Below are 105,605 nucleotides of genomic sequence, written 5' to 3' on the forward strand. Positions count from 1 at the left end.
AACTTTAAAACACGTATGGGGTTTCATTGCATAATCTTAATGAATTCTCAGAAGACAACTCAGTATATCTAGTGGTGAGATCACTAATAGAAAAAATATAAATCTGGGATCCCTGGGTGGTGCAGCGGTTTGGCGCCTGCCTTTGGCCCAGGGCGCGATCCTGGAGACCCGGGATCGAATCCCACATCGGGCTCCCGGTGCATGGAGCCTGCTTCTCCCTCTGCCTGTGTCTCTGCCTCTCTCTGTGACTATCATAAATAAATTTAAAAAAAATTTTAAAAAAAAAGAAAAAATATAAATCTTTTCTAATAGTTAAAATATAAAACGAGAGAATAACCATGACAATTTCACCAACATTGCAATGGATCAAAAAATACCAAACTGTATACAAAAAACTACAAAAATTCTCAAATTCACAAATGAGTAACTATGACAGTTTATGATGTGCAAAATACCAACCGTGAAATTAGCATCTTTCAAATATATAAAAATAGAGGATAAATCATGGAATAAAGGCTTCATTATTTTAACCTACCTCCAAGCCATAAACATGTAAGAATGTGTTGGCAGGAAAAGACTGAATAAAAACCAGCTCTTACCGGGAGGATCATAGAAGAGACCACCCAAGGGAAATAGTCCTGAAGTCACGTAGCACAGCCTCAACCATTGGACCCAGGAACCGAACCCGTCACAATACACAAGAGCAGGACACTGCAGGGGGTTCCAGAGCCAGTCACAGTGATTGAATTGAACCATTGCTCCTAGAAGAAACACAGGGTTAGGACAGTGTGGTCAACACCTCAATATATAATCTTGTTTCATTTGCGTTTCCGCTTAGAGACCCCCGTGTAATACACATGATGGATTAACGCTGAACTCTGCCAACAGCATTATACCTGGACTCTGAAGGAAGCTTACCTACCTTGCCTATTTTCTCTGTGTGTACCTCACACCCTTCCCGAGCTTCACATTTCAGCATTAGGGCTACTTTAAGGCAGCGGAATCACCCACCAAAAGCACAGAACTGTGAACATGCGGCACTAATCCATCGGGAAAAGAACACTTGTTTGCAGCATGAGTGGAAATAAGAAGGCAGAGCCCTGGAGGGGAAGGTGTGTGCAGGGCGGTGCTCGGGCCCGTCCACGGGGACTCCAAGTATGAAATCCGAGAATAAAACCTCTGAATACGGAGGAGTGGAAGCAAGCCTCTCCCAGGTGTTTATCTCCTGTTTGGGGAGGCCGTGACTCGCTGAGATGGGTCCTTCCTCCCGCCCGGCAGGGGCCCCTCCCTCACCTGTGTGCAGTGACAGACAGCCAGCCCTTGCGGTGGGCGATGAAGTGCGGTACGTGCACCGCCCCACAGGTCACCGGCTTGTCCCCCTTGCCCACTCGGACTCCGGCCGCCCGGTTCTAGGAGCCAGAGGGGCCGTGTCTCTGCGGGTCCTGAGAGCAAGCACTTATGACTCTGCGGTTCCTGGTGTCTCGGGCCTCAGTGCATCTATGTTGAAGGAACAATGACAAAAGCGAGTGCACGACTGGCCCCAGAATCTCACAGATTGGCATAACTTCTTGGAGTGTGGCCTGCACTTGATGACACACTTGCACCCGCAGCAAAGGCAACGTGACCCGAAGCCACTTCTAGAGTTTGGTTGTAACAGCTCGGGGCCCAGCAGCTCTCAGACTGGCCCACGTCTTTCCTGGGTCCCCACACTGGGCCACAAGGCCCTATGTTGAGCCATGACACAGTCCCTGCTCAGGCCCTGGCCTCCGGGGACAACAGCCCACAGGTTTGGGAACTTGGCCTGCGGTGTGGACTGAATCCCACCCCCAGCCCTCCGAGAGCCCAGTTTCCTAGAAGCAGGTCCATCCTCGGTTTTGACAGCAGCCTCCGCCCCCTGGAAGGCTCTGGCCGGAGCCCTGCTGCGTCCTGCGGGATCCCTGGCCCCTGACACTGGGAAAGCCACTGGGCGGGGAAATGTGGTCTCAGAGTGAGAGGACAGGGCCCTGCCCCTCCTCCCCTCTGTGCTGCTCCCCTCCTCTGGCCCCCGGGCCCCCCTTCGAACCGCCACTCTGGCAACACCAAGTTCTGCCTCGAGTGACTGAACCGTTGTGGCCTCTGCCCGGCTGCATGCCCTGACATGTGCAGGGCTCAGGACGTCCCCACGTCCCTGCAGCACAGCCTTATCACAGCCTCACCTGCGGAGCTCAGGACCCAGGGAAGCACCAGGCTCTCTTTCTAGGGAGCAATGGCCCTTCTCATTCATGACCTTGCTCCATATTTTGTCCATCTTCCCGCTGGAGCATGAGCTCGAGAGGGAGCATCTGGTCGGCTTATCAGCTCTGGCACTATCTGTGCTCAGGGCTCAGTGGCTGAAGGAGCAGGTGGGAGGATCCATCCCGCCTCAGGCCTCACAATGGTTAGGGCCTTATTGACTTTGGACATTTTTAAATTCTTGTGTTTTCTTTGCTTTTCAAGTAAACTCTGTGCCCGACATGGGGCTCAAACTCACAACCCTGAAGTCAACAACCACACGTCCTATGGACTGAGCCAGCCAGGCATCCATCAGTCATTTTCAAGCTACTAGAGTGATAACTATTTCAGTTACTTGGAGATGTCCGCCTTTGGTAAGTCTATTCCATTATGCTGAATTATCAAGTGACTCCTCCAATGTCAGTATCGCATCAACACAGATTGCCCCACCTGACAGCACTGAGTGGCTGTTCAGATTGGAGACTGAACGTGTTCACGGGGTCGTTCAGGAGCCAGGGTGGCTTCTCCATGGGCCTTTTCTCCCTCCCTGGGAGGTCATGCACCTCTGCAGGCAGCAGCACAAGGGGAAGACGACAAATACAGGCACGAGGGAGGGGGTCTCCAGCCAGGTCTAGCAGGCCTGCATGTCCACCTTTATGCTCACTCTGTGTGTTATTTACTAGTAGTAGTAGTATTAATTCTTAGGATTTTATTTATTTATTTAAGGGAGAGAGAGAGAGAGTGCACGCGCATGATCAGTGAAGACAGGCAGAGGGAGAGGGAGGGATGCAATCCCAGGAACTCTGAATCATATTCCACAAAACTGAGAAAACACATGAGAGATCTCCATAAAACATACAAAAGGCAATTCCTCAGGCTGAAGGAAAATTTTCTACTTGAACTACAGACCGTCTGAAGGAAATAAGAGCAAGATATGTGTGCACGCATGTGTATGTGTGTGTATATATGTGTATGTATAAATATATATGTAAATAATGCTGTCTATTTGAGTATGAATATGTTAACACTTTCTTTTTTTTATTTTTAAGATTTTTTATTTTACTTATTCATAGAGACACAGAGAGAGAGAGAGGCAGAGACACAGGCAGAGGGAGAAGCAGGCTCCATGCAGGGAGCCTGATGTGGGATTCGATCCCGGGTCTCCAGGATCACGCCCTGGGCTGCAGGTGGCGCTAAACCACTGCGTCACCAGGGCTGCCCTTGAGTATGGATATGTAAATGAATGACTGCTTATGAATATATATGGACATAAAGAAGGGGAATGAACATTGATTTTTTTTTTAAAAAAAAGCACTATTGTGGTTGCAGGCATGTAGAATTGAAACATATGAGGGTGATCATCAAAAGGCAGCGTGATGAATCAATCTAGTGAGTCTTAAGACTGAGTGTTTACAAGTAGGAAACCTGATGTCAGCCACAGAACTGTAAGTAGACAGGAGGCACTGACTCTCCAGCTTGACCACCAACTGAACTGAAATAATGATGTGTATCCGCACGCACCGGCATAGGAACGGATATAAATGTATACGCATATGCAGAACTAGAAAGTCAGCAGAGGAGAAGTAACCTCACTGAAGATAATTAATTAAAAAAAGACATAAAGTTTAATCTCGAAGGGAGAAAACGGAATAAATAAGATTGAAATGGAATAATGAAAATAATTCATCAAACCAAAAAAGCAGAAAGAGGGAAAAAGAAGCAGGGGCAGATTGGTGACAAAAAACAGCAAGCCTCGAATGTAAGTATGATCATGCCTCACGGATTCCATGGAACATAAGTCGAGCAACAAGCAGCACCTTCCAGCAAACGCCGGCGGCCCATCAAAACAATAGCCCAGTCTCTGCTGTTGACAGGGAGCCCGTGCAGACTCCAGACACAAAGTCCACAATAAAAGATGGGACAATGGGCAGCTCACAGACACAAACCAAAGGAAGCAGTGAGCTCTCCTCGTAGAAGCCAAGCTGACTCAAAGTGAAGACTTCCTGCCCGAAGCAAGTGGGACATCTCACACCAGAGAGGGTTGGGGCGGCGGGATGACATGCACAGCCTATGTCATAAGCACATAGCAATATGCCCACAAAGTAAAGGAAGAAATGGACAAATTTCAAACCAGCCCTGGAGGCTTCACACGCCGCTCTCACGCTAACGGCCAGAACACTCAGGAAAACCCATTGCCAAGGGGAGACCGAGCACCTGCACCCTCTGGCTCTACTACTACACACAGTAACTTAGAATATATGTCCTTCGGCATTTCAGACGGAATGATCGACAACACAGACTGTATGCTGCTGATGAACCAAGTCTCAACAGATTGTAAAAGACTGACTTCCCGCTGACTGTGATCCTGAAAACTGGATTTCCGTGGGGAATCCACAACATGGAGACAACTGGGAAATCCCTTCCTGCTGAGACAGGAAACAACACACGTGTTCGTGAGCCATGTGTCGAGGGACACATCACAGGAAAACTCGGGAAATAGTCCAGACTGAATGTAATGAAAACAAATTTTGCTTGGGGTGTAGATGAAAGGCACAAACAGGCTTGCACGTGTCTATATTAGAGAAGAAGAAATGCTGATAATCAGGTGAAGAAGCTTCTCGTTTAAGAAGCCAAAAAAGAGGGCAGCCCAGGTGGCAGTGGTTTAGCGCTGCCTTCGGCCCAGGACATGATCCCGGATATGCAGAACTAGAAAGTCAGCAGAGGAGAAGTAACACCATTGAAGATAATTAATTGAAAAAAGAAATAAAGCTGAATCTTGAAGGGAGAAAACAGAATAATTAAGATTGAAAGGGAACAATGAAAATAATTCATCAAACCAAAAAAGCAGAAAGAGGGATAAAGAAGCAGGAGCAGACTGGTGACACAAAACAGCAAGCCTCGAATGTAAGTATGATCGTGCCTCACAGATTCCATGAAACATAAGTCAAGTAACAAGCAGCACCTTCCATGATCCTGGAGACCTGGGATCGAGCGTCGGACTCCCTTCATGGAGCCTGCTTCTCCCTCTCTCTCTCTCTGCCTGTGCCTCTGCCTCTCTCTCTGTGTCTCTCATAAATAAATAAAATCCTAAAAAAAAAAAGGAAGCCAAAGAAGAATAGCAAATAGAACAGAAGAGAGAAGCAACTACATTACAAATATAAAAGCAGAGCTTCATTAAAAGAAAGCAGGTGCATGCTGGGGAAAATCATAAAGCTAAATGCTAGTGGTTTGAAAAACTAACATAAATGTGATTAAAAAAAAAAAAACTAGGGCGCAAAAACGTAAGCACTGGAGGCATGATGATGGAGATCAATAAGTGCTGGGACAGGCCGCTCTGCTCAGAGGGTCAGCATCACCAGCCAAGTGCACAGTGTGCAGCAGCTAGCCCCGTGTGCCTGGTGTTGCTCCTTAGGGATTCCCCTGGCCTTTCCTCACAGCCAGCGAGGGAGCCACATTCCCAGATTTCCCTGCCACAGCCACTCCAGCTTTAAACCTGCTGTGTCAGGGACCTGTCTGTCCACCGTGGATGCTTCCAAAAACCAGGTATGTGTGCCCACTTTGCCAGAACAGTGACGAGCTACCTGCCTTATGTAGCTTACTTCCCGACTGAAATTCCATCAGACAGACTTGCCTGGTGGAGCCAGGACTCCAGCTGCAGTTCTGTATTCTTTAGAGTTCTCCTTTATCCTTGTGTTAGGGAAGCACCTTTTCCCAGGTAATAATTCAACTCTTAAATTGGCCTTGTTTTTGCAGGGGTGGTTCAATATTTGCAAATGAAACAGGTAAATGGCTACCAGACATGTGAAAAAAAATGCTCAAGGTCCCTCATCATCAGGGAAATGCAACTCAAAAACACAATGGCAAACCACCATCAGATGGCTGAAATGAACAACTCCGGAAACCACAGATGCTGGTGAGGATGCAGAGAAAGGGGAACCCTCATGCACTGTTGATTCATGGGAATGCAAGCTCCTGCAGCCACTCTGGAAACAGTAGGGAGGTTCCTCAAGAAGTTAGAACTAGAGCTACCCTACGACCCAGCAATGGCACAACTAAGTATTTACTCAAAGGACACAAAGCTACAGATTCAAAGTGGTCCTTGTACCCCAATGTTTACAGCAGCAATGTCCACAAGAGCCAAACTATGGAATGAACCCAGATATCTGTTGACTGATGAATAGATGAAAAAGAGGTGGTATTTCTATACAGTGGAATACTACAGAGCTGGCAAAGAGAATGAAATCTTGTCCCTTGCCACAATGTGGGTGGAACTAGACGGTGGCAGACTAAGCAAAATAAGTCAGAGATATAGAAAAATATCATATGATTTCACTCACATGTGGAATTTAAGAAACAAAAGCAATGTATATAAGGGAAGTGAAGGAAAGGAAAAATCAAATAGAATGAAAATAGCAAGGGAGGCAAAGCATCAGAGACTCAACTATAGGAAACAAACTGACGGTTGCTGGAGGAGAGGGAGGTGGGGGATGAGGTGTTTGGGTGATGGGCGTTACAGAGGGCACTTGATGTAACCAGCACTGGTTATTATTGCCATTGAGAATCACTATATGCTACCCCCAAATTAGTCATAAACATTGAATTTTTAAAAAGTAAAAAAAAAAAGTTCCTTTCTCTGATGTTTGATAGGTCCAAATTTTCACAGGTATTTCTTTTAGTCGTCTGGAATAACTCCTGTGTTTTAATACTTAACCCAAAATTTCAGGAATTTATATAGTTAGAATTGAAATCAGTGGGGAAATATGCATATATTTTTGAAAATGATGCAAACCATCGTTTTGGCAGGGAGAGAGATTCCTATCTCGCTCTAGTTATGAAAGTGGATCCCAAAAGAATATACTTAAAGTAGGAAAATATTTAGTTAATTAATTAATTTGAGGCGGGGGGGAGAGAATGAGTCATGGGGAGAAGCAGGGGGAGAAAGTGGGGGAGAAAGAGACAGACAGACTCCCCGGTGAGCAGAGAGCTGGATGTGGGACTCCATCCCAGGACCCTGGGATCATGATCTGAGCTGAAAGCTGACACTTCACCAAGGGAGCCACCTAGTCGCCCCAAGAAAATATTTTTATCAAGAAAATCTTGATTGAGTCTACAAATCTAGCCCTCTGGATAAATAGAAGGCAGAGATAGATAAATATCTATCCATGGAGAGTCGGCTAGTGTTAAAGTGAAATAAATATGATAAAATATCCTTCATCACATCAATACCATACCTATATACTATTGCTCCATCTTAGATTGTCATCAGTAGCACACAATTACCTAACTTTTTTACTCTTCATAAAAGTTTCACAAAGTTTTTGGCTATATTTGATTTTCTTTACTGGGACTCAGGTATAACTCAAAGGAAGATTTTTATCTGAATAAAAAGGGCCCATTGTTGAAGTAAATAAGAGTATAATCTAGAGATTTATAAACACCGATCATTGCCAATATAAATACTAATTTATATTACATGTGGGCATCACAGAAGACAATAAAAAGAGAAGTGTAACGGAGATACGGAGAAAATACAAAAGCAAATAATGAGGGATTCAGGTCTCTTTTTCCCAACATAAAATCAGGTGCTCCATCTACTATATGTAAGTAGCTGTAAAATCTCTTTATAAACCAAACATCCACAGGGCTCCCTCTGGCCCTCGTGCATCACCGGATATGGTACTCCCTGAAGCACTTGGCGTGGACACCCTTCTGGCATTTTTCACAGCGCGTGTTGGTCTGTGAGTGGCAGAGGGCACACCGGGTCCTCTTGTCCTGGTGGACGATCCAGTGCCCAATCATGTCAAAGCGGCTCTCAGTTTCTAGCCGCCTGCTTCGCCTCCCTTGGGAGGACACATTAGCATTGCTCTCTAGGTACACACAGGCCACATATCTCCGGAAGGCCAGGAGGTCCACCTGGGCATCATGGCTGCAGATCCTGTGCAGCTGCCAGGCATTATTCAGGGCGGCATCGATGACATAGCCAATGAAGCTTGAATACCACTTCATGCCCCGGATCTTCACCTTGTACTTGGCAATGTTCTGGTCCATCCGACTGACACCGCCCCCCTTCTCCTGGTACAGCTTCACCAAAGAGGGCTGATGGACCTGGGTCCGTGTTTTGGCTGCTCCTGAAGGATGGCTGGTCAGCCCTACTGGCTCTATGCCCACAGCATTGGAGCAGAAGTTGACTACACTGCCATCATGCCAGCGGCACACGATAATCTCCTCGCTCTCATCGACTTTATAATCAAATGAACCTCTCTTCATTTTCTTAAGTTCTTTGGGATCTTTGAGGGGACATCGCTCAGTCCTATACTCATGAACAGTTCCTGTGGCCTTGACCCCCTTTTTCTTCAAAATGGACAGGAGTTTGACACTTGTAAAAACCTTGTCGAAAAATATGTGGTAAGGCCGACAGCCACGCTCCTGAAGCGCATCCACAAACTTCACCACCATACTGCCTCCTAGGTCCAGACCCCTGTCTGATTTGGTGAACAGCGTGCCCTGTGAGGGCTCAAACCACACCAGGTAGCCCCTACTGGTTGTCCCACACCAGATCTTGTAGCCCAGCTGCATGGGCCTCCCTGCAGGCAGATGCTTGGATCCCCGGTGCCCAAAGTACTCACACATGGACTCTCCAAAGCTGTAGAACTCTTCCAAGGGTGCGTGCTTCTGGAAATTGCAATTCATCCGGATGATGAGAGGCCTGACTTTGGCAAACCTATCACTTTCATCCAGCTCATTGTTATCTGCAAAATGCAGGTAGGAGAAGATCACTTCGAACCTGTCCCTTCTGATTGCATCAGCCACAAGATGATGATGGGAATCAGGAGAGGTTTCCCAAAACATCCTTCTCCTTGGATAGGATATATACCCACTTAAAATCAAAATGCCCAGAACACACTTTAATTCCTGGGCTGTGAGCCCCAGGTTGACATTTTTCTGCCAAGCATAACGATTGGTTTCATTAACAATGAAATTAATTGTTCCTTCATCAAAAAACAACTCAAAGAGGCCGACAGGACTCAGTTCCTGGCTCTTGAGATCCTCTATGTGAGGATCGGATGCAGTCCAGCTGCAGAAGTCAGCTTGGATATCTCTCTTGGTCCAAATACGCCGAGGCTCCACCACTGCCCTCTGTCTCTTCAGGGCCGGCTGCAACAGCTGCTCCTCCTCCTCCTCCTCCTCCTCCTCCTCCTCCTCCTCCTCCGCGCCAGAGTCCTCAGACGAGTCCTCAGGCACCACGGAGGCATGCAGGACGCTGCCCGGCAGGTGGAAGCCTCGTCGGCCACCTTCGTCCCCTGAGTCCTCGTCAGTGAAGTCCCCTGAGGCACTGTCAGGTGGCGCAATGAAGATCTCCTGCCTGCTGTGGCTGCGCTCCTCCTCCTCCTCCAGTGCATTCAGAACCTCGAGCAGCTTCGCAGACTTTGCCTTTGAACTGGCACCTCTCCCAACAGTGAAGCTGCTGCAATGACAGGAACCAAGGGGGAGAGAGGCCACAAGGAGACAGTGTTTCAGCAGGAAACTCTGTTAAAGCATTGCCTGGAGAAGAGGGCTCCCACCACAGAGCACCTGGGCCCCAACAGCACGTCAGACCCAGCACCATCAGGCTCCAGGCCGCGTGACTGAGTTTCAGGCCAGCACATGTTACACTTTCAAGTGCAGGAGTATTTTAGTGGAAGGACCTCCAGGGACACATTCCATTCTTCTCTCTTTCTTAAAGTGTTTTGAAGAGAAGATCGCCTCTAGTGATAAGTCCAGGTGGCACTGTCATCCCCAGGGAGGAACCACCACCAGGGAGCCTGAGCTGCTGAAGTAACACCAGTGATGTCCTCTGACTCAGTGGCCTCAGCAGCCCTACTTTCATCCCTGTCTTACCTGGGTCTTCCCTTTCCCTTACGAATTGAGCAATTATAAGTTTCGTCTTTCCCAAATTTCCAAACTCTCCCTATTTGAAGACTTACTACCCCAAATTCAGGACCTGAACAGATTCAGACAGGTTTTCAGGTGGTTCCCTCAATATTAGACATCTTACTACGTAGCAGCCGCAATTCAGAAGCCAGATAGACTCACAAAACATGGAAACCCCTGCCTTCCTAACTCTTCCTGCGCATGTGGGAACTAACTGGATGTCAAGAGATACTTGTGTTTAATGAGCACCGACTGTGATGAGGTGCTTCTCAGGGCCTGGCGGTGGACGTGCTCCACCCCTGATCTGCCCTGGAGGAGAAGGATGACAGTTCAACAGACAAGGAGCTCTGTGGGACGGCACCAGGTTCAGAGAATACAGCAAAACACTAGGACTGGGGCTGCTATTTCTGATAGATGATGGGTGAAGGCTCACCACACAGGTGACCTGAGAAAGAGAGTGGGCCTTACAGAGAGCTGGAGATGGGGTGTCCCTGGCACAGGAAGAGAGCTGCAGGTACAAGTCCCTGAACCCAAAAGGACAGGCTATCTGCAAGCAAGGAGGCTTCAGATATAGTAACAGGGGAGCAAGGAGCCCAGGACACCCAGACCAGGGCCCCAGGGGTCTAGAGGCCCCATCAGGACATTCAGGTGTGTTCAGCTGTCACAGGAAGCCCTCTGTAGTGGGACAGAGGAGGGCCACCAGGGTGTGAGAAAGGACAGGGTGGGGAAGGTGGGCACTACTGATGTCCTACACCACTTAAAAGAATTTCAAACCCAAGGGAGGAAACAGACTTTACACAGAGGCAAGGTCTCTGAACACCTGCCCTTGGACTCTTAAGTTCAGACTCACTTCGTGATGCTGACTTCATCAGCCTTTGTGCTAGAACCAAGGCCCGGGAGGTCGACCTCAGGGAACTAAGGTACTTCTTATGCTCTGTGTGGGCCAGGAAGGGAACCTAGTTTTCAAGGATACAAAAGCCCTTCCCATGGACCTCAGACCAAGCGCTTCTCTGGGATCAGTAGCCATCTTCACAAGTGTCCCTGCCTTGGTTTGCAGCAGCAGATCCAGGCCAGGACAGCCAGGGCTTCCACCATTCTCACTACCTCACTCTAAACACCTTCTGCGCATGGCTGTTCAGACTGCTGGACAAGGGGAGGAGGAATTAAGAGGAAGGAGTAGGAGGGCGACCCTAGGCTTGCCTCATCCCATGACCACAGCTAGAGAAATACCAAATCATTCTGAACACCCAAGAAACTGATCTGAGGATGGAGAGCAAAGCGCAGAACTTGGAGAAAAGGGGCTATAGCCTGGAAGGTAGGTCTGGGGGAGACAGGATCTGGGGGAGGTGAAGGGGGGAGGGGGCCCTGGTCAGGGAGAGAGGAGAGTGCGTGTGGGAGAGGACATGCGTGGGGCACAAGAGAAACATTTCCCCAAAGCCATTGAGGGGAGAAAGCGATAGGGGCTGATTATAGAGAGTTCTTGGAAGCAGGGGAGCTCAGAGTCTGGAATCTCAGAACTCCACGCCATCCCCATGGGTGGAGCCTGGCCAGCTCTGAAGTGCTCCTGGGGTGGGGGGGGCGGGGGGGCAGAGGTCCAGCAGCAGACAGCGTGTCTGAGGATCCCCTGGGGCCCACTGGAGTGCATCTGGGAGAGGTGGCACTGCCACTCAGGGACAAAACAGGCAGCAGACAGCATTGAACTACCCCACGCATTACCATAGGAGCAGAGGCAGCTGCTGAGGGCAGCTAACCTGGATACTGGCTTTTTCGCTGTGCTTCACCATAAACTCCAAGCCCCGGTGTGTTCATGTGATGGCCCTTTAGGGACATAGTCGCACCGGCCACAATGGGCAGACCCTCCCAGAGGATTAGTGTGGCTCCATGCCACACTGGGTCCCTAAAATTTGGAGTTTTGAAACCCAGCCAACATGCATGAGATAAAACAGGAGCACTGAGCCACTGGGGGTCAGACAGCTCAGACACAGACAGGGGGAAGGCAGGAATCTGAGGGAAGCCTGGGGCCAATGAGGGAACATGGTTCCCTCTTCTATGATGGCTTCCTGAATAGCTGTGGGTGTGAACACTGAGTGCATGATGCCATTTTTATCCGCTCCTAGTCAACACTGAGGACTTCAGGCAGCAGTACAGAGAACAAAGTGGGAGCTTGAGAAACTTACACCGATCCCCATCCCCTTATGCTCTGCAGGTGCTTTCTTCAAAGAGCAAGTGTACCTGAGAGCCAGAAAGGCAGCTGGGCCTCTCCCTCCCCAGACAACCAGCACCCACTCCCCACACCCAAGACTACAGACCATGGAGTGATACAACACCAGCTGTAGTGGATACTGGGTCTAGCCTTTCTACCAAGATGACCACCGCACACCTAGGTAAAATTCACCACACACTGGACAAGGGCACACTGCAGGCAGGCGGAAACACTGCACAGGTGACCTAAGGGAAAGAGCTGCCAAAACACAGCAACAGAGTACACAGCATACTCCAGACACTTCCTGAAGCCCAGGCCCTGCCTGGTCAGCATACAACCTCTTCTTAATACAGTCATCACCCCTATGACAAGGTAACATAAAGGTTTTCCTAACACCTAGAAGACAGAGACTTAGGCAAAATGCCAAGAGGGAAGACTTCATCCCAAAAGAAAGAACAAAAAAGGTCATAGCCAGGGATCTATTCCAACAGATATAAGTAATATGCCTGACCCAGAATTTAAAACAACATCTAAGGGCAGCCCTGGTGGCGCAGCAGTTTAGCACCACCTGCAGCCCGGGATGTGATCCTGGAGACCTGGGATTGAGTCCCACGTCGGGCTCCCTGCATGAAGCCTGCTCCTCCCTCTGCCTGTGTCTCTGCTTCTCTCTCTCAATCTCTCTCTCTGTGTGTCTCTCATGAATAAATAAATAAAATCTTAAAAAAAATGAATGAATAAAAATAAAAATAAAACAACATCTAAGGATACTCTCTGGGCTTAAGAAAAGCATAAGAGACACCAGAGAGTCCCTTACCACAGAGATAAAAGATCTAAACACTCGTCAGTCTGAAATAAAAAATCCTGTAATCGAGATGCAAAATCCACCAGATACAATGAGCGCAAGGATAGAAGAAGCAGAAGAATGAATACGTGATTTAAAAAAATTAAATTATGAGAAGTAATGAAGCTGAAAAGTCAAAGGAAAGAAAAAGATCACGAATATTGACTTAAAGAACTGGGTGACCTCATAAAGCATAATAACAGGCAGAGCATATTGACTTAAAGAACTGGGTGACCTCATAAAGCATAATAACAGGCAGAGCATAGGAGTTCCAGGGAAATGGGCCAGACAGCTTACTCTAGGAAGTTATACTGAAGGCCTCCCTAATCTGCTGAAGGAAGGTGACATCCAAATCCAGGGGGCACAGAGAACTCTGGCCAGAATCAACAAAAGCAGGCCAACACCAAGACATATTAGAGTAGAATTTGCAAAATATAGAGATGAGGAAAACATCCTGAGAGCAGCAATGGAAAAGAAATCCCTAAATTAAATTACTGGGTCACAAATCAGGTCTTAACCAATACCAAAAGATTGGGATTGTCCCCTGCATAATTATAGTGGAAGAGAAATAAGGTTAGCAGCAGATCTCTCCACAGAAACCTAACAGATCAGAAGGGAGAAGCATGATATACTCAACGTGCTGAATGGGAATAATATGCAGCCAAAAATACTTTTCCAGCAAGGCTGTCATTCAGAATAGAAGGGGAGAAAAAGAGTTTCCCAGACAGACAAAAACAATAGGAGTTCATGACCACTACATTACCCCTGCAAGAAATATTAAAGGGAACTTTTCAAGAGGTAAAGAAAGATCAAAAGCCACAAAGACTACAGAGGAGAGAAAATCTACAGGAACAGCAACCTCACAAGTAACACAATGGCACTAAATTCATATCTATCAACACTCACTCTGAAGGGAAACAGACTAACTGCTCCCACCAACAGACATAGGATATCAGAATGGATAAAAAACAAGGCCCATCTCTATGCTGCCTACAAGAAACTCACTTTAGACTTAAAGACACTTGTTGATTCAAAGTGAGCGGATGGAGAACCATGTACCATGCAAATGGACATCAAGAGAAAGTCAGCAGCCACACTTACATCAGACAAACTAGACTTTAAACTAAAGACTGTAAGAAGACATGAAGAAGGGCACTATAATATAATAAAAGGATCTATCCAACAAGAACATCTAACAGTTGTACATATTTATGCCCCCCAAACTGGAGCACCCAAACCTAAAAATCAATTAAATACAAACTTAAAGTCACTGAAATAATATTAGGAGACTTTAACACCCCACTTAGAGCAACAGGCAGATCATCTACCTGAAAATCAACATGGAAAAAATGGTTTAAATAACAAACCGGACTGGATGATCTTAACAGATATATTCCAAACATTTTGTCTGAAAGCACCAGAATACACATTCTTCTTGAACGCACATGGAACATTCTCCAGAATAGATCGCACACTGGGTTGCCTATCGGGCCACAACAAATACAAAAAGACTGAGATCATATCATGCATAATGGCTCACCACAATGCTATGAAACCTAAAGTCAATCACAAGGAAAAATTTGGAAAAACCACAAATGCATGGAGGTTAAAGAAGACCATACTAAAGAATAAATGGGTTAATCAGAAAATTAAAAAGGAAATAAAAAATACATGGAAGCAAATGAAAATGAAAACAAGACAGTCTCAAACTTTTGCTGACCTTGGAGGAAAAGCTCTATCTGTCTATAAGTGGTTCTAAGAGGAAAGTATACTGCAATACAGGCCTACCTCAAGATGCAAGAATAGGTGCAAATACACAACCTAGCCTTACCCTAAGGGAGCTAGGAAAGGTACAGTAAGTAATGCCTAAAGGCAAAAGGAGAGAAATAATCATGATTGAGCAGAAATAAATGATAAACAAAAAAAGCAGTAGACCAGATCAGTGAAACTAGGAGCTGGAGGAAAGGGATAAATTCCTAGAAACATATAAACTACCAAGAGTGAATCAGGAAGAAACAAAAAATGTGAACAGACCCATTACCAGCAAATAATTATATCAGTAATTAAAAATTTCCCAACGAAAAATCAGAGAGGGTGACAAAGCAGAGAGACTCCTAACTCTGGGAAACAAACAAGGGGTAGTAGAAGGGGAGGCGGGCGGGGGAATGGGGTGACAGGGTGACTGGGTGATGGGCACGGAGGAGGGCATTTGACAGGTTGAGCACTGGGTGTTATACTGTATGTTGACAAATCGAGCTCCAATAAAAAAAATACAAAAAAATACAAAAAAAAAAAAATCTCCCAACAAATAAAAGTCAGGGTCACATGGTTTCTCGGGAACTTTTACCAAACATTTAAGGAAAAGCTACTACATATTCTTTTCAAATTGCTCCAAAAAGTAGAAATGGAAAAAACCCTCCAAATTCATTTTTTATGAAGCCAGCATTACCTTGACTCCAAAACCAGACAAAGACCCCAACGAGGCCAAAATCCCTCATGAACGTGCATGCAAAAATTCCAAACAAGATACTAGGAAATCAAATCCACTACTAGACTAAAAGAATCATTCAGCACAATCAAGTGAGATCTATTCTGGGCTACAAGGGGGATTCGACATCCACAAGTCAATCAATATCATATACTACATTAATGAAAGAAAGGTAAGAACCACATGATCCTCTCCATAGATGCAGAGAAAACATCTGAAAAGCACAACATCCATTCTTGATAAGAACCCTCCACAAAGTCTGGATAGAGGGAACATAGCTCAACATCATAAAGGCTATGGATGAAAGACCCACAGCTAATATCGTCCTCAATGGGGGCAAATAGAGCTTTTCCTCCAAGGTCAGCAACAAAACCGGGATGTCCACTCTCACCGTTGTTATTTAAAATAATACCAGAAGTCCATTCGAACCAGCAAATAAGTCAAACTTACACTATTTGCAGACAACATGATACTCTATTTAGAAAACCCAACAGAATCCAGCAAAAAATTGCTAGAACTGATAACGCAAATTGAGGAAAGTTGCAGGATACAAAATCAATGTAGAAATCTCTCATATTTCTATACACCAATTATGAAGCAGCAGAAAAAGAAATCAAGGAATTGATCTCATTTAAATGCACCAAAACAATTGGATACCTAGGAATAAACCTAGCCAAAGAGGTAAAGGATCTGTCCTCTGAAAACTACAGAACATTTGTGAAAGAAACTGAGGAAGACACAAAGAAATGGAAAAACATTCTATGTTCATGGATTGGGAGAATATTGTGAAAACGTCTATCCTACCCAGAGGGATCTAGACATTCGTGGAATCCCTATCAAAATACCACAAGTATTTTTCACAGAGCTGGAACACACAACACTAAAATTTATATGGAACCACACAGACCCTAAAAAGCCAGAGGAATGTTGAAAAAGAAAACCAAAGCTGGGGCATCACAATGCTGACTTCAAGCTGCATTACAAAGCTGTGGTCATCAAGACAGTGTGGTACTGGCACAAAAACAGACACATAGATCAGTGGAACAGAATAGAGAACCCAGAAATGGACCCTCAATTCTATGGTCAACTAATCTTTAGCAAAGCAGGAAAGAATAGCCACTGGAAAAAACACAGTCTATTCAATAAGTGGTGTTGTGAAAATTGGACAGCCACATGCAGAAAATTGAAACTGGACCGTTCTCTTACACCACACAATAAGACAAACTCAAAAGGGTTGAAAGATCTAAATGTGAGACAAGAATCCATCAAAATCCTAGAGGAGAACACAGGCAACACCCTTTTTAAACTTGGCCACAGTAACTTCTTGCAAGATACATCCACGAAGGCAAAAGAAAAAAAAGCAATAATGAACTACTGGGACTTAATCAAGATGAAAAGCCTCTGCACAGCAAAGGAAACAATCAACAAAACTAAAAGGCAACCTATGGAATGGGAGAAGATGTTTGCAAATGACCTATCAGATAAAGAGCTCTTATCCAAAATCTACAAAGAACTTATCAAACTCAACACCCAAAAACCAAATATTCCATTTAAGAAATGGGCCGGTGATAGAATAGACATTCTTCCCAAGAAGACCTACAAATGGCCAACAGGCACATGGGAAGATGCTCAACATCACTCATCATCAGGGAAATACAAACCAAAATCATGATGACATCCCTTCTCACACCTGTCAGAATGTCTAAAATTAACAACACAGAAAACAACAGATGTTGGCAAGGTTACAGAGAAAGGGGAACCCTCTTACACTCTTGGGGGAATGCAAACTGGTGCAGCCACTCTGGAAAACAGTATGGAGGTTCCTCAAGAAGTTAAAAATAAAACTACCCTATGTGTGACCTAGCAATAGCACTATTAAGTATTTACCCAGAGGATACAAGAATATTCTCTGAAGGGGCACATGCACCCTAATATTTACAGCAGCATTAACAACATTAGACAAACTATGAAAAGAGCCCAAATGTCCATGGACTGATGAACAGGCAAAGAAGATGTCATACGTAGACAGATAGATAGACAGACAGACAATGGAATATTACTCAGTTATCAAAAGATGATATTCTCTTTTGCAATGCTATGGAAGGAACTAGAGTGTATTATGTATGTTAAGCAAAGTCAATCAGTAAGAGAAAGTACCAGATGATTTCACTCATATGTGGAATTTAAAAAAAAAACAAACAGACGAATATAGGGGAAGGAAGGGAAAGAGTGGGAGGTATACCATAAGAGATTCTTTAGTATTGAGAACAAACAGGCTTGCTGGAGGGAAGGTGGGCAGGGGATTGGCATGGTGATTGGCACTGAGGAGGGCACTTGTGATGTGCACTGGGTGTTATAGGTAAGTGAAGAATTCTAGTCTTGAACCAATATTACAGTACATGTTAACTAACTGGAATTTAAGTAAAAACTTGAAAAAAATAAAGAAAGAAGACTCATGGAATGGTAAAGCTCGCAAGGACCATGGTAGTCCAGTAGCAAGCACCTTGTGCGTTAAAAGATGAGGAAAGGGAGCCTGGAGGGCACAGTTATGTGACCAACTGTTGGTTTCAGCTTGGATCCTGATCTCAGAGTCATGAGGTCGAGTCCCAAATGGGGCTTCGTGCTCAATCTGGAGCGTGTTCTCCCTCTCTCTCTAACCCTCCCACTTGTGCTCTTTCTCTCTCTCTCTCTCTCTCTCAATAAAAAAATAAATCTTACAAAAAAAAAAAAAAAAGATGAGAAAAATAAATCACATTTTTCAGACACAGTGTAGACCCTGGAGCTACAAAGCCTCACCCATACCATATACACTACCCTGCCTGCCTCATCTTTCCTCAATCTCCCTTTTCTGCTCTCTCTTCCACCTTTCTCTTTCCTAGACACCATATGCTTAGTAAGGCCAGCAGGACCAAGAGCTAAAAATGTCCTGGGCATGGCCTTTCATAAAGGCTTTCATCAAAGGCACTTACCTTGAAGTTGAAGCCATGATGAGCCAGGAACAGAGACTTGTCTATATGTGCAGAGTCAAAGAATCTGTAAGACAGAAGAGATCGATTTTTAAAAATTGTATGCTAATTAGCAAGGCAATAGAACCTTCTCCACCATTTAAGTGAAAAAACATGTTTAGCTTAATGTTCACCAGCGGTAAGCAGAGGATGGATTGAGTACACACAGCAGAGGGGGTCTAGTCAACTGGCCCATCAGAGGGAAAAATAAGGAGCTCTCCACCTCACACCAAAACATATTATAGGGCAAAGGTTTTCACCGTCAAAATTACTGGCATGTGGGCCGGATGAGTCTCTGTTGGGAGCTGTCCTGTGAATTACGGGATTTTAACAGCTTTCCAGAACTCTACCCACTAGATGCCAGTAAAACACCAGCACTACTTTTCCACTACTTGTGAAATCAAACATGTTTCCAGACATTGCCATTACGTCCCATGGGGAACAAAACTACACCTGGTTGACAACTCTTATTCTATATCAAGACTACCAATAGATCCTACTGTAAAAAGGAAATACTGTCTACTAGTGCTACCCAATATGGTATGTGGTTATTACATATCTGATATGTATGGCTAGTGTGATTGAGAAACTGAATTTTTAATTTTATATAATTTTACTTAAATTTAATGTAAATTGTCACATGTGCCTGGCCAGTGACCACTGTATTCGTGAAGTCCCAGATGTATAAAGAACTACTTTTTTTTTTTTAATTTTCATTTATTTATGATAGTCACACAGAGAGAGAGAGAGAGAGGCAGAGACACAGGCAGAGGGAGAAGCAGGCTCCATGCACCGGGAGCCCGACGTGGGACTTGATCCCGGGTCTCCAGGATCGCGTCCTGGGCCAAAGGCAGGCGCTAAACCACTGCGCCACCCAGGAATCCCCTAAAGGACTACTTATGGAACAACATTCTCTTAACAACCAACAGGTCAAAGAAGAAAAAATTCTTTCATAGAATAACTTAAGGGGGAAATTAAAAAGTATCTTGAGGGATCCCTGGGTGGCGCAGCGGTTTGGCGCCTGCCCTTGGCCCAGGGCGCGATCCTGGAGACCGGGGATCGAATCCCACGTCAGGCTCCCGGTGCATGGAGCCTGCTTCTCCCTCTGCCTGTGTCTCTGTCTCTCATTCTCTCTCTCTGTGACTATCATAAATAAATAAAAATTAAAAAAAAAAAATTTTAAAAAAAAAAATAAAAAAAAAAATAAAAAGTATCTTGAGGCCATCTGGGTGGCTCTTGGTTAAGCATTCGACTCCTGATTTGGCTCAGATCATGATCTCAGGATCTTGAGATCGAGCCCTGTGTGGGGATCTGCAGTGAGTGTGAAGCCTGCTTAAGATTCTCCCTCTCCTTTCCCCCTGCCCCAACCCACTTCTGGGTTTTCTTTCTTACATAAATACTTAGTATCTTGAAACAAATGAAACAAGGAAACACAATATACCAAAACATTTAGGATGCAGCAAAAGATTTCTAGGAGAGCTTAATGCTATAAACACATACAGAAAAAAAAAAAATATATATATATATATAAATATCTCAAGGAACTCTAGAAAGAATAGATGAATGGATAAAGAAGAAGTGGTACATATGCGATGGAGTATTATTCAGCCATACAAAAGAATGAAATCTCGTCATTTGGAATGACGTACATGGAGCTAAGAGTAATGCTAAGTGAAATAAGTGAGTCAGAGAAGCACAAATGCCATATGATTTCATTCCTAAGTGTAATTTAAGAAACAAAAAAATGTGCAAAGGGGGGCAAATGTGCAAAACTGATCTTGGTTCAGTTGGTGAAGCATCTGCCTTTGGCTCAGGTCATGATCCCAGGATCCTGGGATCGAGTTCCACATTGGACTCCCTGCTCAGCGGAAGTATGCTTCTCCCTCTTCCCTCCCTGCTGCTTGTGCTCACTCTCTCTCTCACAGAAATAAATAAAAATTTTAAAATGAGCTAAGGAAGAGAGGAAGAGAGAGAAACCAGGAAATTACTCTTAACTATAGAGAACAAATTGATGGTTACCAGAGGGGAGTGGGGAATGGGTAAAATAGGTCATGGGATTAAGGACTGCACTTGTGATAGGCACCAGGTGACATATGGAAGTGCTGAATCACTATATTGTATACCTGAAACTAACATAACATTCTATATTAACTAAATTGGAATTTAAAATTAAATTAAAATTTAAAATTATTTATTTATTTATTTATTATTTATTTATTTATTTATTTATTTATTTATTTATTTATGATAGTCACACAGAGAGAGAGAGGCAGAGACACAGGCAGAGGGAGAAGCAGGCTCCATGCACCGGGAGCCCGACATGGGATTCGATCCCGGGTCTCCAGGATCGTGCCCTGGGCCAAAGCAGGTGCTAAACCGCTGCGCCACCCAGGGATCCCAAAAAAAATTTTTTTTAAAAGAATAACTGGTTCAGTGGTTGAACATCTGCCTTTGGCTCAGGTCGAGATCCCGGGGTCCTGACACTGAGTATCACAATGGGCTCCCTACAGGGAGCCTGCTTCTCCCTCTGCCTATGTCTCTCTTTCTCTCTGTGTGTCTCTCTCATGAATAAATAAATAAAATCTTAAAAAAAAAAAAGAATAACCTAAGCCCAAAGTTATCAGAAGAAAGGAAATAAAAGATTAGAGCCAAAATAATTAAAATAGAGAACATAAAAATAATAGGAGAGATGAACAAACTAAGAACTAGCTTTTTGAAAAGATGAACAAAATTGATAAACTCCTAGCTACAGTATCCTAGAAATAAAGAGAACCCAAATCAACAAAAATACATCTCACAGAGGAAAGACTAAAACTAATACCACAGAAACAAAAGATCATAGAGGCTACTACAAATTGATTATTGATTATATGCCAACAAACTGCACAACTTAGGAACGGCTGAAATTCTCAGAAACACACAATCTATCAAGACTGAGCCAGGAGAAACAGATCATTGAAACAGTCCAATTAAGTAGGAGAAAGACTGAAACAGTCCAATTAAGTAGGAGAAAGACGAATCTCCCAACCAAAAAACAAACGAACAAACCAAAAATAAACAAAAACCCAAATGTACACACTGGTGAATTTTACCCACACATAAAGAACAATTAATGCCAGCTCTTCTCAAACTCTTCCAAACACACACACACACACACACACACAGAAACCAACCCAAACTCATAAGAGGAGCATTACCACAATACGAGCATTTGAGAAGGACATTATAAGAAAAGAATGGAATATGAGGACAATTCAAAAGACAAATATAGAGGATGTGATGTCAGCAGATGGTAGACTTCAAAGCTCTAGGCCCTTATTACCCATGGAAATACAAGTTAAAAACAAAGATGAACCCGAATATCTTTGTGAGAACTCTAGAGCCCACTTGAAATGGTGTACAACCCAGGCCAACAGAAAAGTAAGATGGGATTCCCTTTAAAAGCGTAGGAGATTTCATGGCATTTTGTGCACAGATGGATCTCTCCCCACTCAGATCAGTAAGGCACAGCCAGGGTAAATACAGTGACTCGACCCTGGAGTGGAAATCAGAGTAGACTATCAGTCCAACACCCTGGCTTATCTGGGGGCTCCCTGGGTGATATAGATTTTATGCCTCATCAGACATGGAGCATTGATGGGAATGGGAGCAGTTTGGAGGTTACTGAAAATATAAGCAAGTGCCACAGCACACCAGAGCTGCAGAAATTCTGTAGTTTTACATGCCAATGCCAGGGAGAGAAAAATTATACATTTCTAAGAAGAAATTAGGGACACACTATTTGTGGAACTTGAGACCATTAAAATTAAAAGTACACACTCAGGTCCAGAGAATGCATCACCAGGAGATGTTGGTGAAGTTCCAAACTTCTAGATTCTAGGGTTGACTGGAAGTATTCCCCTGAACAAAGCCAGTCCATAAAGACTGAGAAGAGGCTGTTTTTTCCCAAATGGCCATATCTCAACAGCAGATCACGAGCATACAAAGAAACTGGGAAACATGGCTCAGTCACAGAAACAAAATAAGATTCCAGATATGAATCCTAAAGAAAGACAGACTGTTGAGTTTCTTGGTGAAGAATTGAAAGCCATTTGTTAAATATATTCAAAGAGCTAAAAGACAACAAGAGAAACAATGAGACAAAATCAGGAAATGGATGACAAAATGAGAATATTGACGTAAAGATAGAAATCATAGAAAAGATCCAAAAAGACACTCTGGAGCAGAAAAATACAGTAACTAAGCCAGCATTACCCTGATATTGGAGCCAAACAGATACTACAAGAAAGCTAACGATCAATACCCTTGATGAATATTGATCCTCAAGAAAATATTATAAACAAAGTAAATTCAATAGCACATTGAAAGGATTATATACCCCAACAAAGGGAGATTTCTTGAATGCAAGGATAGTTCAACATGAGAAAACAATTAATCAGTGAACAGAATGAGAGACAAAAAGCGTATGTTCACTGATGGATTATTTTAACTCTACATCTGAAAATAATGATGTACTTAGTATATGTTGTATAGTATACTATACAACATATAGTATACTTTGTATAGTATACTAAGTATACTTAGTATAATTTAATTAAATTTAAATTGAAAAAAACATTTAAAAAACCAAATATTTATAGCAAATAATGAAAAAAAAATCCACTTCACAAGATTTAATACTCTTTCATGAAAAGAACTCTTACTAAACTAGGAGTAAAAGTAAACCAACTAAACATAATAAAGACCAAATATTTTTAAAAATCCCAACTGATGTACAAAATAGCAAAAGACTCAAACTTTTCCTCTAAAAACAGGATCAAGATAAAGTTGTTTACTCTGGCCTTTCTATCAAATATAGTACTAGAAATCTTAGCCAGAGCAATTAGGCAAGAAAAAGAAACAAAAGACATCCAAGTTGGAAAGGAAGAAGAATTATATTTGCAGAAAACATGATCTAATATGTAGAAATTGTAAGGATTAAAAAAAAAATTAGAAGTAGTAAACAAATTGAAAAAGGTTGCAGAAATGAAAACCAGCACACCAAAAATCAGTTGCATCTCTATATGTTAACAATGAACAATTTGAAGTGGACATTAAGAACACAACATTTACCACAACACTGAAAAAAGTAAGATATTCAGGAATAAGACTAATGAAAGAAGTGAAAGAATCACATGCTGAAAATGAGAAAACATATATCAGAGTAATATTTTAAAAAAACACACAAAAATAGATATCTTCATTCATAAGTTGATAGACCTAATATTGCTAAAATGTCAATGCTGCCCAAAGTACTTCAAAGGTTCAAGGCAATCTCTATCAAAATCCCGATACCATTTTTTCCCCCAGAAATCGAAAAATCCGTCCTAAAATTATTTGGAATCAAGGGAAGCCAAATAGCCCAGATAACTTTGGAAAAAAGGAACAAAGTTGGAAAATTCACATGTCCTCATTTCAATATATTGCCCGGCTAAAGAAGTCAAAATAGCATGGCCCTGGTATAAAGGGCCTGATATACAGACCAGTGAAGTGTAACAGAACCAGAAATAAACCCTCATGTATATGGTCAGGTAATCTTCAAAAAGGACGTAAAAACTACTCAATAGGGAAAAGATAGTCTCTTTAACAAATGGTGTTGAAAAAAACTGAATATCAGGGATCCCTGGTGGCTCAGCGTTTGGCCCAGGGCGGCAGTCCTGGAGTCCCGGGATCAAGTCCCACGTCGGGCTCCCGGCATGGAGCTTGCTTCTCCCTCCTCCTGTGCCTCTGCCTCTCTCTCTCTCTCTCTCTCTCTCTCTCTGTGTCTATCATGAATAAATGAATAAATAAATCTTAAAAAAAAGAAAAAATGGAGTATCTACATGCAAAACAATAAAGTGGGCTCTTGTCTGACATCATCTACAAAGGCTTAACTCAAAATGTATCAAAGAAATAAACGTAAAAGTTAAAATTATAAAACACTTGAAAGAAAACATAGGGAAAAGGTTCACAATACAACATCTGCCAATGATTTCTCTCTTTTTTTAAAATAGGCTCCGTACCCAGTGTGGAGCCTAATATGGTGCCTGAACTCACAACCCTGAGATCAAGACCTGAGCTGAGATTGAGGCATATGCTTACTGACTGAGCCACCCAGGATCCACGGACCTGGCAGTGATTTCCTGACTACGATACCAAAGCACCAGCAAAAAAGTACACATAGACGAATGGGGTATATAAAACTTCAAAATGCATCAAAGGACACAATCCAGAGAGTGAAGAGACAACGAATAGAATGGGAAAAATATTTGCAAATCATGTATTTGACAATAAGTTAATATACAAATAACTCCTATGAATTTCGTAGCAAGGCAACAAGTAACCTAATGAAAAAAAGGACGGAGAACTTGTATAGACATTTCTCAAAAGAAGATGTATAAATGGCCAATAAACGTATGAAATGATGCTCAACATCACTAACCATTAAAAAATGCAAATCACGGGATCCCTGGGTGGCGCAGCGGTTTGGCGCCTGCCTTTGGCTCAGGGCGCGATCCTGGAGACCCGGGATCGAATCCCACGTCGGGCTCCCGGTGCATGGAGCCTGCTTCTCTCTCTGCCTGTGTCTCTGCCTCTCTCTCTCTCTCTCTCTGTGACTATCGTAAATAAATAAATAAAATTTTTAAAAAAATGCAAATCACAACCACGATGAGGCTCACCTCATACCCATTAGGATGACCAGTATATATATAAAAAAAAAATGTTGGCAAGGATATGGAGAAATTAGAACACTTGTGCATTGCTGATAGGAAAATGTAAAACGGTGCAACCACTATGTAAACAGAATGAGAGTTCCTCAAAAAAATTAAAAATAGTATTACCATATAATCCAGCAATCCTACTTCTGGGCATGTAGTCCAAAGAATTGAGGCAGGGTCTCCAAGAGACCTCCATCTTCATAGAAGCATTCTTTATCATAGCCAAGGGGTGGGAGCAACTCAAAGGTCCATCAAAGATAAATGGGTAAAGAAAATGTGGTATATACTTACAATGGAATACTATTCAGCCTTACAAAGGAAGGAAATCTTGTCACATGTTGCAGCATGGATGAAACTTAAGACATTCAGCTAAATGAAAGAAAACAGTCATGAAAAGACAAATACTGTACGGATCTATTTAGATGAGCTATGGACAGTACTTAAATTCATAAAAACAGAAAGTAGAATGGTGGTTACCAGTAGAGGGAGGAGGGGCAAATGGGAAGATGATGTTTAATGGGCAAAGGTTTCAATGTTGGAAGATAAAAATGTCCTGAAGATTGGCGCACAGCAATATGAGCATGCTTAACACTACTGAAGAGTGGTTAACGTAGTAAATTTTATTTTTTGCTAACTTTTAGAATTAAAAATAAACAGAAGCATTATCAGAGAAAAAGATTACTGCCCAGGGAAAGGATGTATCACTCACTAGGTTATAATCATTTTAAACTTCATGCATTTAGTAACCACTTCACAATACAAATGAACTGTCGAAACTGAAAAATCCATCACAATAACGGCAGATCTCAACACATCTCTTTCAGTGGTTAATGATCTACAGACAAAATTACTGAGACTTGAACAGCAGAAGTGACCTGTGATCCATCCTGAACAAGCAGGCGTGATTTCAGTGAGACGGCACAACGGAAACCGCCCCGCTTCTGTCTCCCTATACAATGATAAGCCAGCCAACTACAGAAAAAGTGCTCTGGCAGGAGCTTTGGGATCCAGGTAGGAGGCTTCAAAACCTGGGTGAACCCCAAGACTAAGGAGTGCTTCTCTGCAAAGACATATGAGCACGCTGGTGGCAAGCTCCATGAAGGTTTGGCCAAGCAGGAACCCAAGGGGGAGGGTAGAGGAAGAGGCTGGACCAGCCATTTCAGGGCCCTGAGGGCGCCATTAAGAAGATGAACCTTATCGTACAGCACAGGGAAATTTTATTTATTTATTTTTGCATCTTCTTTAAATATTGAGTTTTTGTTTTAACCCTAGTTAGTTAACACACAGTGTTATATTAGTAGGCATATAATCTAGTGATTCAATACTTCCATATATCTCCTGGTGGTCATCACAAGTGCTCTCCTTAATTCCTGCCACCTATTTCACCGACTTTCTCTCTCTCTCTCTTTTTTTAAAGATGTTTATTTATTTATGAGAGACAGAGAGAGAGAGAAGCAGAGACACAGGCAGAGGGAGAAGCAGGCTCCAGGCAGAGAGCCCGACACAGGACTCCATCCCGGGACTCCAGAATCAGGCCCTGGGCCAAAAGCAGGCACTAAACTGCTGAGCCACCCAGTGTTCCCTGACCATCAGTTTGTAATGGTCTGTATCTTAATTTGTCTTTCTCTCTCTTTCTCTCTTTATAGTAAAGACAAATTTTAAAACAATACAATCAGAGTATGACACAATCACTTGTACATGTTAATTAGCTTAGTCTGGGACCCCCCAGGTGACTCAGCGGTTGAGCGTCTGCCTTCAGCCCAGGGCCTGATCCTGGGATCCGGGATCAAGTCCCCCATCAGGCTTCCTGCATGGAGCCTGCTTCTCCCTCTGCCTATGTCTCTGCCTCTCTCACTCTCTGTCACTCCCATGAATAAATAAATAAAAATCTTTAACTAAAAACAAACAAACAAAATAAAATAATTAGCTTAGTCTGACTCTGGTGTGGACAACTGAGTGAGGGCATAGAGCAAGCACAGGGGGACAAAAGGCAGGATGGTGGTTCCCAGGGAGAAAAGTGGGCCAGCCCCAGGAGGATTCAAAAAGGAAACCAAGTCTGGATTGACTGGGGGTCAGGGGTAGAGCTGGTCAGGGAGGTCTACCCGAGGATGGGCTGAGTGGCGAGGGTACGGTGGTTGCATTCACAGATCTGGGGGCACAAGAGGAGACCAGATGTGAGTTCAGGCTGAGATATGCTTATACTGAGACAGAAATGCTTTGAGATAACCCTTCAAGGTATCATGCAGGCCACAGGTTCTGTAAGTCAGGAACAGAGAAATGACCTGGGCTGCAACCACAGATGAGGGAGTTCTCTGAGGACATAGGGTAGGCTCAAACCCACAAGAATCCTTGGAGCCACAAGAGATCACCCAGGGGAAATGCTCCCACTGAAAGAGAAGATGGCCAAGGCCGGCATCTTCAGAGATACCAGGACAGAAGCAGGTAGGCCTGAGAAGCAGGAGGAGAATCCGCACAGGCTGAAAGGCCAGGACTAGATGGGTCAAGGCAGATGGTGACAAGTGCCAAAGCTGCCCACAGGCCCTGCTGGACGTTCTCTATGGGGCCGGCACGGAGGAAGAAAAGACCCTCTCATCTGAGACCTGCTGCTTCCAAGGCCACTCTGAAGGGTCCTGGGGGTTAAGAGGCCCTCCATTGTTTAAGTAAATGCAACTAAATCCTGACTTGGATCCTCTGCCACGGAAAGGAAATGGGGGAGACCAGCAGGCCAGTCTGAATAAACCCTGTAGATGTTAGGGCTTTCGTTTTCCTGTTCTGTTCCATTAGATGTCCATTACACCTGGGGAGTCTAAGTGCACAGAACGTGACAATCAATACTTTGTACCAGTTTCTGAACTTTTTTCATCCTTACATTATTTCAAAAATATTTTTTTAAATATGACATTTGATAACTGTAAATGCCTCAAAGTTGAGCCATTTGCACAATGGCTCTGGGGCGGGGGATAAGAGCCCTGGTGAGACCCGGAACCCCACCCCCCCACCTCCCACATCACAACATCAAGGTGATAGAAGGCAGAGAAAAACGTCCACAATCACAGAAGCAGGCAGAGGCGCCAGAGGTGCACCGCACCCTGCCCGCCCCACACCCCCCCCTCCATGAGCCCGCGTGGACGCGACGTGCCCCGCAGCAGGCCTCACCGCAGCCCCGCCGCCTCCGGGTGCAGGTCCGACCACTCCTCCCCTCGCATCCCAGCACCCTGGCTGCCCCGAGGGTCTCTGCCCGCCTCCCCGCCTCCCTGTGGCGGCGCCTCCCGCGGCCCCAGAAGCCCCCCGTCCCCGTCCCCGTCCCCGTCCCCGTCCCTCCCGCGCAGCCTCCGCGCCACAGCGAGGACCAACGCCTCGAGCACCGTTGAGAAAACGCAACGCCAGGCCCGGCCTCTCGCACAGCCAAACCGGCCTGTCCCCGCTCGGGGGCCCACACGTACCTGCGCGCCGGGCCGAGGTCTGCGGAGCCGGCTGCGAGGAGCCCGAGCGCCCGGAAGCCCCGGCCTGAAGCGTCGCGGCCACGCAACGTCCGGCACCAATGGGCTCCCCGCGCCTGGGCTCCTTCTGCGGCCCCGCCCCGCCCCGGCCCGCCCCGGCCCCAGCGACCACCGAGAGGCCCGGCCTCCGCGGAGCCTAGAGGGACCCGCGAGGGCCTCCGCCCGCCGTGCGCACGCCGGGCGCCGCGGCACTGCACCCCGGCTCAGCCCCGAGGAGCGGAGCGCGGACGCCCGTGGCTCCTGCTCCCCGGGGCGCGAAGCCTCTCCCCGCCCCACGGCGGGGGCTCGGGCAAGAGGCGGCCTTCGCCTTCCCAGCACAGGGACAGTCGTCGCGGGCCCCCGGGCACCTGGGAAAGAGGCGAGAACCGCGGCGCGGGCAGCTGCGCCCTCAGCTGCGGGCCCAGCACCCGGGCAGGCCCCGCGGCCCCCGCCCGCCCCGAGCTCGCCCTCGGGCAAAGCCGGCTGGGAACCCGCAGGGCCTGGCCGCCGGGCCGGGATCGCGGTCGTGGGCGCCGGAGACCTCCAGATAAAATACACGCGGACCTGTTCTCCTCGATGTTCAGGCAAACCACGGGGCCAGCTTCACATTCATACGTGCCTGGGAGCTCCGTGTTTTGTCTGGAGACGCACCCCCGTGCACCCACGGCGCTAAATAAAACATTCAGCTGCGCTTCAAGATCTCACTGACCTTTGTGCACTGGCAGCATCGGACGTAGCCAAGGAGTTTATCCGAGGCGCGAGTATCGCGAAAGATCTAACCGACTTTATTAAACGATTCACAAATCAGGTCACATCCCATCTAGCAAATAGAAGAAGCTGCGAGGAATGGTACTACCTGGAAGGTGCTGACAGCCGGACGCTGGGGCAAGCAACTCGTTAGCAAACGGAAAGGATTGTTCCGGGAAAGACCACTTTGCCTTGGGGGAGAGGCAAGCGGTCTTATCTGCTCGGGACTCCCTCCCTGCCCAAGGGGAAGACTGGCACTAACAACAACAGCAACAAAAAGCCTGACTACTGGTAAAGACTACTTTTCTGGAGAAATTCGAAACTGCAATTATTTGTTTAATATTTTTGCTTACAATTTCTTTTTTTTACACATTTTATTTTTTTAAGTAAACTCCACACCCAGTGTGGGGCTGGAACCCACAACCATAAGATCAAGAGTTACACACTTTACTCAGCTAGCCAGGTGCCCCTAAATTGGAATTAGATTAATATTAATCCACAATTTAGGAACTCAATGGAATTGATATCATTCTCGGGGTCTATGGTTTTCTTTTTAACACTGGGGCAGCAAAATCCCCCCTCCACCCCAACCCACCCTGACTGTCATACCTTGAGAATCACTGCTTTATAAGATACATGGGACAGCAGACTTCACTGAAGAAGATGACTTGGCCTCTAAACACAAATACTCCTGGGAACAAACTGTCAAGCATTCAAGAGAGCCAAGTAGCAAAGGTTTTGTATTTTGCTTCTCTACCCTGGCAATTCTCCACAAGGTGTTTGTTTATTTTTGTCACTGTTCATTGTTTTGAGATTTTATGTAGATGAATTTATTTATTTACCTTTTAAAGATTTTATTTGACACAGACAGAGACAGAGAGAGCACCAGGTGGGGGAGTGGGAGAGGGAGAAGCAGGCTTCCCCACTGAGCAGGGATCCTGTTGCAGGGCTCCATCCAGGACCCAGGGATCATAGAGCCCAGGGATCATGACCTGAGCCCGAAGACAGGTGCTTCACCACCTGAGCCCCCCAGGTGCCTCAATGTTTTTGTCACCGTTGTTAAAAAGAAAATCACAGCCTGAAAATGATGTCACTTAGGTTAAGGCCTCAAGTCAGTAAAGCAGCACTTAATGCTTCACCTAACTGCATCAGCCCCACAGAAATGTAGCCTTCAACTAGTCAACATGGAGATTTCCTGGTCAGCACTAGGAAGCTGACTAATAGACCCCTTCATCCCTCTTAGAAGGGAAACCTAGCCTAAAACAATGGGTTCTTGGCTAATCGTTTCCTTTCTTCCACTGCTTCTTCATGTTTAAAAACACTTCCTTTTCTGTAGCCCTTTGATGCTTCCCTCTACTTGCTAGATGGGATCCTGCCTGACTCGTGAATCAGTTAATAAAGCCAATAGGATTTTTAAAATTTACATTGTTGACTTTTTGTTATTTAACAGGCTTGGGACAGTGTTGGGGTTTGAAGCAGAACTTCTGGCAGCATTCAATAAGAAAACTGGGCATGCTCTCATGATCCCTTCGAAATCACCGTCTTTCTCACATTTCCAAGGCTATAGGTAAGTTCTTCTGAGTGCCACTATTTTTGTGCTTGAGCTCCCAATCGAATTGGCATTATTTATAGGGCACATCGACTTGAGCGGGCAGACAGATATTCCATGAGCCATTGAGCTTGTATAGTCACCTGGAGCCCAGCTGCGCTGGCAGAGGGTTAGCCCAGGGCCAAGCCTCTAGCTTTTCAGCCCACAATTCCCTGGATGGAAAACCGCAGCAGGTTCCACAGGAATTGGTGATGCCATGCACTCAAGGCCTTCTTGTGGCCAGGAGAGACTAACATCTCAGTGAGACTCTCAGTACATTAATATCCCCATGTTTGTCCTGTTTTAGGTGGATAACGGCTACTGCTAGTGAGGATCTCAGAAGCCAAACGGCTGCAAAAATTGGTGGGTGTGGGCCAAGCACTTAAAGGCTATTAGAACACTTGCCACCTCAGGAAGACTCCCATGATAGGGTAGGTTGGTCATGAAATGGGTTAGATGGACACTAGGCCACCCACCAGCATCAAGAAAACTGCTATGCAGCAGGGTACACTGTAAAACACGCATAATCCTCAAGCCTGTGGCCCAACCTTTTCAGGTACTAGTTCAGCTCCGAGAAACCCAAAGACTTAGCTAATGGGATCCTTAAATTCTAGAGTCAAGCATGCTACCCTCTAGCACATCTGCTTGTTTTATGTTCAAGAACTATAGTCCTGAAAGATGTAGATATCTAGCAAAAACAGAAAAATCTTACTAAGCTTAAGTCCTTAGGAATTTGGGATAACTATCAGGTAAGTTCCCCCAAATAAGGCAGGACATAAGTGAGTTGCAAAATGAACAAACCTTTTAGAATCTCTAAAAGGAAGAAAGAAAGTTTTATTTGAGCCTCAATTAGGACAGCTGACCAAGAAACAGGATCTTCACAAAGGGAGTGCTCTGGAAAATGAACAGTTCTTATAGGGTTAAATACATTTCATATATTGCAAAAAAATCAAGAGACTAAATATTAACAAATAGGCAGGATAACGAGTTGTAACATCAAGGAATGCAGGGATTAGAATCATTGTCTTAAGGACCAGATAGTTCCCCTATTCATTTACCAAGGAGATATATAATGCATGCTTGGATGACTGGAGGTCAACCCCACCCCAGATATGTAACCTTTAACCAGTCACCATGGGGATTTCCTGGTCAGCATTAGGATAATTAATGATAGACACCCTCTAATCTTCTTAGGAGGGCAACCTTGCCTAGAACAATGGATTCTTTGGTAGTTTCCTTTTTTTTTTTACTCCTCTGTCTTTAAAAACTTTTTCTGCAGCCTTTTGGAGCGTATAGAACAGGTTTATATGGCAGTACATGTGCTGGAGACTGTGACTCTTCATGAATGAGCTCAAATTGAGGATGGAAGAATCTGAGAATGAGAGACTAATACTTTTCCAGAATAAATCAGCACACCAACCAACAGAAACATCAGGGCCCTAGTGCGGTCTCTTCCAGATTATAGAGATATGGAGTAGGGAGAGTCTAGGATAAAGGGAGAAATAGGTATGAATCAAAAACAGAAAGAGACATGATAGTCTTGGAAAGATGGACTGTGGTGAAGAGAAGGAAGAGGGCAATGGTAGAGTGATGGGTTCCAGGTTCCCCCAGGTAAACCCATCTAGTGGATCCGGTGTACGCTCTTTGAGCTGTTTCCTTAGACGGCCTTGAGGAGTTTTCTTTTTAATATAAAGAAATTTTTGCATTGCTTGTGGTACTGAAGGTCTTAAAAATCCCTTAGCGGGTGCATGGTGCCACCTCAAAACATACATTTACCCAGAACCTCAGAATTTAATCTTTGAAATAAGAGTCTTTTCAGATGTTATGAAAGTAAAGATTGAGGTGAGTTACATCCTTGATTACCATGACCCCTAAACTGACCCCAGTGTTGGATGTCTTAGTTTCCTTGGCTTCCTGCTGCGTTATGCCAATCTTTACCTCTGTCTTCACGTGGCCTTCTCACTGTGTCTTTGTGTATCTTCTCATTTTCTCTTACAAAGGCATCCACAATGATCTTGCTTCGAGTTTTAAGTTTCTTGGCCAAAAATAAATAAATAAGAATAAATGATTCCATTAGGTCTAGCTTAGGGCATAGAATAGTGGGGTTCTAGGTATCTGGTATTTTAAATCAGCTTATTTTTACTTTATCTATTTATTATTATTGACTTTTATAGCTTATTTTTACTTTGCTTTTACTTTAACTGGAGCTTTTTACAACTTTGGTTAAAATTTAACTTTAGGCCACTGCAGTTGTGTGGCACTGGTCCCCTAAGAGGGCTCCCTCTGTGCTGAGTGTCAGGGGCTTGGGGAGCCAGGTGGGTTGGGGACTCCCATTCGTGGGGGTGCCGGCACCAGCAGGTGGCTGTGGGAGCACCAGGGAGGCCTCCTGGGCCCCTTCTCCTTGCTGCTGCTGCTGCTGCTGCTGATGCATAATCCCTTCAATGCCTGCCTCTTCACCGGCAGCCTCTACCTCTTGCTGTGCCTCTTCAGCTTTGAGCCTGGGTCCTCCCGCAGGGCCCTGCAGGTGCTCAAGCCAGGGGGCTACGTTTCCACCATCGCCCCACAAAGCCCCCCCCCCCCCCGAGAACACGCTGGCAGGCTTTTGGCAGGCAGCTAAGAATGGAGCAACGGGTGTGCAGTTGGACCTTGAGTTTACTTCTGATGGGATTCCCAACCTAATGCATGATAATACAGTCGATAGGACTACTGATGGCACCAGTCGATTGTGTGATTTGACATTTGAACAAATTAGGAAGCTTAATCCTACAGCAACCTACAATCACAGGTTAAGGAATGATTTCCCTGATGAAAAGATCCCTACCCTGAGACAAGCCTTGCAGAGTGGAGTGCCTAAATTACAACCTCACAATCTTTGGTGTCAAGGGCCATGGGCAAACATGGCTACTGATGCTCTAAAGAAAATATATCTGGAGTTTCCTCAACTATACAATAATAGTATCGTCTGTTCTTTCTTGCCAGAAGTTATCTATAAGATGAGACAAACAGATCAGAATGCAGTAACAGCGTTAACTCAAAGACCTTGGAGCCTTAGCCATACAGGAGATGGGAAGCCACGCTATGATACTTTCTGGAAACAGTCCATGTTTGTGGTAATGGACATTTTGCTCGACTGGAGCATGCATAATATCTTGTGGTACCTGTGTGGAATTTCAGTTTTCCTCCTACAGAAGGATTTTATATCCCCGGACTATTTGAAGAAGTGGTCAGCCAAAGGCATTCAGGTTGTTGGTTGGACTGTTAATATCTTTGATGAAAAAAGTTACTATGAATCCCATCTTGGTTCCAGCTATATAACTGACAGCATGTTGGAAGACTGTGCATCTCAGTTCTAGAATTTTCCCCCAGGGAGGAAATGTGGGTACAGATATGGCCTGTTGGCCTTATGCAGGGATATCCAAATACCCTTTGTGCTAGCCCAAGCCCTGGGGGATCAGGTGGTTCACACAAGCAATAGTCGGTATTTGCATTTTTACCTGAACCAGAGCAAAACCTGGTTTTGCTTTTCTTGCTCCATGGAATGCCTGAGTTCAACACTGTTGCTCTTGAAAATCTGGGTCTGCAAAAAGGCACAACAGCTCCTGCCCCAACCTAGCTGGGGCATACACGAAGACCCAGTGAGGATAGCATAGATTGAGTTGTACAATTTGGGGATGCAGATGCAAATGCATGGGAAATGCATGATCATTCAAACTTGACATTTTAAAACTCGACACATTTATGTAATATACTTATTTAAAATATTTGTATTCAGCTACATAATCAATGTACTATAGACATCAAACTTGTGACCATACCAATAAAATCATTAAAAAGAGCAAAAAAAAAATTTTTTTTTTACTTTAAAGATATAGATGCAGTGAAACGGCAGGACACTTGCACCCCAATGTTTATAGCAGCAATGTTCACAATAGCCAAACTGTGGAAGGAGCTTCAGTATCCATCGACAGATGAATGGATAAAGAAGCTGTGGTCTCTGTATACAATGGAATATTCCTCAGCCATTAGAAGCGACAAATACCCATCGGTTGCTTCGATGTGGAGGGACCTGGAGGGTATTATGCTGGGTGAATTAAGTCAGTCAGAGAAGGACAAACATTATATGGTCTCATTCATTTGGGGAATATAAAAAATAGTGAAAGGGAATAAAGGGGAAAGGAGAGAAAATGAGTGGGAAATATCAGTGAGGGAGACAGAACATGAGAGACACCTAACTCTGGGAAACAAACCAGGGGTAATGGAAGGGGAGGTGGGCGGGGGGATGGGGTGACTGGATGACAGGCACTGAGGAGGGCATTTGATGGGATGAGCACTGGGTGTTATGCTATATGTTGGCAAATCGAACTCAAAAAAGTACATACAAAACAAAGTACATACATTAGACATCAAATCTTTTGTGCATCAAGGAGCATTATCATGAGAGCAAAAAGACAACATACAGAAGGGGGAAATATTTCCAAATCATATATCTCAGAACCTCTATATCCAGAATAGATTTAAAAATAAAACCCTCTTATAATGCAACAAGAAAACAAAACAACACAGTTTAAAAATGGATGGAGGAATGGAAGTTTTGAATCACTATATTGTACACCTGAAGCTAATATTACACTGTATGTTAAAAAAAACATAATTTAAATAAAAACTTTTGAAAAAATGGGCAAAGAACTTGAGCAGACATTTCTCCAAAGAAGAGGTACAAATGGTCAATAAGCATATGAAAAGATGCTCGACATTACTAATCATTAGAGAAATGGAAATCAAAACACAATGAGTTTCCACTTCATGCCTTTGAGGGTGGCTGTAATAAACAAATAAACCATAAGAAATGGAGACTAATAAGTATCGATGAGGACCTGGAGAAACTGGAAAACATATATCTGTTGGCAATGTGAAATGGTTAAGCTGCTATGGAAAATAGCTTGGCAATCTCAAAATGTTAAACATAAAATTGCTCTATGGCCCAGCAATTCCACTCCTAGGTATATAATACCCCAAAGAACTGAAAACAGGGGCTCAAACAAATACTTGTACACAACTATTCATAGCACCACTATTTACAATAGCCTGAACGTAAATACAATTCAAAAGTAAAATAATGATTGAATTGATGAACATATAGTTATGTGTGTGTGAAAATATATTAGTCATGAAAAAGAATGAAATACTGATACATGTTACCACTGATACATGTGAATGAACGTTGAAAACATTATGTCAAGTGAGAGAAACCAAATACAAAAAAAAAGGCAAAATATTGTATGATTCCATTTGTATGCAATATGGAGAATAGGTAAATCCATAAAACTAGAATGCATATTGGTGGTTACCAAAGCAAAGGGCATGGAGGTAGGGCCAGGAGCTGGAAATAAGGAGAAACTGCTTAATAGCTGTGGGGTTTTACTTTGGAGTGGGGAAAATGTTTTGGAATTAGATAGTGGTGGTGGTTGAAGGATATTGTAATTGTACTAGATGCCGCTGAATTGTTCACTTTAAAATGGATGATTTTAGGGGCATTTGGGTGGCTCAGTGGTTGAGCATCTGCCTTTGGCTTGGGTCGTGGCATTGGGGTCTTGGGATCAAGTCCCACATCGGGCTCCCTGCAAGGAGCCTGCTTCTCCTTCTGCCTATGGCTCTGCCTCTCTCTGTGTGTCTCTCATGAATAAATAAATAAAATCCTTTTAAAAATAAAATAAATGATTTTATGTAATGCGAACTTCACCTTAACAGAATTTGTAAAAACAAGCAAAATATGTGGTATGTTCATCATAAGTCTGCAAAATAAAATAAAGCAGAAAAGGATGATAGGAAGATGGGAGAGGGCTCTACTTCAAATTAAAGGGGACTAATATAACACTGTGTGTTAACAACTAGAATGAAAATTAAAAATGAAAAGGAATAAAAACAAATATTTATTTATTAGATGAAATTCAAATTTAATTGGAGCTCTGCAATTCATAGTATGTAGCACCCTTATCTTTAGTAAAGACATGAAGGAGATGAGATTTGCAGATGCTGTGTTGACAGTTAGACAAAGGGGGCACAGCAGATTCAGGGAGAGAAGGAAAGGCTGGGAGACTACTGAGTTTTCCAGACAGGAGATGAGAGTGAGTGGGAACAGAATGGGAGCAGTGAAGTTGCTACAAAATGGTGGCTTATATTTGAAGGTAGAGTGGATGGAATTTGCTAATGTGAGTGCAAAAGAGGAGTCTGGGCTGACTCCCCCAGGTTTTGTGTTGAATTGCTAGAAGTGAGGAAGTATCATTATTAAGACCAGAAATATGGCAGTGGGAGGAGCAGTGAAGGTCTGGGGTGGACAGAGATAAGAGGTTCACCTGTTCTATGTCAGGTGCCTGTTACACACCTGCCATTCAAAGGGGAGATCCTGGATGGAGAGAGAAATTGGCTAGAGAGTATAAATGATATTTAAAGCTACAAGTCTGGGTGAAAACATTAGTCATGAGGGTGAGTGAATTGGGATGCTGGGTGGAAGCAGGGTCCCTTCCAGGGCCACCCATCCTCCTGACCAGGGAAGCTGAGCTGGGTAAGCTTGGATCGCTAAGCCAGTCTCAATGCTTGCCCATGCACACAGGCAAGATCTCCACTGCAAGTGGAAAAGAAAGGACACTGGCCTCCCAGACCTGGTCAGGAGGCCCAGCCGATTTAGACAAATCCCAAGGAAGGAGCATAGGTTTCTGTTTCAGTTATGTGGAGATAAAACAGAGATTTTAGGTTGAATTCTTCTTGAAATGTATTTATCTGCTCACAGATGGTGACCATCACTAAGTCACTCTCAAATCAGTCACTTTATTCTTTTTTTTTTTAATTTTTTTCAATTTTTATTTATTTATGATAGTCAGAGAGAGAGAGAGAGAGAGAGAGAGAGAGAGAGGCAGAGACATAGGCAGAGGGAGAAGCAGGCTCCATGCACCGGGAGCCCGATGTGGGATTCGATTCCGGGTTTCCAGGATCGCGCCCTGGGCCAAAGGCAGGCGCCAAACCGCTGTGCCACCCAGGGATCCCAGTCACTTTATTCTTTCATCAAATCATTCACTGTAAATAAAATGGGGCCCCTGAACTTGAACCTCCGCAGTGGGAGTGGAAGCCAGGATGTCTCAGACTGCAGTTCCCTATTCCCTAAATGAACCCATTTCCCTCTACTTTAACTACCTCTCTTCCAAAGCAATATCAGAAAAGCAGTTCTCCAATTCAATAAGGGTTCCAGTAGTGAGGTTCTGAAAGAAAAAAACCTTGACTTTGTTTCTCCTGGTCCACCAAGGCACATGGGAACCTTTCCTCACTCGTGACCATGCTCCTGCCTCCCCCTCAGCTGCTTTCTCAGAGGCAGAGTCACTCAGTCACAGTGTTCTCAAAGGCAGTGCTGCCACAAGCTCACTTTGTTGAGCAGAAGACCCCTCACTGCCCACACCCTCACCACCCCTGTGTGTGTCCAGACTTCTTGGGGATCCTTAACATCACCCTCAGGTTCGTAGAAGGACTCAAAGAACTGAGAAAAGCTGTTATATTCATGGTTGTGGTTTATTCAGTGAAAGAATATGGATTAAAGTTGGCAAAGATAAAACATACAGGGTCCAGGAAATACCAGGTGCAGGCTTGTAGTTATCTGCTTCTGGTAGAGACATGCAGACAGCCTTTAGTTCTCCCAGCAATGATGTATGACAGCAGATACAGAGTACTGTCAACCAGAGAAGCCTACTTGAGCCTTGGTGATTTTACTGGGAGTTAGTCACATATGACTGACTGCCTGGGGGGCTGAATTTAGTCTCCATCCTCTCCCAAAAGTCAAGTTGATACTATATGGCTCAAGGCCCCCAATAGAAGTCAAGTTCTTGGCATAGACTTCCTTGGACTACCCAAGCCCCATTAAACGAAGACATTTTATCAAGCAGGATATTCCAAGAGCTTATAGATTACTTCTCAGGAGCCACAGAGGCCTTCTTTGGAATGTACAAGGTTTAGACACTTCTGGGTCAACTCTTTACTGCAAAGAGTTTTCATTTTATTGCTCTTTGCAGAAAAGTACAAATTAGCTATATAGACTTTGGTTACCAGTGGCTGGACTCTCCTTTAAAACATTTTTTAAAAGCATTTTAAACCATTATCTTATGACTCTCCTTTGGTTTTCTGTTTTGTTTTGTTTTGTTGTTTTGTTTTTGTTTTTTCCATTTAACATATCCAAAAAGATTTATTATTTTACATTAACATTGTGGCAGTTAAAGAAAATAATCAAGTTATCTCATGGACTGGAAGGGGGCTTTTTTTTTTTTTTTTTTTTTTTTTGGAAGGTGACTTATTAATTCCCTCTCATTTCCAAACCTCATCAAGCAGTCACTACATTTATGAGGTAAGTCAACTGAATGCTTGAAATCTAGATGAATTTTAAGATCTTCAATTTGTCCTGTTGAATATTCACAGTATTGACATAAATAAATCCCTTCAGATAAATGTGAATTTAAATGTTTGCAATATTCTAGCATACTTGAAAAGCCTTTCCCACAGTCATCACAAACATAGGAAAAATTTTTATTTTTTTTTTAATTTTTATTTATTTATGATAGTCACAGAGAGAGAGAGAGAGAGAGAGAGAGGCAGAGACATAGGCAGAGGGAGAAGCAGGCTCCATGCACCGGGAGCCCGATGTGGGATTCAATCCCAGGTCTCCAGGATCGCGCCCTGGGCCAAAGGCAGGCGCCAAACCGCTGCGCCACCCAGGGATCCCAGGAAAAATTTTAGTATGTTCAATAGCAACATACCTGTTAACATTTGTATGAAGTCTACTCCGAAAACCACATACTTGATATACAAAGAAGTTTTTACATTTGTCAAAGGTAATTTTGCTTAGCAGGCTGTACTGTCCATGTGCTCTATTGTTATACTTATCACTTAACTCAATTAATTTACATGCCTGTTCATTTACCACATGGCTATGCAAGTCTTCTGGATCATTCATTTCATGTTCACAAAACTGACACAAGTACTGTTCATCACAGCTGAGCTCCTGGAAATGTAGGTAGAGTTCACTGCTTGATGAGAACTGTACATCACACTGCTCACACCAGTAGAGGTGGTCACTAAAATGGGTGTCTGCAATGTGCTGGCTGAGGTTCTCAAAAATTACTGTTTTATAATCACAGTATTTACAAATGTAGGGATCCTCTTCATGCAGTTTGGCATGTTTGATCAAAAGCATGTTGGTAGAGAAACTCTCCTCGCATACTCGACACACATTTGAATCAGTACGCTTATGCTTCAGGATCATATGCTGCTTTAAATCAGAAAAAATATTTGCTGTTGAACTCACAAAGTTCACACTTAAAGAGGCCACTGCTATTAGCTCTCAGTAAAGGCCATTTTTGTTGGGCAGTCACATTCAAAGCCTGGCTCTTATCTAGAATTTTGCAAAGTTTAGCTGGTGGCTCTTCATCAGTTTGGTCTTGGAGACTCTCCAAGGAATTGTTTTCGGTCTCTAGATCATAATCTTTAGAAATTGCATGCACTTCTGCAGCAATTGGAACATCTTCAGCAGTGTGAACTTCTATAGGACTCTCCTCTTGAGCTTGTTGGTTGGCTGACTCAGGTAAGTCACATTCTTCATCACAAATTTCAATATCAGCAGATTTTTCTGTAGAAAAGGCAGTGTGGTCTAGAATTCTAAGTACAGGGTTGGGAACCAGGTAGTTCTGATTTCTACTTCTGGCCTTGATCCCATCTGTAAATTTTGGCAAGTCATTTGATGTTTCTGTATCAGAATCATCATCTTTGTTGTCAAAATATTTTAAGTCTGGTTGTCTCATAGAACAAACACTATAACAATGATCAGAAAAAATTCCATTGAATCAATCTGCAAACCTGCTTATTCCAGAGGAATCTGAGTAATGAGAAGGGTGTAATGTCTTCCTTTTTCTTTTTTTAGGATATTCATTCCTATCTTTTTAATATGGTATAATTCTTAATACTGGAGGGAGAAGAAATGAATTACAAGGAAGTTTTCACAGATGGTAAAAAATGCCTCTTTGCAATGAGATGAACTGGTTCAAACTACTCACGTCCCTAGGTTGTATGGGACCGCAGGGCCACCCGGCCAGCCCAGGCGCAGCTCCCAGGCAGCGCCGTGGCCCTCGCACTCCCAGGCTCCTCTTGCCCTGCCCGCCAGGCCCTATGACTCTTCTTTGAAGTACATATTTCTTGTTGAATAAAAGAGATAAATCATTGAATCAAGCATCTTCAAAATTTTCATGGGAAAGGTCAAAAAGTGTAACCCATATTCCACACTCATAATTAAAGATTTTATCAAAAATTCCTGCAGCACAACCAGTGCACTCTGTCTTCACCTCTGGGTTCCACTGCTATCTAGCCCTGTGTTTTAACACACAGAAGAAATGATCATGTTGGCATCTCTCAAGCAAATGGGCTACAAGCAGGGTTTTCCCACCTTTATAGAATCATTAATGAAATTGGCAAAGTGCATCATTTTAAAAAATGAAATAGAGACAAAATTTCAGAGCATCACACCTGGTAGAGATAAATCTACACAAATTTTATTTCAGTTATGACTGTATGAGTATGTGTAATTGTGTTTATGTATGTGAGAGTGTGTGGTTCGCATGTGGTGGGGGGGCATTGTGTATGTGTATGGTGTGTATAGAGTGTGCATGTGTGTGTGGTGCATGTGATATGTGGGAAGGGGTATGTGTGGAGTGGGTGTGTGCATGTGATATGCATAATGCATCTAATGTGTGCTGGGTGTGTGGTGTGTGTGATATATGCTGTATGCATGAGTGACCTGGGTCCATGGAAACAGCATGATGTGTGGTGAAGGGTCACCCCTGAGAACTTGGAGGCCTGAACTTGAACCTTGGCAAGCCTCTTAGGAGTTTCTTGATCATGTTGGATGTCATTTTTTTTAAATCTAAGAATTATAAACATAATGATAGTACCTATCCCATGATGTCATAAAATTAAATGGAAAATATCAAATATAAAACATTTAGTCCTGTACCTCACTCAGTAAGTGTCATTTGTTTTGTTATTTTCATCATTCCTGTTATTGTTATTACTATGGGACATGGTCAAATGTGTTTGGGAAACAGTCACATAGAGGACAGGATTAATGAAGCCAAGGCCCATGCCTTCCATCAAGCCAGCCATATTTTTTAGCCCTTGAAGAAGGGATGGTGGTTTTGCACAGGCCAGGCCTGTACTCCTCTTAGAGTACAAGTTCCCCTACTGGCAGTGAGTGGACTGACTTCCCAAAGCAATAGCTGACTGCTCACCTAGTCTGAGACAGTCTGCTTGCTGTGGCACTTGTGTTTCCCTCCACCATCTCCCAACTAAAAACCTTTCTTTGCTATTTAAGGTTACATTATCACTAACGAGACAGGTTGACATCAGGTATCCCCTGCTATGGAAACAATAGCCCTCCTGTGGCATTCTTGCCAAAAATCCATGACATCTATCAAATAATGAGAAAACAGCCAACAAACAAAAGTAAGCTGAGAGTCACTCAGCAAGATAAGTGAGCAGTAATCTTACCATGTGTCAAAGTTAGAAAAGACAGAGGAAAAAAAAAAAAAAAAAAAAAAAGAAAAGACAGAGGAGTGCTCAAAGATGGAAAGATACTAAGAGCAGATGTCAATCACATGAAATACAAGATCCTGGTTAGACACTAGTGAAAAGGCTTGTGAAATGTGAATAAGGCCAACAGTTAGATTAACCTCCTGGTTTTGATAACAGTGTTATGCTTACATAAAATGTTAGCATTAGGAGAAAATATTTTTAAAATAAATATAAATGTATATACAACATACACATGTACATAATGCACGTAAACATATAGAAATATGATCTATCTCCAGTGTATTGGCTACAAGAAGCAACCGCATTTTGCCCTCCTGAGGTTTTTTTATTAGCCTGCTCTTTGAAAAATTTTGATTCTTCTACTATAATTCCCTGTTGATTCCTTTCATTATCACAGAAAAGTAAGCATCATTTTTTTTTAAAGTTTCCTATTGCCTACTCCAGGGAAAGATCTCAAGTGGCATAGATTAATGAGGATTTATTATGATGATCATTTGTTTTCTTCCAACAACACTCCTTTTCCCCAAAAGGCCAGACTTGGGCCACACAGCCACACACACCGCCCTCCCCCTTGAGGAAGCAAGAAAGCAAGTGGCAAGAGTCTAGTATGGGCTTGCAAAAAGCTGAAACTTTTTAACTATAAATATACTTTCCCAAAATGTAAATCAAACCTTCCAAACATTATCTCCCATCGCAACCACCTAGGAAGACATTTTTCCTCTTCAGTTGTGCCATTTGTTCAATACCTAAGTCTGTATAATCTAAATAAAAGATCAAGCTTTTATTTTTTTTTTTTTTTTTTTTTTTTTTTTTTTTAATTTTTATTTATTCATGATAGGCACACAGTGAGAGAGAGAGAGGCAGAGACACAGGCAGAGGGAGAAGCAGGCTCCATGCACCGGGAGCCTGACATGGGATTCGATCCCGGATCTCCAGGATCGCGCCCTGGGCCAAAGGCAGGCGCCAAACCGCTGCGCCACCCAGGGATCCCAGATCAAGCTTTTAGACGGAGCAAAAATTATTCCTAATGGAATCCTGACAGTAATGAATCCCTTGGTACCAAATCACTCTCATTGCTTAGCACAAGGAGTAATTGGTACTTAGGTGAGAGCTCATTTAGGGGATCACATTGGGATTAATATGAACAACTATGTTTCTTTGTGTAATGGAAGTACATTCAAGTATCAGACTGGTAATAATTCAATAATTCATATATGCACATTATTGACAATGCTATCCTCTATCTCTTTGCTAATAAAACACAGAGTATACCACAGTGCTCATCCCATCAAGTGCCCTCCTCAGTGCCTGTCACCCAATACCTCATCCCTCCACCCGCCTCCCCTTTCACTACACTTTGTTCGTTTCTCAGTTAGGAGTCTCTTATGTTTTCACCCTGTCTAATTTTCCCACTCATTTTCCCTCCTTTCCCTTATATCCCTTTCACTATTTCTCATATTCCACGTTTGAGTGAAACCATATGATTGTCCTTCTCCAATTGACTAACTTCACTCAGCATAATACCCTCCAGTTCCATTCACGTCGAAGCAAATGGTGGGTATTCATCCTTTCTAACGGCTGAGTAATATTCCATGTATATAGACCACATCTTCTTTATCCATTCATCAGTCTAAAGACACCGAGGCTCCTTTCACCGTGTGGCTGTTGTGGACATTGCTGCTATAGACATTGCGCTGCAGGTGTCCTGCCGTTTCACTGCATCTGTATCTCATTGTAGCTGTGATTTGTATTTCCCTGATGGAAAGTGATGTGGAGCATTTTTTTTATGTGCTTGTTGGCCATGTGTATGTCTTTTTTGGACAAATATCTATTCATGTCATCTGACATTTCATGACTGGATTACTTGTTCTTTGGGTGTGGAGGCTGATAAATTCTTTATAGATCTTGGATACTAGACCTTAATCTGATGTTATTTACAGACATCTTCTCCCATTCCCTAGGTTGTCTTTTATTTTTGTTAACCGTTTCTTTTGCTGTGCAGAACCTTTTCATCTTGATTAAGTCTCAATAGTTCATTTTTGCTGTGTTTCCCTTGGCTTCATAGATGTATCTTGCAAGAAGTTACTGTGGCCAAGTTAAAAAAGGTTGCTGCCTGTGTTCTCTTCTAAGATTTTGATGGATTCTTGTCTCACATTTAGATGCTGGCCTCAGAATGAGCTTGGAAGTATTCCCTCCCTTTCTATCCTTTGAAACAGCTTTAGTAGAATAGATATTATTTCCTCTTTAAATGTTTGATAGAATTCCCCTGGAAAGCCATCTGGCCCTGGACTTTTGTGTCTTGAGAGATTTTTGATGATTGCTTCAATTTCCTCACTGGTTATTGGCCTGTCAGGTTTTCCATTTCTTCCTGTTCCAGTTTTGGCAGTTTGTGGGATTCCAGAAATGCATCCACATCTTCTAGATTGCCTAATTTGTTGGCATATATTTGCTTATAATATGTTTTTAAAATCATTTGTATTTCCTGAGTGTTGCTTGTGATCTCTTTTGTTCGTGATTTTATTAATTTCAGTCTTTTTTCTTTTTAATAAGGATGGCTAGGGATTTTTCTACCTTATTGACTCTTTCAAAGAATGAGCTCCTGATTTTGTTGATCTGTTCTACAGTTCTTCTCATCTCTATTTCATTGAGCTCCATTCTGATCTTTATTATCTCTCTTCTTCTGCTTGGTTTAGGCTTTATTTGCTCTTCTTTCTTCAGTTCCTTTAGGTGCAAGGTCAGCTTGTGTATTTGAGTTTTTTCCAATTTTTTGAGGGAGGATTGTATTGTGATGTATTTCCCTGTTAGGACTGTCTTCGCTGTATCCCAAAAATTTTGAACAGTTGTATTTTCATTTTTATTAGTTTCCATGAATCTTTTAAATTCTTCTCTAATTTCCTGGTTGACCCTTTCATCTTTTAGCAGGATGCTCTTTAATCTCCACGTGTTTGAGTTTCTTCCAAATTTCTTCTTGTGATTGAGTTCTAGTTCCAAAGCATCATGATCTGAAAATATGCAGGTGAAAATCCCAGTCTTTTGGTATCAGTTGAGACCTGATTTGTGACTCAGTACGTGATCTTTTCTGGAGAAAGTTCCATGTGCACTTGAGAAAAACGTGTATTCACCATTAGGATGTAATGTTCTGTATCTATCTGTGAAATCTATTTGGTCCAGTGTATCATTCAAGGCCCTTGTTTCTTTGTTGATGTTCTACTTATAAGATTTGTCTTTTGCTGAGAGTGCTGTGGTGAAGTCTCCTACTATTAAGGTATTATTATCTAGGTGTCTCTTTACTTTGGTTATTAATTGATTGATATACTTGGAAGCTCCCATTAGGGGTGTAACTATTCATGATTGTTAGGTCCGCTTGTTGGATAGACCCTTTAAGTATGATGCAGTGTCCCTCTTCATCTCTTACTAAAGTCTTTGGGATAAACTTTAATTTATCTGCTATGAGGATTGCTACCCCTGCTTTCGTTTGAGGACCATTTGAATGGTAAATGGTTCTCCAACCTTTCATTTTGAGGCTGTAGGTGTCCTTAGGTCTAAAATAAGTCTCTTGTAGATAGCGTATAGATGGTTCTTTCTTTTTTATCCAGTCTGGTACCCTGCATTTTTTGATGTGATCATTAAGCCCATTCATATTGAAAGTAACTATTGAAAGATATGAATGTAGTGTCATAGTATTACCTACACAGTCCCTATTTTGTGGATTGATTCTTTGGGCTCCCTGTTTCTCTTACAGGGTCCCCCTTAATATTTCTTGCAGAGTTGGTCAGGTGGTCACATATTTTTTCAGTTTTTGTCTATCCTGGAAACTCTATCTCTCCTTCTATTCTGAATGAGAGCCTTGCTGGACAAAGTATTCTTGGCTGCATGTTCTTCTCATTTAGTGCCCTTCATATATCCTGCTGGCAGTTTCTGGCCTGCCAGGTCTCTGTGGAGAGGTCTGCTGCTAATCTGATATTTCTCCCCAGATAAGTTAAGAATCTCTTGTTTCAAGCTGCTTTATGAATTTTCTCTTTATCTTTGACATTCGCAAGTTTCACTATTAAATGTGAGGTGTTAGGAAGCCTGGGTGGCTTAGTGTCTGAGCGTCTGCCTTTGGTTCAGTGTGTGATTCCAGTGTCCCAGGATCAAGTCCCGTATCAGGCTCCCTGCATGGAACCTGCTTCTTCTTCTGCCTATGTCTCTGCTTCTCTCTCTCTCTCTCTCTCTCTCTCTCTCTCTGTCTCTCATGAATAAATAAATAAAATCATTTATTTATAAATAAATAAATAAATAAATAAATAAATAAATAAATAAATAAATAAGATGTGTCAAATGGTTTTTGTTGATTTTTTAGGGCGTCCTCTCTGTCTCTTCTATCTGAATGCCTCTTTCCTTCCCTGGATTAGGGAAGTTCTCCGCTATGATTTGTTCAAATATACTTTGTGGTCCTCTCTCTCTCTCAGCCTCTTCTGGAATCCCAATAAGATGAATATTCTTCCTTCTCAAGCTATCAGTTATTTCCCCAAGCCTTTCCTTATGGGTTTTAATTATTTTTCTCTTTTTCTTCAGCTTCCTTCCTTTCCATCCACTTGTCTTCTATGTCATCACTCTTTCCCACCTCATTAACCCGAGTAGTTAGAGCAGTTTGGACTGCATCTCAGTTAAAGTATTTTTAATTTTGGCCTGATTAGATCTCAATTCTGCAGTAAGAGGGTCTCTAGAGTCCTTTATGCTTTTTTCCAGAGCCACCAGTAACTTTATAATTGTACTTCTGAATTGAATTTCTGACATCGTATTGAAATCTACATTCAGCATTTCTGTGGCAGAGAGTATTGCTTCCGTTTCTTTCTTTTGTAGTGAATTCTTCCATCTAGTCATTTTGTCCAGTGCAGAGTAGCTATATGAGCGAGCAGAGTCACAAATATCAACCACAACCTAAGTAAAATACACTCTAGATGATTCAGAAGATGTCAGATACCAGAAAATAAAAGAAAAAGCAGAAGAGAACAAAATAAAACAAAAGGACTACTACAGTGAAAAACAGATTTTAAAACAAATAGTAAGTATAAAGAAAAACAAATACCAAAAAGAAGAAGAAGAAGAAGAAGAAGAAGAAGAAGAAGAAGAAGAAGAAGAAGAAGAAGAAAATAATAAAGGGAGTGGTGGTGAGAAAGTGGTGGTAGAAAGACAATATATTCTCCCCAAGGGGACCTAGAGGATGATCCTCTTGATTATGAATGTCTTTTGTTCTGTATGTTAGAAGATGCTCAATTCCAAATTGATACAAAACAGTAAAATTTATACAAAGCCTCCACATTGACCAGAAAAACATAAATGAGATAAAAGAAGGGGGCCAAATAGGAAGGAAGAGAGAATATAGTCTCACAGAATGAACCAACACGGTGTTCTACTTGGTTCTGGGTGTATTTTGATCTATGTACTAGATGGTACTAACTTTCACCATTATAAAACAAAACAAGACAGAAGAAACAAAAAACCAAAAAGCAAAAACCCATAACTCATATGTCTAACGAAATTAAATTGAGTATGTTGAAGGGAATCCAAAAATGAAGAATATATCTAAGACATGTCATTGTAGAAATATGAAAGTCAAAAAAGAAAAAGCTTAAAAATGAAGAGTTGGTAAAATATTGTAGTTAAGACAGGAAAAGAGAAAAAATATTGGAAATCTTGCCATTTGCAATGATGTGGATGGAGCTAGAGAGTATAATCAGTCAAAAAAAGATAATATCATCTGATTTTACTCTTATGTGGAATTTAGGAAACAAAACAAACAAGCAAAGGGGAAAAAAGAGAGACAGACAATCAAGAAACAGACTCTTAGTTATGGAGAACAAACTGATGGATACCAGAGGGGAGGTTGGTGGGGAGTTAGGTTAAACAGGTGGGGATTAAGGAGTGCAATTTGTGTGATGAGCACAGGGTGATGTATGGAATAGTTAAATCATTATATTGTACACCTGAAACTAATATATACTAATATTGAGTACTCAGTTTCAGATGTAGTGTGCAATGATTTATCAGTTGCATGCAATACCCAGTGCCCATCACATCATGAGACCTCCTTATGCCCATCACCCAATTAACCCATCATCCCACCCACCTTCCCTTCAATTACCCTCAGTTTGTTTCCTAGAGTTAAGAGTCTCTCTTGATGCCTTCCCTTTCGTTTTTCCTACCCTTACTCTATATTCCTTGGTACTGTTTCTTATATTCCACATATGAGTGAAACCATATGATAATTGACTTTCTCTCACTGACTATTTCATTCAGCATAATGCCCTCCAGTTCCATCCACATTGATGTAATGGTATTTGTCCTTTCTGATGAAGTAATATTCTATTGTATATATGCCCCATATCTTCTTTATCCATTCATCTGTCAATGGACATCTGGGCTCTTTCTACATTGGGATGCAAGTGTCCTACTGTTTCACTGCATCTGTACCCTTGGTAGTAAATACCAAGTAGTGTAATTGCTGGGTGGCAGGGTAGCTCTATTTTTAACTTCTTGAGGAAGCAACATACTATTTTTGAGAGTGTCTGTACCAGTTTGCATTCCCATATGTCATTTGCAAACATCTTCTCCCATTCCCTAGGTTGTCTTTTAGTTTTGTTGACTGTTTCCTTTGCTGTGTACAAGCTTTTCATCTTGATTAAGTCCCAATAGTTCATTTTTGCCTTTGGTTCCTTTGCTTTTGGAGACGTGTCTAGAAAGAAGTTGCTGCAGCTGAGGTCACAAAGGTTGCTGCCTGTGTTTTCCTCTAGGATTTTGATGGCTTCCTATCCCATGTTTAAGTCTTTCATTCATTTTGAGTTTATTTTTATGTATGGTGTAAGAAAATGGTCCAGTTTCATTCTTCTGCATGTGGCTGTCCAATTTGCCCAGCACCATTTCTTGAAGAGACTGTCCTTTTTCCATCGGATATTCTTTTCTGTTTTGTCAAAGAGTAGTTGACCATAGAATTGAAGGTCCATTTCTGGTTGTTCTATTCTACTCCACTCATCTATGTGTATGTTTTTGTGCCAGTATCATACTGTCTTGATGAGTACAGTTTTGTAATATAATTGATATCTGGAAACATAATATCTCCAGTTCTTTCTTTCTTTCTTTCTTTCTTTCTTTCTTTCTTTCTTTCTTTCTTCTTTCTTTCTTTCTTTCTTTTCTTTCTTTCTTCTTTCTTTCTTTCTTTCTTTCTTTCTTTCTTTCTTTCTTTCTTTCTTTCTTTCCTTTCTTCTTTCTTTCAGAGAGAGAGAGAGAAAGGGGAGTGGGGAGGGAAAGGGAGAGAGAGAGAATCTTAAGTAGGCTCCACGTGCAGCATGGAGCCTGACTTGGGGCTCAATCTCAGGATCCTGAGATCATGACCTGAACTGAAATCAAGAATCAGACACTTAACCAATGGAGCCACCCAGAGACCCTTGCAATCTTTTTCAAGATTGCTTTGGTATTCAGAGATTTGTGGTTCTATACAAATTTTAGGATTGTTTGTTTTAGTTCTGTGAAAAATGATGGTGGTATTTTGATAGGAATTGCATGAAATATGTAGATTGCTTTCAGCAGTATAACTATCTTAAGTTCTTTTTAACTTTTTTATTTCTGTGGTAAAAGCCTCTCTGAAGTCTACCGTTCTTTTCTGAAGCCCAGTTAGTGTCTTCATGATTGCTGTTTTAAATTCTCCATTAGGCATATTACTTACATCTCTTTTGCTTAGATCTCTGTCCATGACCTGAACTTGTTCTTACGTTTGGGACGAATCCTCCGTTTTAGCATTTCATTCACTCTCTCTCTCTCTCTCTCTCTTTCTTTCTTGGCTGAATATATTCCATGTCTTCTTTATCCATCCATCAATCAATAGACATCTTGGGTGCCTGGGTGGCTCAGTTAGTTAAGAGTCTGCCTCAGGCTCAGGCCATGATCGCAGTGTCCTAGGATTGAGTCCCTCTGTAGGGACCCTGCTTGTCCCTCTGCCAAACTTGTGCTCTCTTTCTCTCTCTCAAATGAATAAATAAAATCTTTTTTAAGAAGTCAATGGACGTGTGTGTTGCTTCTCGGCTATTGTAAATAATGCTGCTATAAACATAAGGTTACATGTATCCCTTTGAATTAGTGTTTTTTTTGTATCCTTTGGGTAAATAACCAGTAGTGCAATTGGTAGTACTATTTTTAACTAATTGAAGATCCTCTATGCTGTTTTACAGAGTGGCTGCACCAGTTTGCATCCCACAAACAGTGCAAGAAGGTTCCTGTTGCTCCATATCCTCTCAATATCTACTGTTTCTTGTGTTGTTGATTTTAGCCATTCCAGAAGCTGTGAGCTGATGTCTCCCTTTTTAAATGTTTTATTTATATTTTAATTATTTAACATATAGGGAGTGAGGAAGTAGGGGGCAGGGAGGTGGGGAGGACCCTCACAAGCCCTGAGTGCCACCCAGGAAAGCACATGGTAACAAAATGGCCCTCCACTCTCTGAGGCTTGGAGGTAAGTAGCACTGACCAAATGAGAAATCCGTGAAGCTGCAGGAGGGCCAGCCACGGAACACACAGCAACTAGAATTGCCAGAGTTTGGGAGCTTCTGTTGATATAGTCTCGTGAGTCAACATGTTAGTGCTCCAGCTCTCCACATCTGCAGGTCCTCCGTTCTTCGCTCCCTTCTTCCTGCAGAACCACAGGAATCCCAGGAGTTCTGTGACTGGCAACCACTCACCCTGAAGAGTTAGTTTCCAAAAGCTTCAACACAAGCAGCATTGTGCTTTTTGTCTGCCCAATTGTGGAAATATTAGTCTGATGCTCGTTACAGGGATCTCTAGCAGGGAGAAGAAAATATACAAGACATTTAGGGACCCCACACATGCTTGACTGGTGGAAGTGTGGTGTGTCCTGAGCACTCTGGCTGACTCTGGACCATGGGCCCCAGGGTGCCACCTCCTCTCCTATGTGGGGAGTCCAACAACATGCAGTGACCAGGAGCCAGGCTCTGCTGTTTCCACCATTTCTAGGTATGTGGTGTGATCTCTTAGGTTACTTAGTGTTTTTGAGTCTTGCTCTCATAACTGTAAAACGGAGGCAATGGTGCTCTACAGTTAAATGAATTATGCATGTAAAGTACAGAACCTGGCTCGGAAGAAGTGCCCAACCACTGTTGACTGTTGTACCCCAGGGACACTGTGGCCTGGACACCAGGGTCAGAGAGTGTTTCCTGCACAGCTGGGAGCTGGGATTCTGCCTCTCTCCCCTCCTTTGCCACCCAGCACTGCCCCACTCTGGTAGCTAAGCCTGTTGCGGCAGGTTTTGGCCCACAAGGCTCCCAGCACACAGAAGGGGCAATGGGCTTACCCTCAAAGAGAACCGGGGGGGAGGGGGGAGAGGTGTTATGATCTGAAGTGATCCATTCTCTCCCAAATTCATATTTCAGCCCTAGTTTCCAAAGGCATGGTGTTTGGAGATGGGGGGCTTCTTGCAGGCAGTTGGATTCAAATGAGGTGGGAGGTAATTAATTATTTAATTAAAAAGGTGGGAGGTGGGGGTGGGTGAACTGGATAAAGAGGGTTAAGAGGTACAAACTTCCAGTTATAAAATAAATGTCTCTTGCCATTTGCATCGACATGAATGGAGGTAGAGCGTGTTATGCTAAGCAAAATAAATCAGGCAGAGAAAGAGAAATACTGTGTGATCTCACCCATATGTGGAATTTAAGAAGGAAAACAGATGAGCATATGAGAAGGGGCAAAAAGGAGAGAGGGAAATAAATCATAAGACACAACTCTAAAGAACGAACTGAGGGTTGATGGAGGGAGGTGGTGGGGGATGGGCTAGATGGGGGATGGATATTAAGGTGGGCACTTGTTATGAGCATGGGATATTGTGGATGAATCACAAAATTCTACTCCAGAAACGAGTATTGCACCATATATTAACTAATTAAAATTTAAATAATCAATAAATAAAAAGTGATAGGGGTTTAATATAGAGCATGGTAACTATCGTTAATAATTTAATTATTGTTAAATAATATTTAATATACAGCATGGTAACTACTGTTAATATTTGAAAGTTATTAATGAGTAGATTTTAAAAGTTCTCACCACAAGAAATAATTGTAACTCTGTGAGGTGATGGATGTGAATTAAATTTCATTGTGGTGATCATTTTGGATTATTTACATATATCAAATCATTTTATTTTGCTCACCTGAAACTAACACAACATTATATGTCAATTACATCTCAATTTAAAAAGAACATTCTGAGTGTGTCTGTGGGAGTGTTTCTGGATGAGACAAATGAAATAATTAAATTAATAAAATAAAATAAAATAAAATAAAAGGTACATCATGACCCTTCAAATTGATTGTAAAACTGAATGGTACTGTTGCAATGTTTTACAAGCCTCATCTAAATCATTTTGTCCAAGAGACAATAAACAAGTCACATAGTTTTCACCTTTTTATCTTTGTGTATCAATTTTAAGTATAACATACCTGCAAACTATATGATGAGAGAGAGCAGCCGTGGTAAGAGACTCTCCTCCTTGGCCTACAGTTCACTGTGGACCAGGGGATGATCTCTGGAGCTCAAAATTCAGTGGGCACTTCCCACACCTGTGTACACCTGTGTATGTCACATTACCCATATACAGACTTAGAGATTAAAGGAAGACATGAGCCAGGAGGTGTTGGCACATATAATGACCTCCACATTGCCCCACAGATGCACACACACACCCTCACATGGACAAATGGCTGCGTATACCTGCCATTTCTCTGTTCTACACAAAATATATGACAGTTACCTCCACTGATTTCAATTTTCCCCTGCTCACCCTGGAGAGCACACTCACCACACCACTCTACTCACCAGCCACATTCAGCCAAACCAAGCTGCTGGTCAAGAACTGGAGGTGCTCGAGTGCCTGGGCTTGAAAGGGGGCAGGAGGAGCTTGTGTGTCGAATCCCTTGTGTTCTGGGAATTCCAGGCAGGTACTAGAAGCCTGGCCAGGGGTGGAAGGCCAAGCTGAGCAATTTCGGTGCAGCGTCCTTCTGGAGGAGAGTCTCTGTACTCTGCCAGAATTCAGGTGTATTTCAGAGTAACTCAGTGAAGAGGTTTGAATGGGTGGTCGAGCGGTTGAGTTGTTATTCAGTACAGCTATTTTCTATTTGCACATAGGAACTTCTTTTTTTTTTTTAATTTTATTTATTCATGATAGGCACACAGTGAGAGAGAGAGAGAGGCAGAGACATAGGCAGAGGGAGAAGCAGGCTCCATGCACCGGGAGCCCGACGTGGGATTCGATCCCGGGTCTCCAGAATCGCGCCCTGGGCCAAAGGCAGGCGCTAAACCGCTGCGCCACCCAGGGATCCCTGCACATAGGAACTTCTTGAAGGTAAAGACTTTTTCTTATTCTTTTCAGTGACTTAATAAACACTATTATATGTCTACTCTTTAACTGATCTGCATGTCCAAGTTTGGAAAGTACTTGGCATTCATTTGGTCATGTGTTCCCTCCCTCCCTCTTACCACCTCTTTCCCTCCCCCGCCCTTTCCTTCCTCTTGGTCTCTTTTCTTCCTTCTTCTCCCTTTTCTTCAACTGCACCTTGGTCCAAGAGGCATTTAAGGTAACACAGAACCTGGCACTTGGTTGATGATTTGCTCAATCAATCTTTCACTGTGAATGGAGGAAGGAGGGAGGGAATAGGGAAGGCCCAACAAAGATGACAGGGCCTCCTTCGAACTCCCTCAGGGTAGGTTTCCAGCCCACCATTTAGACAGACAAATACTTTTCCTGTCTTCCCTATTTTAACCAGTCCTTTAAGTGCTCCAGAGGAGGGCATCTGAAGTCAGAGTCAGGTAAGATGGAGAAATGGGAAGCTGTCTTCCTAATGGCCCTAAAGAGCATGAGTCAGAGTCCCTGTCTTCCTTCCAAGTTCTCTATTCCCAGCACCTGTCTGGGTAGGGAGACCCCAGATCTCTAGGCACACCAATGTTACCTCCAGGGAAAAGCCCCACAGGCCCCCAAGGCCCCAGCTCTCTGGACTGCCCCTTCTGAGACTTCACTGTAATTTTGTCATTTCTAGAATGATAAATAAAAGGAATCATACAGTACATGACCTTTTGAGATTGAGAGTGATCCTTTGCATAATTATCTGAGCTCTACCAAAGTTCGTTGCCTTTATCGATAATTCATATGTTTTTACTGCTATGTAGAATTCTCTGGTATTCTATGGTGCTATTCTATGAATCCTATTCTCCAGTTTGTTTAACCATTCACCTACCAACGGGCATTTCAATTGTTCCCTGGCTCTGGCTGTTACAAATAAATATGCCATGAATATTTGTATATAGGTTTTTTTATGAACATAAGTTTTCATTTCTCTATTTATCTATCCTGAGGCCTTTATCTCAGGAATATAATTGCTGGGTTGTAATGTAAGTGCATATTTAGTATTGTAAAAAATTGCCAGACTCTTTCCAGAGTGGCTGTACCATTTTACATCCTGACCAGCAATGAATAAGTGATACAGTTTTTCTTCATCTTCACTAGCATTTGGTGTTATCACTACTTTTTATTCTAGTCATTCTGCATCTCATTGTGGTGGTGATGGTGGCATCTCATTGTGATTTTCATTCCTACTTCAATAAAATAAACATGAATGTCTTTTCATGTCTTTGGCTTATTTTTTAAATTGGATTGTTTATTGTTTTACCACTGAGTTTTAAGAGTTCTCTATGTATCCGGTGTCAGATACGTGGTTTATAGATTTCTTTTTCTGTCTATACCTTGTCTTGTCATCCTCCTAAGATCTGCAGAATAAATGTTTAATTCTTGCAAGTTTTGATTTAATGATGTTTTCTTTTATGGATTATACTTTTATTGTTATCTAAGAACTCTTCACTAAGCCTGAAGTCCTAAGAATTTTCTCCTACATTTTTTTCCTAAAATGTTATAGTTTTGAATGTAATTTTTAAATCTGTGATTCATTTTGAGCTGATTTTTGTGTAAAATATGAGTAATTTTTCAAGTAAAGTGTATTCATCTACTAATAAATTATATATACCCATGGTAGGAAAATTAGCATATGCATAAAATTACAGAGTTACAGAAAATTAAGGATTTTCATAATCCTAGCACTTACAGAAAATCATTTAAGAAATCATAAAAGTTACATTTAGATGTTTGTCCTTTCAACTTTCTTTTTCTTTTGTTCTTACATGTATTTGGATCCCTTCCAATTCCTTTTGAAGATGGAGAGAAGTTTTGAAAATTAAACTTAGAGGTTAAATAGAATTTTATTCTCTTTCTTTTTCATCCTTTGGTCAGTTTTGCTGGTTAGAAAACTAAGTTTTAGAGAGGATAAGCAACTTGCCTTCAGCTGGAAAGACACAGTCGGAACTTACTCATCTCAGCCTGACCACTTACCTAGCCATCCATCATTCACTGCACCTTGCTCCATACTGGACTAAATTACAACAAACAACAAGGACAACAGCAACTGCTAGAGCACAGCAAAACAGAAGCAAAGTTCTTTGTGCCAGATTTGCGACTGTCTGGGAAAGCAGGATCTAACCCATAGTGAGGTAGTGTGTACCCTAGCTCAGTCTTGGCCTGGAGGTCTAGAAAAGGTGCCCAAGGAGAAATGAATACTTTGAAAAACAACAAATTAGGTATAGAGGCTCAGATTATACAAATGTTAAGAAAATAGAATTTAAATGTGGTCTAACTGTTCTTATTATCACAATATATTGTTTTATACAGGCATTACAATAGGAAAATGAACAGTGAAAATTCCTAGAAAAAAAAGCTTTTTAAAAAGAAGCTATAAAAGATACTTGGGGAACAATTGGGAGAAATCTGAATGTGAACTGGCATCTGATGTGTTAACTTGAATAGCGCAATGAGCTCTGCAATTGTCACACGGGTGGCAGGCTGGGGATGCAAGAGAGAGAGAAATGTGGCAAAATATTAACCAGGGTTGTATCTAGGTAGAGAGAATATCTGTGTCTTTTGTGTCATTTTTAAAAATTTTTAAAAATTTATTCATAAGAGACAGAGGCAGAGACATAGGCTGAGGAAGAAGCAAGCTCCCTGCAAGGAGCCCAATGTGGGGCTCAATCTCAGGACCCCAGGATCACAACCTGAGCCTAAGGCAGACATGCAACCGCTGAGCCACCCAAACGTCCCTTGTGCCATTAGTTGAATTATTTAACATATCTTCAAAATAATAAGGTAGATGTTGGGATGAGGGAGATTTACCAGACTTCCCTAGATCCACAATTGCCTGCGTCACTGTGAGCAGCTAAGATCCAGGTGACCCGTCCAGGTTCGGGGCAGCCAGGGGGTGGCGCCTTGCCTCGGTTAGCGCTGCCTCCAGCCGGCGCATAAGACCTTGCCAGACGCACCGTTCACTTATCATAACGCCTTTCTGCCAAAACAGAAAAGCTACTGGGTGTATTTCGAAGGTGGAAAGAAAACATCCATTCCCTGACCGGGAATCGAACCCGGGCCGCGGCGGTGAGAGCGCCGAATCCTAACCACTAGACCACCAGGGAAGGCACGCTCACGCCGCTCCCGAGGTGCTAGACCAAACATGTAGCGATGACGCGGTCGGAGGGGAAGTGCGCTTGGAGGACTTTGGGTGCCTCCCCAGGCCCTCGCCTCCGCACGCCCGCAGAAAGGGCTGCGGGAGGACTTCGGCGACCTCAGGGTCTCTCGGGGGCAAAAAGAATCGCCAGCAGTCCCTGGGATGGTGTGGGGGTCCTTCAGGAGACGCACACAAAAGGTCTGTGTCAGAAGTGGGATTCGAACCCACGCCTCTATTCAGAGACCAGAACACCCGCGGGGAAGGTGAGCACCTTGAGTCTGGCGCCTTAGACCACTCGGCCATCCTGACACCCGGCGGGGAGGCCGGCTGCGCTGCACCCGCTTCCTGGGCGACCGCCGCCTCCGCCGCGCAGGCCGCCCGCCCTGCACTTCCGAGGACCGCGCGGCCGCTCGGCGCCCGGCGGCCCGGCCGGGTCTTCCCGCAGGGAGTCCAGCGAGCCGCTCCGGCCCGGCGCCCTGGGTCCCCGGCACCGGAGGGCTCCGACCGCGGCCGGCGTGCACCCCGCGGGGGCAAGAACCCGGCTGCGCTGCCCCCCGCTCCCGCCGCCCTGCGCTCCCGGCTGGGCCTCTGCGGGTGGAGCACGGGAGACACGCGGGACGTCCTGGCGGCGGGGAGCGCGGGCGAGTCCGTGGTGACCCCGCACGCCCCGCGCCCCCGGCCCGCGCCCGCGCCCGCTCCCGCTCGCACCGCCGGCGCCGCAGATGATGCGGAGACACTATTAAAGAAAGCGATGACTGTAACCATCCGAGAAAAGGAGTCCTCACGCGTGACCCCTGTTGAAACTCTATCAGGAAGGCTTTTTCTTTTCTTTTCTTTTCTTTTTAATTTTATTTATTTATGATTGAGAGAGGCAGAGAGCCTGGCGCGGGACTCGATCCGGGGGCCCCGGGATCACAGCCTAGGCCGAAGGCAGGCGCTGAGCCCCTGAGCCGCCCAGGCATCCCCCGTTAGGGAGGCTTTAAAGGCGGCCGTCGTGACAGGTGTAGGGACCACTGCAACGGGGGCTGGCCCCGGCAGGGACAGAAGTCGGACTCCATTCAGAATACAACAAAGAAAAGTGAAGTTTTCTAGCTAAGGAACCGGGGGGGGGGGGGGGGGGGGGGGTCAGTGGATGGCAAAGGAGGCAGAGAAAACATCATCCAGGGTTAGGATTCTGGTTGCTGGATCTGACTCGGCCTGACACGATTCTTGCTGAAGGCAGCCCTGGATGATAAAGAGCACTTTGGGGAAGGGGGGGGTGAGGAACCCCATTGGATATCCAGGATGATCAGATATCAAGGATGGGAGATTCTGGCTAAATTTATTTAGCAGGAATCCTGCCAAAATTGGACAATGCAGAGACAAACATGGAAGTCCAAAAGTCAGGCCTAGTAGAAGAAAAAAAAAATCCAGGGAACACTTAAAGGAGTGCAAAGACAGCTAGCGTGCTTTAGCGGCCAGTGGGGAGGCCCCACTCCCCTGCTCCAGACTGCATCCCATTCAGTCCTTCATTCATTCACTGAGTCTTTACTGAGGGTCCCCTGAAAATACAGCAGTGAACGAACACAGAAGCCCTTGCCCTGGAAAACTGCTAGTGGGGGGAACAATCTGCACAAACAAATATATATGCTGGAGGAACAAGAGTAGGGTAGTGGGATAGCAGGTTGTATTTTTACACCGCCTTGGTCAAGTGAGTCCTGCTGAGGTGATTTGCTAAAATAATTTCATTTTAAAGATTTATTTATTTACGATAGACATAGAGAGAGAGGCAGAGACACAGGAGGAGGGAGAAGCAGGCTCCATGCCGGGAGCCTGAGACGGGACTTGATTCCAGGACTCCAGGATCGCGCCTTGGGCCAAAGGCAAGTGCCAAACCGCTGAGCCACCCAGGGATCCCTAAAATAATTTTAAAAAGCAAAACAGGGACGCCTGGGTGGCTCAGCGGTTGAGCGTCTGCCTTCAGCCCAGGGCGTGATCCTGGGATCCCGGGATTGAGTCCCACGTCGGGCTCCCTGCATGGAGTCTGCTTCTCTCTCTGCCTGTGTTTCTGTGTCTCTCATGAAAAAATAAATAAAATCTTAAAAAAAAAAAATAAAAAGCAAAACAGGTGACTCTCACGCAAATATATGATGCACCCCTGTCAAGAGTTTATTCAGTTCATTTATGAGGGGCCCCGAATGTTGTTGCAATAACCAATTCAAATGAGATATTCAAGAGATTTTTTTTTTAATAATCAGTCAACCAAAGGAATGTTGAAAAAAGATTGCTAACAGATGGAAGGGAGGTTAATATCCTAAAGATAGGTAATAAACTATGATACTTAAAGTTATGATTTCTACTTTGGGGTAATTTTTATTTTTTACTTATTTATTTTTTACCAGACAGAAATCAGGGGCATCTCTTGACATGTTTTATTTGTATTGCTATAAACAGGACTCTCTGGCCTTGCTCTCACACAGAAACCGTATGCATTGCGATCAGTTTCCCACAAATTAACCTCTATACCTGCAGAATTATAAAATAGCCAACTCAGTCAAAGGTGCCCATGGAATCAGTTCACCCCCAAAAGGTCTGCTAGGCAATGCTAAGCACTCCACTGTTAGGACACCTAGCATCCAAAAGGACAAGAGCTGGACAGAAGTTAAGCCGTACAAACAGATTTTATTCAGGAACTATTGCAGTAGGGGATAGGAAACCTCATCTAGAACTGGGCTCGATTCCAAATATAGCAAGGACAAGCAAGGATTTATAGTCAAGGAACAGAATGAGAGTCAGTGGATGGAAAATGAGAAGAGAGGAGAAGGGAGACTTGCTATACTGAGCTAACAGGGTTTCTGCTAAAGGCAGGCCAGCCATGAGATAGCACCTGGAGGATGGTGGGGGATGAGGAATTTGATGAGATAGGGAGGGTGATTAGATATCAAGGATGGAGGGATTCTCGATAAACTGACCTAGCAGAATTGTTAAAATTAGACTCTGTGGCTATGGGCAAACTAAGGTTCTGTGGCCCCAGTTTTCCTGTTCCCCACCCAGTCTGGACAACCAGGCAGCTAGCTACCTTTTGCCTTACAATAGCCTTGCAGTGAGTGTGGCTTCTAGCTCCGGCCCAGTGCCCATCTTGCCCCAAAGCACCAATTGTAGGAACTCTTCAATGCCTGAGATTTATGGTTCTAAAGAAAATTATGCACCCTTGCAAATATCAGCTGCTGAGAACCTCACATGGAGACCATCTCTCCTTTTCCTTCCTCCATGGATTTGCTTATTCAGGCCAGCCCTGATTCTTTCTAGTAAAACTAGTGAATCACTACCCACTTCTGTAGAGAGCACAGTGAAGAAGGAAGTTATGGCCCAAGGCAAGAAAGAGAAGATGTTCTCTCAGACCCAGCTATATGTACTCAATGACAGATTTCAGAGACAGAAATACCTCAGTTTCCAGCAGATGGGAGAACTTTCTAGCCTCCTGAACCTTAGCTATAAGCAGGTGAAGACCTGGTTCCAGAACCAGAGGATGAAATGACGGTGGTAGCAGAAAAACAACAACGTAAGAGTCGCAGGATAGAACGGTGTGTCTCGTAATAGCTCAGCGACTACAGAACACCCAGGCTTCTACTCCTATCACCGGGGATTCCTGATGCAGACTTCTGGAAACCTTCCAGTATGGAGCAACCAGGCCTGTAATAACCCAGGTGGGAGCAACCAGACCTGGAAAAGCCAGTCCTGGAGCAACTGTTCCTGGAATAGTCAGATCTGGTGCTCCCAAGCCTGGAACAACCAACTGTGGAGAAGAATCCCTGCTGCCCCAGATCCAGTTCCAGCAAGATTTTGTCAGCCATGTGGAGTCCATCTTAGAAAGCTGCTGGGGAAAGCCGTAAGAGAGCAAACTGTCAAGTATTCTAGTACACAGCAGATGGTGGATCTTTCTCAAAGTACTCTGTGACTATATAGCCTGAAGATGTGTGACAATGAATCTATGAATCAGTCTCAATTGGTGCTGTGTTACTTCTCTGAAGATTTGTCTTTTAGGTCCTGGATCTCTGCCTTGATGTTCCGTTTCCCTTTATGCTCATTGTGTCCACTGCGGAGGGGTGGGGGGGGTTGGGGCTTGCTTAGAGTCTAATCAGAGAGGTTTCAGTAGATCAGCTACTGTGCACAACATGATAAAAGATGTTTCTGGTTGTAGATAACTAGATAGGATACTAGCTTGAATATCTTTGGGTTCTAGAATCTAACTTCAAGAATAGGAAGTATAAGTGATGAATCACTAAATTCCACTCCTGAAACCAATACTCACTATATGTTAATTAACTTGAATAAAAAATAGAATAGGAAGTAAAAGCACAGAGATGTATGATGGATTATCCTTGTTTTCTGAGATTGAGAGGTTTTACTTGTTGATGACCTCAGTTGTTCCAGTGCTGTTTTTACTACAACTCCTAATTTGAAAACAAAAACAAAAACAAAACAAAACAAAAAACCCTCCTAATTTGTTCATTATTCTAGTCTTTGTAGAAAGAGGCTTTATATTTCAATGCATCATGATAATAATACCAGTTGACTGGTTGGTTTATAGGTTTAAGTACAAATAAATAAAATACCCACTTTACCTTTATTTTTATTTTTTTAAAGATTTTATTTATTTGAGGGAGAGAGATCACGAGCAGGGGGAAGGGCAAAGGGAGAAGCAGACTCTCTGCTGAGCAGGGAGCCCAATGCAGGGTTCCATCTCAGGACTCTGGGATCATGACCTGAGCCAAAGGCACTGCACCATTCAGGCGTCCTCTCCACTTTACCTTAAAAAATAATTAGACTCTGCTAGAATAGACATGGAAGCCCAAGGTCAAGGCCTGCCTGAAAAAAGGGCTCGAAGTGTTACTGAACCAAAGTGGGCCTGCCCCCCCAGTTAGTTACAGATAGAGATTACAGCAGGTGAAGTTGCCTTACGAGGCCATCTTTACTTGTACAGATAAGGAGATCACAGGGAATAATTTCCAAAGCTGTGTCTCGGGAAACCAGGGAACACAGGCTCCTTTAGGGTTGGGATGAATATGCAGAAGGGAATTTTAACTTTATAATGAGGCTGAAGAGATTGTTGGTCCCTCCTCCGGTACTTTCTGATTCATCTGGGCAGGCTCTCCCTCAAATGTTTCTTTCTCTGTTCCTGTAGTTTGTTACCTTGTCTCTGAAGCTAAGACTGACAGCTAGATAGAAGCTTCTAGTGGTTTAGTTTCTAAAAGGAAGATTGGCACTTCAACAAAAGCTCCTACTAGAAATTTCCTGAGTTCAGGGGGTCGGGCTTTAATGAGAGGAGCCTAAGTAAGTTAAGTCAGGGAGAGTGTTTATCAGTAGTTATCTATGTTGTCTATTTACAAGTTTTGGAGAATCATTTCTTATCACACTGATAAGACTGACTGAAGGGAAGACATGAGTGTGAGGACACAGGGAATGGTGTTTTCAATAATGCTTATGATACTATCCAACTTCTGTGGTGGCCGCTTGGCCTTCATGACCTTTAGGCCAGCTTGACCCCACTTCGCAGTCTCCCATGTGCCCCAGGGAGCTAACCGCCTTTCCTTAACATGTTCAATCTGCCTTCATTCCCACTGCCATGGCCAGAGAAAGCCCTGCTCTACCTGGGCACCTGCATGCAGCAGAGAAGCTTACATTCCAGTAGAGAAAGACCTAGAATAAACAAGATAAATATGGGAGTGATAAATATATGACAAAAAACTAAAGCAGAGAAAGAAAGGTAGAGAGAGATGCAGGTGATGAGGAAGGCCTCTCAGGATGTGCCTTTTGAACAGAAATTTGAAGACAGTCAAGGAGCAACCAGATGAAGTATCTGGGGCCAGAGGGCTTCCGGGAAATGGAAGAACAAATAGAAAGGCCAACAAAGGAGACACAAAAGTACAGCTGGAACTGGGTGAGAGGGACTGGTGCCACCTGTAGAATGACTTCATTGAGCAAAGAGGACAGTTTTGAGCCAAGCTGCGGTAAGGTATGGCCTGCTTTCTGATGATGCCTTGGCTACTGCATAGGGAATAGACATTTGGGTGCAAGCAAATGTGAAGCAGAGAGAGCAACTGAGAGGCCACTACAGGGCTCCGTGACTAAACAGTGCGGCAGCGAGCCAAGCAGTGACAGGAGAGTGGACTTCTGGATACATTTTGTTTGTTTTGTTTTGTTTTGTTTTTCTTAAGATTTTATTTATTTATTCATAGAGACAGACAGAGAGAGAGAGAGAGAGAGAGAGAGAGGCAGAGACACAGGCAGAGGGAGAAGCAGGCCCCATGCAGGGAACCCAATGTGGGACTCAATCCTGGGTCTCAAGGATCACACCCCAGGGCTGCCAGCAGTGCTAAACCGCTGCGCCACCAGGGCTGCCCTTCTGGATACATTTTGAAGGCCAACAGCATTTTTGATGTTGTCAACACAAAATGAACAAATTTTGTGGAATTTCTAATTAAGAAAAAAAAGAAAGGAAGAGGCTTATTTGAGCCCAAGTTAGGACAGCTGCTCAGGGTGTGCGGTCTTCACAAAGAAGAGAGAGCCCTGGGGGAAAATATTAGGAGCAGAGCTGTACATGTTTTAACACAAAGAGTTACAAATCGGGGGCTTGGGAAGATGGCAGAGTAAGAGGACCCTGAGCTCACCCAATCCCACGTTCACAGCTAGATATCATCCACATCCAACTCACTAAACCTGGAAGTGATCCAAAGACTGATAGAACAAACTCCACCACTAAATATAGAGAAGCTGCATCTGATACGAAGGTTACGAAGGTCAGAAAAGTGGAGGGAGACTGTCCCCAGGAGGGAGGAGCTGCACACATGGAGAGGGCAGAGAAATGGGCTTTCACCCCAGGAAGCTCACATGGGGAAGACTAATCCCCATAACATTTTGGCTTTAAAAACCAGAGGGGGCTGGGATGCCTGGGTGACTCAGCAGTTGAGCATCTGCCAGCTCAGGGTATGATCTGGGGGTCCGGGATCAAGTCCTGCATTGGGCTCCCTGCAAGAAGCCTGCTTCTCCCTCTGCCTATGTCTCTGCCTCTGTGTGTGTGTGTGTGTGTGTGTGTGTGTCATGAATAAATAAAATCTTTTAAAAAAGAAAAAATTTGGAAAGACTACAAATATATGGAAGTTAAACTAGATGCTACTAAACAATGAATGGGTCAATTAGGATATCAAAGAAGAAAAAAAGTACATGGAAACAAATGAAAATAAAAATACAATGCTCAAACCCTTTGAGATGCAGCAAAAGAGGTTCTAAGAAGGAAGTTTATAGCAATACAGGCTTACCTTAATAAGCAAGAAACACCTCAAATAACCTAACCTTACACTTAAAGGAGCTAGAAAAAGAACAACAAACAAAACCTAAAACCAGCAAAAGGAAGGAAATAATAAATATTGGGGCACAAATAAATGATAGAGAAACTAAAAAAAAAAATTTGAACATCCATATGCCAACAATTTGGATAATGTAGAACAAATAGGTAAATTCCTAGGAACATATATACTACCCACACTGAAACGTGAAGAAATAGAAAATTTAGACAGACTGATTAACCAGCAAAGAAATTGAGTCAGTGATCAAAAACTCCCAACAAAAGTCATCAAAGATGATACGAAGAAGTGAAAAAACATTCCATGCTCATGGGTCGGAAGAACAAATATTGTTAAAATGTCTAAACTACTCAAATTAGTGTATGTATTTCATGAAACCTCTACCAAAATACCACTAGTTTTTTTCACAGAGCTACAACAAACAATCCTAAAGTTTGCGTGGAACCAAACTTTAGGACTCTTAAGAGTCCTAAAGACTCTAAAGAGCCAAAGCCATCTTCGAAAAAGAAAGTCAAGCTGGAGGTATCACAATTCCAGACTTCAAGCTGTATTGTAAAGCTATATTCATCAATATAGTATGGTACTGGCACAAAAGTAGACACATGGATCAATAGAATAGGATAGAAAACTCAGAATAAACACACAACTATGTGGATAATTAATATTTCACAAAGCAGGCAAGAATATCCAACAGGGAAAAGATAGTCTCTTTTCTAAATGGTGGTGGGAAAATTGGACAGCCACATGCAGAAGAATGAAACTGGGTCTCTTTCTTACAGCATACACAAAAATAAATTAGAAATGGATTAAAAACCTAAAAGTGAGACCTAAAACCATCAAAATCCTAGAAGAGAGCCCAGGGAGTAACCTTTCGGTCGTTAGCTGTAGCAACTTCTTTCTAGATATATCTCCTGAAGGAAAGGGAAACAAAAGCAAAAATAAACTATTGGGACTCCATCAAGATAAAAAATTATCTGCACAATGAAGGAAACCTCAACAAAACTAACAGGCAATCTACAGAATGGGAAAAGATATTTTCAAAGGACATATCCAATAAAGGTCTGATATCCAAAACGTATAAAGAACTTACAAAACTCAACACTCAACAAACAAGCCAATTCAAAAATAGGCAGAAGACATGAACAGACATTTCTCCAAAGGAGACACCCGGTTGAACAATAGACACATGAAAAAATGATCATCATCACTTATCACCAGGATGATGCAAATCAAAGCTACAATGAGTTATCACTTTACATCTATCAAAAGGGCTAAAATTAGCAACACAAGAAACAATAGTATTGGAAGGGATATGGAAAAAAAGGAAGCCTCGTGCAGGATTGATGGTGATGCTAACGGTGCAGCCATTGTCGAAAACAGTATGGAGATTTCTCAAAAACTTAAAAATAGAAATACCTAAGATCCAGCAATTGACTACTATTTACCCAAAGAGTAAAAAACACCACTGATTCAAGGTGATATATGCACCCTTATGCTTATAGCAGCATTGTTTACAATAGTCAAGCTATGGGAGCAGCCCAAGTGTCCATCGATAAATGAATGGATAAAGAATATATAGCATAGGGACGCCTGGGTGCCTTAGCAGTTGAACGTCTGCCTTTGGCTGGGGGCGGGGGGTGATCCTGGGGTTCCGAGATCGAGTCCCACATTGGGCTCCCTGCAGGGACCCTGCTTCTCCCTCTGCCTGTGTCTCTGCCTCTCTCTCTCTCTGTGTCTCTCATAATAAATAAATAAAATATTTTTAAAAAGAATATATAGTATATATATATGTATATATATATATACACACACACACACAATGGAATATTACTCATCCATAAAAAGAATAAGATCTTGCAATTTGCAATGATGTGGATGGAGCTAGAGATTACAATGCTAAGTAAAGAGAATGACAAATTTCATATGATTATACTTATATGTGGGATATAAGAAACCAAACAAGCAAATGGAAAAAAATAAGAGAGAGGAGGACAAAAGAAGAATAGATTCTCAAATACAGAGAACAAACTGATGGTTACCAGAGGGGAGGGGTGGGGAATTGGTAAAATACGTGATGGGAATTAAAGAATGCACTTTTGGTGATGAGCACAGGGTGATGTGGAAATGTTGAATTACTTTGCTGTACACCTGAAACTTCTATAATACTGTATGCTAACTAATTGGAATTATTTTTTTTCTTTTTTTTTTTTTTACTAATTGGAATTAAAATAAGAACCTAAAAGCATCTTAATTATTTGTTTAACCAAAGTGGCCATAAGAGATTCTATTGAAAGTTGTATAGTTGTTAGGAAAACTTAGCTCCATGAATATTGAGAAGTTTTCGTTTTCTTAATTAAGAACCTGATAAAAACAAATACATAAACCTTGTATTTCTGGGCATATTGGAAAAAATTGTTTATAATTTTTTATCAAAAGCACACCTATAATCCAAGAAGACTTAGTTTTTTACAGAGCAAAAAGGCAAATTTTAATTTTATACCATCGTACTTTTAAAACTCACTTATTACAATCTTAGTCCTGACTGGATATAAAATTCTTTTTCAAAAATGCCCCTTTATAAATCTTTTATAAGTTTTTCTTTCATTTAGATTTTATCCTAAGTTTTCCTCACTAAATAACTAGTCACATTTCAGGACAAAATTATTTTTTTCCGTAAGGAAAAATGGATTTTCATTCTCTATATGTTTTTGACATATCTCTTGGTTTATCATTTTCCAGAAGTCTCAATTACATTGGCAGACTTTTAAATCTTAGAAATCTTAGTCTCCAGTGAAAACTAAATAGTGACCTATAATAGTGACTGTCTATTTTTTTAATAGTTTCACAGGTAGAATTTAGTGATTCATCAGTTGTACATAACACCAAATGTTCATAACATCAAGTGCCTTCCTTAATGCCCATCACCCAATCATTTACCACCCCCACTTTCCCTCCAGCAACCCTCAGTTTGTTTCCTAGAGTTCAACCTCTCTTATGGTTTGCCCCCTTCTCAATTTTCATCTTATTTTTGTTTTCCTTCCCTTCCCCTATGTTCATCTGTTTTGTTTCTTAAGTTCCACATATGAGTGAAATCATATGGTATTTGTCTTTTTTTTTTTTTAATTTTTATTTATTTATGATAGTCACAGAGAGAGAGAGAGAGAGAGGCAGAGACACAGGCAGAGGGAGAAGCAGGCTCCATGCACCGGGAGCCTGATGTGGGATTCGATCCCGGGTCTCCAGGATCGCGCCTCAGGCCAAAGGCAGGTGCCAAACCGCTGCGCCACCCAGGGATCCCGGTATTTGTCTTTTTCTTACTGACTTATTTCAGTTAGCATAATACCTTCTGATTTCATCCACATTGTTGCAAATTGTAAGATTTCATTCTTTTTAATGGGAGAGTAATAGTCCATTATATATATGTCTCACCTATTCTTTATACATTTATCTATCAGGGAACATCTGGGCTCTTTCCATATTTTAGCTCTTATGGACATTGCTGCTATAAACCTTGGGGTGCATGTGCACATTTGAATCATGATGTTTGTATCCTTTGGATAAATTCCTAGTAGTGCAGTTGCTAGGTTGTAGAGTAGCTCTATTTTTCATTTTTTGAGGAAAACCCATACTGTGTTTCAGAGTGGCTACACCAGTTTGTATTCCCACCAAGATCATAAGAGCCTCATTCTCCACATCCTTGATACCATCTGTTGTTTCCTGTATTGTTAATTTTAGTCATTCTGACTGGCATGAGGGGATATCTGTGGGTTTGATTTGTATTTCCCTGACGATGATTTATGTTGACCATTTTCTCATGTTTTTGGTGGCCATTTGCGTGTCTTCTTTGGAAAAAAATGTCCTAACATGGCTTCTGCCCATTTTGCAATTGGATTCTTGGTTATTTGGGTGTTGAGTTTGAATAAGTCCTTCGTAGATTTCCATACCAATCCTTTATCAGATAGATCATTTGCAAATGTGATCTGTCATTTGCAAACATCTTCTCTCATTCAATAGGTTGCCTTTTTGTTTTGTTGACCATTTCCTTTGCTCTGCAAGTGCTTTTTATCTTGACAAAGTCACAGTAGTTTATTTTTGGTTTTGTCTTCCTTGCCTTTGGAGATGTGTCTAGCAAGAAGGTGCTGCGGCTGAGGTCACACTGGGGCCTAGACTTGCTATTTTCAGCTGGCTTCCCCACTCTGATGCCTGGGAGCTTTGCCATATTCAGGCTCTCCTGTTCTTCCTGTGACCCCAGGGACCCTGAGATCATGCTGCCACACCTGGGATTCCTGCCCCACATTGCCACCTGAGCACCTTTAAGCCTGGGACATCCCCCACCATTGCAGACATCTAAAAGTTCGGATTTCATGTTCCACTGCTTATAATACTTGGTGGTAGCCTCCTTAGGCTGGGTCCCTCCCCTCCCCAGATCCTCTGATATATGGCTCCTGATTCACATCTCTGCACCTTCAAACTCCCAAGAAGTGGTTGCTTTTCTACTTGTAGAGTTGTAGCATTTCTTTTCTCAGATCTCCAATTGGTTTTGCAGGTGTTCAGAATGATTTGATAACTATCTAGCTGAATTCCAAGGACCAGATGAACTTAGGGTCCCCTACTTCTCTACCATGTTAACCTTAAAGCATAACCTATTTGTCTTAACAATTCCCCTGGAATGATGTGGAGGGGAGGGAGCCCTGATCACAACGAGAGGAGTGAGAGGGAAAGAAAGAGAGCAGCTTGTGCAGGGGATTTGCTCAAGAAAAACTCTCCCCCAAAACCATTCACTGGGAAAGGACTACCAAAAGTTGTTATCAACAGCATAGGTTAAAGTCTGAAGTTTTAAAAGTCTGCACCATCACCGGAGTCCTTGCTGATGGGCTTAGTGGTCCTTCTGTGGGCAAGGAAGACAGAGGCCCAGGTGCAGATGGCATGGTCTGAGCATCCCCTGGGTTGATGCAAAGAAACAGTTCTCCTTCTTGGAGTGCATTTGGGAAGAGTGGCATGGCCTCTTCAGGGACAAAATAGATGGCCATCACCAATGTACTTCCCTATTCTTTAGCATAGGAACAGAGACACCTGCTGAGGGTGGCAAATCTTGGTGTCAGCTTTTGATGTGCTTTACCATAAACTCTGAAGTGCTGCATGATCATGGGACCGCTTTTCTGGGACAAATTAGCACTAGCTACAGCATGGTGAGACCCTCTTCCAGAAGATCAGTGTAGGTGCATAACACACTGGGTCCCTCACATTTGGACTTTTGACACCTAACCACGCACCTAAGATAAAACACAGGAGAACTGTGCTGCTTGGCAGGCAGACAGCTTGGACACGGATAGGGTGATGGCAGGGATATGATGGAAACTAGGGACACAGGAAGGGAGATTCTTCACTCTACTGTGAGGGCTCACTTAAGAGTGGTGGGCGGTGGGTGAGAATTCTCTGCTTTGGGGAAAAAGAGTAGAGCAATACCATTCCTCCCACTCCCCACCCCACCCCCCATTAGCACTTGACAGACTTCAGTGAACCACACAGCGCCTCCAGTGGAGACTGCAGCCACTTAAACCGCATGCTGACACTGTGTGCCCTGCAGGAGCATCTTTATGTGGGCAAGTGTGCCTGAGAATTAGTACAGCAGGGTCCCTCCCCGAGAAGACCAGCACAAACCCCTCACATGCACTAAATCTACTGTTCATAGAGTGCTGCAAAGCTTCAGCTCTAGGGGAAATAGGATCTAGCATCTTTTAACAAGCCAACCAAAACACACCTAGTTAAATCTTGCCACACAGAAGATCCAAACACTCCCTACTGCAGGAGAAACTCTGCAGAGGACAACCCTGAGAGAAAGAGCAGCCAAAACACGACAGCAGAGTGCACATTCTGAAACACCTCCTGAAGCACCAGACCTAAGGCAGTATAGGACTTCCTTTTAATATAGTCATTACTCTCAGCAGTGGGAATATAACAGGCCTTTCTAACACACACACACACACACACACACACACACACAACACCTTAGCAAAATGACAAGACAGAGGAATTCATGACAAAAGAAAGAACAGAAAGAGGTCATAGCCAGGAATCTAATCAAAACAAGTAATATGCCTGAATCAGAATTTAAAATAATAATCATAAAGATATTACGGGCTTAAGAAAAGTAGAGAAGACACCAGAGAATCCCTCACTGTGAAGATACAGGAACTAAAACCCAGTCAGGCCAAAAAAAAACAAAAACAAAAACAAAAAAACAAAAAAAACTATAACCAAGATGCAAAACTGACTGCATTCTATGACAACAGGATGGAGGAAGCAGAGGAGTGAATCAGTGTATAGAAGAGAAAAGAGAAGGGATCCAAATACCTGAAATCACAAATGAAAAAGGAGGAGATATCACAACCAACACCACAGAAATATAAATAATTATCAGAGACTATTATGAGCAATTATATACCAACATTTTTGGCAACCTGGAAGAAATGGATACATTCTTAGAAACATATATTCTACCAAAACTGAAACAGTAGGAAATAGAATATTTGAACAGACCCACAATCAACAAAGAAATTGAATCAGTAATCAAAAATCTCCCAACGAACAAAATTCCCAGGACAGGTGTCTTCTCAGAGGAATTCTACAAGACATTTAAAGATGACTGTTCTTCTCAAACTGTCCTAAGAAATAGGAAGAGGAAGGAAAGCTTCCAAACTCATTCTTCAAGGCCAGTATTACCTTGATTCCAAAACCAGACAAAAACTCCCCTAAAAAGGAGAATTACAGGCCAATATCGCTGATGAACATCATGCAAAAATTCTCAACAAGCTACTAGCAAATCAAAAGCAACAGTACATTAAAAGTATTATTCACCACGATCAAGTGGGATTTATTCCTGGTCTGAAAGGGTGATTCAATATTCACAAATCAATCAATGCAATAAACCACATTAATAAAAGAAAGGATAAGAATCATATGATCTTCAGGGTGCCTGGATGGCTCAGTTGGTTAAGCATCTGCTTTCAGCTCAGGTCATGATCTCAGGGTCCTGGGAGAGAGCCATGTGTCTGGCTCCCTGCTTGGCAGGGAGCTAGCTTCTTCCTTTCCCTTCATGCTCTCTCTCTCTCAAATAAATAAATAAATAAATAAATAAATAAATAAATAAATAAATAAAATCTTTTTAAAAAAATGATTCCCACAATAGATGCAGAAAAAACACTTCAGAAAATACAGCATTCATTCTTGATAAAAACCTTCATCAAAAAAAAAAAAAAAACCTTCATCAGAGTAGGGACAGAAGGAACATACCTCAACATTATAAAGGCCATATATGAAAGACCCACAGCTAATATTGTCCTCAATGGGGAAAACTGAGAGCTTCTCCCTTAAGGTCAGGAACAAAACAGGGATGTCCACTCTCCTCATTGTTATTTAACATAGTCCTGGAAGTCTTAGCCTCAGCAATCAGACAACAAAGAGAGATACAAGGCAACCAAATAAGCCAGGAAGAAATCAAACTGTCACTATTTGCAAATGACATGATGCTCTCTGCAGAAAACCTGAAAGACTCCATCAAAAACTTGCTAGATGTGATACATGTATTTAACCAAGTCTCAGGATATAAAATCAATGTTCAGAAATCTGTTACATTTCTATAAACCAATAATCAAGCAGCAGAAAGACAAATGAAGGAATTGATCCTATTTACAATTGCACCAAAAATCATAAGATACCTAGGAATAAACCTAACCAAAGAGGTTAAAGATCTGTACGCTGAAAACTATAGAACACTCATGAAAGAACAAATATTGCTAAAATGTCTATACTAAGCAAAACAATCTACACATTTAATGCAATCCTTATCAAAATAGCATTTTTCAGCAGAGCTAGAACAAACAATCCTAGCATTTGTTTGGACCACAAAAGATCCCGAATAACAAAGGAACCTCAAAAAGGAAAGTAAAGCTGGATGCATGACAATTCCAGACTTGAAGTTGTGTTACAAAGCTGTAGTCATCAAGATAGTACGGTACTGGGATCCCTGGGTGGCGCAGCGGTTTAGCGCCTGCCTTTGGCCCAGGGCGCGATCCTGGAGACCCGGGATCGAATCCCACGTCGGGCTCCCGGTGCATGGAGCCTGCTTCTCCCTCTGCCTGTGTCTCTGCCTCTCTCTCTCTCTCTCTCTCTCTCTCTCTCTGTGACTATCATAAATAAATAAAAATTACAAAATATAGTATGGTACTGACTGTGAAGCAGACACATAGATCAATGAGACCGAATAGAAAATCCAGAAATGGACCCACAACTATATGATCAACTAATCTTTGACAAAGCAGGGAAGAATATCTGATGGAAAAATGACAGTCTCTTCAACAAATGTTGCTGGGAAAAGAATGAGTGAAGCTGGACATTTCTTACACCGTACACAAAAATAAGCTCAAAATGGATGGAAGATCTAAATGTGGGACAGGAAACTCTCAGAATTCTAGAGAACACAGGGACCAACCTCCTTGACCTACGCAGTAGCAACTTCTTAGTATAGACCTCTCCAGAGGCAAGAGAAACAAAAGTAAAAATGAACTATTGAAACTAACAAGATAAGAAGCTTCTGCAAGGGATCCCTGGGTGGCGCAGCGGTTTAGCACCTGCCTTTGGCCCAGGGCGCGATCCTGGAGACCCAGGATCGAATCCCACGTCGGGCTCCCGGTGCATGGAGCCTGCTTCTCCCTCTGCCTGTGTCTCTGCCTCTCTCTCTCTCACTGTGTGCCTATCATAAATAAATAAAATTAAAAAAAAAAAAAAAAAAGAAGCTTCTGCAAAGGAAACAGTCAACAAAACTAAAAGGCAGCCTATGGAATGGGAGAAGATATTTGAAAATGACATATCTGACAAAGAGTTACTGTCAAAATTACATGAAGAACTTACTAAACTCAATACCCAAAAAACAAATAATCCAGTTAAGTAATTGGCAGAAGACATGAATAGACTCCCCCTCCCCCCAAAAAAAGACATCCAGGTGGCTAACATTGAAAAGATGCTCAACGATCAACATCACTCATCATCAGGGAAATACAAATCAAAATGATGCGATACCACCTCACCCAGTCATAATGGCTAAAATTAACAACTCAGGAAACAACAAACATTGATGAGGAGGTGGAGAAAGGGAAACCTTCTTTCACTGTTGATGGGAATTTAAACTTGTGCGGCCACTCTGGAAAACAGTATGGAGGATCCTCAAAAAGTGAAAATAGTAATACCAAAAAAAAAAAAAAAGAAAAAAGAAAAAAGTAATACCGTATGCCCTAGCAATTGCACTCCTGGGTATTTACTCAAAAGATACAAAAACAGTGATTTGAAGGGGTACATGTACTCCAATGTTTATACCAGAAATGTTCACAATAGCCAAATTTTGGAAAGAGCCCAAATGTTCATATGTTCATCAACTAAGGAATGGGTAAAGATGTGTCATATATGTATATGTTATATACACATATATGATATTATCTAAAAGAATGAAACTTGCCATTTCAAATAACACGGATGAAGCTAGAGTATATTATGCCAAGTGAACTGAGTCAGTCAGAGAAAGACAAATACCACATGATTTCACTCATATGTGGACTTTAAGAAACCTAACAAGTAGGGAGGGAAAAAAAGGAGTGAGGGAAAGCAGACTCTTTTTAAAAATTAATTAATTAATTAATTAATTAATGAGAGAGAGAGAGAGGGCACGATTGGCGTGAGGACAAAGAGAGAAGCAGACTCCTTGCCTGGGGTGGGGGCAGTGGCTTGATTCCAGTACTAGGAGATCATGACCTGAGCCAAGGTTGATGCCTAACTAAACCACCCAGGTGCCCCCCACCCCCCAAACTAACTCTTAACTACAGAGAACAAATGAGGGCTGCTGAAGGGCAGTGGGGTGGGGGATGGGTTAAATGAGTGATGGGTATGGAGCAGGGCACAGGTTGTGATGAGCACTGGGCGTTGTATGTAAGTGAGGAATCACCAAATCTTACACCTAAAATTAATATTACTTTGTATGTTAACTAACTGCAAGTTATATAAAAAACTTGGAAGAAAAAAAAAATAAATCCCTGGGACGGTTAGCTCACTCAAGAACAGAAGAGAGGATATTTGGTCTAGTTCTAATTCAGGAGGACACTGTATTTGGGTGGTACAGTGGTGGAGGATCCAACAAAGGAAAGGGGGAGCCAACGACGCAGGAAGAAAACCGGAAAGAATGCAGACACAGGAGCACTGGGGTTTGGGATAGAGGAGGGCAGAGGGGAAGATCCCGCAGGGTCAGATGCTCTGAAGGCGGAGAAGCGCTGTTCCAGCGGCTTGATGGAGAGGAAATCTCCGCGGGAGGCATCCCAAGAGGAACTGGGAAGTGACTGAGTCCGCAGCGAAGCCAGGCAACTTTTCAGAGGACTCTCGATGCCTCAGAGGGAGTGGGCCGTGGCCAGATGTGCCTTTGAGGCCTAGACAGGGGTCTAGGTGGTTAGGGCGGCTGATGCTGCAGGTGTTCGCATGTAGGTGGCAACGGAGAGGGAGAAACTGCAGGTGAAGCGCACAGGGCAGGGTCAGGCTCGCTACGTTTCCGCACCAGGCGGAGGCGCACCAGGCGGAGGCACCCCCGGCGGACGCCAGGCCTGCATCCCTCGGAAGCTCCGCGGCGCTCGGGCGATTCCTACGGGAACTACAGCTCCCGGCAGGCGGTGCGCTCGCCGGCCATTGCGCAGGCGCCGCCAGTCCCCTCCCAGTCCCCCTCCCGGCCGCCCCGGCCCCAGTTCCGCGTTGGAGCCGCGGACGCCTAGGGGGCGGCTTCCTCTTAAAGGAGAAACGGCGGCGGAGCGCGCGAGGTGGGCCCTCATCCTCCCGCCACTCTCCGGGCCTGCGCCGAGGAGGGGGAGGCGCAGGCGCAGTCGGGCCGAGGGCGGGTGGGGGCGCGCAGGTAAGACCCGGCGGGGGTGGACCGCGGCGGGCACTCCGGGGGCCCGGCCTGCGCTCAGTGGGCGTTAAGTGGGGCGGCCCGACGCGGGGTGGGAGCGCCCCCGCCCCGGCCACATTCACTCCGCCATGAAGAGCGCCCCCCAGACACCCCCCCCCCCTCAGCAGTCCGGGCTGGAGGGGCCTGTGCCGTCTTCAAGGTGAAACTGTCACCTCCCCGTCGCCCAGCCCCCGTTGAAACTTGGCCGGAGCCTGGCGCCTCCCCAGGGCGCGGGGCCGCTGGCTTCCCTCCCCCCCCGCACAGCGCTGCTCTGCGCGCCCAGTAACGCAAGCCGGGCGGTGCGGCCCCGGCGGCGGCTGCGGGGAGGACCTGGGCCGGCCGATCCGACCGCCGGGGGCCCTGAGGGCGCCCCGGGTCAGGCCGCCCGTGCGCGTGTCTCCTCCACCCGTAGGTCCTGGTGCCCATGGCTTCCTCCCCGGTGGACGCATCGCGCAGGCGGCAGGAGAAGCGGCGGCAGCTGGACGCGCGCCGCAGCAAGTGCCGCATTCGCCTGGGCGGCCACATGGAGCAGTGGTGCCTCCTCAAGGAGCGGCTGGGCTTCTCCCTGCACTCGCAGCTCGCGAAGTTCCTGTTGGACCGGTTAGGAGCCGGGCCGGGCCGGGCCGGGCCGGGGCTGCGCGGGAGGGCGCCCGGGGTGCGACGCCCAGTCCCCTACGTGGTCGGTGCCGGCCGCCAGCTCGTCACCGCCCGCAGATTTCTCATTTCAGCAGAACAGCCTGTGTGACTTGGGGCCTCTCTGGGTCCTGTCCCCCCGCTGTTGGTTTCCAGCGAATAGGGGCCCTAGGGTCTGGTCCCTTCAAAGTGTGGGAGTGCAGAGAGCTGAGGCCAGCTGGCCCGGATCCCTCCCTAAACTGCCTCTCTTCCCCCTCCCCCTGGCAGGTACACTTCTTCACGCTGTGTGCTCTGTGCAGGTGGGTAGGGAGTAGCTAGAGGTCCGGGGCCAGGAGCCAGGGAGGGCGGAGGGGCAACAGGGAACCCCCTCTGGAGGGAACTGGATCAGAGGGGACCCTGAGCCGGTTGGGGAAAGGTGGGGAGTTGGGGAGCCCAAGGTAGTTTGATGGGAGCAGGCTGTGGAAGAGAGCAATGTCTAGGGACCTTGGGGGGTTCTGGGCTCTAAAGGATGATAAACTAAGGTAGGGACTGGCTTTGCCCAGGGAGGGTGTGGTCCCAGCGTGAGAGTAGGAGGCTTGCCAACTCGCCCTGACTGTTGCCTTCACCACTTCAGGTCCTGAGCCTTTGCCCCCCAAGGGTCTGCAGTATCTGGTGCTCCTGTCGCATGCCCACAGCCGGGAATGCAGCCTGGTGCCTGGGCTCCGAGGCCCCGGGGGCCAAGATGGGGGGCTTGTGTGGGAGTGCTCTGCAGGCCACACCTTCTCCTGGGGCCCGTCTTCAGGCCTCACATCTCCAGAGGAGCCTAAGCCAGCTTCCTGTCCAAATACTGCCCGGAGAAGCTGGTGCCCAGAGGCCAGGAATGGTCAGGAGCCTGCAGGTAGGCCGGGGGGTGGGGGTGGGGGGGTGGGCAGGAAGAGCTGTGAATGTGCAGCGGTCTGGTGCCTGCGGTCTGGCGCCTGCCTTTGGCCCAGGGCACGATCCTGGAGACCCAGGATTGAATCCCACGTCCGCTCCCGGTGCATGGAGCCTGCTTCTCCCTCTGCCTGTGTCTCTGCCTCTCTCTCTCCCTGTGTGACTATCATAAATAAATAAAAATTAAAAAAAAAAAAAAAAAAAAGGAAGAGCTGTGAAGAAAACGGAGGGAAAATGGTTCCCATCTCTGTAGCTTAGAACCCCCTTTGTTAAAAATTATCCTTTCTTAATGGAAAAACAAGGAAATATATCCCCAAATATATTTTTAGGTATAAAAAGCAAAATACAGAATGAGACGTATGTTGTGTTACCATTGGTGGAAAAACCAGGGGAGGAAGAATATATATATATGTACTTACGAATGTATCAAATACGTCTGGAAGGGCATGAGGGAAACCCGGTTCTCTGTGGGAAGAACTAGGTGAAGAGGGGGTAGTATTGGTAAGGAGACTTTTCCAAGCGTACCTTTTTATACTTTTACCTTTTGAACCATGTGATTGTATCATCTCCAGAGTAAAGCACCCCTTCCTGCTGTACCCTCCTCCATCCCAGGAGACCTTAAAAGTACACCTGTCCTCATTCCTCCAGCCCAGAGATCCTTCCCCTTTGACCCTACCTGTACCAACAGGTTTGGCATCTGAGCACGATGAGAGGACTCAGGAGGCCAGGTTCCCCAGGTGAGGTTTGGGGGGAAGGGAAAGGAGAGACTTGGGTGAACAGTGCAGGCGAGGGAGTGGGAGCCTGAGGCTTGCCTTCCTTGGTCCAGCAGGGAAGTAGGACCCTTACTGGAGACCTTCCCAACCCCAGGAGAAGAGGGGGAGGAGGAAGATGAGGATGAAGAGGAAATGCTCAGTGATGCCAGCCCATGGACCTACAGCTCCTCCCCAGATGAGCAAGTTGGGGTTGTGGGAGGATGTTGAAGTGAGCAGGAGGGAGGGAGTAGCTGGCCAAGGACCCCAAACCTTACAGACTTGAGGGAAAGGCTTTTTGGTGGGGAAGGTGGAAAGAACTGGAGGCTTTGAATCAGGAAAATCAGGGTTGAAGTTCGGCTCTAGAGGAGAACGAAAGCTGAAAACAGATGTGAATAGAGATCCTAGGGTAGGGTAGGGTGGTTCCAAGTTGGGGATCTTTGCAGTTTAGGGGCGGGTGTTGGGTTGAAGGCTAGCTGAGAGCCCAGGGAGATAATGCTCTTCTCTTCTCTTTTCAGCAGTGATCCAGATGCCCCCAGACTATTACCTTCCCCTGTCACCCATGCACTTAAGGAGGGAGAGACACCCCCACCCCCAGAAGCTCCCCTCAATCCTCTTGCTGTACTGTCCTCATCAACATCATCATTGGGTTCTGGAGCTCTTCTGCCTACGGAAGTTGGGGTACAGCCAGACATCAGAGGGACCCCTCAAGCAGCCCAGCAGACTGAGCCCTTGGCCAGGTAACCTGATGGCTGAGACAGAGGGCAGGGGCATCCTGGGACGTGGCCCTCCCTCGAGGCCCTTTGCTCCCTCTTTGCTGCCCATAGCCCTGAGAGTCAGGCCCAGTCTGCTCTGACCTTGGCCTGGGAGGAGGACACGGCACAGATTGGCCCCAAGAGAATTAGGTAGGACTGGGGGGGGGGGGGGGCGTCTTTGGGGACGGGACTGAGAGGAGGGGGCTGAGGAGAGCCTGTGGGAGTCCTTAAGCTCTCCCATCGTCCTTTCCCAGGAAAGCTGCCAAAAGAGAGCTGCTGCCTTGTGACTTTCCTGGCTGTGGAAGGATCTTCTCCAACCGGCAGTACCTGAATGTGAGGACATGAGGGACACACATTGGGTCCTTTGTGATCTCAGAGGTGTATGAGGACGGCTTAAGGAGATGCTGAGGTGAAGGAGAAGCTGAAGCAAAGAAGCTTGGAGTGTGGGTAGATTTGGAGATAGGAAGAGAAGTGTTAGGGTGGACCTGCAGAGCTTACCTACAGTTAATAATCCCTCAACCAGAAACTGGTAGGTAAAAGCAGAAAACCAAGCCTCAAGCACATAGCTGCTGCCCACCATTGCTGGTTGCATGGGTCCTCCAGGCCATCTGCCTTCAAGGGGAAGGCAGATAACCATGGCATTCCTCAGGCTCTTGAAGTGCTAGCAACTGTTCTAAGCACTTGCTGTGGGTCAAGTCTTTTGATCCCTAGGGAGTAGGTAGGTACTGATCCTGTTCCTCCCGCAGAATGGCACACAAAGGCTAAGTAATGGCCCAGGCTCCTTAGTGTGTGGTAGTGCTGGGGCTGCTGAGTCCACACTCAGCTACTTGGCGCTGCTGGCTGGGGTGGGTGGTTCTAGTGTTGGGGGTTGGTAGGTGCAGCCTAACTGCCAGCGAGATTTGAGGCACATAGAGGGGTGGCCTACAGCCCCCACCCTATCCAGAGCCCTCCCCAACCATGTCCTACAGTTGAGGGAGAGTCCAGACCAGAGGGATGGTGACACGAGGGTAGATGGGATTTGGGAGAGGGAATGGGCAGGTGCCCAGTGGCAGGAAAGCTCTGGGATGAGAAGTTTAGCAAGGCTAGTCAAACACATTAGAGCCTGTTAATGAAGAAGACTGAAGCAGCCTCGAGCAGTGGCTTAACTATAGGAAACTGGGACTATAGAAAAGGGGAAAGCCCATGCAGTTTACTGAGCCAGGATGTAAAGTTAGGTTGGACAGGGAATTATTTCCCAGACATACTCATGGAGTTAAGTACAGATTACCTCTACAGGTATTTCAGGTTGAAAGCATGCCCATGTGTGTGTTTCCAAAGCAGATTTAGGAAAACATCATATAAGACATGCCCACAATGAGCTATTGATAAAGTAGGCAATCTGGGCAGTACTGTTTTTTATTGATGTTGTTGTTATTATTATTGTTATTATTATTATTATTTAAGGTTATTTGTTTATTCATGAGAGAGGCAGAGACACAGGAGAGGGAGCAGGTGCCCTGCGGGGTGCTCCATGCGGAACTTGATCCCAGAACCCCAGAATCACGACCTGAGCCGAAGGCAGACACTCAACCACTGAGCCACCCAGGCATCCCTGTACATCGATGTTAAAGAGGATAGCCATACCTTCCCCAGATTGTGTTCTCATCCCAGTAGACAGCAGCTCCATGGTTAGGGAACCAAGACAGTCACCAGAATGGCACTTGGTTCAAGGGCTGGGCATTGCTAAGGAAAGTTGTGACAAAAATGTGAGATAATGCAAGTCCAGGACAGAAGACGATGAGGGCACAGTGTGGTGTCAGGATGGGATGGGTGCTGGCATTCAGAGGAGGACTGGCCAGGATAATGTGAGCTGGTGGTGCTAGAACTGTTGGTAGAGCTGGGACAGAGAAGCCTGCCTGCTGGACCAGGTCTGGCGGTCTCCCTGAGACCACCTGTTTCATTTCCCAGCACCACAAGAAGTACCAGCACATCCATCAAAAGTCCTTTTCCTGCCCAGAGCCAGCCTGTGGGAAGTCCTTCAACTTTAAGAAACACCTAAAGGAACATGTTAAACTGCATAGTGGTGAGTGGCGGAAATGCCTCCTCATTTCCCTCCTGTGGGTCCTGTCACCTCCCCTGTGCATCCCTTCACCTCCCCTTTGGGTCCCATTACCTATCCCCGAGGGACCCTTCACCTCTCCCAAGGGTCCCTTCATCTCCCCTGTGGGGCACGTCATCTCCTCCTGAGGGGCCCATCACCCGCCCTGAGGGGCCCATCACTTCCCCTGAGGGTCCCTTCATCTCCCCTGTGGGACCCATCATCTCCTATCTGCAGGTCCCATCATACCCCTCTGTAGAATCACTCTCACACTCGTTCTCTGTGTGTTGAGCACCTGCCTGCTTGAGACTGTTCTAGGTGCTGAGATACAAAAGTGAACGAAGAGGGCAATCCTTAGGATGCCCACTCTAGTGATAACAGGGGAACAAAGGGATCTGAAAGCTCAGAAGAGAGGAGAGCATGAGGGAGGAGTCTCTCTTGTAGAAAGGGAAGGTGCTTTGAGCAAAGACTGAAGTGGAGGGAGGATTGGAGGCTTGTCCATGTCTGTGGGCAGCACTGGGAAGGCCTTCACCTGGCATCTGCATGGCATGTTCCAAGAATGGAGAGGAGGCCAGGAAGTTGGAGAGGAAGGAAAAGAGATCAGATAGGCGGTTGGGGCCTCTTCGACTACCATCAGCATGGCTTGACTTCCGGCCAGATGAGCTGGGCAGCTCAGGGACAGAACTGCCTTTACAGGGAGCAGAGTGACTGCCATGTGGACAAATGGGACTGTAGGAATGTGCTGTGATAGCCTTGACGTGCTGGTACAGTTGAGTTGGTGAGAAGTGGCTGGAGGCTGCTGTGAGGACAGAGTGGCCACAGGTGGGTGGGCAGGAGGGCATCTGGGCTGACTTGAAGGATTCCAGCCTCGGCAACTGGGCAGAGGTGATGTGATTTCCTGAAGGTGAGGGAAAGGCAGGCTTTGGGAAGGTGACATTTTATTTATTCACGTTCCAGAAGATGTGAATCTAGAGTTCAGAGATGTTGGGGAAGAAAAAACTGTGTTCATCACAAGCATGCCGTGGTATTTGGAGCTGCAGGTGGAATGTACCCACGTGGCATGAGTGTAGGTAGAGAAGCATTCTGCGGCTCCTGGGGTGGGGGGTAGTGCCGGTGCTACAGGACTGAGTATAATGAGGATGGGCCGCTGGACTAGATGACAGGGTGGCGGGAGACAAGGGAGGACAGCCAGAATGGAATGAGCTAAAGAAGTAGAGATAGTGAGGATGGGCCACTCTCTGGGGTGTTATGACGACAGGTAGAGAAATGGGAGCTTAGCTGGAAGGCTGTGAGCTTGGGGGTACAAAGATGGGAATGACCCCCCCCCCCCCCGAGAAAAGGCTTACTGATGTCTAGGTGGCATGGGGAACCTCTGGTCAGGGAGAAGCAGAGTTATGCAGCAGAGCAAGGAGTGTTCACATACATGGCACAGAGGTTGACTGATGGATCAGGTTGGGGGAAGATATGGTTATTCTCTTGGCTTCTCTCTTCTTGCTGACTTGAAAAATGAGATCACTGCTGAATGAGCTAGCACAGAGAAGACTCCTCTAAGAGTGGGAGAGGGAACCGACCAAGAAAGTGCAGAAGCATATCGTTGGGGATGAAAAGGAGAGGCTGGGGGCTGGGCAAACAGATGGTGGGCTGTGTTTCTGCTCCCCTTAGCACACCTGTGCATTCCTAGAGCGGGCCAAGAGTTGTGTTAATCCTGAGTGGGCTTTTAACCAAACAGGTCCAATTGTCCAGGGAGAGAGTGGTCAGTGATTTCATAGTGTGAGTGAAGGCAGGCTACAAAGACGCCCTGGAAAGGGATCTGGGTGAGGAGGGTGGAGGGGCACAGGGATGGGTGGTGGGCTGCTGGACTGGCAGCGGGAAGTCACAGGAAGTCCAGTGATGGGACGTGACCTGGGAATGGTGGCTGAGAAGGATGGGAGACCAGGAACAGAAATGTGGAGTGCTGGACATGTAGAAAACAAAACAGTAGCACAAGTAATGGGGGAGGAGAGGGCCTGGAGCCAGAGATTTGTGGAGTGTGCTGGAGAAACGGGGAAGAAGGCTGCAGGTGGACACGTGTGGTGTGACAGTGGGGGATCCAAGTGGTGGTGAGGCAGAGGTCTAAAGGATGTCACAAGAAGCAGGGATATTCCTGTGGAGCCTGCCCTGAGACCTGGGGAGAAAAAACCACAGGCCTGTGAGAGCTCCTGGAGAAGCGCAAAGGGCAGGTGCTTAGTGCTGGTAGGGAAAAAGGAGCAGGATGGCAGCTGACAGCCACAGGGCGCTGTTGGGCTGGGAGGATAAGCAGGTTGCTTGGGGGCAGTCGTCCTGTAAGGGTTGGCAGGTGGGCTGGGTTGAGGAAGGGCCGTGGCTTGGGGATGGATGCTGGGGTGACCCCTGTGAACCCGCAGACACCCGGGACTACATCTGTGAGTTCTGTGCCCGGTCTTTCCGCACCAGCAGCAACCTCGTCATCCACCGGCGCATCCACACTGGAGAGAAACCCCTGCAGTGAGTGTGGGGGAGTATGGGTGGGAAGGTAGGGCTGCCAGGGGTGCCAGCAAGACACTGGGAAGCTAAAGGCAGGAAGAACCCTTGGGGAAGTCAAGATGGGCTGAAGCCCTGTCCTTCCCTCCACTGTCCCTGGCTCAGGTGTGAGATCTGCGGGTTCACCTGCCGCCAGAAGGCCTCCCTGAACTGGCACCGGCGCAAGCATGCAGAGACTGCTGCCACTCTGCGCTTCCCCTGTGAGTTCTGTGGCAAGCGATTCGAGAAGCCGGACAGCGTTGCAGCTCACTGTAGCAAAAGCCATCCAGCCTTGTTACCAGCCCTACAAGAGTCACCTGGCCCACTGGAGCCCTGTCCCAGCATCTCTGCCTCTGTGACCCTGAGGTCTGGTGACAAGTCCAGGCCTTCGGGTTCCTCAGACTCTGACTGTACTCCCTCAGCAGTGAGCATCCCTGGGCTCTGAGGAGCCAGACCCCAGGGACTGGAGAGAAGTGCCAGGGAGTGCAGGGTGGGGGCAAAGAAACCAGCCAGGCTACTTTAGTCTTCCTAAAGGACAGAATAAACCCTTATTTTACATGGACACGTGTGGGCAGAGTATTTTGGCACCTGCAATGCAGGAATCCTGATTCCTTTAGAAGCAGGCTGCTAGAATATGCCTGAGTACACCATCAGTTGGGCCCTGTTCCTCTCTGCAGGCCCCCACCTCAAGGAGCCAGCTGTCTTTCCCAATTTGCTTTGGCATTTTGCAGTTCTTTTCTGTGGGGTATCATCATACATACCCATTCTTGCACTCAAGCAGGGCAGGCTGGGACACTAGAGAGGAATGAAGGTATGTGAGCAGGAATGGAGGTATGTGAGCCTAAGCCATATTCGTACACTGCGTTATCTGGGAGAACCAAATGTGTATGCCTGAGTAGTCTTGACTTTACACGCAAAATCAAGGGGGCTGTACGTGCAAGATCACTGAGCTACCTTGAATACCTTAGGATCACTCCTAAGTGTGCCAAGACAGCGGCCTCAGCTTTGATAAAGGAGGATCTTGGCATCTGGAACCCAAACAATCTTTATTTCTCCAGCCATAAGCAAAAAAAAAAAAAAAAAAAAAAAAATCGCTGGTCAATTCAGACTTTCTGCACTGTTGGCTCCATGTAGCTCAGTTCCCCATGGCTCCAAGTTTGATTTGGAAAGCCCACTCTGAAAGCTCCACTTGGCAATACTCTGCTTTATGGACCCCATGGGGTCTCAGTTCAGGTCCCAAAGTTAATGTCCCTAGCTGCAGAATATTGCCCGGAGAGGCACTCTGATCTGGACACCGTGATCATGTCTGACCCATGGGGCAGGTGGGTACTTTGCTGAGGGCTCCTGTCTACTGTCATGGTAGGTAGGCTTTCTCCCACAGGCTGCATACTTCTGGCATGAGATCTTTCACTGAAATGAGCGATCCCATCATCTGCCTACAAATCCCATCCCTCAGAGCCCAGGGAGAAAGCGGCAAAGAGACTGTCAAGTAGAACCAAGAGGCAAGATGACCACAAGGTGGGTGGGCTGTCGCTGTAGCCACATCTGTGGTCACTACCTGAAGAGGTAGGACGACAAAAGTCCCCAGGAAGAAGAGCGAGAGGAGGCCCAGGCTGGAAAAAGGGGCTGGGACAAGAGAAGATCCAGCACAGGTGGGAAGAGAGGAAAGAAACATCTGAGGGCACAGTGGCGGCAGCCGGCTTCTACGGGCCCTGGCTCTCTTCCCAAGCTCCCTGCATCCACAGCTGGGGGGGGGTGGGGGGGGTGGGGTGGGGGAGCAGGAAGGATGTGGGCAGGAAGAGCTGGCAAGGCAAAGAGCGGGGGTACTGTGGCAGGGTTACCAGCGGGGGCGTGGGAAGGCCGCGGGCAGCCACGGTGACCTCGCGCGGACCTCCGCCTGCCGGGTGCCCCACTATCGCTGTGCCAGTGCTTCAGTCCCTGCCCAGCCGCCTCCCAAGACGCTTCTCAGCAGGTGTCCCTCAACTAGGACACCAGAGGCCAGGCTTTTCCTGCTCTGCCTGCCTGGCGAAGAGGACTGCGGCTGCTGCGGTGGCTTGGGTGGCAGCGCCGGCGGCTTGTGCCCGAGCGTGGGCCCGCTGGTGCTGGGACAGCGAACGGCTGTGGCTGAAACACTTGCCACACTCGGCGCACTCGGCCGGCCGCTCACCCAGGTGGGTCTTGCGGTGCAGTGCCAGCTTGGAGCCCACGCTGAAGGCCTTGCCGCACTCGGGGCACTTGTGGGGCTTGTGGCCGGCGTGGTTGCGCCGGTGCACGTTGAGGTTGGACACGCATGTGAATCGTCTGCCGCACAGCTCACAACGGTAGGGCCTCTCGCCCGTGTGCGTGCGCCGGTGCTTGGTGAGGTCGGAGCGGTCGCTGAAGCGGCGGCCGCACTCGGCACACGGGAAGGGCCTCTCGCCCGTGTGGATGCGCTGGTGCACCGCGAGGTCGGAGCGCTGCCCAAAGCCCTTGCCGCACGTGGGGCACGCGTGCGGCCGCTCTCCCTGGTGGCTGCGCTGGTGGCGCACCAGGGTGGAGCTTTCGCTGAAGCGGCGCCCGCAGTCCCCGCACGCGAACGGCTTCTCCCCCGTGTGCGTCCGCTGGTGGCGCACCAGCGTGGCGCTCTCCTGGAAGCCCTTTCCGCACTCGGGGCACGCGAAGGGCCTCTCCCCCGAGTGCGTGTGCAGGTGCCGCGCTAGTGTGGAGCTCTTGCCGAAGCTCTTCCCGCACACACCGCACTGGTGCGTGGCCGGCGCGGGCGGAGGCCCTGCGGACTCGCTGGGGCTCGGGGCCGCGCGGCCGCGGCTCCGTGGCTCCGTGTGGCTGCCGAAGGCCCGTGGGCCCTGCGCGCCGCGGAGGGGCGGGGGGCCGGGCACGGCGGGCAGGGCCCACGGGTGCGCCCGCGCCTGGTGGGACCGCAGCGCGCTCTGCCGGAAGGCGCGGGCGCACAGGGGACAGCGGCGCGGCCGCTCGGGGGGGTGCCGGCGGCGCCGGTGCAGCAGCAGAGCCGGGCGGTGTGGGAAGCGGCGGCCGCAGGCGCGGCAAGCGCGGGAGCTGCGCCGCCGGTGCGCGCCCTGGTGCAGGTCGAGGCGGCCGCTGTGGCGGAAGCTCTGGCCGCACTCACCGCAGACGTAGAGTGTCTGGCCTGCGTGGGCGCGCCGGTGGGCGCGCAGGTCGGCCGCCGAGGCACAGCGCTCGCCGCAGTCGAGGCAGCGGTAGCAGCCGTCGCCGCCGTGGGCGCGCTCGTGGCGCAGCAACACCGAGCTGTAGCGGAAGCTCTTGCCGCACCCACTGCACATGTAGGGCCTTCCTGCCGCCGCCGCCTCTGATCCCGCGAGCATGGCGAGGTCTGGGCCGGGGCGCCCTCGGGATGCAGGCTGGGGCCAGGCTGGCCGGGAAAGGTGCCTCTCCCACTCCGGGGTCCACCTCCTCCAACTGCGTGTTACTCGGTTTTCTGAAAGCCTGCAAAGGGGGTGGCAGAGGGAGGAACGGGAGGCCTGGGAAGCTGGCTGGCAGACACCAGGTTCCTTCTCTTGTGGGCAGGCTCTGCAGCTTTTTCTCGGGTGGGCTGCAGCCAGCTTCACCCTTCACTCAGAGCCCTACAGGGAGAAAGTCGCTGTCAGCCACAGTAACAGCTGCAACAGCTACACCTTGGGGAATGGAGAGACCCCAGGGTCCCTGTCTCTTGTAACTTACTTGGCCAGGCCGTCTCCGGATTGCATTCTCCGAGAGGAGACAAAGCCATAGGACTCCTAGAATATGGGGAGGGGGGCACTCATGCAACCAGGAAGGGCAAGAGGGATTCAGAGAGAGAGGGAGGGGATGAGGAATAGCCAGCCTGTTTTGTGTCAGTAGATCGGAGGTCGCGGCCTGGAGATGCACTAGGAAACACCAATGGGGGAGGGGCAATGAGAAGGCCCTTGGGGGATCCCTGGGTGGCGCAGCGGTTTGGCGCCTGCCTTTGGCCCAAGGCGCGATCCTGGAGACCCGGGATCGAATCCCACATCAGGCTCCCGGTGCATGGAGCCTGCTTCTCCCTCTGCCTGTGTCTCTGCCCCCCCGCCCCCTGACTACCATAAATATAAAAAAAAAAATTAAAAAAAAAAAAAAAAAAAAGAAGGCCCTTGGGCCTACATGATAGCAACACTTTCCTCTGTGATTCTGGTTTCCTAAGTCCCCAGTGTGAACCCAGCCAGGCCTGGGCTGGAAGGACAAGGAGGGTACCTGTGCAGAAGCAGCAGTCTGGGCAAAAGTCTCAGAGAGGACTGGGGCCCGGGTAAGGGATGGTTATCTGAGAAACCCCAAAGTACTGCACCTTTGCTTTGGACAGCACCTGATAAATAAGCACTCCACGTCAAAGTTCCCTGGCTTTGCCTTGAGAAAGCAACTCAGGACTCAGGAAAGAGGCAGAAAGGAACATGAATCATCCACAAAGAACAATATTGAAAGTTAATGGCATTATCCTAGGAGCGCTTTTCCCATCTTCAGGAAACATGGGGAGAAGGAAGGAGCATTCCTTCCTAATTCTCAGGTCATCCCAGTTGTTTATAAACATTCTCCAGTCTTTTTTCAATGCCCAGCAATCGGAGAATCCAGACTAGCAGAGAAGCTCCATTATGGAGACGGACTCTGATCTGCTGCCCTGTTTATCTCTGATGTTATCCCTATAGCTTTCTGACAGGTTGGTCCAGGTAGCTGTCTGGGGGCAGGCTCAGCCTTTCTGTACAGAACCTCCCGCAGGCCCCATCACTGACTGTTCTCCTTGAGGCCCATGGGTTGGTCCCAGCTAAATTCAGTGAAGATTAGGTATAGCTTCTATAAAATATATATATAGGCTGTGTCACTCAACAGGTCAGGGAGAGGAAGCAAACAAAATGGTCAGCATTTTCTTATTGGCAGATAGAAACATCCTAAATACTCAGCTCTGCTTAAAACACCCCATAAATGGGATCCATTGAAAAAAGCCTTGAAAGCCACAAACCTCAGCTCTGCAGTTTCTGCTCCCTCCACGATGGGCAGGAGTGGCCACTACAGGATGTTCTCTTCTCATGCCTTTGTAACAGGATGTTCTGTACACTGCAGAGATGAAGTAAGAGGGACAACATGAATTTACATTGAGCAAAGGGGACAGAGGCAGGGAGAGATAGAAGAGGGGAGTATTTCCTGGAGGGAAAAGGGTATTGCCTTAAAGGACATTTTCAAATATAAAAAACTAAAGAATATCATGAATCACCCCCTCACCTAAGCATCTACCTACATTTTGTTATTGTTTCATCTGTCACACTCCTCCTCTCCCACACTCCCTCTTTTTTTTTTTTTTTTTTTTTGGTCTGCAGTGTTTTAAATCCTAGACACCTTATTCACAGATACGAGATTAAGCAAAAGCTACAAGCAGGGGAACGAGTCCCTCTGCAGACCCAAAAGCAGTCTTTAAAGGGAGCCCATCCTTCCAGAGGGAACTTTCGGCCCAGACACTGATTCTAGACTGTCAGTTCAAAAGAGTGGTTGCCCTCCTGTGAATAAAACCTTCCCTCAGGATTCAAGTGTTTGATCCAAATGCTAAAGAGAGCAATGTGCATACTAGTGAGGGCTCCACATCACTTGGGGGTCTCCAGGGACCATGGAGACCTCTCAGGCCAAGTTTCTGGGAAACCACCCTCTGTCTCCCAGGGCACATGCCCAAGGAAGATAAGACAAATGCACAAACAAAAACATGCCTACAAAAATGGCATTTACACAAAGATACAATTTCCCCCCATTACAAATGTTAGGGAAGACAGACCCTGATCTAGGGGCAGATTTGGTAACTGAGTGCCAGAGTACAGCCCTCAGGTCTCTCTTGTGTACCTCACTCCATGATGTAGTTTGCCCTGGAAGCAAAAGGGTCTGTGAATGGGAGGAAATCTGAAAGACAAAAAAAAAAAAAAATATATATATATATATATATATATTATGGTACAAAAAAATTCTAGACTATCCTAGACACTTTCCCAACTGAGAGTCTTCAAGCTGTTATATATTCATTTTAAGTAAAAAAGTAAGTACAGAAGGAAACAATAAGTACCAGGGCTTGGAAAGAGGGAAGAAGGTAATTATGAGTGAGTTGGTAAAAAGTCCTAATAGTTCAATACTTTAAAATATTTTAGAAAAAATATAATATTTTAGTACTTTTCAAGCATTTAATACTTACAAATATTTGCAAATATTACATGTGTAATTAATAAACAGGTACTAAGATAAGCTAATGGAAAAATTAACATTCACAATTGATTAAAAATAAACTTCTGAATTTTATATATCACTTTATTTTTTTGGTTATTTCTTAATAGATGTTGCAGGTATTTCATGCCATATCTAACATATTACAGATTAGAGATGTGTTATAATTCATCCGGATTTAGTACATTATCTAACAATCTACTATGAGAACATCTTAGTTCTTTTCCTTCTGAGTTGTATCCTTCGGTTAATACAAAGATTTTCTTCTCTGGTTATCTGTTCTGCTGGGCCAATATTTCTGGGGCAGGATGAAGAGACAAGCGATCCTCCTTCTTGAAGCCAGAGCTGGGTAAAACTGGTACAGGAGTGGGGCTGAGGGCTGTCCCAGCTGTACTGTCCACTACAGAAGCCATGAGCCATATGTGACTGAGCGCTTGAAATGTGGCTGGTCCAAATTGAGATGTGCTGTAAGGATTACATACACTCCTGATTCCAAAGATTTAGTATGAAAAAAGAATGCAAACTACCTCGTGAATATTGTTTAATGTTGTATGTTGAAATGATAATATTTTGGATATATTGGGTTAAATGAAATGTATTAGTAAAATTAACTGCCTACTTTGGGACTGTTCCACTTCTAGTTCCACTTGTAAAGCCCCTTTCTCTCTTTATCCAGGGCTCTGCTACAGTCACCCCTCCTCACAGAAGCTCTGCTGAGCAACTCCATAACCCACAGCCCCATCCCCTTACTTTGCCTTTATTCTGAATAATCAATGAAAGTAACAAGAAAGTGATTCTCATACATCCTAGGAAGGTTTCAGCCCCTTTTCTAGGTAGGGAGGATGGAATCTAGAGCACCAGAATGGCTACTGCTTGCTTTCTCTTCTTCCATAACAGAAACAAGGTCCAGTACTTCAAAAGAAGTTGCCCCTTTCAGCTTCAGATTCAGTCCGACAAGTTTTCGGAAGTGCTGCTTCCCATCCCAAGTGCCCAAGCCTGATCATGATCCAGATACACTCTTTTGGAAGTTTTGCCTTCACAGAGCTTTTCCTGTGCACTGGAAAGTGTGAAGAAGATAGGGATCTTCGGCAGGGCTAGAACATATATAGTAGGATAGTCTATTCCCTAGGTTCCTTTGACACTTGCCCAAAACTGCAACCCACAGAGGGCAAAGCATCGCAGAACTGGGATGCGGGAAGGTGTTTTACACCTTTTCTGGGCCTAGCAAGAAGTTGGGCACATGGATGGCACTCAGTGCTTTTAAAAAATACGTTAATTTGGAAATAATTCTTTCAAAAGTTAGGTTACAGGAGGAGGAGGCCTCTCTCCAGTCATCGTATCCTCCCTAGCCCTATCTGATACTGCACATACCCCAAGTAGTCTGCTTTGGTTTACTGAAATGGAACTGCCAACATCCATGAAAGAACCACAGAGGCAGTTCCTCCTTACTAGCTGTGTGACCTTGGACAGGGGACTTCAGGTGCCTGGGAAAACTCAGGAAAGGAAGCTATCCTAACGTTTCATATGAAAATAAGGTTTAGGAGCGCCTGGGCGGCTCAGTCGTTAAGCCTCTGCTTTCTGCTCAGGTCATGATCCCAGGGTCCTGGGATGGAGCCCCGCATCCGGCTCCCTGTTCAGCGGGAAGGCTGCTCCTCCCCTGCTTGTGCGCTATCGCCCCAGCGCTGTCTGTGTCAAATAAAATAAGAAAGAAAGAAGAAAGAAAGAAGAAAGGAAGAAAGGAAGAAAGGAAGAAAGAAAAGAAAGAAAGAAAAGAAAAGAGGAAAGGAAAGGAAAGGAAAGGAAAGGAAAGGAAAGGAAAGGAAAGGAAAGGAGGTTAAAATAGGAGTTTTTAGGTTTTGCCCTGCTCAAGACAGTTCCTCTGAGGAGGGACCCTGAATACGAGTTCTGACTCCTACACCCCCCCCCCCCCGCGCCCCGGCCAAGGATTCTAAACGTTCTGCAAGAGTTTTGAAGTCCTTCCCCGACCCCCAAGGAACCCTTCTCCGCACGGTTGGAGAGCGTGGGCATTCCGTAGCCGCAGGCCACACCCCGGGAGCTGTCGGAGCCAGCGTGGAAGCTGATTACTCAGTTTCAGGCTAGTCGGTGGGGACTTAACCCGCAAGTGCACAAAGCGGCTCACCGAAGGAGGAACGCCGCACCTGGGTAGGTCGCGGCGCAGCCAATCCCGGGCGCCTCGGTCTACTTTCGTCACGAGTTGCTAGGCGGGTTCTCCTTGGGCGAAACTTGCAGCCCGGGGTCCTCCCGCAGCTCCTCGCCCCAGGCGCCGGCCTACCCTGGGGGCTGGACAGGGCAGCAAAAACGTAGCGAGGAGCGGGGGCGCCGACGGAGCCTGGTGCTGACACTGCCCTCCGGATCCGCCTCGGCCTGGCCAGGTCCGCGTCGCCGGGCCGCCGGCCCCGAAGGTCACCGGGAGAGGCCGGCAAGGCCGGGCGGCCGCGGGCGCAGCAGACCAATGGCGCGTGCCGCACACCCGCCGTCACTCGTTGCCGGGGCCGCGCTCCCGACAGCGGCAGACGCCAGCCTCCCGTAGCGAGGGGACACGACGACAGTTGGGGGTCGCCGCCCCGCGCCAACCCTGCTCCCCCAGCCCCTTGGTCCCCTCACCGGTCGCCGACTGGCTCCTTGGACACCGCGCAGCCCCCACTCAGCCGGCTCGCCGCCCCCGCCTCCCGGATCGCGGGACTGGGGCGTCGGAGGAAGGCGCAGGCGGAGCGCGCGGCCGCCGAGTGGGGCAGCTGGGAGGCGCCTCGAGATAGGGAGTCCCGCGTCCCCGGCTGACCAGTCGTCGGCCTCCTGCGGGCGGCGTCACCGGTTGCAGGGACGTGTATCTAGAAGGCCTCAGAGCCCCCAGCCCCGGGCGGAATCCCAGCGAGGGGACGGGGCTAGCCCTGGGAGCCAAGCTCCGCCTCCCTCCCCGACAAGGCTCCGCCTTCTTCCCACGCTTAGCCAATCTCTGCCTTCCCTTCCGTCCGCCCGCCCCCCGGGCTGCTCCCGTCCAATCAGAGGAAGGGGCGCGCAGTGTGGTTCGGCAGGCGAGGAGTGCGGGTTCCCGGGCTGCTCTTGCCGCTGCTCGCGCCCCGGGTCCTCGCTCCTGCTGCCCCCCTCCACCCTGGGTATCGGGTTCCTGGCGTGGAGTAGCCGCGGGGTCCGCCCGACCAAATCGTCCCAGTGTAAGTTAGTGACTTTTCGTACCGCGAGGCCACACTCGGCACCCATTATCGCGCTTAATGCTCGCCACAGCCCTGCCAAGGAGGCTCCCACCAATTAATGACCCACCCAGGGGCGCACTGCCAGAGTGGAGGAGGGGAGGTCCTGCGCTGCTTTGCAGCCGCCTCTTCAACAACTGCTCGGCAGAGCTCCCCGTCCAAATGTCGAGGCTTCAGTGTCTTCCACTGCGAGATGCAAGTGCTGAGCGCTGCTTTCCGGAGATACGGTTGGTACCCTACTGATCATCTGGAACAGACTCCACAGGATGGCTCTCGGGATCATTCTTCACCTGCTCTAATCTTCCTTCCGAGGACACTTAGCACTGCCATGCTGCTACCTATCGAGAGCGTCTGTCCCTCTGCTCAGGAGTCCCCTAAATCACCGTCCATTCAGACTCCTCAAGTCCTACCCCGTGACTCAGCATGGAATGCTCCTCTGCTTTCAACTCTAACTTAAAAAAAAAAAAAAAAGTTTAGTCAGGTGCCATTTCCACCAATCTATGCTGGAATGCAGCTTTCCACCCTCACTGTGGAACCCTCTACACGTGGTGCAGTCAGAGGATGGCTGTCACCTCTGCAGTTAAAGGACAGGGCTTGTCTTACTCATAAGCCATGCCTGAAGCCTGAGCACCACACATCACAGGTGCTCAATGAGTGTTTGCTGGTCCACCTGTGAATATGATGTAAGGAGTTCAGGGGTGGCAGCAGCAGGCAAGGAACCAAAAAACGGACCCAGGATGCAGGCCTGGGGTGATGATGGCCTGAACCAGGAAGGGATGGATTTGGAGAAGTAGAAAAGGAAAACATGCTTGTAAAGTTCCATATACAGATAAGGTAATGCTATGCAGGATCATTCCAAAGCCCTTCAGGCCTGAAGAATGGATTAATTAGGACATCTCTGGACTCACTGTTCAGCATTGATATGTGACACGTAGGCCAATTCCAGAGGAGTGATTAGGATACTGATAAATACATTATATAATTGAAAGGGCTGGGAAACATGTTCATGATGACTGTACACAAAATTTGACAGACTGTCATGTGAAAGAGGTCTGGATTAGACAACTTTTTTTCTTTAAGATTTTATTTGAGAGCATGAGCACGAGTGTGGGGGAGGGGCAGAAGGAGAGGGAGAAGTAGACTCCCTAAGTGGGGCTCCCTATGTGGAGGCTCCATCCCAGGACCCTAGGATCATGTCCTAAGCTGAAGGCACTTAACTGACTGAGCCACCCAGGTGCCCTGACAACTTTTTTTTTTTTTTAAGATTTTATTTATTTATGAGAGAGAGAGAGAGAGAGAGAGGCACAAAGACACAGGCAGAGGGAGAAGCAGGCTCCATGCAGGGAGCCCAATGTGGGACTCGATCCCAGGACTCCAGGATCACGCCCTGGGCTGAAGGCAGGCGCTAAACTGCTGAGCTACACAGGGATCCCAACTTTTTTTTTTAAACAACTTTCTTTTGTGTGGCTATGGAGGAAAGAACTCAATGGAGAGAAAATGCAGGGAGGTGGATTTTTGTTCCCTGTGGGAGTCATTACAGAGGGGGATAATAATTGGAGCATGAATACTGAGCTTAGTGAAATAAAGAAGGTCAAGATGAAGTTATGTGCGTATTTGTCAGTTTGAAAATATTTGATCTAGATGGTTGCCTTTCACTACAAATCTCCATCATTAAATGACAACTCCCAGTATGGTCTTGTAAATATTCAAGATATTTATGGAGGATCTACTATATGCCAAGTAATCTTCCAGTCATTGGGGGATACATCTCTGAAGTGCCAGATGAATCTCCCTAAAGTAAGCTCTGAGTGTGTCATCCTACCACTCAAAAACTGTTAAATTCTATATTACCCATCAAATGAAGTCTACTCTTCTAGTGTAACATCAAGATCTTTTCCCTCCTGTTCCAACCTGTCTTTTTAGCCTGTTCTCTTCAAGCCTCCACTAAACAAGATCACTGCTCACCTACCTACATTTCTCTCAGCCTGGAATATACTCTTACTCCTCCACCTTTCTTTATCTGCCAAAGTTCTGCTTATCCTTCACAACTCTCTTTAAATGCCAATCCACTTCAAAGTGAAAAACATATTTCTGGGGATCCCTGGATGGCTTAGCGGTTTGGCGTCTTCCTTTGGCCCAGGGCGTGATCCTGGAGTCCTGGGGTCGAGTCCCACATCGGGCTCCTTGCATGGAGCCTGCTTCTGCCTTCTGCCTCTTTCTCTCTCTCTCTCTTTCTGCCTCTCATGAATAAGTGAATAAAATCTTAAAGAAAAAAGAAAAACATATTTCCTTTCTGACCACTAGAATTGTTCATCTAGAAATTCTGTAAGTATTTATCTGAAAATGTGTTGCCTTTCAGGCCACAAGACATATGAATACCTTCTGTATTTAATATCATTTACCATATACTTCAAAACTGTGTCTGTGTCTCATCTCCCCTACTAAACCGTAAGCTTAAGGGCATTCTTACTGAATGCACTTTCCAAATGCTTGCTTATGTTCAAGGAAGTGAGTTGTTGAGTATTAGAGACAAAACAGAAACGGAGTCTTTGAGGAGTGTTGTGGGAAGACAGACCTCCATAGACTATACCTTCCCACGATATATCAGGTGTAAAGTGGTATAAAGCTAGAACAGGAAGAGTGGGACAATTCTGCTATAGGTCATCAGAAAATTTCATAGATTAAACATGTAGCCAAGATTTTGTATCAGGATGGTGATGACAATTATTTCCATGTCCTGGGAGCTTTCTGCCAAGGTAGAGATACTGGGATTTGGTTGGGCAGAGAGATGGGATAAGCACGAAAGTAGTTTCCATACTCTTGCTCTAGACTGAGGACAAAATATTAGTATATGCAGATCAGAATTCTCTGGAGGATGCTGAGTGGGGCAGGACAGGAGTTCTAGAAAATGGAGATGTTGAGAAAGGAAACTCAAAGAAATTTGGTTAATTTGAAGAATCTCTCTCTTCCACACATGTCTTTTTTTTTTTTTTAAGATTTTACTTTTTATTCATGAAACAAAGAGAGAGAGAGGCAGACACACAGGAAGAGGGAGAAGTAGGCTTCCTGCAGGGTGCCGGATGTGGGACACGATCCCAGGACCAGGATCATGCCCTGAGCTGAAGGCAGATGCTCAACCGCTGAGCCACCCAGGGGTCCCTCCCTTCCATGAATCTTTATTGAGGACACACTGAGTTTCACCTGCCTAGGCAGGTGAAATGTGCCCATAGCATGCCCTTACAGTGTGGTTAGAAGAATCTATGCCACAGTCAAGAGTTTAGGCTTCTGTCACTGGGCAGGGGAGGAGCCATGGGGCATCAGGTTTTTTAAAAACTTGGAAGTTAGGCGATCCCTGGGTGGCTCAGCGGTTTGGCGCCTGCCTTTGGCCCAGGGCGGATCCTGGAGTCCAGGGATTGAGCTCCCGGCATGGAGCCTGCTTCTCCCTCCTCCTTGTCTCTGCCTCTTTCTCTCTCTCTCTCTCTCTCTCTCTCTCTCTCTCATAAATAAATAAATACATCTTTTAAAAAAAAGACTAGGAAGTTAGAGGTGAAAAGGTGAAGCTATGAGAGTGGATGACATTTCCCAAAGAGGCTGTGGGTGGGTAAGAAGGGAACTAAAGGTAGAACCCTGGAGCCCTAGCCTCTAAAAGGAGGCAGCTGTAGAAGGGGCAATCAGTAAGGACTTTTAGAAAAGTGACTGCTGGGCAGTCCCAGTGGCTCAGCGGTTTAGCGCTGCCTGCAGCCCGGGGTGTGATCCTGGAGTCCCCGGATTGAGTCCCGCATTGGGCTCTGTGTCTCTATGAATAAAATCCAAAAAAAAAAAAAAAAAAAAAAAAAGGGACAATCAAGACAGGGTGAGTTTTTTTGTTTTTGTTTTTGTTTTTTTTTTTTAAGATTTATTTATCTATTTTAGAGGCACACATAGACACATAGAAGGAAAGAGAGAATCCCAAGCAGACTCTGCCCTGAGCACAGAGCCTGACACGGTACTTGATCCCAGGACCCCAAGATCAGACCTGAGCTGAAACCAAGGGTCAGACAAAACTGACTGAGCCACCCATGAGCCTCTAGACAGGGTGAGGTTTTGGATCCCATGTGAGAAAACGGTGGTCCATGCCTAATGCTTGCATAAGCCCCGTAATGTCATAACAATGTCAGTCCATTGAGTTTGACCAGAGGGCACTCTTAGTGGTTTAAAAGGAGAGATAGGGACAGAAAAGGGGAGTAAAAGTACTGAATATTTATTCATTGTGGGCATGTGGAATACAGTACATGCTTTACATTGCAGCTGAGAGGTGAATGAAAGGTAAATAAACAGAGTTAAGGGTATAGACCACTATTTCAATCCCTTGTTTGAAATGTGATCCTGATCAAATGAAATTTGGAAAGCTTGCTGTTACAGTGATATAAAGCCTGAGAACAGTTTCAATTTCATTTTGTTCCTGTATTACTAAATACAATTAAGTATTCCAATTTCAGTCCCATTTACAATAAAAACATTGGCCTCTAGAACATGATAGCTTCTTTTGCTTCTCAAATAACGCCACAGATGTCAACTGGCAGTTTTCCAATAGTGGAAAGAACCAAGTACAGTAAAGTGAAATCTAACAATCTAGAATGAGAACAGAAAGAACAGACAACCTAATAAAATTCTGAATTGCAGATTTTATTGTTTTAAGAATGAGGGTTTTTATTAATTTCAAGTTGCAAGCATATTGTAAAGTCAGGTCAAAATGGTTTTCAGGAAATAATAGCTTACAAATTACATCAATAACAAATTAATTTTAATGACATGACATAGAGTATTTTTTTTTGACATAGAGTATTAAATGTCCTTTCATTATTTTCCTTCAAATTTTTATTTAAATTCCAGTTAACATATAATATTGGTTTCAGGAGAATTTAGTGATTTATCATTTGCATATAACACCCAGTGCCTGTCATAACAAGTGTTCTCCTCTAGGATTTTGATGTTTCCTCATGTAGGTCTTTCATCCATTTAGGATTTATTTTTGTGTATGGTATAAGAAAGTGGTCCAGTTTTCCCAAAACCATTTGTTTAAGAGATTGTCTTTTTTTGCATTTGATATTCTTTCCTGCTTTTTTTTTTTTAAGTTCTGATTTATTTATTCATGAGAGAAACACACACAGAGAGAGAGGCAGAGACATAGTCTGAGAGAGAAGCAGGCTCCATGAAGGGAACCCAATGTGGGACTCTATCCTGGGACTCCAGGATCATGCCCTGAGCCGAAGGCAGAGGCTCAACTGCTGAGCCACCCAGGTGTCCCTTTCCTGCTTTGTTGAAGATTAGTTGACCGTATGGTTGTGGGTCCATTTCAGGGTTTTCTGTTCTGTTCCACTGACCTACGTGTTGTGGTGCCTACACCCTACTATCCTGATGACTACAGCTTTATAATACAGCTTGAAGTCTGGAATGATCTTGCATTCACCTTTGCTTTCCTTTTTCAAGATTGTTTTGGTATTCAGGGTCTTTCGTGGTCCTCTACAAATTTTAGGATTGTTTCTTCTAGCTCAGTGAAAAATGTTGATGGTATTTTGAGAGGGATTGCATTAAATGTGTAGTTTGCTTTTGGGTAGTATTCATTTTTTGTCTTAATTTAAAGAGCATGCTTAGAGGGAAGCAAGTCATAGGAGAGTCTTAACTATAGAGAACAAACTGAAGGTTTGGAGGAGAGGTGGGCTGGGGATGGGTATTAAGGAAGGCACTTGTGTTGATCACTGAGTGTTTATATGTAAGTAATGAATCACTAAATTCTGCTCCTGAAACCAGTATTACATCATATTTTAATTAATTAGAATTTATTTTTAAAAATAACTTATTTATTTATTCATGAGAGACACAGAGAGAGACAGAGACATAGGCAGAGGAAGAAGCAGGCTCCCCACAAGAAGCCTGATCCTGGGCAGCCCCAGTGGCTCAGCGGTTTAGAGCTGCCTTCGGCCCAGGGCAGGATCTTGGAGACCCAGGATTGAATCCCACGTCAGGCTCCCTGCATGGAGCCTGCTTCTCCCTCTGCCTATCTCTACGTTCTCAAGAATAAATAAATAAAAAATCTTAAAAAAAAAAAAAGCCTGATCCCTTGGATCTGGACTTGGATCAAGTCCTGGCTTGATCCTGGCTCAACTGTTGAGCCATCCAGGCATCTCACTAATTAGAATTTAAATACAATTTTAATTAATTTCTATTTCTATTAATTAATTTTTAATAGAAAATTATTGGAGGTTGTGCAGCTTTAAGTGTGCAGCCAACTTCAAAGTCTCAGGCACTGATTCAATCAGAGACTGCTACTTATTTTTACATTTATGCAGGTAAACTAATTGTAAAAGCTCTAGTAAACTAGATACAGATAAACCGGATAAACTTGGTGTAACACAAAACTGGAATATTAGTTGAGAGGATAAAAATCAACTTTATTTAAAAAAGAAGCTCTTTGGGATCCCTGAGCCTGCCTTTGGCTCAGGGCGCGATCCTGGAGACCCGGGATCGAATCCCACATCGGGCTCCCGGTGCATGGAGCCTGTTTCTCCCTCTGCCTGTGTCTCTGCCTCTCTCTCTCTCTCTCTCTGTGTGTGACTATCATGAATAAATAAATTAAAAAAAAAAGAAGCTCTTTGGCTGAATACTTACCATTTACATCAACATGGATAGAACTGGAGGGTATGATGAGTTGTGAAAAAAGTCAATCAGAGAAAGACAATTATCATATAGTTTCATTAATATGTGGAATATAAGAAACAGCATAGAGGAGCATAGGGGAAGTGAGAGAAATTGAATGGGAAGTCATTAGAGAGGGAGAAAAACCATGAGAGACTCTTAACTCTAGGAAACAAACAGGGTTGCTGGAGGGATGGGGAAGGGGGAATGAGGTAACTGCGTGAGGGGCATTAAGGAGGGCACATGATGAGATGAGCACTGGGTGTTATACACAACTGATAAATTATTGAACACTACATCTGAAACTAATGATGTACTATATGTTTGCTAATTGAATTTAAATTAAAAAACACAAGCTTTTTCCTATTCTTTAATGATGTTTAAGTCCTTAATGGTGAAATTTCTTAGTCTTCTTTTCCTCCACCACTCGAAATTTCTTAGTCCTAATGCTAGCTTTTTTTAAAGTTATGTCAGACAGATGAAAAAAATGCTCAACATCACACTAGGCATCAGGGAAATACAAATCAAAACCACAATGAGATACCACCTCACACTAGTCAGAATGGCTAAAATTAGCAACTCAGGAAACAGCAGATGTTGGCAAGGATGTGGAGAAAGGAGAAGCTCTCTTACACTCTTGGTGGGAATGCAAGCTGGCACAGCCACTCTGGAAAACGGTATGGAGATTCCTCAGGAAGTTAAAAATAGAACTACTCTATGACAAAGCAATTGCAATTCTAGGTATTTATTCAAAGGATACAAAAAAATAGTGGTTCAAAGGGTCACATGCACCCCAATGTTTATAGCAGCAATGTCCTCTGTAGCTAAAACATGGGAAGATCCCAGATGTCCATCAACAGATGGATAAAGATGAAGTGGTGTATATATACAATGGAATATTACTCAGCCATCAAAAGAATGAAATCATGCCATTTGCAACAACATGGATAGAACTAGACGGTATTATACTATATGAAATCAGAGAAAGACAAATATCATATGATTTCATTCATATGTGGAATTTAAGAAACAAAACATGAACATTGGGAAGGGAAGGAAAAATAAAATAAGATGAAAATAGGGAGGCAAATCATAAGAGGCAGTAAACTTTAGGAAACAAACAAGGTTGCTGGAAGGCCATGTGTAGGGGGAAGGGATAATCAGGTGATGGGCATTAAGGAGGACACTTGATGTAATGAGGGTGTTATATAAAAATGTTGATCACTAAATTCTACTCCTAAAACTAACAATACAGTATATGTTAACAAAATTGAATTTAAATAAATTAAAAAAAAGAAATAAAAGTTCTACCAGATAAAAATTATGTTCAATGGGCAGCCCGGGTAGCTCAGTGGTTTAGCACTGCCTTCAGCCCAGGGTGTGGTCCTGGAGATGCAGGATGGAGTCCCAGGTCGGGCTCCCTTCATGGAGCCTGCTTCTCCCTCTTCCTGTGTCTTTGCCTCTCTCTCTCTCTCTCTCTGTGTCTCTCCTGGATTAATAAGTCAAATCTTTTTTTAAAAATTATGTTTGGGCAGCCCTGGTGGCTCAGCAGTTTAGAGCCGCCTACAGCCCAGGGCCTGATCCTGGAGACCGGGGATCAAATCCTATGTCAGGCTCCTTGCATGGAGCCTGCTTCTCCTTCTGCCTGTCTCTGCCTCTCTCTGTCTCTCTCCTCTCTGTGTATTCTCATGAATAAACAAATAAAATCTTAAAAAAAAATAAAAAATTTAAAAAAATAAAAATAAAAAATATGTTCAAAACTGACATGTAGGAATCACTGGTTCACAAAATATTTGGAAAATGAGCTTAAAATATGAGATATAACTTTTAGGGGAGAATTAAAGTAAAATACATGGTAAGAATAAAATCACTATGATTGAAATCACTTTTTTAAAAAATTAAATTCAATTAACCAACATACATACATCAGTAGTTTCAGATGTAGAGTTCAATAATTCATCATTTGCATAGCACATCATGTGCTCTTCTTAATGCCCATCACCCAGTTACTCCATCCCCACATCCACCTCCCCTCTAGCAACCTTCAGTGTATTTCCTGTCATTAAGTTTCTCATGGTTTTTCTCTGATAACTTCCCATTCAGTTTTCTCTCCCTTCCCCTATGATCCTCTGCACTGTTTCTTATATTCCACATACGAGCAAAAATGTATAATTGTCTTTCTCTGACTTATTTTGCTCAACATAATAATCGAAACCACTTTCAAGGCATTTTAGGAGCAGTAGTGTAAATAATACTGGTATCACGTGCAAACTTGTAGCATCTTTAGAAAATCTTTTGATTTTGGTTCCTTTCACAGCTTTTGAGGCATTTAAAATTAAAGTAGGTACATTTAAACTAAACATATGATGTCACTAAAAATATTTTAAATAATGTTAAATACTTTTCTGTATAAAGCTTAGTTGAGGCCCTAGACTGACTTCATGACTGGTGCTGTCACTTACCAGCAGTATCACCGTGGGCAAGCTATTTAACCTCTAGTTCTTCAATTTCCTCAGTTGTAAAGTGGAGGTACAGTATACTCCAGTTAGTTGTCATGAGGAAAAATGATAGATACAAACTCACGCAGAACAGTTCCTGGTAGAGAGTTAACACCGCATATGTGTTCACTGTTTTTATGATTCAATAAGATGACAAGCTAAGGGGAAAATAATTTATTTCTCAAAAATCTAGCAGGTTTAACAAGAGTAGAAATAATTCAGGTATTTTAAATAATATAGGTTGTCCCTTTAATTAACATTTATTAGCAAACTTTACATCATATATTTCTCAGAGCAAGTTTCCAACCAATTTTTTAAAAAAGCTTATTGAAGTATAATTGACATACAGAATCTCTATATTGAAATGTACAGTTTGGACAGGTGCCTGATAGTTCACCGTGATCCTACAGTGGTTAATACTCTGTGCTGATATGTACAATTTGAAAAGTCCTAACATATGTATATACAGATCATATCCTCATTACAATCAAGATAGAGAACACATCCACTACCTGCAAGTCTGCGTTATCAGTCTGTCCTCTCTCCTTCCTTTCCCCTGGCAACCACTGATCTGCCTTCTGTCACTATACATTAGTAATCAATTATGTTTCATTACCAGACGGTGGTATGTATTAAAATATTTGACTCAAGGTAGGGAAAAAAAAAAAAGACCATAGAAAGGTAGTTTTGTTGGTAGGAAAAAAAACAAACTACAAGAAGAGTTTTTAAAGATGAAGGTAATTTAGAGTATTTCTGTGAAGAAATTAAAAAAAAAAAGTTACCAATAAAAGCTTGATGGGGGGATCCCTGGGTGGCGCAGCAGTTTAGCGCCTGCCTTTGGCCCAGGGCGCGATCCTGGAGACCCGGGATCGAATCCCACGTGGGGCTCCCGGTGCATGGAGCCTGCTTCTCCCTCTGCCTATGTCTCTGCCTCTCTCTCTCTCTCTCTCTCTGTGACTATCATAAATAAATAAAAAATTAAAAAAACCCCAAAATTTCTTTAAAAAAAAAATAAAAGCTTGATGGGGTGCTTGGGTGGCTCAGTTGGTTAAACTTCCTACTCTTGATTTTGGCTCAAGCAATGATCTCAGGGTCATGAGATGGAGCCCTGCATGGGGCTCCACATTGGGTGTGGAGCCTGCTTGAGATTCTATCTCCCTCTGCCCCTCCCCACCCCAGCTTGCACTCTTTCTAAAAAATAAAATAAAAATAAAAACTTGAGAAAAATTTTACTTCACTGATGAAGAGTTGACTTGTCACTAACACTGTCAATTTACTAGATAGTATCACATCTTTATGTGGCTTTCATATTTTTACATCTCATTTATTAACTCAGTCAACAGGGTTGATAGGTTGTTTATCTGTCAGGGCTTGGAAGAAGGCACACTTGTGGCAAAGAGATCATGTATACTGTGCTGTCCAATGCATTAGCCTCTAACAACATATGGCTATTTATTATTTTTTAAGGATTTTATGTTTTAAATAATCTCTACACCCAACATGGGGCTTGAACTCACAACCCAGAGATAGAGTTGCACACTACCCTGACTGAGCCAGCCAGGCGCCCCCACATATGGCTACTTAAACTTAATTTAAAATTTAGTTGAGTTGCAGTAGCCACACTTTAAAGTTCTGAGTGTCCCACCCATGGCTAGTGAACACCATATTGGACATTGCAGATACAGAAATTTCTATCACTGCTGAAAGTTCTAGTGGACAGAGTTGATTAAGAAGCCTCTTGAGGTACATGATCTACAAAGGAGGTGGGGAGGGTCTCAACTGGAGCAATGGAAATGTAATGGAGAGGAGGGATCTCTTAAGATACTTAATGTACTGCAGAGTGAAGATAGGGGGATTCATTTAGGAGGTCTTCTAGGTTTTTCCCTATGTAAATGGGTGGATGGTAGAACCATTCACCAAGAAAAGAAATATAGAAGAAGTAGGATTGGGAAGTGGAAATCAGATCTAAACTCAGGGAGAGGCAACCCTTGCACAGGCCAGAGGTCTGAGAAGCTGCTGGATCTCAGAATGTGATCTGAGGGGAGTTTGAGTGGAGGTAGGGGTCATGCACTTTGGCAAGAGCTCTCACAGAAAGTAGGCTGCATGACATATAAGGTGGTCATAGTGTAGCATCAGAGCCTGAGAAGTCCAGGCATGCAGGGTAAGGTTTTCAAACATGAGCGGGTAATGAAATCAATGGTCTCCACCAGTATATATATATAGAAAGCAAGAGTATGCTTTGCATAGAATTTGAGTAAAAATCTTTTCCTTAAAAAAAAAATCTTTTCCTTAAACTTTTGTATTTTTACACAAATATATGTACACTTGTTACAAGGTAAAACATTTTTGGGTTGTGGTCCTATATGTTTGAATGTCAACTGATTTATAAAGTGAGTACTGCACACTATAAGCTACATGCAAACTGGAACAAGTGTCTTTTTCCTCATTACCTAAAATTGTGGCACATAGTAGCTCAGTAAAGACATAATGCATGAAGGAATGAGTCAATAGGCCAGAGAAGTAAGGGAAACCCAGGACAAGGGTGACTCAAAAGGTAAAGAAGGAAGAGAGAGAATAAATAGCCCAATATCAGGTGTCAGTCATTTGGTGATATTCAGAGCATGGATGACACCTCATATCTGCAATTTCTGTGGATTGACAGAAGCTAGACTGCAGAAGTAAATGGGAAGGGAGTAGAAAGGACACATAGGACAATGGAGTAACTGGTTTTGTACTGAAATTGTGAAAGTTCAGTATGTCTCTGAAAGAGATATAGGAAAGGCAAGCTGTAGAATTGCACTGCCCAATAATGGAATCATTTGCCAAAGGTGGAGATTTAAATTAGCATTACATTTAAAAAAGCTGTTCCTTCAGAATACTAGCTCCATTTCAAGTGCTCCATGGCCACATGCGGCCGGTGGCTACCACTCCTCGGAGCTGACAGAAAATTTCCAACATTGCAGACAGTCTATTGGAGAGTGCAGTTCTAGGAGAAAGTTTTAGTTCATCGTGCCTGTCCTGGCCCCACAGGACAAGCCAGCACTGCTCCCAAACTTCTCCTACCAGAAACATTATCCAACTATAGCAGAGAAACTGCTGGAGCTATTACAATCAATAAATGTAACTTTACGTGTCTCAGTGAAGGTTAACCCTAGAAAAGGCCCGGGGGGGTACCAGGGAGGCTACCGAACTTCAGGATGTGACCCAGGAGGAGTCTGGGCAAAACAGGTCTTCGTGTCATCCCAGCCAACGCAAAACCATGTGACAAGCCTTGCTAACGACTGAATGCACAGGGAATGGAGCTGCGGGACAAGGTGTTGGGGCGGCAGACGAGGCTTCGTGCTGGGGAGTTCGGGCTCGGCGAGACGGAGACGCAGCGTCAAGTGGGGCATCCCTGCAGGGAAATTCCAGGTCTAATAATTAAAGTTACCAGAAGGTAATAGATACTATATCCGGTTTCCGAACGTGGCTCTCTCAGTAAGGAGAAGGAATGCGGTGGGAGACAGGTGTCAGCGTCCCTAAGCTCTGTCTACGTAGACGCTTTAAGTCGGACTCCCACTGACTCACTGCAG

General features: G+C 44.8%; 5 protein-coding genes, 2 non-coding genes and 1 pseudogene across 26 annotated transcripts; 3 read left to right on the forward strand and 5 right to left on the reverse strand.

Moving 5' to 3' along the window:
* Positions 1 to 2,944: 2,944 nt before the first annotated feature.
* PGBD2 (piggyBac transposable element derived 2) lies at positions 2,945 to 29,016 on the reverse strand. 6 transcript variants are annotated; one of them, XM_049095134.1, is made up of 5 exons: positions 28,879 to 29,016; positions 25,727 to 25,804; positions 25,159 to 25,333; positions 18,663 to 18,726; positions 2,945 to 9,712 (listed from the first exon to the last, which is right to left on the reverse strand). In XM_049095134.1, the coding sequence occupies exons 4-5, from the start codon at positions 18,677 to 18,679 to the stop codon at positions 7,915 to 7,917; spliced, it is 1,815 nt and encodes a 604-aa protein (XP_048951091.1). In that variant the 5' UTR covers positions 18,680 to 18,726; positions 25,159 to 25,333; positions 25,727 to 25,804; positions 28,879 to 29,016; the 3' UTR covers positions 2,945 to 7,914. The 6 variants fall into 6 exon arrangements, with proteins under 6 accessions (XP_048951091.1, XP_048951090.1, XP_025319999.1 ...); XM_049095133.1 differs by having other exon boundaries at positions 2,945 to 9,715; XM_025464214.3 differs by lacking the exon at positions 25,159 to 25,333.
* On the forward strand, positions 27,835 to 36,565 carry LOC118351073 (uncharacterized). Its single transcript, XM_049095270.1, is given in 7 exon segments — positions 27,835 to 27,877; positions 28,647 to 29,498; positions 29,640 to 29,777; positions 33,523 to 33,809; positions 33,811 to 34,086; positions 34,088 to 34,138; positions 34,141 to 36,565. Coding segments are annotated over 7 exon segments (2,109 nt in total). The 3' UTR covers positions 34,603 to 36,565.
* Positions 36,566 to 39,519: 2,954 nt separating this feature from the next.
* On the reverse strand, positions 39,520 to 57,458 carry LOC112670487 (zinc finger protein 639-like). Its single transcript, XM_049095271.1, is given in 4 exon segments — positions 39,520 to 39,803; positions 40,010 to 40,568; positions 40,570 to 41,216; positions 57,431 to 57,458. Coding segments are annotated over 4 exon segments (1,518 nt in total).
* TRNAE-CUC (transfer RNA glutamic acid (anticodon CUC)) lies at positions 57,347 to 57,418 on the reverse strand. Its single transcript has one exon. It is a non-coding gene; the product is annotated as a tRNA-Glu (tRNA).
* Positions 57,459 to 57,464: 6 nt separating the features above from the next.
* Positions 57,465 to 62,059, forward strand: LOC112670492 (homeobox protein NANOG-like; annotated as a pseudogene).
* On the reverse strand, positions 57,654 to 57,759 carry TRNAL-CAA (transfer RNA leucine (anticodon CAA)). The gene is made up of 2 exons: positions 57,722 to 57,759; positions 57,654 to 57,699 (listed from the first exon to the last, which is right to left on the reverse strand). It is a non-coding gene; the product is annotated as a tRNA-Leu (tRNA).
* A 13,545-nt stretch (positions 62,060 to 75,604) lies between the features above and the next one.
* Positions 75,605 to 83,976, forward strand: ZNF692 (zinc finger protein 692). The gene is given in 13 exon segments (XM_025464210.3): positions 75,605 to 75,735; positions 76,184 to 76,371; positions 76,672 to 76,703; positions 77,018 to 77,281; positions 78,005 to 78,053; positions 78,146 to 78,268; positions 78,584 to 78,805; positions 78,893 to 78,970; positions 79,075 to 79,153; positions 80,768 to 80,882; positions 83,300 to 83,399; positions 83,541 to 83,807; positions 83,809 to 83,976. Coding segments are annotated over 12 exon segments (1,539 nt in total). The 5' UTR covers positions 75,605 to 75,735; positions 76,184 to 76,195; the 3' UTR covers positions 83,843 to 83,976.
* A 465-nt stretch (positions 83,977 to 84,441) lies between these two features.
* ZNF672 (zinc finger protein 672) lies at positions 84,442 to 92,396 on the reverse strand. 15 transcript variants are annotated; one of them, XM_025464195.3, is made up of 5 exons: positions 91,774 to 92,247; positions 89,262 to 89,318; positions 88,396 to 88,490; positions 87,111 to 87,166; positions 84,442 to 87,013 (listed from the first exon to the last, which is right to left on the reverse strand). In XM_025464195.3, the coding sequence occupies exon 5, from the start codon at positions 86,753 to 86,755 to the stop codon at positions 85,394 to 85,396; it is 1,362 nt and encodes a 453-aa protein (XP_025319980.1). In that variant the 5' UTR covers positions 86,756 to 87,013; positions 87,111 to 87,166; positions 88,396 to 88,490; positions 89,262 to 89,318; positions 91,774 to 92,247; the 3' UTR covers positions 84,442 to 85,393. The 15 variants fall into 15 exon arrangements, 14 of the variants coding, with proteins under 14 accessions (XP_025319980.1, XP_025319985.1, XP_025319991.1 ...); XM_025464200.3 differs by lacking the exons at positions 87,111 to 87,166; positions 91,774 to 92,247 and adding an exon at positions 92,259 to 92,391 and having other exon boundaries at positions 84,442 to 86,876; positions 89,262 to 89,284; XM_025464206.3 differs by lacking the exons at positions 87,111 to 87,166; positions 91,774 to 92,247 and adding an exon at positions 92,259 to 92,391 and having other exon boundaries at positions 89,262 to 89,284.
* Between the last annotated feature and the right edge of the window lie 13,209 nt (positions 92,397 to 105,605).

This window comes from Canis lupus, chromosome 16 (genome assembly GCF_003254725.2).
Source record: "Canis lupus dingo isolate Sandy chromosome 16, ASM325472v2, whole genome shotgun sequence".
NCBI lineage: Eukaryota > Metazoa > Chordata > Mammalia > Carnivora > Canidae > Canis > Canis lupus.

What these genes read in the sequence shown, in the direction of transcription:
- ZNF672 (XM_025464204.3), bottom strand. Translation starts at nt 86,755, where the DNA reads ATGCTCGCGGGATCAGAGGCGGCGGCGGCAGGAAGGCCCTACATGTGC.